At 45.4% G+C, this 134,747-nt stretch overlaps 8 protein-coding genes, 3 long non-coding RNA genes and 2 pseudogenes across 34 annotated transcripts in view; 6 read left to right on the top strand and 7 right to left on the bottom strand.

Annotated features, from left to right (window-relative positions):
* The window catches only part of LOC100820927 (endo-1,3;1,4-beta-D-glucanase), a 3,747-nt gene extending 1,805 nt beyond the window's left edge, over nucleotides 1–1,942 (bottom strand). The window contains exons 1-3 of the mRNA XM_024461178.1: nucleotides 1,700–1,942; nucleotides 1,568–1,589; nucleotides 279–402 (exon numbers count right to left, since the gene is read on the bottom strand). Coding sequence (XP_024316946.1) covers nucleotides 279–402; nucleotides 1,568–1,589; nucleotides 1,700–1,910 — 357 coding nt within the window. The 5' untranslated portion in view covers nucleotides 1,911–1,942. The remainder of the gene's footprint in view (nucleotides 1–278; nucleotides 403–1,567; nucleotides 1,590–1,699) is intronic.
* Nucleotides 1,943–2,408: 466 nt separating this feature from the next.
* On the bottom strand, nucleotides 2,409–5,921 carry LOC100845302 (BTB/POZ and MATH domain-containing protein 2). The gene is made up of 2 exons (XM_024461177.1): nucleotides 4,797–5,921; nucleotides 2,409–2,545 (listed from the first exon to the last, which is right to left on the bottom strand). Exons 1-2 carry the CDS (start codon nucleotides 5,894–5,896, stop codon nucleotides 2,509–2,511), a joined length of 1,137 nt encoding a protein of 378 aa, XP_024316945.1. The 5' UTR covers nucleotides 5,897–5,921; the 3' UTR covers nucleotides 2,409–2,508.
* A 12,088-nt stretch (nucleotides 5,922–18,009) lies between these two features.
* Nucleotides 18,010–43,554, top strand: LOC100844993 (O-acyltransferase WSD1). 8 transcript variants are annotated; one of them, XM_024461171.1, is made up of 7 exons: nucleotides 18,011–18,335; nucleotides 18,418–19,023; nucleotides 20,171–20,237; nucleotides 23,484–23,557; nucleotides 23,696–23,911; nucleotides 24,060–24,197; nucleotides 42,887–43,141. In XM_024461171.1, the coding sequence occupies exons 1-7, from the start codon at nucleotides 18,084–18,086 to the stop codon at nucleotides 43,013–43,015; spliced, it is 1,482 nt and encodes a 493-aa protein (XP_024316939.1). In that variant the 5' UTR covers nucleotides 18,011–18,083; the 3' UTR covers nucleotides 43,016–43,141. The 8 variants fall into 8 exon arrangements, with proteins under 8 accessions (XP_024316944.1, XP_024316939.1, XP_024316942.1 ...); XM_024461174.1 differs by lacking the exon at nucleotides 42,887–43,141 and adding an exon at nucleotides 43,184–43,554 and having other exon boundaries at nucleotides 18,012–18,335; XM_024461172.1 differs by having other exon boundaries at nucleotides 18,012–18,335; nucleotides 42,867–43,079.
* On the bottom strand, nucleotides 39,498–42,177 carry LOC104583578. 2 transcript variants are annotated; one of them, XR_002964842.1, is made up of 4 exons: nucleotides 41,845–42,177; nucleotides 41,236–41,740; nucleotides 41,050–41,121; nucleotides 39,498–39,931 (listed from the first exon to the last, which is right to left on the bottom strand). It is a non-coding gene; the product is annotated as an uncharacterized LOC104583578 (long non-coding RNA). The 2 variants fall into 2 exon arrangements; XR_731412.3 differs by having other exon boundaries at nucleotides 41,236–42,174.
* A 6,831-nt stretch (nucleotides 43,555–50,385) lies between the features above and the next one.
* LOC100844081 (O-acyltransferase WSD1) lies at nucleotides 50,386–55,127 on the top strand. The gene is made up of 7 exons (XM_014900824.2): nucleotides 50,386–50,816; nucleotides 50,930–51,529; nucleotides 51,870–51,936; nucleotides 53,404–53,477; nucleotides 53,608–53,823; nucleotides 53,960–54,097; nucleotides 54,957–55,127. The coding sequence occupies exons 1-7, from the start codon at nucleotides 50,562–50,564 to the stop codon at nucleotides 55,125–55,127; spliced, it is 1,521 nt and encodes a 506-aa protein (XP_014756310.1). The 5' UTR covers nucleotides 50,386–50,561.
* LOC104583577 lies at nucleotides 51,962–58,457 on the bottom strand. Of its 16 annotated transcripts, none has more exons than XR_002964835.1 (4): nucleotides 57,061–58,457; nucleotides 56,514–56,846; nucleotides 54,064–55,927; nucleotides 51,962–53,471 (listed from the first exon to the last, which is right to left on the bottom strand). It is a non-coding gene; the product is annotated as an uncharacterized LOC104583577 (long non-coding RNA). The 16 variants fall into 16 exon arrangements; XR_002964833.1 differs by having other exon boundaries at nucleotides 54,064–55,934; nucleotides 56,514–56,587; nucleotides 56,710–58,456; XR_002964834.1 differs by having other exon boundaries at nucleotides 54,064–55,934; nucleotides 56,514–56,587; nucleotides 57,061–58,456.
* Nucleotides 58,458–59,814: 1,357 nt separating this feature from the next.
* On the top strand, nucleotides 59,815–61,832 carry LOC104583576 (annotated as a pseudogene).
* LOC106866372 lies at nucleotides 61,798–64,605 on the bottom strand (annotated as a pseudogene).
* A 2,050-nt stretch (nucleotides 64,606–66,655) lies between these two features.
* On the top strand, nucleotides 66,656–68,257 carry LOC100843474 (xyloglucan endotransglucosylase/hydrolase protein 24). Its single transcript, XM_003571517.4, has 3 exons — nucleotides 66,656–67,192; nucleotides 67,337–67,539; nucleotides 67,767–68,257. The coding sequence occupies exons 1-3, from the start codon at nucleotides 66,899–66,901 to the stop codon at nucleotides 68,143–68,145; spliced, it is 876 nt and encodes a 291-aa protein (XP_003571565.2). The 5' UTR covers nucleotides 66,656–66,898; the 3' UTR covers nucleotides 68,146–68,257.
* Nucleotides 68,258–72,218: 3,961 nt separating this feature from the next.
* LOC100846735 (xyloglucan endotransglycosylase/hydrolase protein 8) lies at nucleotides 72,219–73,734 on the bottom strand. The gene is made up of 3 exons (XM_003573536.4): nucleotides 73,264–73,734; nucleotides 72,975–73,171; nucleotides 72,219–72,883 (listed from the first exon to the last, which is right to left on the bottom strand). The coding sequence occupies exons 1-3, from the start codon at nucleotides 73,543–73,545 to the stop codon at nucleotides 72,457–72,459; spliced, it is 906 nt and encodes a 301-aa protein (XP_003573584.1). The 5' UTR covers nucleotides 73,546–73,734; the 3' UTR covers nucleotides 72,219–72,456.
* Nucleotides 73,735–77,568: 3,834 nt separating this feature from the next.
* Nucleotides 77,569–79,058, bottom strand: LOC100846220 (xyloglucan endotransglycosylase/hydrolase protein 8). The gene is made up of 3 exons (XM_003573534.4): nucleotides 78,671–79,058; nucleotides 78,334–78,530; nucleotides 77,569–78,250 (listed from the first exon to the last, which is right to left on the bottom strand). The coding sequence occupies exons 1-3, from the start codon at nucleotides 78,947–78,949 to the stop codon at nucleotides 77,884–77,886; spliced, it is 843 nt and encodes a 280-aa protein (XP_003573582.1). The 5' UTR covers nucleotides 78,950–79,058; the 3' UTR covers nucleotides 77,569–77,883.
* Nucleotides 79,059–85,614: 6,556 nt separating this feature from the next.
* LOC112271591 lies at nucleotides 85,615–86,481 on the top strand. The gene is made up of 2 exons (XR_002964840.1): nucleotides 85,615–85,769; nucleotides 86,229–86,481. It is a non-coding gene; the product is annotated as an uncharacterized LOC112271591 (long non-coding RNA).
* Nucleotides 86,482–125,181: 38,700 nt separating this feature from the next.
* On the top strand, nucleotides 125,182–126,462 carry LOC100842247 (WRKY transcription factor WRKY51). Its single transcript, XM_003571516.4, has one exon. The coding sequence runs from the start codon at nucleotides 125,401–125,403 to the stop codon at nucleotides 126,319–126,321; it is 921 nt and encodes a 306-aa protein (XP_003571564.1). The 5' UTR covers nucleotides 125,182–125,400; the 3' UTR covers nucleotides 126,322–126,462.
* Nucleotides 126,463–134,747: the final 8,285 nt, after the last annotated feature.

Genomic DNA, 134,747 nt, shown 5'->3' with positions numbered 1-134,747 from the left:
TCACGAAGGAAAAATAAAACAGAGGAGGGGGTAAGGACGGAGAGGAGGGAGTGACGGAGCCCAGGCCATTTTTCACATCTCCAAAATTTGGTTGTGCACGTAACCGTTTGGCATTATATACGAATGGACCATAATGACACTCCAAAGATGTGATAAAGTTATGTAAGAGTAAAGATTCTGAGTTTCTGACATGTCGTATATTTGTCAAAAAATGGCAAACAGATATAAAACATCAAAAAAGAAATGGAGGGGGGTGGGGGGTTATAGAATTGCATTACCGGAGAATGATCATCAATCCATTGGGTGATGTTTATACTTGGGTCTCCTGTGTAAGGTTGCCCATTGAAGAAATCAGGCACCACAATGTAGTATCCAGCTCCACCAACTTTGTCGGCTATCTGCCTTGCTTGTCATGTGCAGCCATCATACATAACCATACATGATCCTAATTTAGAATTTTAGAGTAATAGATAAAACCATAAATGATTCTAATATGAACTGATAGATACATAAGTTCTCGACCGGAACAGGGCTCTTTGTTTGGTCATAATATCAGTTCACTTTTCAACTTATTTGAGTGGCATGCTCGTACCTTATTATTATCTGAGAAAGAAGAAAGGTTTATGACTTGCGATATTCTAAGACAGGGCTGTGCACGTACTATTTATGACACAGTACACTGTAGGGTCTGATAAATTGAAATGTAGTTCTTGGTTTCGCATATAGTTATTTGGTTTATAATTTCAAAGCAAGAAGAATTTTGTGCTACATAATGGCTGGACACATAATTGTGAGTGTCTAATTTTCTTCTAGGCATTTCTTCTACCCTCCGTCCAACAAAGGATGCCTTAACTTTGACCAAATTTGAATGCATCTATACACTAAGTCATGTCTAGATACATCCAAATTTTGACAAACTTGAGATATCTTTTGTTGGACGGAGGAAGTATGAAATTCCTCTAATTTGCAAGTATTTGATTTCTTAAGTAACTTGATACTACTACTGTATCTCATAGAAAGAAGAATTTATAGCTATTGGTTCATAAAAAGCTGAGTATTTAAACATGAGTGATGCAGCGTACTAGGAATTATCTGATATAAGTCGGTTCTCATGTCTCTGTCGAAGATGGCTGCATAGGCTTGACTAAAAGGTTAGTCTTTTCTTTTTCTATTTAAGAAAAAAAAAGAAACAGATGAATTCAGTCCACATCATTAGTTTGTAAAATAGGTCTGCTTTCTTTTTCCTTCTGGAACCGGAGGCAAAAGTTGGTCTTCCTTTATATACAGTTGTTCATGAGTCCATTTCACTTCATTGGAGGAAAGACAATGTTGAACCACCAGAATCAGATGAACAAATTCGTTGCGAGGATGCTGGTTTACTACAAAAAAAAATGATATTGCATTTCTTGTTTTCTGTTTTTGTGTCTTTTCAGTCCTTTCTGTTTGCTACAATAACTTGTATGATTACTTGTGACCGTTTGAAGTCTAGTTGGTGTAGACACAGGGTGGTAAAGCTCTATAAAAAAAGAATGAAGAAAATGAAAACAATGGAGTAAGAAGCTCAAACCTCAGCAATGGCGCTTCGAAACCTGAAAACAACAAGGCATGCAACAGCCAAATTCAGTGACATCATATACCAGCTTTTTCAACATATTTACTCCCGTACAGGTGCAATAACAGTTTAACCCAATGAACTAACCGAAGATGTCAGAGGCCAGGACGATGGCCCGGTTGGAGTGGATGGAGCCAGCGACGTAGGCCGTGAATCCAGCCAGGTTGTCGACGACCTGGCCTACCTCATTGCCGCCTGCAGTCAGGTCTGGTGGGTTTTCAAGGCACTGTAAGTGCAAGGAAGCGGTGGCGGTCGAGGCTAGGAAGAGCAGGCATGGGTAGAGCAATGCCCGAGCCATGGCCTTCGTACTTACTCTCACTGTGTTCAAGTCTCTTGTTGCACCCCGTGATTTATATAGACTACTGGTTTTTGCTGCTTTGCAGCAGTAGGTAGCATCGACAAGTGGGTTCCGTCCACGTTGCTATTGTGCTTGGCTTCTTTCCATATTTTCTTTCTTATCTTCTTGTTGCTTTCTTTTATTTGATATATACGTGGTGTGCTCTGTTTGGGCGCATCTTGTTTTGTGCTTTCTACTGGCCCAATGGCTGCTAATGGAACCAGAAGATAACTAAGGGTTGCCATCGTGCTTTGATTTATTGTTCTTCTTGCATTCTAGTCGACCTCACCCGGGATGCTAGACATAGCAGAGGATACAGGGAAATGACATGTATGCACTGTGCTATTTCTTTACATGAGATATAATTGATGTTGAAACAGTAATGAAGAATCTAAAAAAAGTAAAAAATGAAATAATGAAAGCATTATTGAGATGCCTCTGATTGAACCAATCAAACTGATAAAATCGCGAGCATAATCAGTTACCAGCATGAAGTGAAGATGAGCAGAGTTGCATGGCAGATTTTCTTCAATCAATATCCTTACTTGTACTGTAAGTTTCAACTTGATCCCTGAATTCTTCTTCCCTTGTATACCCTATGGTGATGATAGACAAACAAGAAAAATGACTGCATATAAAATTATGTGTGTAGACATAGATTTCGTGAGATTAACATTCAAGTGGAAAATAACTTTGATGGTTCTTAATCCACAATCTAGAACTTCATTGAGCGCAATTGAGCATCTTGTAGAATCCTCCAATGGATGCCTAAAAACACTACCATTAACGGTCCAGGTATGCAACAGATGGTAATTGCAAAAGCTCAGACTTGGTTACAAGTGAATAATTAAAAAAAAAGACACTTTATCTGTATCAACATACATGGTAATTCCGAGCTAATTATGTTATCTTCAACAGTACAGTACTACTGCAATTTTGCTATTTAAAAACTGTAGCAATGCTTAAATTCCGACTGATAGCAGATTGGCTAGTTGCCTTTTTTCTAGAAAAAGCACATTAAACAAATCCATAACAGTATAGATCTTCATCCGAATAAAATGAAAATTGCGGCAATAGATATATACGTTACGGAGCTTGCTAAGCTAGGAACATCTTTGAGCTGTAAATTTTCAACCCACTTCGGCCTACTAAGACCACTTCCAGATGTAATATCCGGTTAGCAAATTGTAGGCAAAGTGACCAACGAAATATGTGTTACATAGTTATCTGACTTCTACTCTTTGTTCCATAATTAAGCTGATACAAAAGAAGAGGCGTGTTGGTGCACTGGATTCATTCAAATAACCCCAACGTCCTAGCTTGATAATTCGATTTTGAGTTCTTTTAACTGAACAGTTGATTCATAAAGAAAGGTTTTTCTGATGAGAGAATCCAAAGAATTTGAAGTTTTTGCTGCCTCCGAAAAACAAAGAACGTAAGCAACTATCTTGTAACAAAAAAAAAACTGCAAACTAGATATTGAGCTGTGCTAGTCTATAACAGAGTATAAGTGGATAACTGTACATTGATTAGTTGATACTAGTACCTATCTGCTAGTATTACGCCAGAATTAACTATAGATATCGTCATTGATTACTTGATACTGGTAACTAATCATGAAAATGAGCACTCATGTAGTGAGGTCTCTGAAGATTACAGCATGCCGTATGGTTAATAATGATTGGTTGCCCTGATTCACAAATCACGATGGTCTAATATCATTCATCATCATAATTGATTACTCGATTTGTTCAGCTCATTTGATAACGGCATACCCTCTGGTATGCATAAACCAGGAGCTATTAAAAAAAGTAGGCATGGACAAGATCAGGACACTGAAAATCTCTGAGCGATTCTGGCAGCTTGGCGCATATGACTTGCTAATGTTTCAGTTCAAATGATCTTAGTAATAACTATAACTGCCAACCAATTAGATTGAATTAAGATTTTCCTCAGCCCCTTAGCTTAAGCCCATAAATATGATTTTGAACAAAAAAAAGGCAACTGCAAATTCTGCAACCTTCCTGACCATGTCATAACTCTCATGGTTACTAATCCTAACATCAAGTCTTAAGTCACTGTAGCTAAGCTTGATAAGACAATGAAATTTAAGTACTTACAGAGAAAGTACTAGTTCCTCAATTCGGTTTTAAAGTTTTAGTTGCACAGTTGGTTCCAAAAGCTCAAGTTTTTCTGATAACTGAACCCAAAGAATACCAATTTTTTGCTGCCACTGAACAATAAGAAAGTAAGGTACTACTCCCTCCGATCCTAAAGTATTGTCTCAAATTTGCCAAATATGGATGTATCTACTCTTAAAAGGCGTCTAGATACATGTAATATTTCGACAACAATTTAGGATCGCAGGGAGTACCATCTAAGGAAAATGTAAACTAGGTATAGGGATGTGCTACTCTGGAACAGAGTATCACTGGTTAACTGTATATGTTGCAGTATTGCTGTTTGTTAATGTTCCACCACAGTTGACACTAGATATTATCATGGTGGCTCATTAATAAAGTTTTAACTGCTTTGAGATATAAAATGAGCACTCATTTACTGTTAGTCAGCCAATCAAAACATCTTTGAGAATACCAGTGATCTAGCACAGATTCATATATAAGGTGATGCATGACCGCATCCAAGACATGCAATTTGCAAAGTGTGCCCTTCTCCAAAAGATCTGATAACCAGAGGAGACAAGTTGATCTCAGGTGGCTACATGCTCACTATGCTAACTATCTGAAGTTAACTAAAAGATGAGCATACTAAATCTTGTGAAATTTGGTTGCCCTCTCAAAGATATCGAATATGAGAGCAGGACAAGATCTTTTAAGGTGTACATACCCTTGGCTTTCCACCACGACATCCATTCTGTTCGACGAGAGGATAAATTCAACGCAAGCACCTTTGAGCTTGCTGCAATTATGTTGGTCAGCCAGACCTAATGTGGCCGCCACAGTATCAACATCAAGACTCTTGCAAAGAATGCCTTCGCAAATTAGCCTCAGCCTATCCATGGCATATCTGTCTGCAGCCACAAGCAAATGCTTAATAAGTTCTTTCTTATCATTGCCAATGATCTCATCCATGGAGGGCAAGGAATCAGTATAGATAAAGTGAAGCAAGGCCTTGAAAACAGCAGGCTGCATATCTTCGACAGTTATGTACTTCCGTCTGGTCTTGTTGCCCCTCATCGGTCCATAAAGCTCTGCCTTGAACACCGGTGACCGCATCGCGAGCACAATCTTGTGAGCAGGAAAAACGTCCTTTTTAACCTTGAATATTACATCTGCTTCCTCCTTCGCCTCTAACAATTTTCCAAGATCATCTGACAGATCGGAGGGTGGCACCTGGACCTCAAAGTCCAACAAGGTCAGTTCAATCCGTGGTTCATTGAGAACAACGACATCACACTCGATCAGAAGGCGGTCGTCCCTCAAGTACGGCGATGCTTCAAGATCGCTCCTTTTCATGAACCTCCGATGGCCCCAGGTCCGGTTTGCATCATCGAACACCAATGGCTGGACGCGGTAGATGAAATCGGTGGTGACCGGGTTGATCAGCCTCAAATCGAAGCCTGCCCTCACCTTGGCGTCCTTGGACAAGAACACGAGGAAAGCCGAGACGTGGTCGTTGCTATCCTCGGTGTTGTCTCCGTCGGGGTAGTAGCGGATGCACCAATGGTAGCCGCCGGCAGCGAAGGCGGCGGAGCGGACGGATTTTCCATTGCCGAGGCCCCTGTGGTGGCTGTACCCGATTATCTCGAACGCGTGCGTGGCCCGGGCCGTGTCCAGGACGGACCTCGACACCGTCTTCGTTCCTGCCATCTGGGGTGCTGCCATTGCTGGAGTTCGTGCGGTGGGATTTGGGGCGGCGGCGGAGAGGGTTTCGGACCAAAGACGAAACGGGGGCTCCGCCTGAGCAACTCCAGCCGTCCCACGCATTTGGCGTACAGGGCAGCCGTGGGCAGCCGTTGTTTAGGATACGTTTGGTTTGAGGCCAATATCTATCTGCCAAGCCAATTGTTTGGTCATTGAATTTGGTCTTTCTGTTTGGATGATTGCCAATTTTTTTGCTTACCAATGCTATTTTGCCAATTTTAGTTTTTTTTTTTTAAAATTGGTCAAATCATGGGCAAGCAAAAGGTTCACCGATATTTTGGCAACCAAATTTTGGCAAGGCAATGTTGGGCTAAAATCAAACAGCCCCTTAGACCGTTTGGGGGGCGGCGGTGCAAAAATAATTTTAGGGTTAAACCAACTCCCCAAAAATTAAATATAGGCAAAATTTAATTAAATTTGATGGAATTTAAATGAAGTTGGTGAAATTTAACTAAATTTGACGAAATTTAATTAAACATAAAGTTTTTATTACATAATTTTAAAATAAAAAACGGCCGCGCTAGTCGCTGAAGTCGGCGAGTTAGGCGTCCTCGGAGTTGAGGGTGATCAGCTCCACCTTCACCTACGGCTTCGGCCTCTCCCCTGCCTTCTTCTCACCCGCCTCCCTCGCCGCCTCTTTGGCGCTCCATGCCTCGGCCTCGGCATCCGTCATGGCGAGACCGAGGTGTTTTGCCTCCACGCCCTCACGCTGGCTGGCGCGCTCTGCCGCCAGCGCCGTAAGCCAACTCCGGCTCCGGCTTTGGCCGAACCCGGCTCCGGCACTCGTCGGCGGGAGGACAAACCCAGCTCATCCTTGATGCGCAGCGCCGGCAAGGAGGCGCTGCGGGACGAGCTGAAGCCGGAGTGGGTTGGACCGGCCCCGTACCGGCGGCGATGTGGGCAAGCACCGCCGCCACAGAGCGCCCGCGCCCGAACCGGCGCCGGCCGTCGATGTAGAACCGGCCCGGCGGACGGCGTGGCGGTTAGCAGCGCCCAGTTCGCCCCGGGGGAGCGGTTCCACGCCAGGTCCTCGTCCTGCTCCGCCGTCAGCCCGTGCCACAAGTGGGTGTTGATGGCGGTTATCGGGGCACGGCCAGTGGGTACCGGTGGCTTCGGAATGCCGCCGCTGCTCAAGGTCCAGTGCGCCGGCAGTCGGGCGGCGCCGGGTACTCATGATCGTGGAGGGCTTCGGCCTCCTCGAGCGTCAACGTCGTGCGGTGCCAGGTCTCATCGCCGGAAGCCATGCCGTCGGAGGGTTTAGGGTTTAGGCGAAAGAGGAGAGAAGAGGGCGAAAGGGAGGAGGCGGCGAGAGGAATGCCGAGCACCGCTCGACCGCTTTTTATAGCGCCGGAATGCGAAACGGTGGGCGTGTGAACGTGGCGATAATGGGCGGGGGCGCAACCGGCGGGCTACCTCCATTAAAATCAACTCGGGAGCCGAGGAGGGGCCGGGGAGAAACCGGTGAGGCGATTAATTGGGCGCTGACATCGCGGGCCTGCCGCAATAACGCGTTGCGCCGGCGCCTCCCCCCCCCGCCCCCCATGGGATGGGTTTGGCATGGGGGCGCCGGGTAAAGAATCAAATTGGGGAGGCCGGCTGGGTCGAAATTTTCGTGCCGGCGCCCCCCAAGCCCGTTTAGGGGGCCTTTAGGGGGGGCGGCTGGAGTTGCTCTAACGGGCGCCATGATTCTGATCCTTTCCGATTTGCCACTGTGGCGCCCAATCACGGGATGGAGAATAGGCACGCGCCCGTGGCAAAAATAACGCACGCGGCGAGTATCGTAAGGGCACTCACAATGCATTATATCTTACTAGCATGTGTGCCCGCGCGTTGCTACGGGTAAACAAAACCACAAACTATTTTATTTTATTTTTGTGTCTAGGCAGCACATGGTGCCGTGCGGCTGTCGAGGTCGGCACGTGGGCGCGATGGCTTCGGTTGTAAGACGAACGAGGAGAAATCGTGAATAAAACGGAAGGGAGAGAAATTAACGGGCAATGGCATATTGGTTGTAATTTTAACGAAGTTGACCTACGGAGCCCAACCATCACCACCAACTATAATTTAATAGATAGTAATAGATACTCCCTTCGACCCATATTACTTGTCTCAAATTTGCCCAAATATGGATGTGTTTATGTTTAAAAAGCGTCTAGATACATGTAATATTTTGACAAGTAATTCCGGCCGAAGGAGTATTGTATCTAAAACATTAAATGCATGTTTAGATACAACTCTTACAATGTCTTGTATCTTAGTGTTTTATCTAAGGGTTAGTTGAATATATGTCACTCTTTATTCCACCGATTGGAGATATGCCATTACAAAAACTTGACTTGGAGAAATGTCACTCTAACTTTCTTATACCTCTATCAATGCCATTATGTCCACTTAAGACCAATAATTGTTCATAAAATATATGTATTTCCGTGTGTACAGCAGTATTTACCATAATACCCCTATTTACAAAGTTCAGCAGTACGTTCGAGTCTTCCAGGCACCATAAAGGTTCAAAAAATCAAATTTGGCCTAAAATTCAAACTTCTCAAAAAAATCTATAAAAATTACAGAAAATAAAAAACAGTAATATGAGTCTACTCTTTAGAGGAGCGCGTGGGGATAAGAAGAATAGAACTGTTTGACTTTGAATGGGAAAAAAACTGTTCGTATAGATCTTGTATTGGACAAAATGGCATGAATAGAGGTATAAAAAAGTTAGAGTGGCATTTCTCCGAGTCAAGTTTTTGTAGTGGCATATCTACAACCGATGGAGTACAGAGTAGCATAGATCCAATTAACCATTTATCTAAGGACCGGACTATACGGCAGCCGTATGGCAGTTATCATAGCTACCGTACGATTCCTGCCATTCTTCCCCCGATCCGTTTCGTGAGCACGCGTGAGTCCGCCATCGTCCGCCATCCCCCTGATTGGTTGGGTACTGCATGTCTCTTTCTTCCGCATATTCCTCCGTGGAACCAAACAAAAAGTACAGTATGTACTGCATGCATGCAAATAAGACGAAAATGGTGATGTCAGTGAAGATTTTTCATGTTTCAAAAATTCAAAATACTTTAACTCTGTAACGGCACATCCAATTTACGATCCACTTTCATGGTTGAGTTCATCACGATAAGAGCTTCAAAACTGACCCCACTTGGATATATTTCGGCTACTCTTTTTTTCAAACTTGAAAGTTACCAACGATAAATACATAAATTATCAAGCCTATTCAAAACTAGTTATTCGGTGGATCCCGGTTACCAGCCCAATTGAGCATGATGACCTGGCCGTTCGTAGACAGTTACCGAGCTAGCATGTCTCATGTGAACAGCCATGTACACCTAAATTACATGCATTTCGACGACTTTTGTTGGAGCTCAGAAGTTACCGACCCAAAAACACATGGGTTACCACGCCTTTCAGAGCTAGTTACCGGGCTATATCTTATCTGATCAGTCATGTACACCTAAATTACTTACATAAGGATGACTTTGGTTGCAACTCAAAAGTTACCAACCCATAATACTTGAGTTACCAAATCATTCACTACTAGTTATCGGGCTATATCTTATCGCTGAAAAACAATGTACACCTATCAATTTCGACGACTTTTGTTATAGCTCAGTAGTTACCAACCCAAAAACGCATGGGTTACTAGACCGACCACCACTAGTCACCGGGCTACATCTTATATGATTAGTCATGTACATGTAAATTACTTGCATAACGACGGCTTTTGTTGTAACTCAGCAGTTATCAGCCCCATAATACTTGAGTTACCAAAACTGTTCACAACTAGTTATCGGGCTATATCTTATCGTTGAACAATCATGTAATTATATCTACATCGGTGCTTTGGTGGATAACTAAACTGATGACCTCGTGATAACTGTATCATGAACACCTTGGTTACTATATAAAATATCATGTTGGTAACTTCAACTTCAAGGTTGGATAACTATATCAATAGCAAGTGGTAATTGTAGCCTAAATAGCCGGGTAACTCCGCCAATGACAGCATCAGGAGCAAAAATCGGCCAAAAACACTAACCAGATGAGCATTCATTAGTGGAGTTCTCCACTACTGCGGAGAGTTGAAACCATACGCTGCTAAATCTCCAATTCATGGCTGCACGCAATCACCAACCCCACCTCAGCAGTGCACCACACCCAAATCGGAGGTCGGAGAACACGTATTTGTTCTAACCTTCAATGGTGAAGTGCAGGCACCATCTCAGCCACCCCGTCCTCACCGGCGATGGTCAGTACCATGCCGGTCAGCGCTCCCCCGTCTCCTCCACTGCGTGATGGCCCATACGAGAGCCACAGTATTGCCTCCTCATCGTCGGTGACGGCTGTTTCTACTCCTACGGGCTCGACATTGGCTAGGCGAGGACCTCCTGCGTGTGCCTTCGGGTGCTGGTCGCCGCAAACCCGCCCACCACTGCCCCTCCGACCGACCACCGTCGCTGCCCTCGCTGGAGTTGAGCCGCGGCGAAGCTAGTCGTCGAGATGGCTGAGGAGAGCGGAGCAATGGCCGAGTGGAACGAGTAGGTGGGCGTTGCCTTCATCGGTGCCTCATTGGTAGGTGGGAGCAGAGGGGATTGATTGGAACAGAAGATAAGAAAGGGGTGGAAGAAATCAAAGATGTGAATCAAACGGAGCAAAGAATAAACTAGAGAATCGGACGGAGCGGAGCGCGTCCGCGCATAACAGAAAAGGCCACACGACTAGAGAATAGATTTTCCCTTTATATCTAAACATGCTCTTATTTTTTATGTTTTGTGAGAGAGCAATTATGAATTATCTTGGGTTTAGCACTGAGATGTACTCCCTCCATTTCACAAAGGTTGGCTTATTTTGTTTCGTTAAGACAAAACTTTGATCAATGATAACTCTATTAATATGAGTTTTTACATACATGAAATTTATATCAATAGATTTGTCTTTAAAAGTTTTTTCTAATAATCATGATTTTATATCATATATGTTACATATTAATATTATAATTTTTAATCAAAGCCTTGTCTTAAAAAAATAAAATACGGCAACCTTTGTGAAATGGAAGGAGTATCTAGATTAAGATACCATACCCTCTCTATGTTCATTAATTAAGATGTCACATCAGATTTTTGATTACGAGGCATACTTAAGATACGGTACATCTCCGAGGAGGCAGAGCCCTAAGAAAATCGTACCTGACTGTCGTACTTAAGGATTTCCGTATCGGTTTTGGCAGGGAGAAATGAAACGAGCAGGTGAATCGTGAATAATCAGTAGTAACAAACTAATCTGTTTTGGCAAGTAAAAAAGCAAACTTCATTGCGGTTTAAACAAAAATCACGGCGAGCAATTTGCTAAAGGCAAACATCAGATTGACTCGTTTTAGCAGGTGAATCTTGATTGCTGTGAATACATCAACAACTGAATTTTTCTCCCAAAAAAAAACTGAATTAAAGGAAATTATAATTTTGAGCGTCGTACGTACTCTTGATTGCCCAACTAGAAAACTAGATCAGTCGACCTTGATTGCCGCGATTAAAGCTGACAGCCAACAAACTTAGGTGATGCAGAACTGAAAATATAGTGTTATTTATCGTTTAATACCTGATCGGTTGGGAATGGATTTGGTTTCATAAAATCTCTGAAATTCCTGCCCTTAGAGCAAGTGCAATGTTGGTCAAAACCTGTATAAAATTTAAATTGTCACAAGCATTATAACCCTTTTAAATTAGCAGGGGGGACTGTTCATAACCCACGTGGTCCAATTATAATTTCCATCCTCACAAATCAGCTCCCTAATAATTCTATAAATCATGCCATGGAGTTTATAGCTCCAGGATTTCCCGTGTACCCTGTTTTCAGTTGCACAAAAAGATAAAGCCATTCATGTTCTTTTAGATGATAGCAAAATGCCCGTGCCTTGCTATGGAACAACTAATTGATGACATAACAAATGGTGCAACATTTAAAAAAATGCCAACACAGATATCACAAAAGGCCAGCAGAGGTGATCATTTGCTAAACCTTCGTGGTCAAAGAATTGGTCTTTCAGTTACCATGGAGTATATGGAGTATATTCAAATATGAGAATGAAGGAATGCAAAGGTCTTTCTTTCTCATGCGGTGAAGTGAAAACATGGTGAAAATGAACTAAAAAATGTTGTTTTTTCAAGTCATTTTCGCAAGATCACAGATGCATGATTCCCGGAGACACTATTGACTTTCAATATAGGATGAAATTCTCTTTACAGGTGAAGTGACAACATGGTCTTTCTTTCTCATGCGGTGAAGTGATAACATGGTGAAAATGAACTAAAAAATGTTGTTTTTTCAAGTCATTTTCGCAAGATCACAGATGCATGATTTTCGGAGACACTATTGACTTTCAATGTAGGATGAAATTCTCTTTACAGGTGAATAATATAATAATAGCAAAGACACCGTTCTTTTGTAGAACGGAGGAAGTTGCTGTTATCCAATGAGCATCTCTACCGGTATTCCCTGTGTGGCTGTGTATCACTTGTACTTCCTCCGTCCTGAAATAAGTGACGTGGATTTGCATAAGAATCTATACAAATCCACATCACTTATTTTAGAATGAAGGGAGTACATATTTTTATTATGCAAATGCTTGTCAGAGAAAGAAGGTAAAGCCCTTTTGTGTTTGTGGCTTGCATCTCCTCCTTTCCTGCGATCAGCTGCAATAGGCTTTATTTTACGCCTGCATTTCCGAAAAAGGCAATAGTATGCTAAGCATGCAGATAAACTATAGGAGCATATATATATATGGTAATATGGCAATCAAAATAGGAACTTCAAAGTGTATATATGGTGTTCAATATCACAATTATTTGCACATAGCAGTCCAGGATATGTCTTTAGAGGAGTGGGCTAGTGTGAGGTATCTACTTATTCAGAGTGACTACGTACGGGTATGTCAGATGGCTCAGATACATGGCTTGTTTCATCTTGTACCAAGTATCATCGTCACAGGTTACATATACAAAATCAAGACAGACAAATGGGCAAAGCAACATGACTTAAATTATATTAGCATTTGATCGGCATAGACTAATTTGTTTCAACAGCAGGAGTTACAAACAGTAACAGGTAAATGCAAATGCATTCTGGCATAAGATAGACTAACCTAATTGATCACCTTGTCTTTTGATGCCTAGGATCATCAACAGATGTGTCTTGGTCGTCCAGTACAGACTCCATTTTTTCTCCCTGAGAAAGAACAACTACGAGTTAAGAAGTTGTGTGATCTTGCCAAAAGAAGAAACTAAAGCCATGTGGCCTCTAAATCCCAGTAGGATTGGTACATTCGGAGGAAATCACCGTGGCTAGGACGGAGGGTTCCCGCGCCCGCGTAGATCTGCCTAAATCCGAGAGAAAGGGCAAGCAGGTGGGGTGGCTGTTCTGGTAGCGAGGGAGGTGGGGTTGGTAGCCCGTCGGTGGAGAGCGCCGCCGCGACCCCACAGCCCCGCCGCCGCCTCGCCATCGCGGCTTCTGCGCTGCCACCTCACGCCACCGCCGTCACCGCATGGGCTTTGCCCCCGGCGGCGGCGAGGGGAGGAGGAAGAGAGCTGGAACGGAAGTTGCCGGTGGCCTGGATGCGCCGTCTGCGGAGTAGGGCAGCCTCCACGGTGGACGGCGGCGGCGGACGTCCAGGGTTGTTTGCGGGGCTCGATCTTAGGGATTTCTCTGCAGGACGGAGGAGGTTGCCGAGGGCGGGGGCGGACGAAACGAAGGGGCACGAAGGTGGTTTGACAGGCGACGAAAGCAGGTGGTGAAGGGAAAATATGCAGACCCAAATTTTTTTTGTATAAGGGCCTGAAGTCTGAATCATCAGGTTTACTCTGAAGTATTCAATAGTGAAATTGAATGGACAAATTCGTCCTATAAAATAAACCTTAGCAAAGTTTTTTTTAGGAAAAACCTTGGCAAAGTCAGTACATGGAGTAGTGTTAATTAAGTGATCAGTTCAGTACATGAGGGAAGAGGTTAGCTTAGCCACATGGGTGTACTACGTACTAGTTAGTGTGCCCGTGCATGGACTAACCACTGATCAAGCTGGTCATTCGCCTTAATTCAAGGGATCTAAATGTCAAAAATGATAATATTAGTGTTGATTTATATTTTCCTGTGTCTGTTAGAAACATACTTTGTAACAAAGCCCGCAACTTAATGGTCTCCCTTCTATCTTTAAACTGTACATCATGAATTTTCATTTCCATGTTACTACTGAGCAACATATGGAGAGTAATAAGAGATAATTGGAAAGGTCTTTTATGTGTGTTGAGGCATCTAATACCAATGAAGTTGTAGTAAGGTGTTTACAGATTCCATTACAACATACGTCATAAGCGCCATAAATAATTGGTGGCGGTGAACAAGCAGTTTTAATCTTGCCGGCAGACAAAAATCATCCAAGTTTCATTTAGAAGTGCAAAGCTGCATATGTTAACGACAAAGGTCCCAGACCAACACCTAAATATGGTTTGTAAGTACTTCTTCCGTCCCATACTAAGTGACTTAAATTTGTCTAAATATGAACGTATCTATACAACTAGATGATGCCTTGCATGTTGTTGCGGAAAATTTTAGCATCACTTATTATGGATTGGAGTAACATACATGTGAAATTGAGTAGCAACGAAGTATTCGAAACTGAAAACATATAATGAAATTGTATGATAAATTATTCGCTTAAAACTTGATTGAAATGCAAAAATATGAGTTTCCCACTAAATATGTATGAACAAATTAATGATGTGACGACGTGACATGCTTAATATTGAGAGAAATCAAGTAGCGGAAGAACAACCAAACGGGCCAAAAACAGTGGGCCGCACTCATCCCATAGCCAATTTTACTTTTTTATTTTAGAAAAGAAAAACAGGCCAAACGGCCAAAACAGTGGGCTGCACCATTCCTTACCTCAATTTCTATTTAATTTTTTAAACAGTTCGACCGGGTTGCAAGGCCGGGCACGAAGCCGGGCCAGGCTTTTTTCCACATGGCACAAAACAATTGCGGGTCCGCTCGTGACGCGCCATGCCTGGCATTTTGTGTGCAAGCGGTGCTGGGCCTGACCGATGGCCACCATTGCCTCAATACTAGAACACGTGGGCGCCTGATTTCACTAGCAGTAAACCATACGTCTAAAGCTTGAACAGTAACATAAAGTAGCAACGTGTATATGTAAATAGTGGGAGTAACATAATTTGTGATAACATATAAATCTCATTAATTGTTTTATAAACTCATTCTATCTTGCAAAACGTGATGTGATGGTAGCATATCTAATTACCACGTTGTTTTTTCTTTTCATTAATTATCATGTCATGTCACCAAAATATCTAGTTGGTTACTGACTTAAGTTATTTGCACTGTGACTAGTCTAAGAAATACTTTCTTCGTTCCATAATTCTTGTCTCAAATTTGTTTAAAAATGGATGTATCTATCCTAAAGAGTGTCTATCCACATGTAATATTTTGACAAAAATTATAAGAACGGACGAAGTAATACATTAGGAGAGATCTAAACCACTTTATTATGATTAGCACCGCGGCCCACCCTATAGCCCTCTGGTGAGCCTCCGTGTCAACTGCGCCTTTGTCTGTCCGCGCCATCAGCTCTGCCTTACCAAGGTTTTTGGCTACAGGATTTCTTTTTTCAAGGGGTTATTTATTAATACTGTGGTAACCGCCCTGACCATTTACTGGACGTGAATTTTAATCAAATTTTGAATTCAAATTCTTTTCTTTTGGAGATGATTTCTTTATGATAAATCCCATTTCGTGGTATAGGAGAACCGGTTACTGTACGGTCGTAACCGTAAATACCTCTCGGTAATTAGCAGAAACCTTGGCCGTGGCACAATATTCCCCTCGGCCTCTTTACATTTTCACTCTCCGGCTGGCTAGGCATCAGCCGTTGTACAACGAGCCAACGCTCCAGCAAAGTCTGGACACAAAGAAATCTGATTTAGGGTTTGAACTTTCGGGAAAAGTTTTAATTTGCTTCCGCGCAATCATTCACCCCCCTCTGATTGCCTATCTCGATCTCACATAATGTCAACATTTGACAAATAAAATTTCACAGCAATGCCAATTAGATCATACTGTATTTAGTAGTTGCGCAAATAAACTTCTCGCTCGGTGAAACATACCAAATCATTGAACCACTTATTAGCACTCTTGTTGCGAAATTTAGACGTTTGGACGTGGATTTTTGGCTCCCGGAATCCGGTGCTCCCTAACCCTATAGTTCAAACTTCATGAAAATCAGTTTGAAAAAATCTGAATTTTTTTTGTAGTGTTAGTATAGACGTATACTACATAACTGTACATTTTCGTGTAAAGATAGATTGATTTGTGGTATGTGCAAAAATAACTATATTTTCGTGTACAATAATGCTATTATACATCCCCAGATTTGTTATTTTTGAACCACAGAGAGCACTGAATTTTCATGAAGTTTGAACTATAGAGAGCACTGGATCTCGGAGCCAAAGTGGGTTTTCAAATTTGGACTTAAGATTTTGGGAAAGGAAGAGGCAGTCGAAGCTCTCGTGGAAAGGAACAGACTGGAGGAGTGACACGACTCTTTGGGAGTCAGAGGCTGATTCGTTGCGCCTCAGCCTCGCTGGAACGGGCTGAGTTGGGACCAGGCCAAGCCCAAGGGAGCAGAGTGGAGTCCGGCCTACGTAACCATCAAGCCCAGGAGAAAAACGAAGAGGTCAGCCGGCAGGAGAGAGGAAATTGAGAAGAGAAAAATGGGTTGGGCCTAGAAGCACGGACCGACTCTTCGTTCTGAGGGGCACGATCCGCCGTTGGAGCCGGCAGCAGGTGCTGGGTCAGCATGCCGTTGGGGAGGGTTTGGGTTAATCCATCATTTGCCCTCCCCATACCCATACAATGAAATCCCCATATCTACCCTTCCCAAAATTTACCCATTACCCATATTACCCATACATCAAAGAACATATCTGATGCAAATTGAAGAAAAAAGAAAATCCTCAAAATAAAGTTTTGATCCAAGCGGCGGCAGCGGACGGACCGATGATGTCCATGCCGGCGAGGAGGGAGAGGCGGCGCAGCGGGTAGTGCTGAAGGCCGCCTTGAGCTCCCTCGTGGATGGTGGTCTGGGGTGCCGGGGAGGAGGATGGGCGCCATATCCCTTGAGCCGTCCCATGCCGGGGAGGAGGGGTAGCGGCAGCAAGAGGCGGCAGAGAGGCGGCGACAGCACGCGGAGGCGGGAGGCGGTCAGGAGGACGAGGAGGAGAGAAGAAGATCGCCCCCGAGCTCTCGTCCACCACCACCATCACCCGCGTCCTCCCCGCCGCCGACGACTCCCCCTGCTGCTTATTCCGCCTCCGCCGTACCCCTTGCCGCCTGCCTCTTCTTCGACCACCTCCTTCTGCTGCGCCGCCGTAAGACTCCTCCCGCGTCAGGGCCCCGTTGGTTGCGCTCAGCTGCCTCAGGAAGTGCTCCCCGGCGCCGCTCGCCATGTACTACATTGACTCTACCTGCAATGCAGCGTGCGCCCACTGTGCTAGCTGAGGAAGAAGAGCGCTTGGTGCGGTGCGATACGGATAATACCCATACCCTCCCGGTTTCGTATGGGAAAATTTTTTTTAGCCATACCCGACCCAACCATATGGGTATGGACAGGGTAACGGGTAATGGATACCCAGCGGCAACCTTAGCTGGGGGAGCCCGGGCACGTACCTCGGTGCCCCCACGGTGGCTCCTTGTACAGTGACGCACTAAATGGGTCACCCGTTGTCGTTTCGGAATTCGAAACAATGTGAACGCCATATCTATCCATCGTCTGATATTTTCGATCTAAACGTACGATAATCAATTGAGTCAGTTAAACATAACTATCCTCCGCATGGTACTATTTATTTCGTGTCCATCTCCAAACAAAGAGGGACAGCAACCGATACTGTCCAAAAAAAAGGAGGGATAGCAACCCACGGAAGCGGTTGTAGCCGGGGGCCTCCTCTTTATCAGCAAATTAATTATGTACTTTCTCCGTCTCAAAATAAGTGTTTTGGGAAGAAGTACGATCCGTCTCATATTAAGTGACTCAAAATTATTTAAATATAAATATATTTATATAAAAAACGTTTACATACTAAGTATGGGACGGAGGGACTGCCAGCGATGAGCAGATATCCCTATAAATCGAACCCGCTTGCAGGAGCCCGGCTCAGCTCAGCATACAAGCATGGGAGCAAGGACGGATGGCACTGATGCTTCCGCCGCTCTACGAAACCGGCTTCCTGGGCTCTCCATCAGCACGTCAAGAACACCGGCTGGTAGAGGCGCGGCCCAGGAGCCCGTGAGCCCTACGGCTAGGCTTGTGAAGGATGTATACATCGTGGTGTCCTTCGGGTTTGGAGCGCCGCTAGACCTGCCCGTCTTCCGTGACGGCATCCAGAACCAGCTCGCCCGATACCGCCGCTTCCGCAGCATCCAAGTAAGTAAATCCATTCATACTCCTAGTCACTTTTGCCACTCTAACGTTAGCCGTGATGTACATATGAGCTTTGTTATTACAGGTGATGTCTAAGGAGGGCACCCTGCAGTGGGTGGTGGGCACGGAGGTGAACGTGGACAGCCACATCATCTTCCCAACGCTGGACCCCGCAGCCGTGGCGGCCGACCCGGACAAAGCCGTGGAGGACTACGTGGCATCACTGTCGACGCTCCCCATGGACCACACCCGCCCGGCCTGGGAGTTCCACCTCCTGGACATCCCCACCTCCGAGGCGACTTTCACCGCTGCGGCCCGCGTGCACCACTCCTTCGGCGACGGCGTGTCGCTCATCACGCTCTTCATCGCCGCCACACGGAGCGCCGCCGACCCGACGAGGCTGCCGGCCATGCTGCCGCCGCCCAAGCGCAAGGGCGCTATCTACGCCCTCCAGCGCCGGCCCTCGCCTACCGCGGGCTTTCTGGCATTCCTCGTGTGGGTCTGCTCGTATCTCGTGCTGGCGTGGCATACTGTCGTCGACGTCTGGTCCTTCGTTGCCACCATCGTGTTCATTCGAGATCCGCCCACGCTGTTCATGCATGCAAGCAACAGCGAGACCCGTCGGACACGCTTCGTGCACCGGAGCCTTAGCCTTGACGACATCAAGTTTCTGAAGAATGTCATGAACTGCGTACGTAATACTCCCTTCGTTCTAAAATACAAGACATATTTCATTTCTTTTGACCAAGTATTTGATCAACAATTAGCCATTAATTAATATATAATTTTAGTGACACACAATTAATATTTTTGTATTTGTGTTCAAATTTATATCACATAAGTCAGATGCGAAAAAAAAATCTTAGTCAATTTTTGGTCAAAAGAAACAAAATACATCTTATATTTGAATCAGGGGATGTTTTTGTTTTTTATTCAAAATTTCTATCACATAAGTCAGACGCGAAAGAAAAAATCTAGTCAAATTCTTAGTCAAAGGAAACAAAATACATCTTATATTTGAAAGAGGGGGGGTAACATTAAATCCTACTCCCTCAGTGCCGAAAAGATTGGCGCGGCCTCATTCAGAAGACAACTTTACAACTAAGTCCTATAATTTTCAGAATATTACATGCAAATCCTAGATCAAATCCGAAATCCCAGATCAAATCCCAAATCCCTGGCCGGACCCGCCTGTGAAAGCGCACGGAAACCACGGATCGGAGGCACCCGTCACGGTGGAGCGGGAAGCCATGGCGCGGTGGGACAAGCATGGACCAAGGGGCACGATTTCTTGTCACCGACGTTGATCGGCCGGCGATGGGGCGCGAAGGCCTAGGCGTGGCGAGGAGGTGGCGGAGCGGCATCGCCAAGGCCATGGCGCAGTGGCCTTGCCGCCACCGGATCTCGTGGGCGCCCCGAATCCGGCCTCTCCGCCCACGGATCCCGCGTCGCCGCCCCAGATCCGGCCTCTCCGCCAACGGATCCTGCGTCGCCGCCCCCGGATCCGGTCTCTCTGCTACCGGATCCGGCCTTCTTGGAGGTGGAGGCGGAGGAGACGAGAGGGAGGTTGATGGTAAGACACGAAGTCGCCTGGGAGAGAGGGGTCGTGGAGGAGACGAGAGGGAGCCAGGGAGGTGGAGGAGATGAATGAAAAAAATGAAGGGATGCTGGTATTTAAGAGATGATGCAAACAGAAGATGGATGTGTTTTTGCAAAATAGCTGGCTGCGCCAATCTTTTCGGCACGGAGGGAGTAGTAGCTTGCGACCTAATATAAGGTACGTTCGTCCAAAACGACATTATCTTTCAACCTAACTTTTGTGTTAATTTGATCTGCAGACTGTCAATGACGTGTTAGTTGGAGTAACTTCTGCCGCTCTATCACAGTATTACTTTCGGAACTCTGGTAAATGATGTCTCGTCTCACAATTTGCAGTTATTTTTTTCCCATGCGGTCTTATGAATGGGAGTATTTTTACGGTACATTTTACTACTAGGAAAGGTAAGAGTAAAAGTTCCATCTTGCCATTCATTTTCTGTTGTATTATGGACTATTGCCTTTAATTTTTTTATTTAATAAACTATTATGTTTTCTTTATTTGAGACCGATATACATTTATAGCCGTGAAGTTATTTCCTAAAAAAAGACTAATCCTATCTTGAAACGCGGCCCGTTGTTACGATCTCCGCCATGGTTTTCTCGTACCTTTCGATCAGCTCCGTTCACCTCTGATGGCGTGCTCGTCTCCTTTGCTGCACGCTTGCAGCTCCTCTTAGCCGTCAGACCCTAGCTGAGTCCATGCATGGACTCACTGCTACGAAAACGGTTATCACTAACAGTCAAAAAAGCACATCACTAACGGTCCCGACGCCCGCTACTAACTTCCTGTTACTGATGCACATATCATCAGTAACGGTCGGACCACCCGTTACTGATGATCCCTATCAGTGGCGGGCGCAGTACCTGTTGCTGATAAGGCGCCCCCATCAGTGGCAGGCACATATATGACCGACACTAATAGTTTCTCATTCAATTAAAAAAAAAGCAGGCCGGAGGCCAGATGCACCAAATCACAAATTGATCAAATGTCTCACAAATTAAACATATTAATCAACGTCTCACAAATCAAACAAATTCAAATATCTCCGTTCGTAGATCCAGAATAGGGATTAACATACACTTGAAAAGAAAAGATTCATTGAAAATAGAATGAGATGAACTCGTGGAACTCGTGGAAGTCGACATGTTCGGGGTCGATCTGGCGAGAGCTCCCTGACCATCTCCTCCGCGAGCTCCGACGGCAGGCGCGCTACTGTGGTAGCCGGACGAAGAGGGCTCGCGACCAGATCCGCCGTGAGCTCCTGACCATCTCTTTAGAGGGAGAGTTAGAACCTTAGATGGAGAGAGAACCGAGAGAGGGAGAGAGTACGAGAGACATACGGCGGGGAGGAGGGAGCCGGGGAGTCCGGCTCGGGCGGATCCGCGTTGGGGCTCCATGGCGCGTCGAGGGAGGCCGCCGGCGGCGGCTACCGGAACTGGCGGCGCCGCGCGTTGTTGTTGCTGTCGCCCACGCCCTCCTGCGTGGCGGCCAGGACCGGAGGCGACGCCCGCGCCTTCCTGCGCGACGGCGGCCGGGACCTGGGGCTGCGCCTGCGCCCTCCCGCGCGGCATTGGCGGTCGGGATCAGGAGCTGCGCCCGCACCCTCCTGTGTGCCAGGGGCGGCAGGGACAAGAGGCGGCACCCTCTCCCTCCTGCTCGGCACGGCAGCAGCTCGGACTGGAGCCATGGAAGAAAGTGAGGAGGGAGAAGATAGGAGAGGGAGAGGTCGGGATGGAGAGGAGGAGAGATTGGGACGTCGCTGGACTAGAGAGGGAGAGAGGGAGAGCAGAGAGAGGGGCTTAGGGAGAGAGGAGGTGGCGGCGAAGGCAGGGAGGGAGGGGGTGCGGGTTAGGGTTAGCCGTGGGGTTTTTATAGGCCATGGATTTCGTTGGGCCTCAAATGGGTTGGCCGGCCCGAAAAGATACATCAGTGGCGGGTCAAACCGTGAGGCCTGACACTAATGAGGCCAGACAATTTTTTCTGTATTTTTCATAATTCATATAATGTAAAGTATTTTATATAACTAAAATGGTTTATAGATTATAAATGTGGTCTACTTCGTGTGAAAAATGGATAGGTTTTATTTTGTACCATATTAATTGTAGTTGACTAAAAAAATATTTCATTTGGCTTGAAAGGCATATACATTCATATTTGATACTTTGTGTCGACATTAGCTAAAAAAACATTTGTAAATCTCTTTGGCAATATTGTTTTCATCAAAAGATGCACCTTTGTTCAAAAAATAGATACATTATCATGAAATGTGGCATAGAAATGGACCATTTGGCCTAAAACATCAAGTTCAACCATGGAAAATAACAATATTGCACTACATATGTCATTTTTCAAATGTTACCATATGGTATTATTATACAATCATGTTAATCAAGAAAAACTAAGACTATAGAAAAAGAATCACATTTTTCCAATTTTTTCTGAATTAGTTATGATTTTTTCAATTTTCAAAGGTCTCCAGGACTCATCGGTGGCGGGCCTTGATATTGAGCCCGCCACCGAAAGGCCCATTCCTGATGACGGTCATCAGTGACGGGCACGAAAGGCCCGCCACTGAGGCCCATCACTGATGTCTCGTCACATATGCACCGTTTTGTAGTAGTGACTTTTGCCATCGAACCTTGTCTCGTTGCTATTGCCGTGGCATGGACCACCGTAGCCATTTTCAAGCTTTTTAGTGTTAATTAGCACTGATGTGATGCTATGCATCGGCGCGGAAAAAAAATGTATGTATGCCTACATTTCATATGTGTGTGTATATATATGCTAAGAAAACAATTTTACTGTTTTGACTTATACCGTATGACTGGTTATTTCTGGTATTATTTAAACGAGCCGTATTACAGGCAAGGAAATTAACAACCGTACCCCTGATTTTGTACGATTTGTTATCTACCATATCCTCATCTTGCCCCTCCAATCCATATGCTACTCGCTTGGCAACTTGTACTACTGACCTGGTCCAGTAGTACAGGCTATAAACCTCTACCGGTAGATCTCAAGAATGAACGGCCAACACCAATTCGAAAATACCGTAGAAGAGCCCGAATTTTAAACATACTTGCCGCTTCCTGCTATAGCAAAAACACACCCGGAACCTAAAACTAAAAGTTCGTAGACAACAAAAGATGGTTCCAAATGGCTGATTAACAGACGGCTCAGTTGACCTTGTCAGACCAGAGTTTTGTGCCTATGTCTATCTTGGCTTGAGCGGCCCTCATATTTTTCTTCTCTTAGTACGTTCATCCAAAGACATGTAGCATTCTGACACATATTAATTAGCATAGGTACAAAGGACCCAGCCTTATTTGCATTCATTTTGTTATAACTCTGAACAGGACTTGTAACAAGCATATAGGTGATCTGCACTTCTATATATCATCAGCCTCTACCCCTTTTGGAATTATTAGTGTGATCACTCCATAGTTTATTCTACTCAAGTTAGTTCTTATAGTTAGATAAAAAGTTTATTTCAAAACTATCGGTAAATATCACTTAACTAACATTAATTCTTTTACAACCTTCAATGTCAGGTGACACTAGGACTAGCAAACTCTGCGTGCGGTCGATCCTCATAGTCAACCTAAGGCCAACAGATAGCCTGCAAGTAAGAATTCTTTTGTTCTGTATGGAGATATTAAGAGCCACAATTGCCAACCTCTCAGCAGAAGTGCTAGGAAACAGTAATTATTTTAATGTGTTGAATATCACTATTTTAACTGTTCTTACCATTAATTATGAACAGACATATGTCAATATGATAGAGTCCGGCGATAGTAATGATGTGAAATGGGGTAATCGATTTGGCTACATCATCCTTCCATTTCATATAGCCATGCACAATGATCCACTCGAATATGTTCGCAAGACAAAAAGGATGGTGGAAAGGAAAAAGAGATCACTAGAAGTCATCTTCACAAATATGGTTACAGAATTTACACTCAAATTTTTTGGCGCAAAGGTCATTAATACTTGTTTTCCCTTCGTACACGCACTTCCTGAATTTAAGTTGTACAAAGCTTAAAGTTCATATTTAATTAGCAAACTAACACTTTATCAATCCAGTTGTATTTATGTTTCTAATTTAGCAAGTTTATTCTAATATGCAGGCAGGAGCTTTTATCTTCAACCGTATGTTCAAACATGTAAGCATAGGGTTCTCAAACGTGAGTGGACCAACTGAGCAGGTCGTGTTTTGTGGGCATCCAGTCAAATTCATTGCGCCTAGCGTCTACGGGCCTCCACAGGTAAGTCACCTATGATCTTACGTGCATCAAAAACTCTTGTCGTCTTAACTCGCTTAGAGAAGTCCAACCAAAATCTTGTGTACGTAGTTTTCTCAACACAAATCATCCCTAATTTTTTTTAAATAATACAATTTTTTAATCATTTTCAAAAATAATACGCGTTTTTTAAAAATATCAAAAATAATACGGCCTCGGCCTGGGCGAAGCCGAATGGGCCCAGTCGGCCTGGCCCAAGCTTATTAGGCCACGAGGCAGTCGGCCTGGCCCAGGCCGACTGAAACCCAGTCGGCTTCGCCCAGGCCAACTGGCCCAGTTGGTTTCGGCCAGGCCGACTGGATTCAGTCGGTTGGGTCAGGCCGATTAGAAGTAATTTCATTTTTTGTTTCGGATCCTTGCGGTCTTTTGAACTAAAATACTCGACAACTTGGATAAAAGTAACACGCCGAATTCGATTGAAAGTAATTAGACTTCGCCGCTAGTTCATTGCATAAACAACGCATACACGGCCGAGGCCCATTTTTTGTCTCGAATTCTTGCGGTTTTTTCAACTAAAAGACTTGACAACTTGGATAAAGAGTAACATACATCGATAATTTGCTGGACAATTTTTGTGTCGATTCTTTGCGGTTTGTTTGAACTGAAAGACTTGACATTTGGATAAATTTGGATAAATTAACATACATCGATAATGTGCTAGTTACGGAACCAAGGCACAACTAAATTAACATACATTGGTAATACCGCAATTGGACATAATTAAAGATAGCAAATACATTTGAAACACAAGCACTACTGAGTCCGCTTAGGCCATTTTCCGCTCGTATCGCCACGTTCTTCTGCAGCCTTTGCCACGGCGGTCCTTTCTCTTTGCCTCTCCCTTTCTGCCTCACAAGCATTCTTGCGCCTTCGTTTCTCCTCTTGCATCTCAAGCGCTTTCTTCCTGTTTTTCCTTAGTGCTTCATCAATCCAACGACGTCGTTCCTACCTATGCTCTTTCATCTCTCTCTCTCTTGCTCCTCTTTCTCCTAGGCTACAGCTCTTTCCGCACGCTACTCCACATGGAAACGCTGCCATGCATTTCGGGACCTTGTTTTGATCTCTTCTACCGCCCAATCCGGCATCTCCATGTCAATCCAACGATACCACATGCATAGGGGCGGAGGAGACTACAAAAAAGACTACTGTTACAAATCTCATATGACACAGAAAACATGTTTTAGGACACCTAAATGTGCTTACCGGAGGCCTGTCGTACGGCGAAACCAGGACAGGTGGTTCATACTCATAGTTCGCGCACATGAAAAATCTCATGCCCGGCTTATTTGAAAAATCTGTCACCTCCTTCACCTTGCATAGATTGCAGCACCAACACCTGAGATGTTCCACCCCCCGAGGCAACATCACATCTTTCATCCTCCTCGGCCTCTCGCCCTGGTCCGAGCAAGGCAAACTCATTGGGGGACACTGTAATATTGGAAAAAAACAGTAGTGGGAAGGATGCTTGGATGACTACCGGAGATGAGCTATTTATAGGCTCTCAAACTCATTCTCCCGCCACCATTTCCCGCCTCCTTTTCCGGCCACTGTTTCCCGCCTCCTTTTCCCGCCAGCGTTTCCCGCCTCCTTTTCCCGCCACCGTTTCTCGCCTTTTTTCCCGTCACCGTTTCCCGTCTATTTGTATCTTCTATAACTATAAAAGACCGTCCATGGTATTGAAGTGTAGTCTCACCATCTCGTCTGGGAAGATGTCGTCCAGCTTCCCAGATGATCGTAGATTTTGGTCAGGTATGTCCCGAGAGCTATTGTGGTTAGCAGGTGATTTCAAGGTAGACAACAGGATAGTTCCATGGGACGAACTCATTAGTAGTGACACCCTACTAACTGAGCTGAGCCACCAATTATATAAGTGCAATTTCCCATTGAGGACTTCTACAGAGATATGGCAAGAACTGCTAAGGTTGCACGAAAGGTGGAAGAAGCACAGTGAAGGTAAGAGTGAGTCATACCTACAGTGGGCTAGAAAACATCCATTGTTATGGGTTGAAGAGGAGGAATCCAATGAAGATATCTTCATGCCAAGCAAAACGGGTAAGAGTTTTTCATCGTCCAAGGGGAAGAGTACTGCACCGTCGAAGGGGAAGAGCACATCATCGTCTAAGGGCAAGAGCAATTCATCTTCGTAGGGCTAGAGTTAGGTTATCTTATTTTAAGTTGTCGGTTTTAATTTCAGTCTTTCTATTGCATATGTATTTCAGTCCTGCCGTTTTTTATATGCAAATATAACTTGAATAAGAATGCGAAAAATAGTAACATGTGTCTCTCATACATAGGTAGAAATATGTCTCATACATAGGTAGAAATATGTCTCATACATAGATAAAAATATGTCTCATACATAGGTAGAAATATGTCTCATACATAGGACCTACATGCAAATATCAGGCACGGCGTCTGGGACGGCGTTTCGGGGGTGCCTCTGGCATGGTCCAGCCATACCTATGAGGTGGCACAACGTTGCGCGGAGGAATCAAGGACTCATCCTCACGATACTGTGTATCCTCCTGTGTGGGGTTTGGTGGCGGAGTACTGAACATCCAGCTGTGTTGGACAGAATAGTCCTCTCCTTGAGCGTGATCCTGCTCACTACCCCACGAGGGTTCGGACAACGACGACTGCTGCCCGTAGGCTCCTGCATGTGGGAAAGTACTTAGCATTAGAATTGTGTAGCAGTCATGGTAATGAACACAACAGATAGAAATATACATACCCTGTGGCTGGGTCTGTGGATGAAACTCGAAGTTCATCCTGGGACTCTACTGGTGCTGCCACGCCGAACCTCCAGCCTTAAAAGAGGGCTGCTGCTGGTGCCAATAGTCGAAAGAAGACTGCGACTGGTGCCACGACGAACCTCCGGCCTGCTCAGGAGGTGGTGGCCTGGGCGTCGACTGCTTTGGAAGACGTGGACGCGGGTGGTGTCGGGGGTGCGGTGCTTCCTGCTGACGTGGCCGCTGCTGGTGCGTGGAGTGACGAGGTGGCCGTACGGACGCCTGGTGGTGAACGACGTCCGAAGTGCGGGTGCACGTGATAGCCGCGTAAACAGAGCATAGCTTCTTCTCCATTCGTCTAAGCCAGGACTGGTGCGGCTCCCGTGGTAGTAGAAGTGGACCGGTCGAAAACGAACGTCCATACGCAGCGAACTCGGCCTGTAAATCCTGTGTCAACTGAGCCTGCAATTGGCACGAAGAGTATTACATATATATGGCAAAGTACGTAACAAACACATGCATTATGTTAAGAGAAGATACTTACCACGTGCTGTCTAGAGCCTGAAGTAGACTGGCTAAGGTACATATCTTGCAAACTCGGCTTGGCTATCTCCTGGGGGTGAGAGTGTTGAATGATGCTCAATCGGGTAGCTATCATGTACCTCTGCAAATATCCGTTGAATAGATCGAGATCAAAGGCCTCCAATGGCCAAACCCGTGTCGTCGCAGTCTCCCACTCTGTGACGTACAACTGAACCCTCTGCAGCCACTGAGTCTGGGTCCTGGTACTTCCCTTCTTGGTAAACCTGAGATCGCAATAGAAAGTTGAACAATTAAATTATGGACAATTCTGGACGACAATCATAAATTGCAGAACTGCACATACCTATGGACGATCTGTGGAAGAGGATCCTCCGTCGGTGGAGGAACGACCAACTGGCATGCCCCAAACTGCCTCATGACCCTCTGCTGGGCCATCTCCTCCACGCAGACGTGATGATCTTTGATTTTGTCATCCAGTAAGCGTAATCTCTCGTGCAGACCGTGGACATCCCGCCAGGGTATCTATCATCGATGGTGTCCTGTGTGTATGGCTCCCAGACAACCGCCACAGAGTGCAACACGTCGAACTGCTCGTTGAATGATAGGTAGCAATTCCTAACCTGATCGTGTGCAAAGCGTCTTTGTAAAGAAAAGAAGTTAGCTTCATTCATGGTTTATGTAAACTAATGTATGAATTTCACATTCGACATACCTTGCTATGTGTCCAAATTGTCGCGAAAGTAGGCAGGTCGATGTGTTCTAAGTCAAACAACTCCTGCTCAGGGTTAGGGTGATCACCCGTAACGTCTGGTCGGCCGATAGAAAACCTCTCCCACGACCAGAGCTGCAACAATAAAGGACATCCAAGCAGCGCTGACTTGGGCGAGGCAAGCTGGCAAGCGTTGCACATACCTCGGTACGTAGCCGCTAAGACGGCCGAACCCCAACTCCTCTGTGTGATGTCGTCACCACAAGTTGCATTCGCGATCTCTACTGCAATAGGGATGTAGCGTGCGCTAATGGTGGTGACGTGGTTCTCGGTGAACATCACCTTCCCAAGAAGCCACATTATATATGCCTCAAGGCTTCGAGTGATCTGAGGCTCAGTCATTTGGGTATCTGGATACCCAAACTTCTGAATCTGCATGCAACAAAAACCAAGTGTTAGTAAACCCATGCAAATATATGAGGTATGCTCTTAGATATATTATCTTAGAACACATCGATCTAACCTGGTAATTGAGCAACCAATCTAGCTTAGGTCCGTGAGCCTCCGAGGTGAGTGGCCCAGCTCCGGCAAGAATACCTTGAAAACGTAGGGCACAAATTAACACATAGTTTCACATAGAGTATAAATTAAAACATAGGACACAAATTAACACATACCTTGAAAGCGTATTGCCATACCCTCCTGCCAATCAGTTGGTGCCTGCAATGGTCCTATGGGATCACCCACCAATGGTAGTCCCAGCAGCATCGACACATCCTGAAGAGTAGGAGCCATCTCTCCCCAACGAAAGTGAAACGTGTGTGTCTCGGGCCTCCATCTGTCCACTAAGCAGCTCAGCAGCGAGTGGTCAATTTGTAGCCGTGTAGAGTTGAAGCCTCGTCGCTCACCCTCTACCATTTCCGCACGAGTTGCCTCAACAAGTCGTTCGAAAGGTCCAGCCCACTTCAAACCGCATAAATAAAATGGACATGCAAAGGATGAATAAATAAAATATACATGCAAGGAATGAATAAATAAAATGTAAATGCAAAGGATGATTGAATAAAATGTACATGCAAGGGATGAATAAATAAAATGGACATGCAAGGGATGATTGAATAAATACCGCTGAATCCAAGCAGGGTGTATCATCCAATTTTCCTTAGGAGTGCGCGTGACAAGGGGCTCGACACTCCCAGGATGCACCACCAATCAAGCAGCCCGATGCTTACTCTCAATCTCCGGAGATAGCAATGATACTCTCTCCATTTTGTACCTGCAACATTTATAAACATAGTTAGACATACAAATTAAAGTTAAGCATAGTTAAACCGAGAGTACATATTAAAACATAGTTGAACAAAGCATACAAATTAACACACAGTTCCACACAGAGTACAAATTAAAACATAGAGCATAAATTAACACATAGTTTCACATATAGTATAAATTAAAACATAGAGAACAAATTAACACATAGTTTCACATATGCATGATAAGCCTAGTTTCTTCCTCTCCCTCGTCGTCCACGTCTCCCTCTTCCACGGGCAGTAGCTCCACCAGTACCGAAAGTTGGACAATAAGTGTCCCTGTGGCCAAAATGGTTGCATAGAAAACATTGTCGTGACGGTCCTCCGGCTTCAGATTCATCCATATCATTTCGGATGCGCCTGTACGGGCGTCTGCCTGTGCCTGTCCGCAGTAGCCCGGGGTCACCTTTCACCAGGGGTTACCTTGTTGAAATTGCCCACTGCACGAAACCCTAGCATCTCACCCATCCATGTGCTAAGCACAGACTCTTTCAGGTAATAGGGAGACACAAATGAGATTGCGTCCATCCCTAGCTGCCCGCAAGCAGCAAGTACATGTGAGCAACGAAGGTAAAGCAACTTTGGTTTGTTGCAGGTGCACTCACACGTTGGCCACGCTTCATTTCCAATCTTCACCTCCTGTGTCCTCAATTCATTTCCAACGCCGAACTTGTCAGTTGGCAAGCGCACCTCAAACCTATGTTCTTGATTACCGATGGCGATGACAGTATGAGACCTAGCTTTTTCCATCTTCTCATCCATGTACTTCATAATCTTTTCACAGTACGGTGTATTTGGGTCGTTCATGATATGCATTTCATCTTTCTGGCGTCTATCTCTGAAATACTTCACCGTGCCATGGAAAATACCCTCGACGATGGCTGTAAGTGGTAAAGCCCTATTTCCCCTCAGGACAAAGTTGTATGTTTCTGCCAGGTTAGCAGTCATGACGCCGTACCTAGCGCCATGTGTGTCGTGCAGCAAAGACCACCGCTCCAGAGGCTCGTGCTCTATCCACTACTGAAAGTTTTTAATCTTCCTCCCAACCCTTCTCCTAGTGCCGGGTGGGTCAGACCCTGGCAAGTCACAAAGCCCAACAGGTTCTTCCGCAAATGGTCCTGTTCCAACTGCTGTCTGTGCAGCCACTGCTGCTACATGTGCTGCTACCGCTGCGTTTCGTGCCACTATCCTCTCCCTAACATGTTTCTTCGTGAACTCGTCAAGATAACCACGTATCCTAGTGTACTTCCATTGTTGGTTCTGTTTGCAGAGTTTCTTGAATAGATTCATAAGTGACTTGTTCCTGAACTGCGAGAAGAAGTTGGCCCCCAAATGCCGCATGCACCAACGACTCTGCATGTCCTGTCATGGAGTCTGTTCATCAGGCCCAGGGTTTGTCAGTGTCCTTATCGCACTGAGTATGCCTGCATGTTTGTCATGAAGGATGCACACATTCAGCTTATCATGCACAACTGCTCTCTGGAGCTGCCTGAAAAATCATAACCAACTTTCAGTGTTCTCACCCTCCACGAAAGCAAATGCGAGCGGAACGATTTGATTGTTGCCGTGTTGACCAATGGCGGTCAAGATCTGCCTCCTGTATTTGCCAATGAGAAAAGTGTCATCTACGCATAACACCGGTCGACAATGATGGAAAGCTTGGACGCATACACCGAAAGTGAAGAACAGTCGTTGCAACACCCTCACAGTTGGATACTCTGAGTGCAGGAAGTGTTGGATGTCGACATAGGTGCCTGGATTACGGGCTTGCAGTGTATGGAGGAGGCGGACAACAGAGTCGTACGAGTCAAAAAACGAACCAAATCTTTCCTCAAGAGCCCTCTGCTTAGCCCTCCAAGCCTTGCCATACGAAATGTTGTACTTAAACCTTACTCTGACCTTATGCATGATGGCCTTCACTTCCATTGCTTTGCTCTCCACTATCTCCTTGTAAAGCAACCGAGCAAGAAGCGTCGACGAGAGGTTACGATGGTCTTGAGGGATACTGGGAATGACACATGTGTGCAACACCAAGTCACTCACAACCCAATCTGTGTCATACTTAGGAACATAGCCATGCACCCTCCCGGGACAATCTATTTGTTCCCACTCCATTGTAAGATATTTTTGTGAAGAGACTGTTGTTTTGAAAACCCTTTGCGTGGACATTGCCCAAGCAATTATCGCATCCTACAGATGTTTCTTGTCAAGAAATCTGGCACCTTTCGCAATGTTGTTCTGATGATATTGCCATGCAGAGTCGTGCCCATCGTTCATGGTCATAGCTGAAGAGAAGTGCTGATTCCATGATGCAGGAATCGGCACCTCCTCTTCGTCCGACTGATGAGACTCATCGTCATAAGAACTACGACCATCTATATCTTCATCCTCCATCTCGTTCTGCAAGTGACCATCTTTTTCGTCCGCATCTGCCTCGCCAGTGTACTCTCCTCTCCTACTGCCTCGGAGCTCTGGCCTGATTCATAACCACCACCTCCAGCATTCGACACAGAGTTTGCATTGGACAAGTCATAACTTGATTCACCCTTGCCTTCAGCTGGATTGTCTCATGAGCCACAACCTGGATTAAGGCAACAGGTGTAGTTCCCCTTTTCTCGCAACTTTCTAACCAGTGCATCCACTTTGATGTCCGGTCTATCGGCCTCAAAACCCAGAAAATATTTGAACTTGACTTGGTCCACAATGCTTGCACACGGACGGTGTATGTTTCAGGATTGACCGCTAAACATCCTACCAACCATTCCTGCAACTGACTAAACGTCCTTGTTTGAGGGGCCATTAGATCCAACTCCACATACTTAAACTGACTCAGATCAGCTCCGTGCTCGATTGTTAAGACAGTACCGGAACCGTAGTAAAAAACAAATTTCACTTGCCTAAAAAAATGTTTAGACGCGTCAAATACTAAGCAGTACGGCATATAAAAAATATTATGACGCGTCAAATACTAAGTAGTACGACATATTAAAAATATTATGACGCGTCAAATACTAAACAGTATGGCATAAATAAAATCTAGCCTAATCAAAACATATTACTACCGGCCATACTATTTGGACGCGTCAAATACTAAGCAGCACGACAGATTTAAAATATTAATAGGTGTCAAATACTAAACAGTACGGCATAAAAAAAACTCATCTATCAAAACATATTACTACCGGCCATAATATTTAGACGCATCAAATACTAAGCAGTACGACATTAACCGTTGTCCAAAATACTGAGCACTACCAAACGTTAAAACATACTTCTGGTATTACCACCATTGCTCCAATCAAAACATATACATTGAAGCAGTACACACGCATCCTCATAAACATCATGTGTCTAAGCAGTACACATGTATCCTCATAAACATATACATTATATGATAAATACGTGAGAGATTAAGATTTACCCTTGAAGCGTGTGAACCCAACCTCGAGCAGCCTCACACTCACCGGATGAGCACCACCACCTCCAAACTCCTCCAAACCACCACCATTGCTCCAACTTTGCACCACAAAATTAGCTCTACATGGCCAATGAAAACAGTAGATCGAGGTGTCTTTGGGTGCCAACTAGGTAGGGGATGCGATTTTGCGGGTTAAATGGGATCAAAGTGCACTAATTTGGGCTAGAAAATGGGGGCATTTGAGGAGAAAATGAAGAATACAGAAGAGAAGAAGCTGGCTGGGAGAACGAGCAGAGGAGGAAGAAGCTGGCTGGGATGCTCGGGCACGCATGAGAAGGGAAAGTGAAAAAGAAAAAAGGAAAAAGATTCCGGCCCGGAACCCACCAGGCCGCTTTCGGCCACGGCGAGGCCTGGGCGAAACCGACTGGGTTTCAGTCGGCATGGCCTTGTGGGGGCCCTGCGGGCTGAGCAGGCGGCCTGCAGTCGGCCTGGCCGAGGCCGATTGGGCCTAATCGGCTTGGGCCAGGCCAATTGGGCCCATTCGGCCTCGCCCAGGCCGAGGCCGTATTATTTTTGAAAATGATTAAAAAAATCGTATTATTTAAAAAAATTTAGCCAAATCATCTGCTAGACAAGCCATACTATAAGGAACTGATGCTAATTGGTATATGAGTCATCACTCATCAACACAAAAAAGATCATAGTTTTTTTTACTCACCAAAAATAATAATTGCGTGTAGTATTTTTGGATGTTTCGGTCTCTACATCAAGTGGGATACACACAACCTAAACATTAATTTAGTTAAGAAGTAAGTTTATTTGATTCATTGTATTTTTCTAAAGAAACTTAGTTTTATTGGGAGAAAACAAGAGAAAGGACGATTAGCGGATGGGTCCAGCTGCGGATCTAGGATTGAATCACTAGGGGGGCGAAACTATACAAATTATTCAACTGTTATTTTTTAAGCACTACAAATCCAACTTATGGTTTTAACATTTGTCAAAAATACAATACAGGTAGTATAATATTGTCTCAACAGCATATTAGTTTTAACAAATAGATTTAGAATAGACACTAAGCACCTACACAACTAGACTAAAGTATATATAATTCAAAGCTAACTTCTGACGTAGCAACTTACTTAGAGTTCAAGCTCCGCAGTTATCATGGTTGTCATATTTAATCAATGTGTTAAATTTAACAAAATGCACATATGCATGAGCATAATTCTCAGTTATAGGTCGTGTAATTAGAGTGTACATGTAATTTGCATATGTTTACTCGCAAAAATAAGAAAATACCTGCATGTAAAACATATGTTTTCCTTTTTAACAAACTATTTGCATCCGTTTATTAATTTTCTTGGTCTTGCGTTTTATTGTCTGGATGACTTGTGTGGGCTCTGTTTGTGCACTACCAAAGTTACGGCAGCGCTATGAAGGTGATTCTAGCGGTTGATGAGGCAGTGTTTCCAGATTATATTCAACTTTTGGATGACTTCTCTGAGTCTCTCCGGCTCATTAAAGGCGCAGCTTCAAGCCTCTCGACGACATCGATCAAGAATGACTAATCAAGTAATGAACAATCGGATCAGTGTGTCACTTCTAGCCTACACATATGTGCGTTAAATAAAAGTGTATATCATTGGAAAGGCCATTTGGGTCTTGGGTTTCAGGCACCCACCGTCTGGGCCAAGCTATAGGCTGTTGGACCCCAAAAGATAACGGGAGACCAATGTTTCAATATAGTAGCGACCGGCGACCAGTGTTATGGCCAAATAGGCCTGCTATTTGGCCAAATTATAGCTAGCAATAACACAGCAGCTCTATATATGATTACTAGCCGTGTTAATACTTTTGGTCACGTCCGGAAGGAAATAAAGAATCTGAACAAGGACCTTGCTGCGTTTCGTGCTGCCCCGAATCGCCAAGGACCTGTGCATGCGGAGCTGAAAACGGTTGATCACTTAAATGAACTGCGAGGCCGGGAGGAGATTATGTGGCGGCAGAGGTCCCAGGTGGACTGGCTGTCTGCGGGTGACAAGAACACCCATTTCTTCCATCAACGTGCGAGTAGAAGAAAGAAGAAGAAGAATATATCGAAGCTGGCACGCCTGGATGGTTCCCTGACTGAATGCCCTACTGAGCTGGGCCAGCTCACAAATCAATTTTATGGGAATCTTTTCTCATCAGAGGGTGTTCATAATATGGAGGAGGTGCTCGACGTGGTACCTCGGAAGGTCACTGACAATATGAATGTGCATCTGACTGCTCTGTTTAGCGCGCAGGAAGTGAAGACTGCTCTTTTCCAGATGTTCGACACAAAGGCGCCGGGTCCGGATGGCTTCCCTGCCCATTTCTTTCAGCGCCATTGGGATATCTGCGGAGAGGAGGTTACGCTGGCGGTTCTTAGGGTCCTTGACGGCCATGATGACCCAGCGTGCATTAATAAGACTTTCATTGTGCTGATTCCGAAAGTGGCCTCACCAACTGAGTTGGGTCAATTCAGGCCGATCAGTCTATGCAACGTGATTTATAAAATTTCTTCGAAGGTGCTAGCAAACAGACTGAAAATTGTTTTTTCGGCGATCATATCTGAGGAACGGTCCGCCTTCGTCCCAGGAAGATTGATCACGGATAATATTATTGCTGCTTATGAGTGCCTCCATTTTATGAAGCGGAATAAGGCACTGAAACATCGTACGTGTGCTTTGAAGCTGGACATGAAAAAGGCATACGACCGTGTTGAATGGTGCTACCTCAAAGAAATGATGCTCAAATTGGGGTTTCACAGGAGATGGGTGGACATGGTTATGCGACTCGTGAGTTCTGTATTTTTCTCAGTGTTGCTTAACGGTTCCCCTCTCCAAGAGTTTCACCCCAGCCGTGGTATTCGGCACGGGGATCCTATTTCTCCTTACTTGTTTTTTATTGCAGCAGAGGGCCTCTCGTGCCTCCTAAAATCCTCTCGGTCATCTGACCTCAATGGAATTAAAGTGGCTCACTCCGCCCCGGATGTGAATCACCTGCTCTTTACCAATGATGGCCTGTTGTTCATTAAAGCAAGTTCGGAAGGTGCTGCTGATGCGAAGTTACTGCTGGATCGCTACTGTGACGCGTCGGGCCAGCAAGTAAACATGAGCAAATCTTCTGGGTTTTTTCAGTGAAGGTTGCTCGGATGCTACTAGGCAGGAGGTCAAGGACATATTGCAAGTTCATCAAGTGTCTGTTAGCGAGAAATATCTTGGCATGCCATCTGATGTGGGACGTGCAAAGAGTGGGGCTTTCAAATACCTTAAAGACCGACTGTGGAATCGAGTGCAGGGGTGGATGGAACAGACTCTTTCAGCTGGAGGGAAGGAGGTGCTGATCAAAGCCGTTGCACAAGCCGTTCCAACCTATTCGATGTCTTGCTTCAAGCTGCCACGCGGGCTGTGCCTCCACCTGGAGTCGCTGATGCGCAAATTCTGGTGGGGTAGCAAGGCAGGAGCTCGCAAGCCGGCCTGGGTTTCTTGGGAGATTATGACGAGGGCGAAATTTGATGGCGGCCTTGGTTTTCGAGATGGAGCTATTCAACTTGGCCCTTCTGGCTCGCCAAGCTTGGCGCATCTTGCAGGAGCCGGAGACGCTGAGCGCGAGGATATTGAAGGTTGTCTATTTCCCGGATGGGGAGTTTCTCGACGCTCAAGCTGGCAAGCATCCCTCGCAGGTCTGGCATTCCATTGTTGAAGGAAAAGATATGCTGAAACAAGGTCTTATCAGGCGCATCGGTGATGGATCAACAACTCACGCGTGGAATCATAACTGGTTACCGCGACCGTCTCGCATGCGCCCGACGGTTTGTGTCCAGGACAATCCGCCGATTCGGGTGAGTGACTTCATAATCCAGGCAACGGTGAGCTAGGACGTGGAAAAGCTGAACCAGTTCTTCCTCCCCATGGATGTCGAAGCCATTGTCGCGATCCCGCTCTCTACCAGGGTCCAAGATGACTTCTGGGCATGGCAATTCGAGAAGACGGGGGTGTTTAGTGTCCGCTCGGCTTACCGACTGTTTGTCAGGACGAAGACAGATCGCGAGGCCTGGCTGGATGGCTGCCCGAGCTCCTCTAATGTGGATAGTGAGGGGCGTGGCTGGACCACCTTGTGGAAAGTGCAAGTACCCTCCAAGATTAGGGTCTTCCTTTGGCGTTTGGCGCAGCACTCGCTGCCCACAGGCGATCTGCTCAAGCACAGGCATATGGCAGAGTCTGCTCGCTGCGCTATCTGTGGGGAACCCGACTCCTGGGCCATTCATTGCTTTCCTGTACGATGGCGAAGTGTGTATGGGCCCTGGTAGATGATCAGATCACTAAGCACTTGGGGGCAACCGTGGAGCCGTCGGCGAAGCAGTGGCTTTTCGCGATGTTGGAGTCCCTTAAGCACGAGGATTTCATTAAAATGGTGGTTACCTTATGGCCTATCTGGCATGCCCGGAGGAAGGCTACTCATGAGAATATCTTTCAGAGCCCGATCTCCACATTCTCCTTTGTGGAGCGCTTCCTCCAGGACCTTGTGCCGTTGGACGCGCCGGCTCCATCTGCCCCGAGGACGAAACTAGAGACTCCTAGGTGGCTCCCCCCTCTGCAAGGCTCCATTAAGATCAATGTTGATGCGGCGGTGGCAAAGACGGCGGCCCTTGGCTCGGTTGCTGCTATTGCCCAAGATGCCAATGGTTTATTTCAGGGTGCGTCGGCCGTCACTGTTGGTGGCATTGTCAACCCGGCTACCCTGGAAGCAATGGCGTGTCGCGAGGCTCTGGCGCTTGTAGCAGATCTGGGAGCTCGTCGCCTGATGATTGGTTCTGACTGCCAGGAGGTGGTCACGGCGATTAATGGTCGAAGCTTGAATTACTTTGTCCAAATTACTAGAGAGATCCAGCATATTTCTAAGTCTTTTAGTGTGTGTGTTTTTCGTCATGAGAGTAGAAGCTCCAATATGGATGCTCATAAGCTAGCCAGAAGTACCTCATCGCTTGATGTTGGTCGTAGGGTGTGGTTTTCCCATCCGTCACATGGTCTTTGTATACCTAGCCAGATTGTTCCTTGAATAAAGCAATCTGTTGCCCTCAAAAAGAAAAAAGATGTGTGCGGCTGTATCATTCGGAGCGAAACTTATTTGTTGTTAAATTTATCGCACAACAGAATTTGTTTTGGAATTTTTATCATGGAAAAAAGAATATTGTGTCATTGATTGCACGGGATATTTGCTTATGAATCTAATCAGGTTAATCCATTGCGTAAGCATTAGTGAGTGTGGAATAGTCCATTTTAAACTCTGTCTTCGTATACAAAATTTGAATGGGACCTTAACCTTCTAATTTCTGTATTTCAAACCTTGACTTTACTGATCCTGATTATTTTGGACCTTTAATCTCAGGAATCTTGTTTGGTATATCCTTGTTCGCTAACATAGTTATGGGATTGATTAGTAGGCTTAAGAATTCTCGTGATCTGCCTTCATGTTAATGATGTCTTTATCAAGTTTGTCGAATTTAAGTAGCTCGGCACGTTCTCAACTGGTATAGCAAATGTGACGCTAATTTCTAACCATTGGATACCAATGATTGTACAATGTGACGAAGATCTCTCGTCGACATCAAATCACCATATTGAATAACTTTGATGACCCCACGGGTTGGTCATATCATAGCTTAGCAACGTCGAAGACGACAGCCGCGACTCTTTATAACGCAATGAGGAGCGGTGGTTACCTACCAATCATGACATAGCATCAGCAAGACCAGTCTACTGATTAACAAGGATTGGTAAAGTTAGGGTTTGAAATCCAAGGATTAAGAGGTTTGGGTCCCGATTTAGACTTTGTCTAAAAGATAAGGTTTTAAAGTAGAAATCCCGAACAGGATAATCATTTTCTTAGCGTGCCATAGGTCATAATTGACCGGGATGTGCCATTTTAGGGTCATAATTGACCGGGATTAACAGTGTCGAGAACCAATGTTTCTGTTTGTTGTTCAAACATGCCACGCCAGGCTTCTTTCTGGTCCTTTTAAATAGCGAAAGAAAGAATGTTGTCACGTTGATTGTACGTGGCATCTGCCACCACATCATGCATAGTATTGAATCAATAAAGACATACAGTCGTAAAAAGAAGAAAATGAAGTAAGACACATCATGGTACGATATACTCATATTTTATTTATATCCAATATTGGATTAGACCATGCTAGACATCGTGTGTCCGGAAGTCATATAGATTTGTCTGACCATCTTGGATGCCTGAATAGCATCAAGAGAGGAGTCTCTTGATCTTGACGACCGTGGAAGTTGAAGACAACAAACTAAAAAACAAAAGGCAGATTGAATTCAGCTATCAATGGCCCAAACAACTGATTTGGAACTACACATGAAGCATACATGATGGATTTCCTGACAATAGTACTTCCCCTAAGGTAGCAATGCATAGGAACCAATAAAATGTTAGCTTCAACCACCAAGAATGGTAACAAGTTAAGAAATTTCACAAATTTGCAAATATCACTTCCACACATTTCAGAAATAACTAGTAAATATCACTTTCATACATTGCCGAATTAACTTGCAAATATCACATCAGAAATATTCTTTCCCATTTTTTTGCACTTCTTCAATTTTCTGTTTACACAAGCGTAAGTGGAAAAACAATTGTAAAAATGAGAATGTTCAAACTTGCCCAATGCCAGTTTTGAAGGGAGCACCGAGGTACTTGATGGACACCTCATAGTCGATCCAAATTCCACAGAGCACCTCCACAACTGCTTGCAGCTTGTGGATGTTGTCGAGCGTTCACCCGCCACGCCTCCTCCTGCTGCTAAACAACAGATCTGCATTCACCATTGAATGGAGGGACCAGATGGGAAACAGAAAGGGTAGCTCCAATGAACAGAGACCCCGACCACTTATGCTCTGACTTCTTAAAGTGCCGTTCACCCAAACCATAGTTGTAAGAGTACACTGAAAATAAAAACGGATCAACATTAATTTATATGTGGATGAAATTTCAGTGGGATAGATTTTGGTGCCATGTCTACTACAGAAGGTCCAATAAGCAAAGGTACCAAATGTATCAGCTCCTTCAGACGATCGATGGACAACCCGTGCATCTAAATGTTTAGCAAAATATTAAAAGTCTATATGTCCCTCATACACTATAGCTGTAACAACAATGAAGCAAATATACAAGAAAGGTATGAAAAGAAACAGAAATTGATGAAGCCCTGATGATGCAAAACGTGCTATTCAATCTCCTTTTATTCTTGAAGCAAGACACACAGTAGGCCAACTGAAGTTAGGTATCAAACTGATGTATTCCCAGTTCCTACCATCACAATTCATTTCCTTGTTCTCTACATTGAACAGTCCTTGTACGACTGCTTTTGAGATAAGTATCAAAACAAAGCCCCATTCTTCTCCCATTTGTAATTCCCGCACAGAAAGATCTAAAGGTAAACGTTTACATGCTAAACTACTGATACACTGGAGTTGGGATGCACCCAATCTCCTATATGAAGATATGATTTATTTTGGATTAAAATGACAGGTAACATATTTATTTGCATTAAGACTGATATGCTTTTATATATGCCCCTCTACTAAAGGGAACAGATAACGGTCAAACTTGAGAGGAACAAGCTATAACTGTGCCAACTAAATTCAGAGTACACTAATCATCTAAAAGGAGGAAAGCAGCATAAAGGAAAAATGGATTTATTGAACAACAACAGCTACTCGGAGAACATGAGTTCTTCTAGAAGTGGAAAATAATCTCTCCCATCTATAGGCAAAGAACGAATCACTGTTGGTTTGATATGAAGCAATACATAAAACAGAAACCAAAAAACAGTGAGGAAGGGCGAGAAGCATACACCAGACCGTGCTAAACACCGTCAGGTTTGATTATAACTCGCAATGAACTCAGCTCATTGGTAATTAATTCCAAATCGCTAGATCAGCCTTCATAGAGGCACGCACTGCAAGCACCGAACCCATTCCACCTCTCAAAGATAACTTGGAAGAAGAGGAAGGAAAACAGTTTAGGAAGAAAGCGTGGAGAAGGAGCAGGTCTGCAGTACCTTTGGGTTTTGCAAGAGGCAGGCGCGTCGAAATCAGAGACTAAAGCATCAATGATAAACCGAAGAGCACAGCTGCCAATGAAGAAAAACATGTATGATTCAAGACAAACAAAGCATGTGAGCAACAGGAAAACCCCAGAACACATCCGTAACATGACGAAGAAAAGAAGGCACCAGCTGCCTCACCTTAGCAACCACGACAACGAAAATCAGGATCTGGGAACAGCACAAAGAAAAGCATACAAAACAGCCGCCGGATCCGGAACGGTCGGAGAACACACGCCCAGAACCGCCGCCAAATCCGTCATATGAAGAGAGCAATCGACCGGAACCACCGCGAAATCTGCCCAACCTCGTCCAGGACGGCCCCCCGCCGCACGGAAGAACCCTCATATAGGCAAAGATCGCCCGCAGAGGAAGAAGTAGCGAAATCGGACCAGGACAGAAGAAGCAGGCGCCGCCGTCTACCTCCACGCGAGTGCCCGCCGCCACCGCGTGACCTACAACTGTCGCCCTCACTCCAACGCGATAGCCGTCGCCGCGGCCCCCTCCGGAACCGCGCCGTCGTCTCCGTCGCCGTCGCCTCCCACGCAACGGCGCAAGCAGGCCCTCCACGCGAGTCCCCGCCGCCACCGCAGGAGCTATAGCCGTCGCGCTCCTCGCTCCACTGCCGCCCCCTCCTCCGCACGAACTGCCAAAGCCACACAATAACACCACAGGGTCGGGCCTCTGTATGGAATCGAGAAGAAGCCACCAGAACGAGAATGGCCGACTCCTAATCGCCAGCACACATACTCTCGAAGGATCCGAAGGGACAACGCACAAGCCGGGAGACACGCGTCAGCCTGCATGCAGCGTGCATCGCCCGCGCAGTCCCGCAAACAACCCATCCGGATTAAAAAGGAACCGCGGGCGCGCCTTCATGGAGCGACGAGAGAGCGAATAACTCTTCGGCCTTAGGAGATATCTTATATGTTGAATTGTTATCATTTAGATGCTTATTTTGAAATAGAAAGTCATTAGAAGACAAAAATACATATTTGTAATGCTACTTTGATTGGTTACATGCTTGAAATATGGTGCTTATGGACATATTACTACGTTTTTCTAATATATTTAACGTGAGTTGTATCTCATTAATGTTTAATACTCAAGATAGCTACGAAAACCATGGGACGCTCCACAAATGGGACGCCCCACAAATGCAGAGTTCTCGCTGCAAAGGCAAAAGGGTAAATTTGGTACTAAATGTGCCAGATAAATCTTTCCATCGAAGAACTAGCATCTTTATTCTTTAAAATAACAAAATATTCTCTAAAGAAGAACAAATTGGTCCATCTCACCGTTTCATCATGGAAGCTTTAAGGTAGGCTCCAGACAAGATCATCACAACAAGGCAACAACCAGAGTGCTTGTCAACAGCACGTCAAGTCAAACCGGTAGCTCTTCTGCAGAGTGAAGAATTGTACTCAAAAGATAGTACGCTAAGCAAAAATTAAGAGGAACAATTGAATAGTGGGTCTCACAGGAGTACAAAACTGTTGCGGGAAACTACACAAGTCCTCTTTTACAAATTCAGATTTTTTTCAAATAGTAAAATACACCCACGGTCACTGAACTTGTGCTGTGAATCCATTTCACTTGAGCGGAGGAAAGACAATGTTGAACCACGAGAATCAGATAAGCACATTCCTTGCGAGGATGCTGGTTTTACAGCATTTTTTTTTCTACTGCATTTTTTTTGTTTTTTGTTTTGTGTTTTTCCAGTCTTTTTGTTTGCTTCGGTAACTTATGTGATTACTTGTGACTGTTTGAAGTCTATTTGGTGTAAACACAGGGTGGTAAACCTCTGCAAAAAAAGAATGAAGAAAATGAAAACAATGGAGTAAGAAGCTCGAACCTCAGCAGCGGCGCTTCGAAACCTGAAAACAACAAGGCATCCAAGATGCAACAGCGAATTCAGTGACATCATATACCAGCTTTTTCAAAAAAAAAATATACCAGCTTTTTCAACATATTTACTCCCGTGTGTACCAGCCGAATTCAGTGACATCATATACCAGCCGAATTCAGTGGCATGATATACCGTTCAAAAAAATATACCAGCTTTTTCAACATATTTACTCCCGTACAGGTGCACTAACAGTTTAACCCAATGAACTAACCGAAGATGTCGGAGGCCAGGACGATGGCCCGGTTGGAGTGGACGGCGCCGGTGACATAGGCCGTGAATCCAGCCAGGTTGTCGACGACCTGGCCTACCTCATTGCCGCCTGCAGTCAGGTCTGACGGGTTTTCGAGGCACGGTAAGTGCAAGGAAGCGGTGGCTGTCGAAGCTAGGAAGAGCAGGCATGGGTAGAGCAATGCCCGAGCCATGGTCTTCTTACTTACTCTCTCACTGTGTTCAAGTGTGTTGTTGCATCCCGTGATTTATATAGACTACTGGTTTCTGTTGCTTTGCAGCAGTAGGTAGCATCGACAAGTGAGTTCCCTCCACGTTGTTATTGTGCTTGGCTTTTTTCCATATTTTCTTTATTATCTTCTTCTTGCTTTCTTTTATTTGATATATACGTGACGTGTTACTAACGGAACAAGCAAGAACGAAAAACGAAAAATAAATCACAGCACAAGGACACACGGATTTAACGTGAAAAACTCTCTCAAACAACGAGAGGGAAAAACCACGGGCGCCAGCCAGCGAAATCTCACTATATGGGAGTTTACAACGCCAGGAAGGTTCTACAGATGCAACTCATGCGAACTCTGCCCAAAATGGCGGCTTACAAGGGGTATATATAGCAGGAGCATTAGGACAAGTCAGATCCGTAACGGACACACCGGAAGTTCCGGTTGGAGGCCTAAAATGGTAGTGAAGAGAAGAAGCGCACATGGATGCCTAAAATGGATTTTCCAAAAATTTGATGGTACTGATGCTAGGATTTGGTTAGACACTTGCAACGCGTTTTTCCAGTTGTACAACATTGCTGAGGGTTTTAAAGTGTCTGCTACTACAATGTACATGCGTGGGAATGCAGCTCATTGGTATCAGTCGTACAAATTGGCATTTTCTTGGCACATTGGTCAGTTTTCTCAGCTGCAGTTATCTTGGAGTTTGAGGGCAATATGCAGCATGATAAAACGCGAGAGTTGTTAACTTTGAAGCAAACTGGCACTGTGGAAGAGTACAAGCGGCAGTTTGATATGCTTGTGTACCAGGTTAAGTTGTATGATCCCCACATTAGAGGCATGATGTTAGTACAGAGGTTCATTTTGGGTCTAAAGGAAGAGCTCAGAGCAGCTGTGGAAGTTCAGTTACTGATACTGTGGCTGAGGCTGCTTCTTTTGTTGCCATTCAGGAAAGTGTTACTAAACGCACCAAACACTTTACTAGCAAGAGTTACCATAAGAAGGCTCTTGCCCGACCAGTGTCTGGAGAAGTGGCACCAACTCAGCGAGGTTTGAGAAAGGAGAATTATGGAAGGCCAAACAGCTCATGGACTATCGTCGAGCTAATGGTTTATGTTTCAAATGTGGAGAAGTTTGCTCCTGGGGACCAATGTACACCAGTAGGTGCTCAAATCAAGGCTCTTGCTGCAACTGAAATTCTGTCAGATGAGGTGTTATGCACTTGTGATGGGCCAGCATAGTGAGGAAGGTGAAGACTGCCATGTTTCAGTGAGTGCAGTGTCAGGAGCTTCAGGTGCTGACACTATTCAATTGAGGGCATTGGTATTGAGACAGATGCTTGTGCAACAGGCATTGGGGTTGTCTAATGCAAGAGGGACATCCAGTGACCTTCTACAGCAAGACACTCAGCATCACTAATCAGAAACTCTCTATCTATGAGAAGGAATTCCTAGGAATTATGATGGCCGTTGATCGATGGAGACCATATCTACCTCTTGGTGCTTTCATGATTAAAACTGACCACAAGAGTCTTTATCACTTGCAAGATCAGGTACTCACTTCAGATCTGCAAAGGAAAGCTATGACTAAATTGGTAGGACTTAATTTCAGTTTTCACTATAAAAAGGGCCAAGATAATGAGGTGGCTGATGCACTTTCTAGAGTGAGACATGTGTTTTCTGTGTTAGCTGTATCAGCTGGTACTCCAGTTTGGGTCCAAGAGATTTTAAATTCTTATGCTGTTGATCCCAAAGCTCAGGAGCTTGTTGTTCAGTTGATTGTCACTGGTACTAATGAGGAGGGGTTTCAATTACATCAAGGACTTATTCGGTTGCATGGCAAAGTCTGGGTGGGTGCCAATGTTGGCCTTCAGACTAAGTTGATTGAAGCATTTCATGCTAGTGCCTTGGGTGGCCATTCCGGCATTCATGCTACCTATCACAGAATTAAAAAGCTTTTTGCTTGGACTGGCCTCAAACAAGCAGTACAAGATTTTGTCAAACAATGCTCAGACATGAACATTGCAAGCTTCCAGGTCTTTTGCAACCCCTTCCTATTCCTAAAGTTGCCTGGCAAGATATCTCCATGGATTTCATTGATGGTTTACCCAAATCAGCGGGCTATGAGGTGATTCTCGTTGTTGTTGATCGTTTCACTAAGTTTGCCCACTTTATCCCCCTCAAGCACCCATATACTGCTCTCTCAGTAGCTAAAGCTGTGTTTCAGACTGTGGTCAGATTACGTGGTATGCCCAACTCCATTGTTTCTGATCGTGATAAAGTTTTCACTAGTAACTTTTGGAAAGAATTGTTTGCTGTCATGAATACTAAGTTGCAGATGAGCAGTGCATATCATCCGCAAAGTGATGGGCAAACTGAGAGGGTGAATCAGTCCCTCGAAATGTACTTGTGATGTGCTACTCATGCCCAGCCCAAGAATTGGTATAATTGGCTTCCCTTAGCAGAGTTCTGGTACAATACTTGTCATCACATGTCTTTGGGTTGTTATCCTTTCAAGGCATTGTACCACCAAGAACCACAATATGGGATGCTTCCTGATCTGCAAGCTATTCATAATGTGGATGTTAAGGATTTCCTGCAGGACAGGCAACATTGTTCCGATATGCTGCGTTATCATCTGGAACGTGCTCCACTTCGTATGAAGCTTTATGCCGATCAGAATCGTAGCAATCGTGAGTTTCAAGTTGGGGACTCTATTTACTTGAAGCTGCAACCTTATGCTCAGTCTTCTGTGGCTAATCGCCCCTGTCCCAAACTGGCTTACAAGTTCTATGGCCCCTTTGAAGTGAAGCTCGTATTGGGGAAATTGCTTATTGCCTTAAGCTACCAGCTCATAGTCTCATTCGCCCTGTTTTTCATGTGTCCCAGCTCAAGCCCTTTACCCCAAATTATACAGCCGAATCTACTGACTTGCCTGTGCCGTTGGAGCTTGATACTATGGATGTGGTTCCTGAAGAAATTCTGGAGCATCGGCTGAGCAAGAAGGGCAATCTGTTGTTCTTCAGGTGCGTGTGAAGTGGACTTCCTTACCAGCATCTGCATCTACGTGGGAAGACTACACGGTGCTCCGGCAACGTTTTCCTTCGGCACCAGCTTGGGGGCAAGCTGGAATTCAAGGGGGCGATAGTGTAACACCTACAGATATGCGTGAGTCGTCTGATGTTGCTGTAGCTGATCAAGGGGAACTTGTAGCTATCTAAAGTTGTCGTGGTGTGTGTTCTCATTTTAGTGGGCCAAGAGTGGGCTTGTGTGTGTTGGGCTGGAGGCCTTGTAACGTTGAGTGACTGAGGTTATAATCAACGCTGGGAAATTTGGTGGAGTATCGATGAAATAGAAAACAGAAATATTCCCTGTCACTTCTCTCTTATACCTGCACTTTACCCATCCCACACGCATCCACGAACCCTCGCCGGCGGCAATCATACCGCGGCGGCTGAGGGCCATCACACTTTAATAGGCTGTACGCGACGGTTGAGATTTTGTTAGTGTTTTACATGGAAATAAACGTATGGAAAGGCAAACATATTGACACAATTTATGCAATCACACAGGTCACTGCCTAATTTACCCACGTCATTAGCCTAGGTCTGCTATGGCTGCGTTCTTTTCAACTTCTATGACCGGCTTCTCCTAAAAACTGCCCTCACCTAACTTCCTGGAGAAGCCGCATCATAAATTTAGCTAGACTTTTAAAATAGTTTTGGCCAATCTAGTTTGGTAGCCTAGTCAAATTAAGGTGACGGCTTCTCCAAGAAGCTGGGAGAGGACAGCTTTTCAGATAAACCGGTACAGGAAGTCGAAAAGAACTGGCCCTGTGTCGTGCATTCAAAACCCATAGTAAGGGTGTACAACATGGACGACGACTCTTTTGCGGTTTTTTTTACTATCTCTTCTGTACACAGTGAGCTCTTGTGAGGGATGGATTTTCTTTCATCAACCAACGTAAGCATTTCCTACTGATTACATTTTTAAAATTCTAATAACTAACTCAAAAGTGGCTCAAGATCGACTGGACCACGAGACTACTCTGCGGCTCGACCTTTGGCTCGAGTAAGATCGAGCTCGCTCGTTTTATAATACGAGCTGAGCTGAGCTCGGTACAGGTCGCTCGAACTCTTACTTAGCACGCGGTTAAATGGGCCGTGCCGACCCGTGACCTGACTTGGGCCGTGCTTGGGCCTCGTCCTAGAACCCGCGGTCCGGACCGATCAATTTAGCATTTTTTGTTACTTACTTTTTTCCCGTGTAAACAATACAACATCAATTTTTTTATTGATTGCGGGACAACACATGTAGTTGGCATGTCATTTCGCTTCAGCATCTTCATGTTGTAGCATTTCTAATTTGTTTGGAAAATGACTATTGGAAACACAAAGAAAATTTAAATCGTGCACCCTTGTAAGAGGAGGTGCAGTTTGTTGGGCTCTATAAAATCATCAGAATAACACTGTGTGATTAACAAAAGGAATGTTTAGGCTATCTATGGCATCTCACCGGATCCGTTGTTAGTCTACTGCTGCTGTGGGGGATAAGCGGGAAGCCCTCTGGTCCACTGCGCCTCCCTTGATCTGCCGCAGTTCTGCCTCGACACAAGATTTTACATTTTCACTCGCTCCGGCTGGCCGGACAGGAAGAAGCATCCGCCGTTGTTCGCACAGTGACGTACTGAATGCTGTCACGGTGTCGTTTCGGAATTCGAAACAATGTGAATACCATGTGTATCCATCGTCTAATATTTTCCATCTAAGGTCACCTCCAGCGGGCGACCCATTTGGGCCGGAACGGTCCGTTTGCGGAAAACGGACCAAAAGCGTGGTCCAGCGGAGCGACGCATTTGGGCGGACGTCCATGTTTTCGTCCGGATTGACCCATTTCCGTCCCAAATTTGGGTCGGGTTTGCATCTACCCGGACCGTCTTGTCCTCCCTAGCGTCATAGTGGCCCACCCGTCAGCCCCGTCAGCCACAGAGCACATTCCCACGCCCCATCCCCATTTCCATCCCCAGACCCTGCTCTCGACCCCGTCGTTGCCGCCCTCGGTGATGCCTGTCGCCGCCGCCTGATTTCTCCGCCGGAACCATCTCTCTCACCGCCCTTCGGCGAGCAACGAGGACAGCAGTTGCCGCCGCCGGCCGCCGCGACGCCATGATCGACAGCAACTCCGAGTTCTTCTTCAAGCACTTCATGGATAGCAACGGCGAGGACTCCGACGGCGACACCGAGTTGCTGGTGAGTGCTGCTCTCTAGTACTGTCAGCATAATCAGATCGGGCGTCCAATTCGTCGGGGGTAGATTAGGGGGCCATGCTTACGCACTGGCCCACAACAGACAAGCCGGCCATCTATTTCTTTTCAATGATTATTTCCATCGCACAAATCATGTGTTTCCTGCCCACCTGTTCCGACGCCGGTACCGGATGGGGCGGCCGCTGTTCAAGCGTATCATGCAAGCCGTGGCCGAATACAACAATTACTTCATTTGCAAGCCGGATGCCTGCGGTAGGATTGGGTTTTCCAATTATCAGAAATGCACCGCGGCAATTCAGATGTTGTCATATGGGGTTGCCGGCAACAGTCGCGATGAGTATTTGCGCATGAGTGAGATCACCTGCCTTGGATCAATGTATAGATTCTGCACCGTGATGGTTCAAGTTTTTGGCTCTGAATACTTGAGAGCACCGACGGCCGCGGACATAGCCCGCTTGTTGTCTGTCAATGAGTCCCGGGGGTTCCCGGGGATGCTTCGAAGCATCGATTGTATGCATTGGGAGTGGGGAACTGTCCATTCGGTTGGCAGGGTGCATACAAAGGACATGTCGGTGAGTGCACCGTGATTCTAGAGGCGGTTGCATCTCAGGATCTTTGGATTTGGCACTCTTTCTTCGGGATGGCAGGCTCTCACAATGACATCAACGTGCTTCAACACTCTCCGATGCAGGCCCGTCGATGGGCAGGAGCGAAGTGCATGACCGCTCAGGGCCTCCAAAAATGAGGGGCGACCAAATCGGTACTCCAGTTAGTTAGGATATTAACAAGAAAAAGGAAACTATAGCGCTAATCACGGGCTAATTGACGGGTGCACCCGGCATAGCAACTCCTTGTTTTCTCGGCTGCTGAGTGCTGACCCCTCGACTCGCACGGACTCCACCCAAAATCGCCCTGCCATGGCAAGATTGCTTCGTGCCTTCATGAGTTCGTCTTCCCCTAATCCCTTGCTTGCTGCTAATCGCCTTGCCGTCCGTCCGCGTCCGGGCGTCCGGCTCTGCGGCTGTGCTCTGCGGGCATTTGGGGTGCATTGTTCGACATCCTGCAAAAACATGGGATGTGGAGATCATGGCCAAGGTGATGACTGCTAGCGTGATCATGCATAACATGATTGTCGAGGACGAGTGGGATGGTTCCATCTTTGATAAGGAGTGGGATTTCCGTGGGGATTTGGTTGAGTCCCAAAATGGACCGAGCAGTTCCTCCACACGCATCATGAAATTCGAGACCGGAAAGTCCACAACCAACTCCAGAATGATTTGGTTGAACATATGTGACAACATGTAGGAAATCAATAGGGATTTTTCCTATTTATTTGAGTGTTTAAACTATATTTAAAACAATATTTGTTTAATTGTACTATTTGTATTGTATGATTTGTAATAATTTGGCACATTTGTTTGAATTTTATTTACTTAAATGTTGTATCTGAACTGGACACTATTTTGAAGTTCATGTGTTTGCCGGACCAAAATGGGTCGTCCCGCAGGCAGCACTGTCCGACCCAAACGGACCAGCTGCCGGATTCTATCCGTCCTGCGACCTAAACGACCACAAATACTCGTCCGTTTGGGTCGCGTGGCCGGAGATGCCCTAATTGTGTCCACATCTCCAGACAGAGAGGGGCAGCAACCCACAGTAACGGCTTCAAGAAATTAATTACTAATAGTACAACTAGCTTCCACCTCTCAAGGTCAATTTACGGTGGATATGCTAGCGATGAGCAGATGGAGCGAAGACGGTTGAGGCCCCGCTCAGCTCGATCAACACCGGCCTATAAAATCGCACCCGTGTAGCCATGCTGCAGGAAGCATTATTCAAGCATGGGAGCAAAGGCAGACGATAGTAGTGGCACTGATACTTTCACCGCTCTACGGAACCAGCTTCCTGGGCTCTCCATCAGCACGTCAAGAGCACCGGCTGGCGCGGCGCAGGAGCCCGTGAGCCCTACGGCGAGGCTTGTGAAGGATGTATACGTCGTGGTGTCCATCGGGTTTGGAGCGCCGCTAGACCTGCCCGTCTTCCGCGACGGCATCCAGAACCAGCTCGCCCGATATCGCCGCTTCCGCAGCATCCAAGTAAGTAATACTCCTTTACACTGAAACAGCGACAAGTAATTAGGAACCGAGAGAGTATAATCCATTCTTACTCCTGGTCACTTTGCCTCTCCGCTTTCTCCGCTTTGACACAGGTGATGTCCAAGGACGGCACGCCGCAGTGGGTGGTGCTCACGGAGGTGAACGTGGACAGCCACATCATCGTCCCGACCCTGGACCCCGCCGCCGACCCGGACAAGGCCGTGGAGGACTACGTGGCGTCCCTGTCCACGCTCCCCATGGACCATTCCAGCCCGGCCTGGGAGTTCCACATCCTGGACATCCCGACCTCCGAGGCGACCTGGACGGCCGCGCTGCGCGTGCACCACTCCTTCGGCGACGGCGTCTCGCTCATCACGCTCCTCATTGCCTCCACGTGCAGCGCCACTGACCCGACAAGGCTGCCGGCCATGCTGCCGCCGCCCACGCGCAAGGGCGCTATATACGCGTGCCCGCGGCGCCCCCCGCCGTCTGCAACCGCCCTGGCATTCCTCGTGTGGGTCTTCTCGTATCTCATGCTGGCATGGCATACCGTCATGGACGTCTGGTCCTTCGTTGCCACCATCGTGTTCATGCGAGATCCGCCCACGCTCTTTATGCGTGGGAGCGGCGACGGCGAGCCCCGTCGGACACGCTTCGTGCATCGGAGCCTTAGCCTTGACGACATCAAGTTTCTAAAGGATGCCATGAACTGCGTAAGTAATACTCCTTTCGTTCTAAAATACAAGGCGCGGTTTTATTTCTTTGGACCAAGTCTTTGATCAACATTTAACCATTAGCATATAATTTGGCATATAATTGATATCGTTGTTGTATTCAAAAGAATTTACTTATGATTACGATTTCTATCACATAAGTCACATACTAGAAATAGAAATTCTTAGTCAAAGTTTCGATCAAAGAAAACCAAATAACAAGGAAAGTAATATTAAAACCTATACTGTAGTAGCTTGCAACCAAAATATAACATACTGTACTTGCAGTACATCTAAAATGACATTATCTTTCAATCTGCCTTTTGTGTTTGATACCCAGACTGTCAATGACGTGTTAGTTGGAGTAACTTCAGCTGCTCTATCACGATATTACTTTCGGAACTCTGGTAATTGATGTCTCTGTCTCAGATATAGAGTAACACATGGTACCAGCAATTTTCTATATATATAGCCAGCATTTTTCTATATATAATTGATTATCGGGAGATACAGAATAAAATCAACCCACTTAATTTTAAACATGCCGCCTCCTGTTAGCAAGAATAACCTAAAACTATGTCAGGGTTACTATAGAGGCTAGTGAGGCTGCTCAGTGTTTAGTCCCACCTCGGTTAGGAGACGAGGCTACAACCAGTATACAAGAGAGAGTTCCCTCCTCCTTCCTTCGGTTCGGGTTTTTGGAATGGAATGGGCTTGTAGCTGGCCGAATGCGTGCGTAAACGTCCAAATGTAGGCCCATCCTCTGCCTCTTGTCTTCCACTTGTTGAGCAGCTTTGATCCATCCTATGTCCATCCTGGCTTGAGCAGCCTTCCTTATATTTTTCTTCTTTTAGTATGTATTTCATGCAAAGATACCTCTTTATATCAATATAATCTACTCCCTCCGTCCCATATTAAGTGACTCAAATTTGTGCAAATATGGATGTATTTATATCCAAAAAGCGTCTAGATACATGTAATATCTCGTCACTTAATATGGGACAGAGGAAGTATAAAATTAATTCCTATAAGGTGTATTTAATGTTTGCAAGCTACACATGCAAGGTGTCCGCATAATCATCCACATTATGCATCTTGCAACCCACAAGCAATTTTATTTTGGTGGCACCTTCTACAATTCAATCTTTTAGCACCTAAGACTTAATTTCACCTAAAATCTATAAAGTTGATCCCCGCTAAGGTGCATTTAATGTTTGCAAGCTACATGCAAGATGTCCACATCATGCTTCACGCAACCCACAAAGCAATTTCATTTTGGTGGCACATTCTACAATTCAATCTTTTAGCATCTAAGATTTAATTTCACCTAAATATTTCACCAATTACCCATATTTTCTTGATATGTATGTCGATGTTTCTAAGAATTGCGAATAGCCGAATATTCAGGTTCTCGTAGCTTTTCTTTTTTTATTTCCTGAAAATAGTAAATGTTCATGTACATCAAAATTGATCCTTGCATACGTGCTTTGGAAGATAAAGTCGTTTGGTTCTACAATATTATATTTCTTTTGCATTTAATCATTTTATTATCATTTATTCGTAACATCATGTGCAAAATATGCAAATAGAATTTTCCGCAGCAACACGCAGCGAATCACCTAGTTTTTCTTAATTTTGAACAAGACTTGTAACAATCTTATATATAGGTGATCTGTACTTCTACTTTATTTTTTTGCGGGGGGATATGTACTTCTATATAACATCAGTCTCTGCCCCTTTTGGAATTAGTGTGATTACTTCATAGTTTATATTCTACTCAAGTAAGCTCTTATAGTTATACAAAAAATTTATTTTAAAACTATTGTTAAAGATCACTTACCATCAATTGTTTTACAACGTACCTTCAATGTCAGGTGACACTAGGACTAGCAAACTCTGCATCCGATCGATCCTTGTTGTCAACCTAAGGCCAACAGATAGCCTGCAAGTAAGAATTCTTTTGTTCTGTGTATGGAAATATTAATAACCACAATTGACAAGAAGTGTTAGGAAATAATTATTATTTTAACGTGTTGAATATTGTTGTTTTAACTGTTCTTATAATTAATTATGAACAGACATATGTCAATATGATAGAGTCAGGCGATAGTAATGATGTGAAATGGGGTAATCGATTGGGCTACATCATCCTTCCATTTCATCTAGCCATGCACAATGATCCCCTAGAATATGTTCGCAAGGCAAAAAAGATCGTGGAAAGGAAAAAAAGATCACTAGAAGTCATCTTCACAAATATGGTTACTGAATTTACCCTGAAACTTTTCGGTGCAAAGGTAATTAATACTTGTTTCCCCTTTGTACATGCACTTCCTGAATTTAAGTTGTACAAACCTTAGAGAAGTCTACATTTAATTAGCAAACTAACAATTTATCTATCCGGTTGGTTTTATGTTTCTAATCAACATGTAGGCAGGAGCTTTTATCTTCAGCCGTATGCTCAAACATATAAGCATAGGATTCTCAAACGTGACTGGACCAACTGAACATGTAGTGTTATGTGGGCATCCAGTTACCTTCATTGCGCCCAGCGCCTACGGGCTTCCAGAAGTAAGTCATCCTTGATCTTACATAAATGCAACCGGAATCTTATGTATGTAGTTTTCTCAACATAAATCATCTGCTAGACAAGCCATAATACAAGGAGACTGATGCTAATTGGTATATGATGAGTGATCAACACACTAAAGTTTGTAGTTTGTTTTACTTGTCAAAAAATAATAATTGTGTGTAGTATTTTACATGACTTTTTATATTGATCTTTCGGTCTCTGCATCAAGCAGATACACACAACCTACACATTAATTTAGTTAAGATGTAAGTTTGTATGAATTGAATTCATTGTATTTTCCTAAAAACTTTGTTCGATTGGGAGAAAACAAGAGAAATGATGATTAGCGATGGGCCAGTACTTACCTCCCAGAGGTTGTTTTGCCATTCATGTGAATTTGATCCGTAGGATGAGATGGCTTATCGCCAGGATGAACCTTGACCGCTAGATTTACAATTTTACATAGAATTTATGCCATTTAATTTGTAGAATAACAGTGGCACTTCGATCATTGTGGTAAAGTAGAACTAACTTCTGTCTTAGCCACTTACTTAGGGTTCAAGCTCTCCAGTTATCATGGTTGTCACAATTAATCAGTGTGTTAAATTTAACAAAAATGCACATATGATGAGCGTGATCATGATTCTCAGTTATATGCGAGGCGCATGCTATCTCTTCTAGCATATATAGGCGGTGTTATTAGAGTTGCATGTAGTTTGCATTTTTTTTTTACTTTATTACTTGTAAAAAGAAGAAAACCAATGCATATAAAACATATGTTTTCCTTTTCAACAAACTATTTGCATTCATATATCTATTTACTCGATCTTGCATTCTATTTTTGGATGGCTTGTGCAGGCTCTGTTTATACACTACCAAAGTTACGGCAGCACTATGAAGGTGATTCTAGCTGTTGATGAGACAGTATTTCCAGATTATCATCAACTTTTGGATGACTTCTTTGAGTCTCTCCAGCTCATTAAAGGCGCAGCTTCAAGCCTTCCGACAACATCGATCAAGAATGACTAACCTACACTTATGTGCGCCACTCCTAACCTACTCTTATGTGCGTTAAATAAAAGTGTGTATCACTGGAAAGGCTTTGGATCTTGGACCTTCGGGCTCCCTCTATTTGGGCCAAGCTATAGGCTGTTGGGACCCAAAACAATAAAGGGAGGCCCATGTTTTACTATAATAGCGGCTGATATTATAACTCCAAATAGGCTGAAAATGCAAACTAGGTATAGGGATGTGCTAATCTGTAACAGAGTATCACTGGTTAACTGTATGTGTTAACGTTGCAGTGTTGCTGTTTGTTAATGTTCCACCACAGTTGAAATAGATATCGTTATGGTGGCTCATTAATAAATTTTTAACTGCTTTGAGATATAAAAGGAGCACTCATTTAGTGTTAGCCAGCCAATCAAAACATCTATGAGAATACCAGTGATCAGTTCATTGGTCAGTTCTATCAATTATCTATTGTCGGCTAAAATATAGAAGGAACAATTATCATCATAAAGGTCCTAATTGCCAGCTAAGAGGATGACGTATGAGATACCCTCAGTATTGGTTGTTCTTTGATTACTGGATTATCTACCTCATTAGTAACAAGTTTGTATAAGTTTTGATTAGCTAATTCAAAAATTGATAATTCACATGGGGGAATAGATGCTTCACTTTGAAGCATCCATAGGTAACAAACCACAAATATAATAAATTTTCTTGTGTATGTGTAAGAAATGCTCAATTTGAATTAAAAGAGGATTAGGGTATATTACCTAACTCTTATGAGCAGCTCTTCTCAGTTGACAAGTAGATAACCTGGCCTGTGATCTAAATCAAATTATATGACTAACAAACTATGAAGCGTGTTTTCAATGCAAGGCGGACCAAGCCCACATAAGTACTTGCCAGAACACACTGTGAGAAAATTCGGATTTATATAATTAAAATGAATGATATAATGAATTTTTTTTATCCCTATAGCTGTATGACGGACCAATATCATAACTTGCCTGAACGCTAACTATGAGAAAATTCTTCTTTCAATATGGTAAAAGTATTGTACATGAAAATTCTGTCTATAGTTGTACAATGACATCATCAGTGGCGGAGCTAGGATCTTCTAAAGCCTAGGGCTAAGTACAAGCTACTAGGTTGAATATGAAGGGTAGAACACATATTTACATACATGAAACATAGGGCTAGGCCTTTATAAATCCACGAGTTGGACAAATTAGTATCAAATTAACCACTAGTGATTTAGCTAAGCCTAGGCTACAGCCCCATTTTCCCTACACGTATCTCCGCCCCTGTACATCATGGATGTAGACAGACCAAGCTATACATGATAAAATTTCCATAGCATCAATGTTACAGATGTTTATTTCTACACATAGACAGTTATAGTACCTGGGAAAAAGGAAGATATATATGTCCAAAATCAAGATTGATCGACTATGCCAGATCATACTCATCGATCCTTCCTGCATAAAATAAATAAAGGTTAAACTAGAGCAGTCAAACGATGTACTCAATGCGTAGGGCATTTATATTCCTAAGAAGTGCAAATCATGTGTGCACCCACCCCCGATGCTGCCAGGAGTACCTTATATGTCTAAAAAGAAGATCATCAGCCACGACAACAATCTGGGGAGAATCGCAATTTAACAATATATATGACCTGATAGCCATACATACTCAAAGACCAAAGGGTATAAACTCAGCTGGAGAATCCAAAATCGGCTGCAGGAGCGTCACACTCAGGCGAAAAATAATCAAGAGACCATATATGGCAGTACAAAGAGACAAACAAAAAAAAGAGATAGATATGTTGATCTGGACACAACAGAAGCATAATTAGTTAACTGGACAATCAAATATTTCATAATCGATCTTTAGTGTCTTAGATCTGTAATTTTTAGGGCACCAGGTTAAACAGTTGATGACAAGAACTCACCGTGTGTGTACACCTGTGAACCAGACACTTGCGATCTTGTAATTTTCTTTTCCCGGTGGGCGACAGCTAAGGCCAAGACAATGAGCGACGGCGGTGCTGCGTCGGCGGATTGGAAGAGCCGAAGAAGCGCAGGGCTGCGGGATGCCGGCTGCGCAACAGGGCAGGAACAGTGGAATACGATCAGATCGATTGGGCAACGTGCCAGAAGAAATCGCAGCGAGTCGTAACAAACTTTTAACCCGATGCCTTATCCAAGCATATCAATCGTACCGGCTAAGAGCAGTGGTGGAGACAGGAATTTCTAACGCCCCAGGCCAAAAAAGAAGCAAAAAAAATTCTTAATAATAGCTTGAACACAATATTTCAGTATTTAACCATTAAAACTAGCCGAAATGTCCGTGCGCAACCACAGCCCACTGTGATCCGCTCCGCTCATATTTCCAGCAATTTTCATATGTTGCAAGAGATAGGTTTTTGCTGTGAAATTTTAACTTCAGAAGCTACAATATTGCTAGATCTGTCCTTTCAGCTCGTTATGCTTGTTTCTGGTCGAGAACATTATTTTCTTATCCCTTTTTTTGCAGATATTATTTTATTTTTCCGTTTCACTTTGACATGGAACTTGGTCTTCTGATAATTGGGTTTCACTCTCATCTGAAGCTTCATCTAGACACAAAACTTACGAGACTTATGCACTGCTCTAAGGGGGTTAGTAAGCAAACTAAATAGTAATCACTTGCCTATGACATACATGGAAATTGCAGACAATTTGCTTCTGGTCTAACATATGTGAATATATTATCAAACCATTTGTGGACGTATGACATAAAGATATTATTATCAAATAAATAAAAAGAATAACATTAAAGAATAGAAACTGTGGGAGAAGACAGAGGAGCAAAGTTGCAGAATGCAGAGGAGCAAATTTGGGGAATAACACCCAACTACCAATCGGGGCTGGCGGGCTGCCGGACGGATGGAGGGAGACGAAGATTCAGCGATGTCGGGACGCCCCGATGGCGAGTAGGCGACGGCCGGACGACGAGCCAACGACGACGAGGCTGTTACCTTGCACCGGGGGAAGCTCCTGTAGGTTGGACCGCTGGAAGAAAGCCGGCGTGCTGCGGACTGCGTTGGCTGGCGGCGGCCGCCGCCGTTCGGTCTCTCCTTCGCTCGTAGGCCCCTCATTCTCTAGCAGTCCCTCTCTCTCTCTCTCTCTCTCTCTCTCTGCGGGCGGCCGTGCGTTTTCGTCGGCCAGGGCGGCAGCCGAGGAGCCGGGCAGCGGCAGCGGAAGAGGCGTGTGCCGCGTGTGGCTGGTGCCTGGGTGAAGCTGTGGCGGCCGTGCTGTGGCCGGCGGCTGGTCTGACTCTCTCGATTGGAACAACCGATCTCACCGAGCGAATCGTACTGGGAGTGGGAAGCAGGCCTCTGGGCAGGCTGGAGTGCTGGACCGCTGGACCGGCTGCGAAGGGCCGAGACAGGTTCGAAGTGGGCTGCGCCCCAGGCCTAGGCCCAAAAATGGTATGGCATATGCTTAAACAAACCCAATTCCCACGGTGCAGCCTGGGGTTCTGCTTCTGCCTCGAGCAGTATCTTCGGTGGGATCCCCAAATCTATCCTAAATATTTTTTCAAGAGATTGACATTTTTGTCTCAAAATCAGCCACCAATGGCGTTCTCAAACAGACAAATGTCCTCTTTGTCCGGTAATCCCCAAATCTCTACCAAATTTGGCATTTCTACATGTCCTATTGTCTGTCCGGATGTCCACCCTAGCCACATGGCCCGCTTCCCTTCTCTCCCTCTCCTCGTGACTTCTCTCCCTCTCTTCTCAGCTGGCGACCGCCGCCGCCGAATCTGACTAGTGCAGGCCGTAGAGCACGAGCAGCATCGTGGCCAGACCCACATGCGCCATCACGATGTTCCTTGCTGGCATGATATCATTCTGTTGTGATGCTGCCACTCTTATCTTCATGTCACCACCGACGAGACTCATGGCACGACCGTAAGTGGTGACGCCTATAACAGGCTCCCAGTCCAAAGACCCATCCTGAAAATGTCACCGCTCACCACTGATGGGTCTGCCTGATTAGGACCATTAGTGGCTGACAAACTCACCGCTAAAGATTTAGTGTTATGGTGTTCTGTAGTCGTGTAATTCTTCATGAAGTTCCATGTGCATAAATGAACGAGTTACAACTCATTCCTCCTTTGAGAAACGAAAGGAGCAAAAAATAAAAATTGTAACAGTAATTTGCTGCCGGTCATAAGATCAAAACATCATACTCCCTCCGTTCTATAAAGGTTGGCATGGTTTAGAACTAACTCTAATTCTGCCAATCTTTCTGAAACGGAGAGATTAGAAAATATACTAGTTAGTACCTTGGATATATATTTTTTTTGTAGGGTGATCCACAACATCTCTGCTAACTAAATTAACGAGTAGATAAGCAATCTTAGGTGGCTATGAACCAATATAGGAGACTGAAGTAACTACACCAAAGATAGGTCATACGAGACTGAGCTGCTTTCTCCCATATATCAACAAATATTTCAGGACATGCTCTCTTTAGGTGCTCATACCCTTCACTCGCAGCCACATCATCCATATTGGAGGAGTTGATAAACTGAATACAAACATCCTTGAGCTTGCTGCAGTGGTGCTGGTCAGCTAGAGCTAATGTGGTCGCCACAATCTTAGAGCATACTCAGCAGCTTGTCTATATACTTGTCCATATGCTCTTTAGACGATACAAGGCAAAAAAGGGTCTCCACCAGCTCGTCCATACGGATGTCTAAACGTAGACGTCGTCTACATCCTCCTTCACGACGTCCACATTTCCACCACCGAGCGACGACATCCAAATCGCCCGCGCTCTCTCCCGCCACCACCCCGAAACTTCCCGCCCCAACCGTTCCAGCCAAGGTCGCCCGCGCCACCGTGGAGAGGTCGCCGTCGACTCGCCTCCGCCGTCCATCGCGAGGTACTTTTTCCATCCGTTCGCACTGATATGGACGAGGGGAGGGGCGCCGCTGGATTCGCCGCCCTGCCACCGTCGGAGGAGGCTAGGAGCTCCGTCGCGGGGGAATCCGAGGGGGGCCGTCGCTGGATTCGCCGCCCCGCTACCGTCGGAGGAGGGGAGGGCGCCACCGCTGGGGAATCCGACGAGCGAGGGGAGCTCCGCCATTGGGGAGAAGGAGGAGGGGCGCTGCTGCTACTGCTCTTCGCGAGGGAGAAAGGGGGCGCGGCTGCTGCTGCTCTTCGCGAGGGAGATAGGGGGGCGCTGCTGCTGCTGCTCTTCGCGAGGGAGATGGGGCCGCCGCCGCTACTGCTGCTCTTCGTGGGGGAGGAAGGGGGCTCTGCTTGATGCTGCTCTTCGTGGGGAGGAGGATGGGAGCTGCTGTTGTTGGCTTGTTGCTGCTGTTCGTGGGGAGAAGGGAGATGGGTGGTGCTGCTGTTCGTCAGAGTAAGGAGGAAGGTGGGAGCTGTGTTACTCGTGTTAAGGATTCAGAGGGATAAATTGAGATGATCTATTGCACTGAAATTTAGCAGCATTTGCAATTATCTCTTGCTATTGATTTGTACTTTTATAAATCTGAACTTTTGCAAATGGATGAAGATCAAAGTTTCCTGGACATGTTGAGTTTTGGTGCCTCACAACAACTGCCGTGTAGTCCACTTGGAGAGCAAGAGGTGCCAGCAACTCAAGAATGTTCTGCAACTGTGAAAGCAAAATCCACGAAAGGAAAGAATTGGTCTAGTGACGAGGACAAGGTGTTGATACAAGCATGGGCACACACTAGTTTGGATGCACTGATTGGCACAGATCAACAATCAAGTTCATATTGGGGTAGGATTTCAGACTACTACAACGAACACAAAAATTCGTCATGGCCAGAGCGTAATCCAAATGCAATCAATTGTCGTTGGAACACTATCCGGGAACAGACCAATAAGTTTTGTGGATGCTGCCAGCAGATTATTAATAGAAATTGTAGTGGGCAGACTGTTGATCAGAAGGTATGCCTATATTTTCAACTCGCTTGTAAAATTCTATGTCTTATGTGGAAGTTTTACAAAAAAAAAAATTGTGCAGCAAGCCGAGGCACATCTTTTGTACAAGACCAAAGATCCTAAAGGCAGGCCATTTACACTAATGCATTGCTATTTAGAGTTGGAGAAGTTTCCAAAGTGGCAGACTCGCTCTTCTCAGAAAAAGCAAAAGAAGACATCTGATGCAATTCCGGGTATAACCTGTACTGATGATGACATTCGGGCACACACTGATGATCTTGAAACAGAGAAGAGACCGCTTGGTACGAAGCGAGAGAAAGAACGTCGACGCAAAGGTAAAGCTTTTGCATCTGATGGTGATGGTTGCAAATTATCATTAGAAACCGTGTGGTCACAGAAGTTAGAGAAAGATGAGATCAAAGAGGCCACAAAAACTGCTCGTTGCGCAAGAGCATTTGAATTGCAAAAGAGGCACATTGCATTGCAAGAGAGGAGGAACGAAAACAACTTGAATTGGAAGAAAAAATCATGTCCATGGACACTAGTGCTACGAGTGCTAGACAAAAACAATTCTACAAAGACAAGCAGGATGAGATCATTGCTCGCCACAACCCAGCAGGTTAACTTTGTTATCAATTAGTACATTTGTTGTGTAAACATGTAGTCTTGTGTGCTGATATTTGAACTGTGTTGTCTGAACTATTATCATTAGGAACCGTTTGATTATACTGAAAAACATTGCATTATTCCATAGTTCATGATGACTACAAATTGAATACATGATAGGAAATTGACTACAGATAGTACATGATAGGATCTGACTACCATATTATTACAATGAAAGGAAATTGACTACAAAGTTAAAAGTACTACATGGATCATTCGTCTCCAAACTTTTGCCAGAGGTGCTCAACTAGATCATCTTGAAGCTATGAGTGAAATGCTCTATTCTTAATTCGTTGATGCATATAGAGAAACGTAATCAGTTGTTCTGCATGAGTACGAGATACCTTGACTTTTTCTCCCATTTGATCATAAGTGTAGTCTTGCTGATCGTTGTCTCGCTCATCTTCAACTATCATATTGTGCAATATGACACAAGCTTTCATGACATCACCAACTTCTTTACGTTTCCATCCTTTAGCTGGTCCTCGCACAATGGCAAAACGAGATTGCAGAACTCCAAAGGCTCGTTCCACATCATTTCTAGCTCCCTCTTGTCTCTTGGCAAAATGTTTTTTCTTCCTGCCAACTGGAGATGGTATGGTCTTCACAAGTGTTGCCCACGGTGGATATATGCCATCTGCAAGGTAATAGCCCATTGTGTACTAATGACCATTGATGCTATAATTCACTTCCGGAGCTTCATCTTTGACTAGCTGTGCAAACACGGCAGAACGCTGAAGAACATTTAAATCATTGTGAGACCCCGGTAAACCAAAGAAAGCATGCCAAATCCAAAGGTCATGTGAAGCAACTGCTTCCAGAATCATTGTAGGCTCTTTAACATGGCCTTTAAACATGCCATGTCATTTTTTAGGGCAATTCTTCCAACCCCAGTGCATGCAATCTATACTCCCTAACATACCAGGGAAACCTCTTTGTTCCCCTATTGCAAGTAATCTTGCTATATCTTCTTCATTTGGAGATCTCAAGTACTGCTCCCCAAAGACCTCACAAATAGCTATCACAAACTTCTTGCAATCCGCTAGATTAGTAGTTTCCGCAGACCGGGCGTACTCATCCGCACCATCAGCTGCTGTTCCATAAGTTAGCATCCGCATTGCCGTGGTCATCTTCTGCAAAGGATGCAACCCAAGGGCTCCAGCAGCATTTCTTTTTTGCTTAAAATATATATTCTTCTCATCCGAATGTTCATGTTCATGCTCATGCTCAAGTATAGCTAGAGCTATGCAATTAAACAAATTACGGGACATTCTATACATGTGCGTAATTTTTTAATGAGATAAAGAAGCAAAAAGCAAGCGAACACATAATAATGCACAAATTACGAACCTTCGCCGAAAAAAGCTTTCTGGGTAGACAGGATTTGCTGCAAAGTAGTCATTCCACAATACAACAAATTCGGCATCTCTTCCGCGATTAATTGTCCGACGTCCATGCTTGGAACCACCGGGGCGTCGTGCATTCTCCTCTTCTTCCTCACGCTCTGCAAGTGCTGCAGCTATGAGTTCATCGTCATCAGATGGACGATGACGAATCCATGAGCATGAATAAAACGGATGTATTTCCACTCATTGTGTTTTGGAGAGAAGACACCAAGAGAAAAAGAGAGAAGCCACAAGATGAAATGGTTGGAGAGAGGTGGGGGGTCTATCTGGTATATATAGACCTGGAATAGAGCCATTGAAAAAGTAGCCGTTGGAAAAAGTAGCCGTTAGAAAAGTTGCCGTTGCAAACGTAGCCGTTAGAAACCTAGCGTTTGGAAATTTGAGTTCAAATAGTAGTTCTAAGATACTATTAAAATATATGAGAGAGAATATAAACAACTTGTATACAGACAAGCTGATGAAAAACTAGAAAATGCCAAGAAAAAATCTTTTTAGATACCTGTCTGCAGCCACAAGTAAATGCATAAGCATTTCTTTTCTCTCGCTGATATCGAGGTCGGCGTCCATGCGAGGAAACGAATCTGTGTAGATGAAACGAAGCAACGCCTTGAAAACAGCAGGCTGCATGTCTTCAATTACTATGTTCTTCTCCCTCTTGCCGGCCATCGGCCCGTAAAACTCCGCCTTGAAGACCGGCGATCGCATTGCGAGGACGATCTTGTGGGCATGGAAAACCTCCCCTTTAACCTTAAAACAACATCTGTTTCATCCCCTGCCTCCAGCAATTTTGCGAGGTCGCGAGACAGGTCTGACGGGGGCACTGGGAATGGGATCTCCAATGGATTGGTGCAGTCAACCACAATTGGGTCCTTGATAACAGTAAGATCGCACTCGGTGACTATGCTGTCGTCTGACAGGTAGGGCGACTCCTCCAGATCGCTCATCTTCATGAACCAGCCACGCCACCATGTCTGGGGGCTGCTCTTCCCGTTGAAGAACTTAAACACCAGTCCTGATGGCGGTGAGGAGATGACCGGTGACGACTGCCCGGTGGCCAGGTTGACCAATCTCAAGTCGAAGGACGCACGCGCCGACACCTCGTCGTGCTTGCTGAGGAGCTCGACGAAGACTGAGACGTAGCCTTTGCTAGATTGAGCGTCGCCTCCTGGGTAGTAGCGGATGCGCCAGTCGTGCCGCCGACAACGAAGGTGGCCGAGCTGATGAACTCGCCGCCGCCGAGGCCCTTGTGGATGCTGTAACCGGCGATCTCGAACGCGTGTGTGCAGCGATCCGTCTCTGGGGCACACCTCGACGCGGTCTTCCTTTTTGGCCTCTGGGATTCCGCCATTATTGGTGTCTCAAGAATTTGATGCAAAAGGAGGAGGCGGCGGCGGATACAGGAGCAGAGGTTGCGAGGTTAGGTTTTTTTTGTGTGTGTGTGAAGTTGGGCCGGGATCGGCAAAGGCTCCCCACTGACCCACATGACCACAAGCACCTGCTGTCCTTCATGTCCTCAAAAAAAAGAAGAAAAAAACCCTGCTGTCCTTCGCTGACATCAGGACCCACCTTGAAATAAGCATGTTGACCCCTTCAACTTTTTTTTTGACAGTTGTTGACCCCCTTCAGCTTTGCTCACGCAAGCTGTATAAAACTGGGGTCGATCATATTCGTACCATAAAATATGTAACATAACTCCAAAACCACACAAAAAAGAGATAAACAGACATTAAAAAAATCAAGTGTTAGAATATTTCGGAGTTTTCTTGCAGAAAAAAAGATTATTTAGGAGTTATGTACCTGGAGAGTGAAATAATACATTTGTTACTTGAGCTTTTATCGGAAAACAATCCAGGAGAACGCCCGGTCTGTAGCGGAAAATCCATAATATTAATATAAAGAACATGTAATGAGAAGTTTATACAGGTCCATGCATGTAGCAGCTACATGTTTCCCTTTCTTTTTCAAACGAACAGGGCTCCTACCGGTATGAACTTTTTTCCTTTTTGAAATGAACATTGCAACCTTTTTTTTCGCATCAACTTGAGTGAGTGCCCAAAAAATGGAAAGATGTCTCATGTTGAAGAAAAACTCACTTCTTATCCTTTCTTTTGGGGATTGATGACAGTTAAGGAACCTTCATGCAGTTTGAGACTTTTACTGTGAATATGGGATGATGATCAGATTTTGGTAGGATGTGTGGTTGGGCACAACTCACAAGCCCCTTCAGTGATCAATTTTGAAGTTCTTTACAATATTGCTCACAATAAACTTGTCATACTCCACCCTATTGAGTATGCAGTATGTGTTTACTGGTAGTGAAATGGCCTTGTCACGGGTTTGTAGCTATGAATGCTAGATGCTTTGTATGACACGTTGCAGTAATGTAGTGGTTCTATGCGTCGAACGATGGAGAGGCCAAAGAGATTCCTTCCTTTTCGAAAAAAATCTACTTGTGTGAGACTTGATCTATAATCAGCTGGGAAAAATCAGACACGGGAACAAGAAAAAATGGGTTAGCATAACAACAAAATAGGCAAAATCATTTTGAAATGTAGATTATCATAATCCATAGTGCAGCCTAATGACAGCCTAACTGAACTGTATGTTCTGCAGTTCCAGGTAATTTACATCCCTTTTCCGGTTCCTAGTTTCACCATCTTTACACAAACTTGTCCTAACTCCAAGTTACACAAACTTGTCACAAACACGCGTACGTACAACTCATGTACGCGTCGAGACTCGATGGAGAGGCCAGAGAGACGGAGAACGCTGACATTAGCGTGCATGTTAGCGCCCATGTTACCCTGAAATCGCCGTGGCCGCGTTGCCTGGCAGCTTCCTGCTAGCTCTGATCATGGAACATGTGCGGAGCCATTTGAACACCGAAGCTTCAGATGATGTTTTACGTCCGCTGCAGAGAATGTCGTACGTCCCTAGCTAGGTTGTCGTTGACATCAATTAATTAATTGGGTTATTTTGCGCCGCAGAGAATGTTCTACGGAGTAGATTTATTTGACATCAACTACACATGGATCAATCAATAAGCAATATTTCCTTCAGTCGTGTTTGTAATTTCAGAGATCATTGTGAAGCCTGCATGCAGTTCACCGCAATGATATGTGTGCCAGACAAATGGGAAATGTTAGAAATTGCCAGAATTAGTGAAAATTCTCAGAGCTTCTCTTGAGCAGAAAAGCCAATTAGGGCCGGTCAACAGCGACCTGTGACGAACCGTAAATGTTTTAGGACCTTGTTGCCAGATATAGCCCTCGTAATAAGAACCAACCAGTCAACCTCAATAAACCATGCCTAGCACGCGGTGTGTAGCTTGCTATTTCCCGACAAGAAACATGGTACCTGATGAAGCCATCCGCATGCATGCAGGTAGGTTGGGTAGGTAGCGAGGTCAGCGGGCCGCCATGGAAATAATGAAGCTCCCTTCCCTTGCATGCTCCGATTAAGCCATTTCATCTAGCGAATGTATGTATGTAATGCACTGGCTAGCCAGCCTAACATTCCATTTGGATCCTAACATGCATGCCGTGTCCCAGCCTCATGCAAACATTCGAGAGAACATGGCATGGCATGTTCGCCTCCAATCCAGAGAGATCACCTCCATCGATCCGCTGGTTATAACTTATAAATTCCAATCTGATCGAATGGAAGCGGCAACACGAAGAAGAAGATACGGAAGAAGAAAGCCGGCAGAGAGATTTCAGGACATTCTGGATTGCAGAATCAATTAGCTAGCCATGGCATCCTTTCGCGAGCATTGCTCGCTGTTGCTGTGGCTGGTGCTCGTGGCGATGGGTCAGAAGATGGCAATGGCGTCCATCTACGATGACGTGGAGGTGAATTGGGGCCAGGACCACAGCTTCTTCTACACGGACGGCGGCGGCGACGAGCTGCAGACCCTGGCGCTCTGCCTCGACCAGAGCCGGGGCGGCTCGGGATTCCACACCAAGGAGGCATACCTCTACGCCCGCTTCGACATCGACATCATGCTCGTCCCCAAAAACTCCGCCGGCACGGTCACCACGCTCTACGTAAGCCCCCACCCCATGCCGATATGCTGATGCCGTTCCCGTTCTGGGCGCGGTCACCGCACCGCCCCCAATGCGCGCAGCGCTGTTAATTTGCTTGCATGCCAAAGGGTATATTTATTGGTTGGTTGATGCGTGTGGGTGCAGCTGATGCCGGAGGACGTGCCGTGGGACTACCACGACGAGGTGGACCTGGAGTTCCTGGGCAACGTGACCGGCGAGCCCTACACGCTGCACACCAACGTCTTCGCCAACGGCGTCGGCAGCCGCGAGGAGCAGTTCCGCCTCTGGTTCGACCCCACCGCCGACTTCCACACCTACTCCGTCGACTGGAATCCCAAGCGCATGACGTGCGTCCCTAGCCCTCCGATCCTAAATTGTAAATTGTTGTTGAAATATTACATGTATCTATTACATGTATCTAGACGTTTCTTAAGAATAGATACATTACTATTTGGGCAAATTTGAATCAAAAATTTAGGATGAGAGGCCAGAGGGATAGTATACAACAAAATCATTTACACAATTTGCATCCCAAATCAATATGTGTGAAATTTGCGTGTCCCTGTGCGTGCAGGATCCTGGTGGACGGGGTGCCGATCCGGAACTTCAAGAACAGGGCGGGGATGCCGTTCATGACGTGGCAGAAGATGCGGCTGCACGGGAGCCTGTGGAACGCCGACGACTGGGCCACGCAGGGAGGGCGCGTCAAGACGGACTGGTCCGAGGCGCCCTTCTTCGCCAGCTACCGGAACCTCCGGGTGACGTGGTGCCAGCCGTCCCCCGGCGTGGCCTGGTGCGGCGACGAGCCGCCCGAGTCGACGCGCTTCGACGAGGGCCTCGACGCCGACGCGCTGCGGCAGGCGCGAGACAAGCACATGATCTACGATTACTGCAAGGATGAGAAACGGTACAAGCAGGGCTCCGAGTTGCCGAAGGAATGCACCTCGGACTGATGGCATGCGTGCGTGCGTGCGTGCGTGGGGATGTGTGTCGTTGGCTTAATGGTGTCTTTGTACATTAGTTTGTTTGCTCTCATCTACTAGATTCATAATTCTTTCATATTCTTGTTTCGGCGTCTTGATCTTGGCTGTCATTCTTATTGTGTGATGCACTGGCATTCTTTGCGTTCCTCGTCCGGAACAACCATTCCACGCGGCCGGCAAGAAGCAAATCCTATGCCATCCTGACACGTTTGGTAGCCTGCAGCCCTTCACAATTTCCCAACCAGGCCGCTTGGGAGTTGGGACGGGCCCAGAAGAGAAACCCCCTCCTCCTGCCTGCTTCGTTGTCTGCTTTGCATCGCCGAGGCCACAATATCATCTTTGGGTTGCCTGCATCTGGGCATTTTAGCTCAAATTTGAAATAAAACAAACATCGGTGTTAACATGCTAGCATCGGGAAAAAAAGACCTGCGGGGAGTAGACAACTTAAGACAACCCCCAAGTATTTTCTTTGTAAGAAGAAGAACTGCTCACGAAATCCTGAAAATTTCTGAACCAGACCCACCCGTATAGAGCGGCATTGCAATCCGTGTGAGATTGGATCAAATCTTAGACCTGTGCTTTGTCGTGGGATTGATGAGGCGATTTTTTTTAAACCCGAGCCTGAAAATTCGCCTCACAAAGGTGTCGAATCCAGGTCCTAAGGGTTCCACCAGAGCCCCTAACCATGCTAGCATCCTGGCCAAACTATTTGTTTTAGTGTCTTGAATAGAGTGAGATGGAATGCTTGTGAGAGTTGCAGTAGAGATTGCTCTATAGATGGAAATTTGTCTCCTCACCAATGTCCCCCAATCAAGCATTATTAGCATCAACAACTTTGGAATAGCCTAGAAGAGCGATATTTTCCTAAGAAGTTTAGACATATTAAAAAAAATGCCGGTCGACACAAACCAAGGATATTTTTCCATAAAGGAAACTTCCAGTATTCAATATTTATACTTATAGAGTGCTAAGATAGGTGATGCATGTTTTTTGAACCAAACAATTAGCTTTGCATGTAAATGTTATCGCTACTCTTATATTCGACATGGTGAGAAGAAACTAATAAGGCCTTGACTGACAATTAGGGTGTGTCTAGCACTCAATTGCCACTTTTATTTTGGTAAGAAAGAATCACATTTTGTCTTGATCTGAGATCCAATGGACAAACACAAGTTTTGTTATTTTCTTCATAGCTCTCTAATTTCCGATCCGAGACTTCACTTTCTTTATTTAGGCTTCCCTAGGTGTGGTTGCTCACTAAAACATACTTGGGCTTTTGAAAAAAAAATAAGTTTCTTGCGCAAACGTTGGGTTAAAAAAACAATTTTAGTGTATTTTCAATCCAAAAATATCGCACAAGACTAAATATTTATCTAGTGCAAAATTAGTTACCTAATAATGGAATTATATAAGAAAAAAATCAAGTATTGTTGCAACTTCTGAGTAAAAAGAATTAACAAAAAAAATTAATAGGCACAAAAATACATGGATGAAATATGTTTTTTGAAGAAAAAATGAATTATTTTCTTTATCATATGAAATATGAATTAATAGGCACAAAAATACATGAAATATGAATTATCGTGCATGGAGAAGATGAGACTTGAAGACGACGACTATTTCAATGGCTTAATCAGATGTGATCCATCTGTTAGACTTAATCTTGTATGAGTCTACTTAGGTTTCTTAATTAGTTACATGAAATGTTACGTTGTGTATGTACTTTGTTTAACCTAATTGTACTCAAGCCCCTTGTGCGCTGCGTGAGGGCAAACTGGTATACATGGGCAATGCATGGTAACTAAAAACATGACATAGCTAAGAGGTGAAATTGCTTTGAATGGTTTGATTGGTTTGGTTGCTCACTGACGATGGACATCCATATAGGAATTTAAATGTTATTACATGGAGCCATCACCCTAGTTACATTTCAGATTTGAAAGTGTCAGCAAACCTCACAGCAAACAATCCCTACAATTGAATGTTATGGAGGATCTGATGTTTGACATCAGTCCAAAACCAGCATATAGCATACCTCGAACATGTAAAAGCGACCCGGCAAAACAAAAAGCACGTAAGAAAGAGAGATAAAATGAAAAAGGCACGTTAGTGTCTCTGGCCAAATAATTTGTATGTATGTGTTTGTTCATGTGATTGATCACATCGTGGACTCAACCCACAGACGTAATTAATTCTGAGCCTTTTGAAGCACGATGAACCAGAACACACCGTCATCATTATATTGGGCACGCTAGCTCGCGATACTTTGTTTCTCAAAATGTGTTAATACATCACATGATTACCTATTTATGTGTGTACTTAGGTACACTTGCACGCTCGTGATACTTTATTTCCCCCCGTGCACAAGAGAAACGGTTTTATTTCTAAAAGTCTTTTTCATGAGAAACCACATAATTTTGACATGTCCCTCAATTGCTAGGTGGATGGATATATGTTTAACAAAAAGAATTAAGTGCGAAGATGAATGAAAAGAGGGAAGAAAAGAAGGATGAACACTACAAAGTTCATGTAGATGTCAAAGGAGAAGGTTGCGCTTGAGACGAATAGGGTTACCATTGAAGCAACGTGCGCGGCGAGTTAGGGCGAAGAAGTTGGCTCCGTTAGATTCATCGAGGAGTCAAAGGGTCATGTTGGACGACACGAGCTTGACGGATGCATGCGAAGACAAAATGGTGGCATGAAACCCTCGGTGACTAAATATTTTGGCATGACATGGCATTTGGTCTTGTGATGATGCACTATATTGCATACTTTTGTAACTATGTCATTTGAGATGTTTGAACTTTGTAAATTCAAGATATTTTGACCATGCCATTTGACTGTATTTGCACTCTACTATTTATCTTTAAATTGATAAACATAGTTGTTGATAATAAAATTGAGAGAGAAATTGGGTGTGGACAATTTGAAAGGTGCACATTTGACATGTGTTCTTTGAAGGAGGCGGTAGGTGTTTATATGTCAAATTATCCAGTCACACGCGAAATGTCCATTTGACATGTTATCCTTGAAGATGCCTAAGCATTGTATAACTCAAGCGTTTCCTTTTCATACAAAAAGCTTTCTGTGGAGATAAAACAGGCGGGGCAATTCCAGCGAAAAAAAAAACAGGCAGGGCAACAAAAATCAAAATGGAGACCGAGTAGCAGAGAAGCTTTGATCCAATTGCAGCGTCCAATTCATCGAGTAGCGTCTAATTCATCAAGCCAGCAATGTAGCCATTGTCACAGCTTCTTGGTCCCCTTCCACCGCCGTCGGCCGATTAGCCACTCTGGAACCCAGCTGAGCTGAAAGCTGGAAGGTCTGATCCAGAGATAACATTATTCTCTCCTCATCCGCTCCTTCAAATCCTTGCCATTCCTGCTCAGCAGCACGCCTTGGACCGCACATGCAAATGGTCGGTTCGTGCCCAAAAACAACTCTTTGCCCGAAATCTCTTACTCAGCATTGTCTGACGTATTTTATCCATAAACCTCCTTTTAAACCGGCAGAAAATCTCCTCCCTTCTGACCGGTAGACCCCCCGCTGACCAAGCTCAAGTCGTCCCAGAACAGATTATGAATCATCAATTTATCTATTTTTAAATAAGAGCAAGATTTTTACCGTTTCCCCATTAACTGTGTTCAATTCAAGTTACCTCTTCATCAGTACACTCCAAAGAGTGGTAGATCCGGAACCAACCGCCAGAGCTGAGGTCAGGACAACGTACAGCTGTCCCCTTCATTGAATGCGCACTACCGGGTACCGAGAACCAGAACAGCGAAGCGCACAGTTGTCACTTGTCTGCTTCCACTCACGCTCATGATTCATCAGCCTTGCAAGAATCTATCGGAAACGCGTCCGTCATTATCTATCTAGAAAATAAAGAAAGTCGGCTACGCGTCCATAGAAATTCGGAAGAGCGAAGGAGAACATGCAACAAGATGGCTGACATAAGAAAAGATTAATTAACTATATTTTCATCCGTGACAGGTTTAATTACATCCTTGACACAGCAGCTACGCTCTCATGCTCAGGCTTGAAACAAACAGCAAGGTGGTTTCAGGAACAACGACGGTGGCAAAAATGTACACGGGAAATTTCACACACGGAGTAATATGTTTATATGTCCACGGGCTCAATCAATCGAATGAACATTGAACAAGAAGAAGAACAACCTGTAATTAAGAACCAAATTAATTCAATCCAATTTAATCTCTGCGGGCGGGCGCACTACCAAACCAAAGGATTCGATCTGAAGCTAAACGCGCTATCATCTCATCAGTCGCGGCCGCACTCGCCGGGGAACCCCTTGGGGAAGCGCCACCCGTCGGCGCAGTAGTTGTAGGAGAGGCAGTTGCGCTCGGCCCAGGCAACGGTCTTGAGGTCCTCTTCGTCGAGCTCCCGGTCCATCCAGGCGTCGGAGCCGGCGGGGCACTTGGTGGGCGGCGCCTCAACCTTGGTGGAGTTCGAGCTGCTGGGCGGCGGCGGCGCCTTGGGGTGCGCGACGCAGCCGGTGGCGTGGTACTCGCGGTAGGAGACGACGAAAGGGTCGTCGCCCCTCCAGTGGATCTTGACGTCGCCGTGCCGGGTCGCCCAGTAGCTGCCGTCCCACAGCGTCGCGTGCACCGTCATCGGCCGGCTCGTCGGGTACGGCAGGTCCGCGTACTTCTTGAACGTCCGCACCGGCACGTTGTCCACCTCGAATCTGCCAATTTTAGTTTCAATTTCACATTTCGAATTTGGAATTAGTCCCTCACAAATCGAATTTCACTTTGGTTGAAGGATGGGTGGTTTACATGATGTTCTTGGGGTTCCAGGTGATCTTGTAGGTGTGGAAGTCGGCGGAGGGGTCGAACCAGAGGTAGAACTGGTGCTCCTTCTTGCCGTCGCCGCTGGCCCAAACGTTGGTGTTCATCACGTAGGGGTCGCCGCTCTTGTTCCCCATGAACTCGATGTCGATCTCGTCGTGGGTGCTGCCTTCACCGGACGTCAGCTAAAACAAAATCCAACCAAAAAGTTGTAAGCACGAGATTCAACTCCTCCAGAAAGATGCCTTTTGTTCAGAGAGAGGGGAAATGGATGTACGTAGAAGGAGGTGACGGTGCCGGCGGAGTTGCCGTCGACGAGGCGCATCTGGACGCTGAACTCGCCGAAGAGGTACTTGGCCTTGGACTTGAAGCCGGACCCGGACACCTTGTCCAGCTCCAGCGCGAACTGCTGGTTCTCCCCCTCCGCCTTGTACCGGATGTGGTCGCGCTCGCCGATCACGTCGAACTGGTCGTCGAAGTTGTACTCCGCCGCTGCCGCAGCAGCAAGCACGGCCAGGACGGCCAGTGCGGCAAGGAGGGGCAGCTGTTTCGCCGCCATGGCTCACTCTGCTTCCTCTGTTTTTTGCTCTGTTCTGCTGTTACAGTATGAACTACTGCTCTGCTTTGCGGTGGTGTCAGTGTTGTGCGCAACGGGGCTTCCCTTTTAACCGATGATGCTCGGCTCTTTGTTGATGCTCGGCGCCGCTGGCGGTGGGCCGTCGGCAGCGCACGCACATGACCTTGTCTGGGGGCTGAGAGCCTGAGAGCGAAGGTTCGGAACGTTTCTGCACACCGGAAATCGGACGGTGCCGTGCCGTGCGCTAGCAGCCCTGGGGGGCTTGACTGCGTGTCCGAAACCACATGCCCGAATCCACAAGCAAAGAGCAGGTGTGCGAGGCGGCTGCATCCCGTGTGAGTGTCACTCCGGATTGGAAAAAGAAAGAAGCAAAAAATGTCTCTGCTGCATCCCGTGTGAGTGTCACTCTGGATTGGAAAAAGAAGAAGCAAAAAATGTACTGTACTTTCGATAGTTCCTTTTTCCAGATTGTTCATTCCGTTGTTAGAGCGACGGCTGGACAGTGTCGGGCCCAGAATTTTGACACTGGTTGTTTTAAAATTGTTATCCAATTTGTTGGCTAAATTGCAACTTTACATGCATTTCTAATCGAGTGATTGACCGAGACGTTGTGTTCTTGTGTGTAACATAACACGTGCCCAGTCACGGAACGGCGGAAGCGCCGAAGCGCGGAGGAGAGCATAGCTCGCTCAGTTGGTCGCCTCCAACCTGATGAGGGGGCAGATGAGTAGTCGCTAGGTTTTTAATTTGAGGACAAATCTGTTTGGAGATTTAGAAGGAGGCGTCAGGAGCAAGCATCAATCGAGGTCGTACGAGACTACAATATCGAGCAGATGCTTTGGTTTTCAGCGACAGAAAAAACTTGAGCGTGTGGGCAGCTCGAAGGAGGGAGAAACTATATATGGACCACAATCCATATCTATATCCACTAGTTATGAAGCTATTTAGTGCTTGATTCTGACAACCTATTTTGGGATTGTTGGTGCAAGTTTTAAATTTTTGTCTTTCTTTCATCCTCTTAGATTTTCCATTTCTAAAACTTTTGGTTTTTGCGGCTTTTGGTTTTTTCCACTTTTGCTTCTCAACTTTGAAAAAATTGAAAAAAAAAGAAGAAGATGAAAGGAGTGGGGCTTACTGGCAACGAGATCCTGGAGGAGACCCCTGGACGGCGCCTCCCGGTGGCGGCAAACGAGCTCCTGAATGTGGCGCATGACGGCAGATGAACCATGATGGGTGCCACACGGCGAGATCCAAATCAGTGGCGCGCGCGAAGTCAACGGTAGCGGCAGCCCGCGACAGTGGTGGCGTGCGGAGCGAGAAGGGGAGAGAGATGTGACGCAAAGGAGGAAGAAGATAAAGCTTTGGTGGAGGAAAAAACAAGGAAGAAGGGACAGTAGAGTCTTATGAATTGACCGTGCCACATGGTGCCTCAATAGTAAATCTGTTGTGCAAAAGTATTGTCGTTCTTGTCAGTTTCTGTTAAGATTTGGAGCTGATGCAATTTTTTGAAGTAACGCCAGGATCCATTGTATTAACGACGACATATGATGGATATTATCAATTTTTTGACTTGACCGTGGATCATAGAATGGGTTACAATACATATGATGTAGGAATTCCATGAACAAAGTTGCTAGTTTATTCACAGTTCGCATGGGAGGCATGCATCATCACAGTTCGCATCGGAGGTTCATATCACACGGCTAAGCTTGCGTTAGTTACAATTACCGTTATTTTTTTACTCTTTTTAGGAGAGCCACAAAGTTGCTAGTTGGCAACTTGACAACCCATGGTCCAGCTTCATACGAAACGCTGAGCAGGCTTTTTCTTTCGAGTGGTGGGTTTTCAAAGACCTAAAACGAACCACTCTTTAGCTTGCATGCGTTGGAGCAAACGCCTTTACGGCCACAATCACAAACAGGCTTCACCAGCCCAGAAACAAAGCTTTATCGTAACGCTTGTCACGCATCCGCGGCACCTGGGTCATGGGCCATGGCGTCGGCCGGAGAGCAGAGATGGGGCGTTTGCATATAGAAGGATGAGATCTTTGCCATATTTTGAAAGTGATCCAAAATATTTGCTGACATTCAGATTTTGAAGAAAACTTACCACGAGTCCACGATTGCCACGTGGTCTCCGAATATTTGTTTATAGGGCAGAACCCCAAGAAGGCGTGGGATGTCAAAGAAAAAAATGGTGCCGGGTCATAGGGGAGCACAGAGGCCTGCCACAAGTTTGTGAGAACGATGATCAGGTATGTTCATGGGGATAAAGGTACTTTTCTCAAAGTTTACTTGGATGGCCGTTACAAAAAGGAATAGCTGCCGAGAATGGGTGGCCGGAATACGATTGGGTCGCATGCTCATCGGTTAGATAGCGGTTTCTTGGACTCTTGGACATCATATGGGTATATCAATTCTGATAATTTTAAGGTAACTGTAAAATAACTAATTTTAGGTATACTGATTATGAATTTTTTATTAGAAATCTAAGACAAAACATTGTTTGTTCTTCCCAAACTGTGCTGGACACCTTATATAGTAGGTCCCGCGGAAGATTTCTGTAGTTTTTTTAAGCGGAAATATTTCTGTAGTAATATATCGGTATTGCTCAAATTGTATCCATAATAAAACAGCTAGTCAATAGAACAGTTTCTTTTAAGCATCGCATTCCACTACGTTATATACATTTCGCAGGCAAGTGGTAGACAAGCTTTATGCCATTCATGCAGCATCCAGTGCAGCAATGGCCCCAATTGTAGCTTTCTCCTGGACTCCAAGGCCATCTTGATATGCCATTATGGAGGTTGAGCTGAAAGATAAGCATTATTCTCTCCTCCACTGACTCAAGTCATAGCCACTTTAGCACACAAATGCTTGAAATCTCTGCCAATCATTGTCATTGTCGACCCTCTGTCACTAAAGAAAAGAGAACTAGTTTTAGTTTTCACAATTGTTTTGTCCTGAGTTCTTTTAATCTTTCTGATGGTGCCTCTCTCAGCTCGAATGCGAGACTTAGAGCGAGCGCTTTGGAACACGAAAAACACAATATTGAGATGTATATACTCTGGATTCTTAACTAATCATATATAGTGGTTTGTTAATTCTCGAATGGACAAGAAATAACTAAGTCACTGACAGAAATCACTGTATCTGCACATCAAAACTGATACGAGCCCAAGAGGGTAAGAGTATCTTAATCACAAGGCTGTCACCGTTTAAAGAAATAACTATTTTCTAAACGGAGTGAGCAATGACCGTTCCCAATTTTAGACATAGCAATTTGAGAAACCAAGGTTTATCATGGGAAGTAAAAACACATGAGTACTGGAGAAAAAACATTCCTTTTTAGGGGCAAGAACAACATTTTTTGAAGCGATATATGATAGAGATAAAGCACCGACCATCTAATTGTTCTTTGTAGAAAACAAATCCTACACATTAAAGTTAATCCTCAAAAATTCCCTTCTACTCCTACTTAAGATAAGACAGGTGGTCTAGTATGTCCATCGGTTTTACTTTACCTTCTTTCTTTTTTTGTGAGGAATTCTATTCCCCTCTTTTTCTCTCTCTCTCTTTGGTTTTGAACTTCAACTCCACCTTTTCTCTCTCTTTTACCATGTTGCATTTCCATTCAAATTTAGCCGGCCAAGAGCTACCCGACCCCACTCTGCACCGCCCCTGAGGTCATCCAAATCGCCTCCCCATTGCCAGGCTAAACAACCGTACGAATTTTACCGACACAGAACAGAAAGTAGACGGGCAACTAACGTGCCAACTGCCATCTTGAACATGGAAGAGCTGACTAAACTACGGCGTTCAATGTGTACGACCTGACACTCCAACAGCGAGGCACGCAGCAAGCCGTGTCACTTGTCTGCTTCCAAGCACACACTGACAATTTTCAACTCCAGAATCTAGCGAAGACGACAGCTCTCAAGATAACATCTACAGGGAATCCATCCAAAACGATATCTCTCCCAAGGGAGATGAACAAGGATTCATATTTACTGTATATAAGTAGTAGTATAATTCATTCATGGTTTATTTATAAATAACCACAACATGTGCATCCCTCACTCTCTCCAACATAAACCCACAAATAACTCACCTCAATTTCCCTCTGTAAAACTCCGACTGTGACAATGAAATGAAGAAAATAACCCATGGCAACATGTACATGGAAATTGGGAGCATCAGAACGCAGGTAAACCTCGGCAACGAACGAATGTCCGTCGAATCGAATGGAGAAGAAGAGCAACTTTTCATCAGTAAAAGAAGGGAATAAATGGATCAATCCAACGATGGATGGATATACGGATCACTTGCGGAAGCACTCGGCGGGGAATCCGTTGGGGAACCGCCACCCGTCGTCGCAGTAGTCGTAGGACATGTAGTTGCGCTCGGCCCAGGCGACGGTGCCGAGCTGCTTGGCGTCGAGCTGCTTGCTCATCCAGGCGTCGCTGCCGGCGGGGCAGGCGCCGTTGCTGGCGCAGGCGTTGGCGTAGTATTCCCGGTAGTTGACGACGAAGGGCGCCTGGCTCCAGTCGATCTTGACGTCGCCGTGGCGCGTGGCCCAGTAGCTGCCGTCCCACAAAGTCGAGTGCACCGTCATCGGCTTGCTGCTCGGGTACGGCAGGTCGTCGTACTTCTTGAACGTCCTCACCGGCACGTCGTCCACCTGGAATCTGATTCAATCCACAGCACCCATTTCGTTAGTTAGGATGCAACAATCAAATCAGGAATTTCAGGAGCAATTTGGGATACATACATGATGTTCTTGGGGTTCCAGACGATCTTGTAGGTGTGGAAGTCGGCGGTGGGGTCGAACCAGAGGTAGAACTGGTGCTCCTTCTTGCCGTCGCCGCTGGCCCACACGTTGGTGTTCATCACGTACGGGTCGCCGCTCAGGTTGCCCATGAACTCGATGTCGATCTCGTCGTGCCCGTCCCCTTCCCCAGACGTCAACTAAATCATCATCAATCATCACACACAACACATGAGTCAAAACAGAGTGTGCGGTCACGCACTTCGTCCTCACACTCACATGGAGAGACAAAATCGGGCAGGTAGAGGTAGGTGAGGCAAAGGGCGAAGAGCTTGCTTACGTAGAAGGAGGTGACAGTGCCGGCGGAGTTGCCGCCGACGAGCTTCATCTGGACGCTGAACTCGCCGAAGAGGTACTTGTCCCTGGACGTGAACCCGGCGCCGCCGGAGCCGCGGTCCATGACGAGGGCCACCTGCTGGGTCTTGCCGTCGTCGGTGACCCGGACGTGGTCGCCGGACCCGCCCACGTCGAACCGGTCGTAGAAGCCGGCCTCCGACACGGCCGCCGCCATGGCCAGCACGGCCAGGGACAGGCCGAGCACGGACGATGAACTCGCCATGTTGTGGGCTGCTACTCGGATTGTATCTTCCTCTGCTTAATTCCTCTGTGTTGGTGGTGAGAGAGAGTGCAGTGCTGTGGTGTGTTGGAGCAGGAGAGAGTTTGGGCGTGGCTTTATACTGCTGCCGTGCCGTGTTGGGCGGTGCTCGGGTGCTATACTTGGTGCGGCCGGTAGCGGTGGGGGCCGCCGCTGAGCACGCTTTAGTTTGTTCGTCAAAAGGATGCGGCACACGGGAATGAACGGTGGTTCTGTCGGCTCGGGGCCGGGGACGTGTGTATTTGGTTTTCGTGTTATGGTGATCCTGCACGAGGACGCACTGATCTTTGGTGTGCTTTTCCTCGTGGGGTTTGTTTGATGTGTTTGTTACCGGAACAAAGCGCATATATGTTTGTACAACGATTTTTCGGTAGCCATTAATGCGATGTTTCCCCGCTGAAACTTGAATCGCATCTCTTAAAGTACTAGTATGTGACTAATGGCCTAATGATCATATGTTCCACTAATTACATCGCTAATTTGTGTGATCAACTGTATGAAAACAGCACCCGCAAAAAAAAAACTGCATGAAAACAGTGGCATGGAAGTTGTTTAACGAGTTCAGCTGGAGTGGTAGGCTCGTAGCAAACAAAGCTGCATGGTGTTTGGGTTGTTGCCTACTTAGGTTTGTAATCTATTCCGTCCATCTCATAATTCTTGTCTCAAATTTGCTTAAAAATGGACGTTTTCATTCCTATATAGTATTTTGACAAAAATTATTAAACCGATGGAGTAGTAAACGTCACACAAGGAAGTTGTCTAACGGGTTATTTACTTTTAGCAATATACCTTTTTCAGTTTCTACTTGACACACGTACATACAAAAAGCGAGCTTCCCTTTTTGTGTCCATGGCTCTACTATGCCATGTGCCCGATGGAGTAAACAACCCGTGGCTTACATAAGAGAATCGCTCATGCGCGCACACACTAGTGCCTTACCGCAGCGCCGTGCTGCCTTGATTGAATGCTGCCTTGATAACTTGATTGAATGCTATGCTGAAGTTCTAATTTTAGCCAGGTACCACAACGAGACCTGTCGATTATGAGCAAGGTTAACGAACAAATGTGGAAGAATCATGTAAAGTGACATGCATGATGATGGGCCGATCCGTTATCTCAAAAGAGGGAGTACCAACGCACAATGATGGAGGTCACTTTTGCTGATCGGTACCTAATTATTGCGCTCGAGCTCGTCGGTTGGGCGCGTTCAGCGTTTGGTGAGCTCTCCGGCTCAATTGGCATCAAATCAGGCCACTAATTGCTGATCAGTACTGCTACTAATAGCCAGGGGGAATATTACTAGTAATTGATTGGTTATTCGTTGGTGGCTTCACTTGCACTCTCCCCGGCCATCTTAACCGCTCGATCTTTCCGTAGATTTTGCGAGGACGGCGGCCGGTGGTGCGCCTGGCTAGCTAGGAATATCGTGTTTTGGAGCGCGCGTCGCGGCTCGGGTGTGATGACTGACGGTGGTTTGCGAGTTGCCCTCGCCGCAGAATGAATGCCGTTGCGCGGTCGCTGTGCGTGCTGGCCGTCCATCTCCACGGGTCCCCGCACGTACTACAGCGGTTCGGTGGTCACTGGTGCTGGATACGTATAAACGTACGAGTACGTGGCGACGTAGCAGTACTGTATCAGCGATAAGGCCGTGCCGACGATGCCGGTGCCGGATGCAGAGCGATGGCGATTCTCCCTTGGTCGTGTCGATGGTTACCAAATTGGTCGGTCGTGCTGATGGCCGGCCGTTGGGACGTCTCTCCCCCTTTGGTCGACCGTAACGGTCGTGTCCGACCCGGCCCGTTCGCTACAAACGTCTGACTGTGCGTGTACCGGCAAAACTGAATCACGTCTGCCGTAATGCAGTCAATTACTCGGTGTACTAGCCGGTACTACTCGTAAGTGTGGAAGAAGATAGCCCAACTACGGCAAGCTTGCATGCATCAGGTGAAGGAGCGCAATCGATCAGCTGCGCGGCATTCTAGCTTCCGTACGTCCAACAGTTCCAAATAGAGCATGCGAGGGAAGAATGTGAACCAATTAACCAACCAATCACCTTGTGCATGCGGCATACCCTTAATGCCGCTATGCGACAACAGTTTGGAGCGGGATTGATGGGCCATAATGCACGGGGATGTATCCATTCATGCATGGTTGGTTGGCCCATGCCATTCCATGACCGGCCGGCACAGGGGAGAGAGATCGAGCGGATGCATGTTCAGGGAGTGTGGGCGTCGCTTAATCGACACGTTTGTTGGCGCCGTTTGGCGAGCAAAATGGTGCTTGATTTGGAGCGTTAATTGCCTTGCTGCTGCATGTGGGTGCCCGTTTGGTCCCTTTGTCTGTCTATCTGGTGTTGACCTACCACCCAATCACCCATCCCGCCCGGCCGCCCGGTGCCCATGCATGAATCATCGGGGCCAACCAGTTTCTTCCGGACCTGGATTTAGTGAGGTTACTTCACCTCATTTTGAGTGGCTGACATATGGGTCCCACGGTCCGTTGGCCCACATGTCAGCTACCTAAAGTTAGGTGAATTATGTCACTGAATCCTTCTCTATTTCTTCCTTGGATTTCGCAGTCCGATACTGTCCAGAAATTTTTGTGTACAGTACTCTATGCTGTAGTTATCTTCTCACGATGACCAAGTAGGCACATTGCCATTTGAGTCAGCCCTCGCCCTGTCTTATGTTATCACTTTTTCACCGGTCATGTTCATGTACAGGGATGCATCATCTGGCAACCTGGCATACGATGGTGGAAAGCATCGATATGCCACCGTTGCCGCGTTTTGGTGGTCTGCTGACCTCCGTGCCAATGGAACCGGATGGTGGAAAGGAAAGCGTGAGGAACCGCCGAGGTGACATGTTCTAGGAATAGTAAATTTAAGAAGCAAAAAAGTCTATGCCAGTCGAACCCGGCCAGGAGAGAACGAAAGAGAAACAGAGTCCACAGCTGTGGCTCTTGGAACCAAAAAGGTTATTGTAAACTATACTTATGCAACATAGTTTACGCGTTCCCAACTAGATTCTGGACCCGTGGTAGGCGCAAAGCTCGAGCAATACTGCCGGTGGGTGCGTGTGCACATGGAAGTAGACGCCGCGTATGGGTACGTGGACGCGGCGGGACGCAGCGCAGCTAGGAAACAGGGCTGCACCGTCTGATTGCGCCCCGGCCGGTCGGTGCATAGTATTATACACGTCTATTTTTTTCCATCTCATACATCTAAATGTCTTTCTATTATATGTATCTAAACGTTTTCTTAGCAATTTGAGTCACGGAGGCAGTACACGCGTGTGGTTGGTGAAGTGAACTCGATCGATTGGCCCGGCTCCTTGGAGTGAACGCAAGGCACATGTCTCCAGCGCACCAGCGCAACGACTTTGGGGAGACAGAAACGAACGACACACGACGCATTACAACCACTTCATCAGTCTCTGGCTAAGCTAGCTATTCTATGCACCAGCACTAAAGTAGCATCAGCACAATCTCTTCTGCCAGGGATCATGGGATTACATATATGCGCCTAATGATTGTGGTTGTGGGCTTGGACGTTTTTTGGAAGCCATGATCGTTCGAGTTCCCTGTACACACATTCGTGGTGATCCTTCTTTGAAGGTTCAGAATTGAGCTTTTAGATATACAGCCATAAAGAGAGAGTTATGCTGGTATACATTATTTAGGCCAGCAATGCATTTTTTTAAAATCCTTTTAGATTAGATGGCTGAAGATTTTTATTTGATTGCTGGTCCTCAAAACCTTCTCTAGGGACTAACATGTTAGGATAATCGGGCCCCTCTTCCTCCGGATGCTGCAACATCGGCCAAAACCGGAATTACTGCGTAGGTCTCTATCTGTAAATGACTTGTAAAGAATTGTAGAATTTGCGCTTATCAAATTATATGGTCCAAATATAGATCAACGAAATAGATGGTCCTGCCCTGCCAAAAAAACGTGTGTTCAGGGTCGAAGTCATGAGGCAAAACTAGGAATGGCAATGGGTACTCAGTACATGCACACCCGTCGGGTAAATCTCCATTAGGACACGAACTTGTGACATAATTTTTACATGCACATACATAAATGGGAATAAATTAGGGAGTGGGTACAAGTATGAAAATACAAAACTAATATACCCGTTTACTCATATACTCCCTCCGTGTGGGTGGATATGGATGTTTTGGGTTTACATTGATGATCCAAAATTCAACTTCTTCTAAACTAGCCTGTTGATTCCACCTAAATTTTAGGCTAAAGTTGCATATCATGGAAATACAAAATTTGGCCATGGCTTTAAGTGAGCGTAAGTACCTAGTGCCACCGTTCATAAATATAAGAAGTTCTACTTTTGTCCTAGGTTTGATCAAGTTATCGAAAAATGTATGAACATCTAGATATCAAAAAAGTATATAATGAAAATATATCATGATGAAAATAATAAAATAATTTTAGAACCGCAGATGTTGGTAGAAAAACGAACGTGATCAAACTTTAAGAAGTTTGACTTTAGAAAAAAAGTAGTGGTGGGAATATATTTTTACCTTTGAAGTTGACTCGTTTCGGATTACATTGAGCCCGGCAAAAGCTTCACCAATCTCAATCTGTGGACACCGTCTGGCCGTAGCCTTGCAAGATTCGAGACAAGATTAGGTGCAAAGATCACTTCATCCCTCTCTCCTTCCATGCCGATTTGATCGTGACCGTGGTTGTTCAGGAGTTCCGCTCACATGGAATGCAGACACTCCTAACGAAATGGGCCCCCGAAATAGGGATAGGAGCAATCACCGGAACGGAAACGGCTTACGAAAGGAGGCCCATGTGGCGAGCTATGGCGTCTGGCATATCTTAACCCCAGGCGGCAGCACCATTAGAGCATGTTGGGAGCTTCTTCTCGTACAATTTTTTTTTTAGGGAATTCTTCTCGTACAACTTAGGAAGACCAAGGATGAAGCGTACCTGCTGCTGCCCGCTGTCCCTAGTGTCCGCCTCGGCCTGTGAACTTATACAAGTGTTCTTCGCTATCTATTTTTTATTGGCTGCTCAAGGAGCCACATCATCTTAATTTAATGAGGCAGTTGGTGGATTAGTGTCGATTGATCCAAATTAATCCCTGGTTATCTTCATGGAGCTACAAGAGTAAATTAAAAAAAAACCCACCACATTAGTGGTTAGGGTTTCATATTGGTACCAGTTTTCGTTTTAATGACTAAAAACCACCGGATTGTACTAAATGGTCGAGTGCTAGCGAATAACCCCGAAATTAACAACGAGGGTCCACGGTTAGGCCAGCTTGGCTTGGCACAGTGTCACCAGTATGGTGACAGCGTGGCGAATGCACATCTTCTCCTCCCTCCTTGGACGCCGCACGCCGTAGCCTTCTTCTCTAAGTCGGACTAACGTGAGATTGCAGCTGCTCACGTCGAACCGGACGAAGCTGCCCAGCGTGCCGAACTCGGGAGGCACCCCATCCTCGTACTTAGCCAAGGTAGAGCTCCTCGAGCTTGGTGAGTCCCGCGAGCTCCGGGTGGACGGGGCCGAAGAGCGCGTTGCCGTTGAGGCCGAGGTAGTGGAACGCGGCGAGGTCGCCGTCTGCGCGCGGGATGGCGGTGAGGTTGATGGAGGAGGGCGAGTTCTAGCGGGAGTTGGCCCCCACCGTGGAGCGGCATGGACGGCGACCAAAACCTCCAAATCCATGGTGGCATGCAACCATCCTAATTCGGCGGCCACACCACCTTGCCTACCCACCTGCGCCGGCCGCCCCGTGCGGCCGCGCCTCCTCGCCGGCCCCCCTGCACTCGCCAACCCGTGTGCCCGTGCCGCCTACGCCCATCGTCCCGTGCGGCCGCGCCCCCTCGACGGCCCGCCCGCGCCCACCATTCCGTGCGGCCGCGCCACCCATCGCCTGCGCGTGGCCTGGCCACCCGCGCCCCCTTGCCCGCCGCTCGCGCCCGCCCTTCAAGAAGCTCCTTGCCTTGAAGAGCGAGGGATGCTTGTGGAGGAATGGGACTGCTACAACAGGTTCTTCGCCGGCCGGAGGGAGGAGAAGCGGCAGCAGGTGGAGGAGGGGAGCAAGGAAGAAGAGGAGAGGGCCAGGGCAGCGAGGAAGAGAGTATTCAAACAGGTCCCATATGGCTCGGTCCTGATCGGTCCGTACAGGTGCCACACGCTGGAAGACACGGTGGCCTGACATTTGGACCATAACGATCAGAAACGTGTTTATTCACTAGCGAGCGAGAGGTTAAATAAATCCGGTGATTTTTAGTCACCAAAACGAAAACTGATACCAATGTGAAACCATAGCCACTAATTTGATGGTTTTCTGTAATTTACTCGAGCTACGACGCTATCATGCTCCAACCAAGACATTGTATTAGTAAAGCTGAGGCCTAGCCCAAATGCATTAGAGATAAAGCCCATAGGCCCAGCATCAGATGACCTCTACTAGAGTCTGGGTCCCCACAAAAGAAAAACTAGAGTTTGGGTGTCGGACCTAGAACGCGCAGCAGGCTTCGCTGTTGTCGGCCTCAGGCCCTCAGCGGCCAACAGTGATAAAGCCCAAAACCTAAGGCCCATCAAGAAGAAAATAATCAGGCTCTATCGGCATCCTTGGCCTTGCCCCGACCCAGAGCAAGCAGAAATGGGAAAACCCTCGCCACCGCCAGGACGATGGCGGCCGGCCGGCGTTGCAAGGCGAGCACGCGCATGGGCGGCGCCGGCGCGCCGGAGAATGTGCAGTTGCGGACCTGCGCGCGGCGGCGGAGCGAGGGGAGGCGGCGGCCGAATCGGGGTAAACAAGCCCTGCCCTATCGAAGGTTCAAATTCCTTTGAAGAGTAGGAAATACATATAAAAAGAGTGAATACGGAAATTAAATAAGAAGCATTGATTGGTAAAAATATTCACAGCTAGGTTTTTTTTATCCCTCTGAACCATCGTTGGCCGATATGATGAGTTGAACCATATGCATGCATCTCCCCTAGTTTGCTTGCTGCACTTCATAGTATACTTGTGAAAATCTTTCCTTTTTTTGATTGAAAATCTTTCCTAGCTACCTAGCCGCGATGTATGTGAACTGAGATAAGGTGTTTCAATTTCTTTGTTGAACTGGGTCCTTGGCAGCCAAGTGTACCTAGGTCCGGCGCTGTGTGCCTGCGTGTATGTATATATGATTCTGTTGTTGATGACAGTATTCTTCTTCTTATATATGATCAGTGCTTAAGAATGTGAACTCGTTTTCGATGAATACAGCTCTGTACACAGCACCGTGCAAGATCTGCTGCAAACCCGTGCAAATATGAAGCAGAGCACCAAATCCAGCAGATGAAAGAGGAGTCGTACCTACGATATGATATCTGAGCTGGGGAGAAGGAGAACCACCTGGCGAAACAGATGGCTGCTGCAGTATCATTCTGTGTAAGTCAAGCCAAGGCCAAATGCTGAATGATACAATATCAAACATAGGTATGCAGACATAAAAAGTTAACGCTCTAAAGCACGCCTACTTCGTCCGGATTTGCCGGTTCCACTCGCCTCATGCCGCCATCTTGGCATTGTGAGGTGGAGGAAACCTCCGTTACTGCTAGATGTATCCAGTTTTTAGCATTATTAGTCTTGTGGTCTTCATCGGCAACGCTATGACGAAGGGTGCGATGCCGTCAAGAATAAAAGTACTCTGGTTCTTTCTCTTCTGCGGTGGTGTCTTATTGGACAGCGTGTCACGTGGCCAGAGAGTTTTACTCGTCGCAGATTGATGTGTTCGATCTTGCGGATTTTGAGTTTCTATACTCGCAAATCCTTTCATATTGATTTGATGAGTTTTTGTTAGCGTGTCATGATGGTTTTGTTGGTTTGATCTTCTGTGATATTGGAGTCCTTCTCTGGCGTTCCGGTGAAGTTCATGTGGTTCGACGACTTGCACTTTTAGGGATAATCCCCGGTCCAAGTACGTTCAACGCTCACCGCTTCTCATCTTTTTTGATGGGCGATTTAAGGGGCTTTCTGAAACCTTTGAAGGTAGTCAAGATCGCGCAGGGGTACGAGTGGTGATGTTACTGCTCCAGACTAATCGCAGTATTTTTGCTGATGCCCGGACAATATTTTGTGTTGCAAAGATTGATAGCAGGGAGAATATGTTTTCGAGAGGTTTCATTCTAATTCTTAGCTGTAGGGATTACTTTGTAATTTCTTGTGTCCATGATCCAAGGCACTGCACCTGTAATGTAATGTTTTTCGATATTGAATAAAGGTACAAGTGATTTTTTTTTTAAAAGTTAACGCTCTATTTCTTCGTTAGCTTCCTCGATCTTTGACACCGGAGTTGATGATTCTTTATAATTCTATATAGGCGCAAGTTATGGGGCATCAAATTGGGCCGCCGATGTGATGGAGACAGCTGGGCTCGTTTTATTAGCCATTTTTGCTGATCTTGCTCTGGTTTACCTCATGATGTAGTACATTGCATCAGTGAAGAAGCTAAGATAGTTAGGAGGGTGAAGGAGATCAAGTGGAGTGAAGAGATCAAGAGATAACACCTTACTCCCTCGGTCCCTCCTCATATTAAGTGAACCAATTTTGTCTAAATATGAATGTATATATGTCTAAAAAACGTTTAGATACATGTAATAGAAAGTCACTTAATATGAGACGGAGGGAGTATTTGACAGAGAACCAAAGATGAAGCATATTTCTCAGCACTGTATCACAAGTCTGAGAACTACATATATTATCACAGGTCGAGAACTGTATAGTACTCGCTTTGTCTCATATTAAGTGATTCAAATTTGTCCGAATATGGATGTATCTATACCTAAAGAGCGTCTAGATACATGTAATAGAAAGTCACTTAATATGTGATGGAGAAAGTAGTACTGCACTGCTCAAGTTTAACAGCAAATGAAATAATATGCCCGCATTGCACAGCCAGAGAATTGTTTGCTCCTATCTGTTCTCTTCTTCCCGATTTGTGTAGGGGCTTTCCTTCACTATATTTCCTGTGAAATTTTACATTGCGTACTGGTTGTTTTAGCCCAGCTTGTATTTTCGGCGCATGCTAATCTCTTCCAAGAAAAAAAGACTGTTAGTATAAAAATATACTCCCTCCTTCCGTTCCAACAAAAGATGTCTCAAGTTCGTTATAATTTGAATGTATATAAACACGACTTAGTGCATAGATGCATTCAAATTTAGTTAAAGATGACACATTCTATGTTGGACAGAAGAATATTCAATGTTAGGTTGCTTTTGTTGGCCTGACAAATGAAGATAAACACATCGTGGGCCTTCAAGCGAAAAAAGATAAATTCAAGCACAGAAGCTATTTTGTCGGTACGGCAAGCCGTGGTCTGAAGTCAGTTGTGTGGGCACAGTCCGCGTAGATTACCAGACGCTCGGACTGCAGTTCGATATATCTTGCTCGTGGACTTGGAAAACTAACGGCCTACCAAAAACGGAAAAAAAAATTCCTAAAAAAAGGAAAAAAAATACGGGGTACTACTGACCAAGCACATACACACTGCTAATTTCCTAGGCAGTCGTATCGTATGTTCTCGATAAATAATTTTTTTGAGACGTTCTCAATAAATAAATAGACATCATATAGTGGTACGAATGGGCCAACCAATTAAGCCCATCTGTGCAGGGCGGTGCATACACGTACGGCCGTACCCAGCCGGCAGGGTGCATCCCCGATTTTGTCCTGGCGCTGCTATTCCTCTCCGAACCCAAGTTAGTTTAGGCCTTTGGGCGAAAGCATAGCTGGCTCCGCCCATGAAAAAGTTGCGGTATGATATTCCGCGATGCGTAGGTCGCCTTTAAGCTTTTTAGTACCACATCGGTTGTGTACGACGGATTGGAGTTATTCATAACCTCGTCTTCGGATGCTATGAGCACCGCACGGCAAGAGCGGTCAGCTATTTCAAAAATTGAAATTGATGTAGAAGAAGAATATGTTAATGTTAATGTAGTGTAGCGCGATGATGGTCCTTAGTCGAGCACGCCGACATGGTGTGCTTAACCTTTTTGTTTACTTCAAAAGCCTTTTTATTTTGTCTTTGTATATTTTCATTGGGCTAAAAGAAAAAACCTCTGCAGTTGGAACAATGACAAATATTTGATTTGCTTGAAGCACCTGCAGGTAGATATCTTGCGATACCGCTCAAAAACTTGAAACGAAGAAAATGCCATCACCTCATTTTTCCCAAGACACCCCATGAAAATAGAGTGAAAATACTGCTCAAGTGTCTTTCCATAATAATGGCAAGCTTGCTCTGGTTTTTTATACAAAACTGAAACACTCAAATACATGCTACGTAGAATCTCGATGCTTTACTAAAAAAAAGGAACATTACTCCTCAGAGGAAAATGGGCCTGGAAAGTTGCATTTGTGTAGCATCGATGGACCTGGCAACAGCCTACCTGACCCAGAGCATTGTCCTGGAGGTTATGCTGCCTACCTCATGTCCAAGGTGAAGCCTGGCGATCAACAGGTATCGATGATGTGTGTGTCTCCTCTTGGAGTCCGGAGATCACTTGTTCTTTTGTCAGGATTTGTTGGACATACCTCTGCCCTGGTATTAACCTGCAAGGTTCTGTACATGAGACTATTCAGACATTCAAGCATCACTTAAGGTGCCTTTCCAAGTTTCCATTTGGAAATTATTGCACGGGCAACCTGGAGAATTTTGGTCAGAAGGAATAATTTCACTTGTTACCAAGTGCTCTCCCATTTAGAATTTTGATGCAGACGAGAAGACAGAAAGGTAGACAATCTATGTTTGTTCCACGAGTAACATCCACACACTTAAAGAACTAGTTCAAGGAATATTAAGATTTGTCATATACCATATCAATATATCATATGGAAACGGAGTTGATAATGCTCCCATATTGGGAACCCTTTTTAAGTTCTTACGAGTCAATTACGCACGGCAACGGGACCAGCAGAACATATCAGGTGTATGAATATTCTGAAAAATCCTCAAAAACTTGCAGCAGATATATGCAAGTATATCTAACATGACAGTATGACACATAATTTCAAGTTCAAACTTGATCACTGCTCAAGAAAAAAATAGGTGCTAACAGTTACAACGCGCTCATTTCGTAGCTCGATTTGAACTTCTTACAATTCCCAGGCGAATTTATCTAGTATTTTCTTTCTCGGTCCACGGATTAAATATTTATTTAACTTTGTGCCACGGCAGTCACATTTTGTATGCGTGTACAGATAAATTTTACCCCCTCCAATCCATAATATGTGTCATTTAGTACAACTCTGATACAAAGTTATACTACTAAAACAGGGACACTTATTATGGTTGGAGGGAGTAAAATTTACAAAGGTACTTTATGGTTGGGAGCACCTCAAGCTTTGAACCACACGATACGTTCTCGATAGTCAAACTGTAAAAGCTTAGGAATTAGGTGTGATGCATGTCTAATTGTCTATGCTCCTTTTGCAAGTCTTGTCCTAGATCCCATCCTTATAAGGAGATAGAATTGTAGATCTCTCGAATGGAATCTTACACAATTTAATTTATCTCTTACGTAAAAAAAAAGGCCAAGCAAAACGATACGCTAAACACTAGCTGGCTGGCTGCTAATCTGACTTGGATCGCATGCACATGCACACTTACATCTAAATCTTTTGACAAAGAAAAGATAACAAGTTGACTTGTATATAAAAAACGATAGCAAGTTGAGCTGCACGATTAGATTTGACATGTCGCACGAATAAAAGATTGGATTTGACTTCTGGTTGAATACTAGCCAGATGGTATATTTTACACAGTTGGGCAAATTAAGGTTCCCATGTGTGAAAGGGATCGGAACATGTTCAAGTCAAGTTGATCCGATCATATTCAATATTTATTTATTTATTTTATTAATTTATGTGTGCACATTTGACCAGGTAGAAATATGATAAGAGTACATGTGCAAAAAAGATGCCCATAAAATAAGTAGATACAAAATTATGCAGATTTGAGTTTTGGTTTGCAAAAATCGTAATAAGCACGGTCAAACACTCAAGCTTCTTGCATAGGAATTCTAAATTGAGTTTAAAGTAGAGTGTGGAATTCCCGTGTTTTCCTTCTAAACTGAGATCAAAAGGCAAAAAACTTTCTTCAGATTTCTTTAGCTCAAGAGTACTATGGCACTATAGAACATCATCGACTATATATGAACTTATTAGAGCATTTTTCGTAAGGCCTCTAAACAAGGCTCCTACTCATTTTTTAGGAGCCGAAGCCAAAAAATCGTCTTCAACAGGTCCCCTACTCGGGCCTCTAAAATAGAAAGGCCCCTACAAACACACATCCGGCCCTCATTCCTGGGGGCTCCATACGAGGCCCGTATCTCTCCTTTTTTTGCTCTCTCTCCTCCCGCGTGATCTGCTTCTCCCGCACGTATCTTCTTCTTCTCCCGCCATTTTCCCTAGCAAGCCGCCGGCCTCAATCTCGCGCAGGGCCGCCGTCGTCGATCTCCCGCAACGCCGGCGCTCTCGCCCCCACGCAGCGCCGTCGCCCTCGATCTCCTGCCGCGCCGCGGCCCTTGCCCACCCGATGCGCCGCCCTCCTCGACCCCAGCGCCACCCCTGTCGACCGCGGCCGTCGCTGCCCTCGACCCCGGCAGCGCCGCCGCCTCCCTCGACCCCATCGCCACCGCCTCGACCCGCCGCGCCGCCCTCGCCCTCCCGCAACGCCGCCTCCCGTCGACCCCGACGCTGCCGCCGCCTCCCCTCGACCCCAGCGCCGCCCTCGCCCTCCTGCAACGCCGCCTTCATTCCCCTCGCCCGCTGCCCCCGTGCCCAGCGCCCGCTGCTCCCGTCCGACCCGACCCGGCCAGGTGACAGTTCTATCTTTGTTTTTCATTATGTGTGTGTAACTAAATTCATATGTATGTGAATGACTGGATATAGATGAATAAATTCAAGGCTACATTGCTCAATTTTTGCAGATGGACAACTCTAGTGATGATGAACTTGAGCAATGGTCGGAGGAAGAGGAGGAGATTGCTGCTGCTGATGATGATCTGTACATCTCCATTTCTCTTCTTGCCAAAGCCGAGGAAGAGGAAAAGAGGAACAAGAAGAAGCGGCATGGAGCAATACCGGGGCGTAAAGTGGTCCCAAGGGACAGGTTTGGTTCCAACTTGCCCATTGTGGCCTAGTATTTTGCAAATCCTCCAGTGTACAATGACAAGTTCTTTAGGAGGAGGTTTAGAATGTCCAAGAATCTTTTCTTGCGCATTGTGGATGAGGTTGAGATCCATGATGATTACTTCAGGTAGAGGGTAAACGTAGTAGGTCTTCTTGGGGTGACTCCAGTTCAGAAGATTGTTGGTGTGTTCCGCATGCTTGCATATGGTGTTCCAGCTAACAATGTTGATGATGTTGTGAGCCTTGCTGAGAGCACTATGAATGAAGCATTCAAGCACTTTGTGAGGGCTGTGGTTGAGAAATTTGGAGAGCAATACTTGAGGGCACCTATGCTGGATGACACAAAACGTTTATTTGCTATGAACAAGGCTAGAGGGTTTCTAGGTATGCTTGGTTGTGTTGATTGTATGCACTGGAGGTGGAAGAATTGCCCAACAGCTTGGAAAGGGATGTACTCAGGACATGTGGATGGTCCAACGATGATCCTCGAAGCTGTTGCATCACAAGACTTGTGGATATGGCACTCTTTCTTTTGTCTCCCAGGTTCTCTAAATGACATCAATGTTCTGCAACGATCACCATTGTTTCAACGTCTTACATCAGGGACATCTCCGGAGATGGAGTATGAGGTTAATTAATGGTAACAAGTATACCATGGGGTACTACCTTGCTGATGGCATCTACCATTCATGGGCTACTTTTGTGAAGACCATATCTTGTCCACAAGGTAATAAGAAGAAGCATTTTGCAAAGGTGCAAGAAGCTGTGAGGAAGGATGTGGAGAGAGCATTTGGTGTTCTACAGATTCGTTTTGCAATGGTGAGGGGACCTGCAAGATGGTGGGACCCGGATACTCTTTGGTACATCATGACCGCTTGCGTCATTCTGCATAACATGATCATCGATGATGAGCGAGGTGAGGAGGAGGAGTTCGACTATGATCAAGAGGATACAGAGGTGCTGACTCAAGAGGACTATGGGTACCGTGATACACTTCTACTAGAGGAGTTCTTGGCGATTCATAGGGGCATTAAAAATAGGCAAACACACGAACAACTGAGAGATGATCTTGTTGAGCATCTGCGGGAGTTGCATAGTTCTCCGTAGTTGTGTCATGCGATATTTCATATTATGGTGTTTGTTTGAACTATGTTTGATGTTCGCACTACTGTTTGCACTACTTTTGTTACTACTATCGGCAATTTCCATCTTTGAATAATTCAAAATTATATTCAAAATGTGTGGTTTGAAATAATGTATTTGAATATGGTTGAAATCCATGTGTTGGACTTATGTATGTTTGAATTATTGTGTGGCCAAACTATGGATACACATAGAGCTCATGTAAAAATGATGGTCAAAAGAAATAGGGGCTGGAATTTAGGGGATACTGCTGAAGCTTGAGTTAAAATAGGGGCTAAAAAAATTTAGGGGCAGCCCCTAAACAACAAATAGGGGCCATGTTTTAAGGTCCACCGCTGAAGATGCTCTTAAGGTTGGAAAGTCGATGTAAAACCCAAGGGTCAAGACAAAGGAATGTATTTAGCTTTGCCGACCTATTCTCATCAAATGGAGGAATATTTTGCAACATGAAGCGGAAGAAAGTATATCAATGGCAGGTGCAACACGTCCAACCGACAATATGCGACATTCTCCACCTCTTACATTCCTTAATAAAATAGATGAATATACCAAAGAAATCCACGTTTTCTTTGCCAAAGGACAATCTTCCTAGAAGCAAACTTTTGGCTCTCATGAGCATGTGTTTCTGAGATATAAAAGAAAAGATAAATTTGTTCAAATAAGCTGCATCTTTTCTTATATGTAAACAACATCACGTCCTTGTGTGCCTATAAATTTTCATGTAAATATGAAAATGTTTGCACCCTAATAAAAAGATAAATCTGATGATCTGAAAGACAATTATTAAAGTTCTCCGTGCACATGCATAAATTGTTTAAAAAAAATTGGCATCCGAAATACGCATAAATCTTCTTTTTAAGAACATGGGAGTACTAAATTGTGGTTTTACACAAGACACAAATCTTATTTTTTTTACAAAAAAATACATGCATAAAAAACATGAACATGTAATGTACATGCATAAATTGTTTTTTTTTAACTTGGCATCGGAAATATTGTTTTGTTTTTACCCGAGAGCATGCATGGTCTCCTTGTTACCATTTTGAATTTATATTCCTAAGTTTTCTTTTTTACTTTTCCTATTAAAACAGACGAGCCCTTAATTTTTAGATGTTCTAGCCCGGACTTGTTCCTAAGGAATATGATATTTCTGATTTTCGCATGCACAATATGTAACCGGCACCTGTCGTGCTACCATGAAGGAGCAAGGAACGCAAATTATGGACAACTAGTTGCCGTTTTTTCATTCCCTGCGGTGCAATGAAAAATGATCAATAGTCAAGAGACTTTGTTTAGTTTCTTGTACTTGTATGTACACCAATATATTAAATTGGAGTTGGTGGTGATGGTACGGTCGCAGCCGTACGTCACTTCACCAAAATTATGAATTTGCCACCGCTGTCACCACTTTTTAATCCTGAAGTGTTTTTTTATCCGATTGATTCTAACCACCGCCGTACGTTACTTTCCGCACCACCCTCTCACGCAGGCACGCGGCCTGACCCCTGTCCCCTCTCTCTCTCTCTCGCACCTATCCCCTCAATCCATCCTCCCTGAACTCTTCTTCCTCGCACCGCTCGATCTGCCTCCTCCACGAAGTCCGACTCCTTCCTTCATCGCCATCCTCGCTCGTTCTCCATGCCGCCGCCGCCCCTGCTCTCCCCCGCTGCGCCGCCCTCTCTCCAGTTCTTCTCCGGTCTCTCTACTACCGATCTGGCCCGCGCAACCACTCCCGTCTCCTCATCCCCTGCCCCGTCTCCTCCTCTCGAGTCCCGAGGAGACTCGATCTAGGCATCTGGTTGGCTTAGCTCATGCCTTAACTCTCGAAATCTTGCTTCATCAAGCGGCTTCGTGAAAATATCCGCTAGTTGCATACCGGTGGCAACATAAGAAAGATCAATATCACCACGGGCCACGTGCTCTCAAATGAAATGATGACAAATCTCAATATGCTTCGTCTTGTTATGTTGCACGGGGTTGTGGGCTATCTTGATTGCACTCTCGTTGTCATATAAAAGAGGCACACTCTCACATGTGATTCCGTAGTGTAACATCCCAAATTTTCAAACCCTTTCATATGCATTGCACTCATGAGCATCATGCCACATTTGCATGTTTGAATTCAAATTTGAATCTCAAAAGGGCTTTCAAAAGGTTTTATTCCATTCTAAACCCTAGCATTTCACCCATTTGAGCTTTGGATCTTAAAACCCATAGGGTTTAACTAGAAAAGGGGTTTATTGCATAAGTGAGCTATCCCATAATTTTTAAGATTTAATTTGGAGTTGAAAAACTATTTATTTTAAATAGTTATATAGCCCTAAAGGCATTTATAGGGCAAATTTATTTTTATATATTTTATTTGGAAGGAAAATTATTCCCAAAAGTTGAATCATGATAAAACATGATTTTACAAATTTCTGGAATTTATTTGGATCAACTTCAAAATCAAAAGTTATCAAAGAAAAACAGAAAAGGAAAAAAAGAAAAAAGGAAGAGAAAAAAAAAGGAAACGGACCGGCCCGGCCATTTTGGGCCGAACCGGCCCGTCCCTCGTGCCCGCGCCCGCAGTCGCTGACAGGTGGGCCCCACCTGTCAGGGTGTTCGTCCCCGAAGGAAAGCGTCGGAATCCCCGCACGTGAACGCCGCCATCTCCGTCCCCGGTGATTCCGAGCCTTTAAGAGCTTGCCGAGCGCGTCAGCATAAAGAGCCAGCGCCCCCGCTTCTTTCCCCTCTGCTTGCCCTCTCTCTCACGCGCCCACGCTGCCGGAATCGCTCGCCAGAGAGAACTCGCCGCCGCCGCCCGTTTTTGGTCGCCGCCGACGAACCAGTACGGCATCGTCCTCCCCTCACGCTCGCGCACATCGTGATGCGGTTATTTTCTTCTTTTGCGCACCGCAGCTCACTGCGGACCCGAGCCCGAAGCCCACGTCGCCGCCGACCGCCGTTCCTCGTCCTAGGCGCCTCCTTGGACATCCCTGGAGGAAACCGACGACGCCACGGTGACCGCCTCGCGAAGCCGCGCCGCCCGCACCTTTCCCCGAGCCGCCCGCTTCACCGGAGCATCGCCGCCGACAACCTCGCCGGAACCCTAGGCCGCTGGAGGTAAGCCCGATGCCCCTGATCCGTCCGATCTCTTTCGACGGCCACGATTAGATCGTCTAATCCTCGAACCGGTACGCGATCCCGACTGTCGGATCTCCTTTAAGGTAGATCCGACGGTTCGCTTTTAATTAAAACCCCGAACCGGTACGCACCAATGGGACCACGCCACGTGTCCTCTAATAAAATGAAAAACATAAATCCCGGTTTAGTTAAATGGCAGTTTTGCAGAAAAGCCCCTGTAACTTCAAAGGCTTATAACTTTTAAACCCTTTGGCCAAATTTAGCAAATTTTACCTCTCTGGAAAGCTCTCAACCTGTAGAATCTTTTCGCACCGTCTAAATTTAAATTTGAATATTTGAACCACAGTCAATTTACAGAAAGGCCTTTTATGCCATTTAATTCATAACTAATTAATTAGAGATCCTTTTTAAGTGAAACCAGTGCCCAAAATTTTGTATTGATGCCCTCTGTCCATTGGGACAGAGAGATAACTTTTGAATTAAATTAATGGGCTGATGCCAATAAAAATTTGTTTTAGGGTTTAATCCCTAGTTTTTGCATTTTGTTTTTAAACCTAATGCATTAATTTTAATTGCTAATACTTTGGACCAGATCTATGATCTGGCTGATCACCCAATTAAAATAAACCAAATCATGTCACATGCTTGCAGTACAACCACATGGTAATATGGGCTCTGCCAGGATGGATGTAAGACATATGATCCTGGATCCGAGGGATTGTGCAGATGTAGCCGTGTAGGTGGGAACGTAGGTCCCTCAGGTGGTCTGGGTGATTATGTTCTGAAAATTCCTGTAATCGATGTCGTTGCTACTCTACCCTGAGGACAGCAAGGGATTAACACGTCGATTTCTTGTGGGAAATGTGTACAACCTCTCAAGAGTGTCAAACTAAGTACTTAGCCGTGTCCCCGGTTACAGACAATTATGAGCAACTAGATTTGGGGGTTGTAAGGAAAGTCTCACTCATTCCAATTTCTTAAATAAAATGAATGGTTTGAACAGGATAGGAGCACTTGATGTATCTACTCGATGTGCTCTAGGATAATAGGAGCATGGGTGTTTCTACCCCGTGTCCAATAGTGATAAAACTATTTGTTTAAAAATGATAGGATGAAACATTGATGCTTTTATGCAAATAGCCAAACCCTTACCTTGCCAAATAATGCATATACTTGTTAGGTCTTCTATAACCCTTTGCTGAACTTGCCAATACATTTGAAGCGACCGCCCCTTTGCTAGGGTTCGATCTCTGTGTTTATTTGTGCTAGTCCCTGGATCGACTCACTAGCACACACAGTTCAAGATGTAATACCAAGATACAATAGTCACAATGTACTTTATTACATCGTACCATCCAGAACTTAATTGTACTTACAAAATCGCATGACCTCTTAGGCCAGCATAAACAAATATTGTTTCAAAACCATGATAACATTGTATCATAAAGCTGCAGCAGAAAGGTAGAGCAAATGGGCCTCATCTACTCCCAGAGGAGAGAGCATGTTGGAATGTAAGCACATGACCCAAAGAACATCGACGAAACCTCAGTCTTTGCCTGAATCACCTGCATTATTAATTGCAGCCACTACGTGGTCAATACATTGAATGTATTGGCAAGCTCACCTGGAAGTTATAACAGATCCTACCAAGTATATGCAATTGGGGTATAGTGGGGTTCAGGCTTTATGGCGTGGTAGCAAAACATAGTTTATCTTACTACAAAAGAATGTTACAATATTGTTAACTAATGGACACGGGGTAGAAACACCCATGCTCCTGTTAACCTAGAGCACATTGAGTAGAAACATCAAGTGCCCCTAACCTGTTCAAACCATTCATTTTATTTAAGAAGTTGGAATGAGTGAGATCTTCCTTTACAGCCCCAATATCTAGTTGCTCATAATCATCCGTAACCGGGGACACGGCTAAGTACTTAGTTTGACACTCTCGAGAGGTTGTACACATTCCCCACAAGAATTCGACGTGTTAATCCCTTGCTGTCCTCCGGGTGGAGTAGCAACCACATCGACTTCAAGAATTTTCAGAACATGTTCACCCAGACCACCTGAGGGACCCGCGCTCCCACCTACACAACTACCTCAGTACAATCCCTCGGATCTGGGTAAACATTTCTTACTTCATCCAGGCAGAGCCCATATTACCATGTGGTTGTACTGGAAGCTACTAAATAGGAAACTAGTCCAGTCTCTGATACCCCAGGTGGCATTCCACATTTGCGACGCAAGCGCTCCCCGAATCCACGGGAGAGACGTCCATGGACAATCCATCTCCGAATCCACGGAGACTCGACTCAGAGGGATCCATAGAAATGGACCTGACGTCGCATAACATCTCAAAATCTCAAAGCAGTCCACCCAGGATGGTTCATTAGGGTTGTTTTGCCAAGTTTCCAAAATCACTCCACATCATCATTTCACAGTGATTGAGATTCCCTCCCACGTTTACTAACATAGCCTGGCTAAGCAATACTAATCACGATGGCTATTGGTGGAGGATTCATGGCAAAGGTAACCCTATAGCTAGTAGGTCATTCATAGCTAGCATAAGTACGAGTAATAGTCCTACCAATGCATTTCTACAAACAACTCTAATGCATAAGTATTTTAAAATAGACAGTAATAGGATATGATCAAAGTGAACTTGCCTTGGAAGCAGTTGGAGTTCAAACACTCGTCACAATCACAAGGTTCGCTCTCCGAGAAAACTATTCAAATACAAACAATATACACACACATAAACACACGATTCAAACATGACAAAAGATTGTATGCTATGATGCGATGCAAACATGTGACATGATTGGGTCTATTTTATTCGGGTGATCTACTGGTCCAAAGCATTGATAATTAAGCACATGTAATTAGGGTTTTAAACAAATAGCAAAGGTTGGGGTTTAAACCCTAAAATGAGGTTTTATTAGCATCAGCCAAACAAATTCATTCAAATTATTTATTTCTCTGTCCCATTGGACAGAGGATAATTAAATAAAATTCTGGGCACTGGTTTCATTCAAAAAGAACTTCTAAAGAATTAGTTATGATTTAAATGGTATTAAACTCTATTCTGTAGTTTGAATGTGATTCAAAATTTCAAATTTGAAATTGGACAGTGCCAAAAGATTCTACATTTCTTAAGGATTCCAAAAAGTGTGGATCATCAAATTTGGCCAAACAGATTAAAAGATATGATCATTTGAAATTACAGGGGCTTTTCTGCAAAAGTGCCATTTAATTTAAACCGGATGATTAAAATTAGATTTTTATTTTTATTTACCGTGCCACGTGTCAGCTCCTGATTGGCGCGTACCGGTTTTTTTAAGTGAATTAATCCTGATCTAATCTGAGCCGTAGATGAAGAATGGACGGTCGAGATGGATCATGGAGGCTCACCGGCGCTAGGGTTTCGGCAAGGAGCTCCGGTGAGCGGCGGCGGGCGGTTCCGGCGACGGGGACGCGACGGGGAGGCTCAGCCTGGTGGGGTCGGGGACACGGTCGGCGGAGCTCGGGGCGGTCGGAGGCGTTGCCTAGGACGGAGACGAGCGCGGCGGCAGGCGGCGGACGGCGGCGGAGCTTCGGGCGGCGGTCGGCAAACCCCTTTTATAACTAAACCTTATTGGTTTGAAAATCCAAAGCTTAAATGGGTGTAAAACCCTAGGGTTTAAATTGAAAAAAAAATCTTTTAAAGCCTTTTGAGATTCAAATTTGAATTCAAATATGCAATTGTGGCATGCTGCTCATGGATGCATTGCACATGTAAAAGTTTGAAATTTTGGGATGTTACAGACCTAACCCCCTTAAGATGAATCTCGTCCTCGATATTCGGTGTGGTTAGCAAAGAGGTGTGGGTGGTCTTCTCGAAGATCATCTTCGCGCTCCCAAGTGGCTTCTTCTTCTGTATGATGGTCCCACTGGACTTTGCAAAACTTGATGGTCTTGGATCGGGTTTGTCTTTCAGCTGTATCCAAAATTCTCATCAGTTTCTCCTCATAGGTGAGGTCACTTTGCAGTTGGACTTCTTCAAGTGGAATTGTATCTCTTAGGGATGTGTTGGCCATCTCAGGATGACACTTCTTTAGCTGTGATACATGGAAGACGTTGTGGACATTGGACAATGCTTTCGGTAAATCCAACTTGTAGGCTACCTCTCCTTGGCGTGACAAGATCTTGAAAGGTCCAATAAAACGGGGTGCTAACTTTCCTTTTATTCCAAATCTCTTTACCCCGCGTATCGGTAAAACTCTGAGATACGCTTTACCTTCAATCTCGTAGGTAACCTCTCTACGTTTGGAATCTGCATAGCTTTTCTGTCTCGACTGAGCTACCTTCAGTCGGTCTCAGATAAGTCTAACTTTTTCCTCGGCATCCTTTATCATATCCGGGCCGAATAGGCTACGGTCTCCTACACCATTCCATAACAATGATGTTCTGCACTTCCTTCCATACAAAGCTTCAAATGGTGCCATTCCTATGCTGGCTTGGAAGCTGTTGTTGTATGAGAATTCTGCATACGGCAGATTGTCATCCCAACTAGATCCATAATCTAGAGCGCATGCTCTCAACATATCCTCAAGGATCTGATTTACTCTCTCGGTCTGTCCATCCGTCTGCGGATGAAAAGCTGTGCTGAACTCTAGTCTCGTCCCCAGGGACTCATGTAGTTGTCCCCAAAATTTTGAGGTAAATTGGGTACCTCTGTCTGAAACTATTTCCTTGGGTACTCCGTGTAAACACACTATTCTGGTTATGTAGCGTTTCGCTAACTGTGCACTAGTGTAAGTGGTCTTTACTGGTCAAACGATCAACCACTACCCAAATGGAATCATATCCAGATCTGGTCCTTGGTAAACCGGTGATAAAATCCATGCCTACTTTATCGCATTTCCAGTCCGGTATTGGCAATTGTCTTAGCAATCCTGCTGGCTTCTGGTATTCTGCCTTAAGTCTGCCGCACACATCACACAAGGCAATGAACTCGACGATGTCTCGCTTTAATCTGGACCACCAAAATGTTTCCTTTAAGTCCATATACATCTTTGTGTTTCTAGGGTGGATTGAGTACGGTGAGTCATGGGCTTCTTGTAAAATCAGCTTTCTGATTTCCGGAATCTGCGGTACACATATGTGTTTACCGAACCATATGGTTCCTTGGTCGTCCTCACGGAATTTTTCTGCTTTCCCCATAAGTTTATTCTCTTTTATTGCATTTATTTCCGAATCGCCCTTCTCTGCTTTTCTAATCCTGTCCAGCAACGTGGGCTGTACTTCCAAAGTGGCCAGATGTCCTTCAGGCACTATCTCAAGTCTCAAGTTCTTGAACTGTTTGCACAACTCTGGCGGTAACTCTCCAGCTGTCAGTCCATTCATATAGCCCTTGCGGCTCAATGCATCGGCTACAACGTTAGCCTTGCCGGGATGGTATTGCAGACTCAGGTCATAATCTTTTATCAGTTCTAACCATCTCCGCTGTCTCAGGTTCAACTCCTTCTGGGTGAATATATACTTCAGGCTCTTATGATCCGTGAACAACTCACAATGTTTCCCCATTAGGTAGTGTCTCCAAGTCTTCAAGGTGTGCACTACCGATGCTAATTCCAAAGCGTGAGTGGGGTAGTTCCCTTCGTGGCTCTTCAGTTGCCGCGAAGCGTACGCTACAACTCTTCCATTCTGCAATACTCCTCCCAAACCTTTACGTGAAGTGTCGCAATAAACTTGGAAGTCCTCTTGCAGGTTTGGTAGCACAAGAATAGGTGCGGACACCAATCCCTTCTTTAACTCCTGGAAACTCTCTTCACATTTCTCGTTCCAGGTGAACTTCTTCTCTTTCTTTAGTAATTCTGTCATGGGTTTAGCAATTTTGGAGAAGTTCTCAATGAATCTCCGATAATATCCAGCGAGTCTTAGGAAATTGCGGATATCTCCAACGTTCTTGGGTGACTCCCATTCTGTAACAGCGGTCACCTTAGCTGGGTCGACAGCTACTCCTGCTCCTGACACGATGTGTCCGAGGAAACTGACTTCTGACAACCAAAAGTCACACTTGCTGAAATTGGCGTATAACTTGTGTGCTCTCAGCTTCTCTAAAACCATGCGCAGATGCTGCTCATGCTCTTCCTTGCTCTTGGAATAGATCAAAATGTCATCGAGGAACACCACGACAAACTTGTCCAAGAATTCGATGAACACCTTGTTCATCATGTTCATGAAGTGCTGGTGCATTGGTCAAACCGAATGGCATCACGGTATACTCGTACAGTCCATATCTAGTGGTGAATGCCGTCTTGGGTATATCCATCTCTTGGATCTTCAGCTGAAAATACCCTGATTGCAGATCGATCTTTGAGAACACACAGGCTGCTTCCAACTGGTCGAAAAGATCGTTGATGATAGGTAAGGGGTATTTATTCTTTATCGTCACCTCATTTAGTAACCGATAATCCATACACATCCGTTGGCTCTTGTCCTTTTTTTCCACAAACAGGACAGGTGCTCCCCATGGTGATGAACTGGGGCGGATGAAACCTTTTGCTAACTGTTCAGCTAGCTGCTTCTTCAATTCTTTCAACTCATCCACAGCCATCTTATATGGTCTCTTGGCTATGGGTCCACTTCCAGGCATCAACTCGATGAGAAACTCTAAATCACGTTCTGGTGGCATGCCTGACAACTCCTCCAGGAAAACGTCCGGATACTCATTCGCTACTGGAACCTCGTCCAGCCTAACCCCCTTAAGAGACTTGACCTTAGGTCTCTTAAGTTCAAAAGCAGATTTGAAACGGATTCTCTTATTCTCTGGGGTGGTGAGGGTGATGGTTCTTCTGACACAATCTATGAGTCCCTCATACTTGGCCAGCCAATCCATTCCTAGGATGATATCCAAACCCTTGGACCCTATTATTATTAGGTCCGTGGGAAAGGTGTGTTTCCCTATTTCCAAACTTAGTCCACGGCACTCATAGGCGGCTATCAATTCTCCTCCCGGTGAGTTTACTTTCTTGGGGTTGGCTAATGTGCTTACAGGTAATCCATTTTGATGCACAAATCCTCTTGAAATGAATGAATGGGATGCACCGGTATCAAACAGTACTAAAGCTTTAAATGAATTAATGCTAAAGTTACCGATGACTGTACCTTGCTCCTCGGTGATCTCTTCCACGTCGATGTGGTTCATATTGCCCTTCTGGAATGGGTTTGGTTTAACCACATTCCCTGTCAATCTCTCCGGGCAGTCGTTGGAGTAGTGCCCCATCTTGTGGCACTTGAAGCACTCCACCTGGCTCATGTCCCTACCAGGGTTGCGGTTCTGTCCAGCTCCATTGCCATTGGTGAGGCTCTTTCCATTCCCATTTTGGTTTCCACCTCCATTGTGGTTACCATTTCCGTTGTGGTTCCTCGGGCGATGCTGTTGCTGCTGATTCTGCTGCTGGTGCTTGCTACTGCTGATGTTGTTTCCGGTATGGCAGTTCTGATGGCCATACCCTCCACTGCGTCTGTCATTGTGGCCCCTGGCCCTGTGCACAGACGAACTGCCACTTCCGTCCTGAGTGACGCGCGGCTTCTGATGTGGCCCGCGTGAGAGCCTCCTTGATGGAGTCTCCTCTTGCGGTTCTCCATCTGGTGGAGCTTGTTCTCCAATACAATCGTCTTGTCAATGAGCGATTGGTAAGTAGGAGTGTAAGCAACAGCCAACTGAACGGAGAGTTCATCGTTCAGCGCATCCAAGAATCTCTCTCGGCGCTTGGCATCCGTGTTCACCTCGTCTGGCGCATAGCGGGCAAGGCTGTTGAACTGGTCGATGAACTCGACCACTGTACGGCTTCCTTGTCTGAGACACAGAAACTCTTTCTTCTTCAAATTAAGCACCCCCGCTGAGATGTGGGCGGTGCGGAAGGCTTCTTGGAACATATCCCAGGTGACATGTTCAATAGGGGTGGATATCTGGTAGTTCTCCCACCACGATGCAGCTGGTCCTTCCAATAGGTGAGCTGCTAACCGAACCTTTTCCTCCTCGGTGCAGTTGATTGTCACCAAGTTCTTATTAACAGAGCGGAGCCAGTCGTCTGCCACGATTGGCTCTGGTGAGCTGGAGAAGGTGGGCGGGCGCAGGCGCAAAAACCTGGTTAGCATATCCACCTGTGGAGGGTGGTGTTGCTGGTTGGTGGTTGGCGCTGTTGTTGGCCATTTGCTGAGTGATCAGCTGGAAGAACTGGGACTGGGCGGCCAATAACTGCTGCATGGTTGCAGCGTTCCCTTCTGCGTCGGCATTGTTAGCCTCGGCGTTGTTGGCGGGGTTCTGGCGTCTCGGAGGCATCTGTTTAGGGTAGCATAGATGAGGAATAATAGACAGAATAGATCTAAGGATGTCTATACCCCCAAAACAAGATATAACTTAAGCATATATCAATCATAAAAGGTTTTGGAAATTGTAGCAAAACACACTGGTTCATGATTGGGTACTGCCCATAAAAAGTACGAAAAATGCAATCGATCTACATTGCCATACACACAGGTTGTATGGTCAATGACTAACTCGCAGAGCTGGTAACGAAAAGAAATGATAAAGTCTGGCAGGCATCGAGACTAGGGAGGTGGGGCTGATGTCGCAGCTCCATTCACCCTCTTCCTCTTGGAGCGGGTGTTGGTGGCAGGGGTGTCCATCTCGTGGACCTCCTGGGGCTCCTCCTCCTCAGTCGGCACTTCCTCCTAAGGTACCACCTCCTGATCTTGTGGTGGAGGTGGGGCCTGGTCTGGTGCTGGTGCGGCAGCTGGGGCTGGCTCGGCGGCGGCTGCGGCTGCTGCCTCGATGAAGGCCTTGAACTGCTCGCAGTAGTAGCGATTTAGGTCTCTCTCATACGTCAGCTGGTCGATGGCGTCTCCCATGTTGAGGATGGGGTTCTGTAGTAAAGTCTTATCCTCCTGCCATTGGGTCTTCTCCTCTAGTAGATGACCGACTAGCTTCTCAGCATCGTCAGTCCTGGTCATCTCCTCACCAAGGCAGGTCTCCAGATCCTCGGTGTTCTTCTCCATGCTCTCGAACTGGGCAGCCACCTCGGACACCTCTTGGTCGTCGTCTGCTGGAAGGGCCTGGCACGTGTGGTCCCGCCTTCCAAAGAGACATAAGGGAGAGGTCTCGGTGAACTCGTGCCGATAGTCCCGTCACACCTGCGCGAAGGCGCACTGCATGGCGAACTGAAGGCCTTGCTCGAAAGTGGGGTAGCAGGCGATGAAGGTGATATCCTGAGTGGCAGGCGCGATCTCACGCCCGCGGATCTTCGCCTCGATCTCCCACCGTGGTTGCCATCCTTCTGGCACGGCGGGCTCGACTCGGCCTCTGAACCTGGGTGGTAGCAGGTCAAGAGATGCACACAGTGCCGCCAAAGGGGCACTGAACAACTGGTCGTCGTCCGTGGAGGGGTAGTAGACTCGGGTGAAGGGCGGTACATTGCCAAACGGTGTTGGGCTTCCCATCTACAGAAATAAGAAGGAAGGTAAGGGAGTATCAGTGACATGATCAAATGGTTGGATGTATGAAGAAAATAAACTAAGGTGACGGTAGTAAAGTGGGAATAAAGAAATAAACATTAATATTATGGTGGAAATGTCAATATAAAATTGGATGCATAGTATTATGTGGGTAACATGTCAACATGATTATAATGGTGTATGGTGTAAATAAAAATAAAATATGCATCTGTGGTATAATATAATAAACATGTATATGTGGTATAAAGCATAGTATTTGGTGTATATGTGGAATAAAACAACAAATATGTCATGCATATGTATGATTTAGATGCAAAGGTTCAGATGAATAGGGATAAGGAATAAAATATATGTATATATATATATATATATCAGATAGGGATAAGAAATAATCCTAAGGTTTGGTCTTTGGTCTGTCTTATCCTAATCCAAACTAGGGTCACGTTCCTACAGGCAACACATTGCTCTGATACCATCTGAAGCGACCGCCCCCTAGCTAGGGTTCGATCTCTGTGCTTATTTCTGCTAGTCCTGTAACCATTTCTCTTTTTCTTTTTCTGTAAATCTTTTCTAACTTTTGATTTTGAACTCCAAATTGGTGCAAATAAATTTCAGAAAATTTGTAAAATCATGTTTTACCATGATTCAACTTTTGGGAGTAATTTCCCCTCAAAATAAAATATATAAAAATACATTTGCCCTATAAATGCCTTTAGGGCTATATAACTATTTAAATAAAATAGCTTTTCAACTCCAAATAATTATCCAAAAATTATGGGGTAGCTCATTTATGTAATAAACCCCTTTTATAACTAAACCATATTGGTTTGAAAATCCAAAGCTTAAATGGGTGTAAAACCCTAGGGTTTAAATTGAAACAAAATCTTTTAAAGCCTTTTGAGATTCAAATTTGAATTCAAATATGCAATTGTGGCATGATGCTCATGGATGCATTGCACATGTAAAAGTTTGAAATTTTGGGATGTTATAACATTCAATGTATTGACTCCCTAGTGGCTGCAACGTTTAAATGTTGCGGGTGAACCAGGTGAAGAGTGAGGTACGATTTGATAGGGTTGTGAGTTTACATTCCAACAAGTTTCGACTGTGGACTTGTTATGGGACTCCTGTATCTTCTGCCTTCCGCTGCAAGATCTTATTTTCCTTTGAGATAACCCCTGAGGTTATGCAATATGTAAGTTACTACTAAACTCTGGATCAATGCGATGTAATATACTTTGACCTTTGTATCTTGATATTACATCTTGAAACTGTGTGTGCTAGCGAGTCGATCCAGGGACTAGCACTGTAAGCACAGAGATCGAACCCTGTACGGGGGCGGTCGCTTCAGATGGTATCAGAGCAATGTGTTGCCTGTAGGTTCGTGACCCTTAGATTGGAATTACCTTATTAGGTACCTATTTACCAAACTAAAATTATTTTTGAAAACTCTCATATTCTATCCTCGTCCAGTTCTTTCACTCTCTCATCCAGTTTTGAAGGTTTTCAAACATCGAAACCAGCATAGTTAGTCACGGTAGACGTAATTTGTGAGCTGTCACTTTTGGATTTATTGAGGGCCACAAATAATAATAGTAAATTATTTTGGATAACAAAAACTTCTTTTTCGTTTGCTTTTGAAACTTCTTTTCTTGGGCTTGGATGCCTGAACTATGTCATTTGCTTGTTGGATTTTACTTGGTTGGTGATTGTTATGCCTTACTTCCTTGCTGTTGGGTTAAGGTTCTTTTAGACCCCATCTGTCTATTTCTCATCTATGCTATCCTAAAAGATGCCTCCAAGACATACCCCCAACAACAACAGATCACACACCACCACCAACAGCGACAACCATGAGGAAGAGAACAACAGTGCAGTTACCCTGCAGACTCTGGTTGCAGCTCAGAATCAGTTTTTCCAGTTGATAACCCAGCAGATGACCATCCACCAGAACATTGACCAGAATAACCAACACCCCAACACGCCACCTCAAGTGGATATGCTTACAAAATTTTTGAAGTTGCACCCACCTACTTTCACCACCCCCACAAAACCCATGGTAGCAGATGACTGGCTGCGTTCAGTGAACAAGAACTTAGTGATTGTGGGCTACACAGACGCTGAGAAAGTGAGGTTTGCAGCTCACCTGTTGGAGGGACCAGCCGCATTATGGTGGGAGAACTACCTGATCACCAACCCGATTGAGGATGTCACTTGGGAGATGTTCCAGGATGCTTTCCGCACCGCCCATATCTCCGCGGGATTGCTAAGCCTGAGGAAGAAGGAGTTCCACAAACTGAAGCAAGGAATCCGCACCGCGATGGAATATATTGAGGAATTCAACAAGCTGTCTCGCTATGCACCTGATGAAGTCAATACCGATGCCAAGCGCCGTGAGAAGTTTTTGGATGGACTGAACGACGAGCTTTCCGTTCAGCTGGCAGTTTCTTACACCCCCACCTATCAATCCCTGGTAGACAAGGCATTTATCTTGGAAGACAAGATAAACCAGATTGAGGGCCGCAAGAGAAGACATTGCCATGGAAGCATTAACACGGGACCACACCAGAGGCCGCGTACCTCTTATGATTGTAGTGGTAGTTCATCAAGGATCAAACATGGAAGCCACCACCACCACCATATCCATGGAGGGAATGGCCACCATGAGCACTATCATGGGAATGGACACCGACAACAGCACGAGGGCAATGACCATGGCAAAGGGAACATCATTGGTCAGGGCAGTGGAAACAACAACGAGCAGAATCAGAATGACGACCTCACCCAGTTTGACCTGAGTCAAGTGGAATGTTTCAAGTGCCACAAGATGGGGCACTACTCGAATGATTGCCCGGAGAGGTTCGAAGGGAATGGAGTCAAGCCCACCCCGTTCCTGGAAGGTCATGTGAACCAGGTCAGTGTGGAAGAAATCACAGAGCCGGGCACTGTGATTGGTACATTCCGCGTGAATTCTTTCCAAGCACTCGTACTCTTTGACACGGGTGCATCACATTCATTCATATCAAGGATGTTCGTGAATGAGAATAAGATATCTACCAACACCCTAAGGAACCCTATGAGAGTGAGTTCGCCTGGAGGGCAAATGGTAGCGACTCAAGGATGCCGCCAGTTACCCCTAGAGATTGGGAAACACATTTTTCCCTCTGACCTTATTGTGTTGGATTCCTGAGGTCTAGACATAATTCTGGGAATGGACTGGATGACCTTATATGAAGGCCTGGTAGACTGCGCCAAGAGAACAATTACACTCACAACCCCTGAGAAGAAGCGAATCCGCTTCAAGTCTACTATGGAACTTAAGAGACCTAAGGTAAATTCTCTTAAGGGGGGTAGCATGGAGGATGTAGCCATAGAACGAGTATCCGGATGTTTTCCCCGAGGAGTTACCAGGTATGCCACCAGACCGAGATGTGGAGTTTCTCATTGAGTTGATGCCTGGAAGTGGACCCATAGCCAAGAGACCCTATAAGATGGCCGTGGATGAATTAAAGGAGTTGAAGAAGCAGTTGGCTGAGTAATTATCGAAAGGTTTCATTCGCCCCAGCTCATCACCATGGGGGGCACCTGTCCTGTTTGTGGAGAAGAAGGACAAGAGCCAACGGATGTGCATAGATTATCGCTCACTGAATGAGGTGACGATAAAGAATAAGTACCCCTTACCTATAATCAATGATCTTTTCGATCAGTTGAAAGGAGCCTGTGTGTTCTCAAAGATCGATCTGCGATCAGGGTATTTTCAGTTGAAGATTCGAGAAGCAGATATATCTAAAACAGCCTTCACCACTAGGTATGGTTTGTATGAGTACACCGTGATGCCTTTTGGTTTGACCAATGCACCTGCATACTTTATGAACATGATGAACAAGGTGTTCATGGAATACTTGGACAAGTTCGTCGTTGTGTTCATTGACGATATCCTGATTTATTCCAAGAGCAAAGAAGAATATGAGCAGCATCTGCGCTTGATTTTGGAGAAGCTGAGGGCGCACAAGTTGTATGCCAAATTCAGCAAGTGTGAATTTTGGTTATCAGAAGTCAGTTTTCTAGGGCACATCGTGTCAGGAGCAGGAGTTGCTATCAACCCAGCTAAGGTAGCATCAGTGACGGATTGGAAAGCACCTAAGAATGTCGGTGATGTCCGCAGTTTCCTAGGACTCGCTGGGTACTATCGGAGGATTATTGAAAATTTCTCCAAGATAGCTAAACCCATGACGGAACTCTTAAAGAAAGAGAAGAAGTTCGCCTGGAACGAGAATTGTGAAGGAAGTTTTCAGGAGTTGAAGAAAAGACTAGTGTCTGCACCCATCCTTGTTCTACCCAATCTGTAGGAAGATTTCCAAGTTTACTGTGACGCTTCACGTCAAAGGTTGGGAGGAGTTTTGATGCAAGGAGGAAGAGTTGTAGCGTACGCTTCGCGACAACTAAAGAAACACGAAGGGAACTACCCCACTCATGACTTGGAATTAGCATCGGTAGTGCACGCTTTGAAGACTTGGAGGCACTACCTGATGGGGAAACATTGTGAATTGTTTACGGATCACAAGAGCCTAAAATACATATTCACCCAGAAGGAATTGAATCTGAGACAGCGGAGATGGTTGGAACGGATAAAGAATTATGACCTGAGTCTGCAATACCATCCCGGCAAGGCTAATGTTGTAGCCGATGCATTGAGCCGCAAGGGCTATATAAATGGACTAACAGCTGGGGAATTACCGCCAGAGTTATGCAAACAATTCAAGGACCTGAGACTAGAAATTGTACCGAAAGGACATTTGGACACTTTGGAAGTACAACCCACTTTGCTGGATAAGATTAGAGAAGCACAGAAGGGCGACTCGGAAATAAAGAGAATATGGTTATCGGAAAGGCCAAAGATTTTCGAGAAGATGAGCAGATACCATATGGTTCGGAAAACGCATTTGTGTGCCGCAGGATCCAGAAATCAGGAAGCTGATTTTACAAGAAGCCCATGACTCACCGTACTCACTCCACCTTGGGAACACGAAAATGTACATGGACCTAAAGGAAACATTTTGGTGCTCCGGATTAAAGCGAGACATCACAGAATTCATTGCCTTGTGCGATGTGTGAAGCAGAGTTAAAGCCGAGCACCAGAAGCCAGCAGAATTGCTACGACCACTGCCAATAACAGACTGGAAGTGGGATAAAGTTGGCATGGATTTTATCACCGGTTTACCAAGGACCAGATCAGGATATGATTCCATATGGGTAATGGTTGACCGTTTGACCAAGGTTGCCCACTTTATACCAGTGAAGACCACATACACCAGTGCTCAGTTAGCGAAACGCTACATGTCCAGAATCGTGTGTTTACACGGAGTATCCAAGAAAATAGTTTCAGACAGAGGTACTCAGTTTACCTCAAGATTTTGGGGACAGCTACATGAGTCTCTAGGAACGAGACAGGAATTCAGTACAGCTTTTCATCCGCAGACGGATGGACAGACCGAGAGGGTAAATCAGATCCTTGAGGATATGTTGAGAGCCTGCGCTCTAGATTATGGATCCAGTTGGGATCACAACCTGCCATATGCAGAATTCTCATACAACAACAGCTTTCAAGCCAGCATAAGAATGCCACCGTTTGAAGCTTTGTATGGAAGGAAGTGCAGAACACCATTGTTATGGGATGGTGTAGGAGACCGTAGCTTATTCGGCCCGGATATGATAAAGGATGCCGAGGAAAAGGTTAGACTCATCCGAGACAGACCGAAGGTAGCTCAGTCAAGGCAGAAGAGCTATGCAGATTCCAAACGTAGGGAAGTTACCTACGAGGCTAAGGATAGAGCGTATCTCAGAGTTTCACCGATACGCGGAGTCAAGAGGTTTGGAATAAAAGGAAAGCTAGCACCCCGTTTCATTGGACCTTTCAAGATCTTGTCACGCCAAGGAGAGGTGGCCTACAAATTGGACTTACCAGAAGCACTGTCGAATGTCCACAATGTCTTCCATGTGTCGCAACTGAAGAAGTGTCACCCCGAGATGGCCGACACACCACTAAAAGATACAATACCGCTAGTAGAAGTCCAGCTGCAGAGCGACCTCACCTATGAGGAGAAACTGATCAGAATCTTGGATACAGCTGAGAGACATACTCGGTCCAAGACTATCAGGTTCTGCAAAGTTCAGTGGGACCAGCATACTCAAGAGGAAGCTACTTGGGAACGCGAAGATAATCTTCGAGAAGACCACCCGCACCTCTTTGCTAGCCAAACCGAATCTCGAGGACGAGATTCATCTTAAGGGGGTTAGGTCTGTAACATCCCAAATTTTCAAACCCTTTCATATGCATTGCACTCATGAGCATCATGCCACATTTGCATGTTTGAATTCAAATTTCAATCTTAAAAGGGCTTTGAAAAGGTTTTATTCCATTCTAAACCCTAGCATTTCACCCATTTGAGCTTTGGATCTTTAAACCCGTAGAGTTTAAATATAAAAGGGGTTTATTGCATAAGTGAGCTATCCATAATTTTTAAGATTTAATTTGGAGTTGAAAAACTATTTATTTTAAATAGTTATATAGCCCTAAAGGCATTTATAGGGCAAATGTATTTTTATATATTTTATTTGGAAGGAAAATTATTTCCAAAAGTTGAATCATGATAAAACATGATTTTACAAATTTTCTGGAATTTATTTGGATCAATTTGGAGTTCAAAATCAAAAGTTATCAAAGAAAAACAGAAAAGGAAAAAAAGAAAAAAGGAAGAGAAAAAAAAAGGAAACGGACCGGCCCGGCCGTTTTGGGCCGAACCGGCCCGTCCCTTGCGCGCGCGCCCGCAGCCGCTGACAGGTGGGCCCCACTGTCAGGGTGTTTGTCCCCGAAGGAAAGCGCCGGAATCCCCGCGCGTGAACGCCACCATCTCCGTCCCCGGTGATTCCGAGCCTTTAAGAGCTTGCCGAGCGCGTCAGTATAAAGAGCCAGCGCCCCCGCTTCTTTCCCCTCTGCTTGCCCTCTCTCTCACGCGCGCACGCTGCCGGAATCGCTCGCCGGAGAGAACTCGCCGCCGCCGCCCGTTTTTGGTCACCGCTGACGAACCAGTATGGCATCGTCCTCCCCCCCTCCACTTTTCGCTTCCCCTCACTCTCGCGCACATCGTGACGCGGTTATTTTCTTCTTTTGTGTACCGCAGCTCACCGCCGATCCGAGCCCGAAGCCCACGCCGCTGCCGACCGCCATTCCTCGTCCTAGGCGCCGCCTCGGACGTCCTTGGAGGAAACCGACGACGCCACGGTGACCGCCTCGCGAAGCCGCGCCGCCCGCACCTTTTCTCGCGCCGCCAACTTCACTGGAGCATCGCCGCCGACGACCTCGCCGGAACCCTAGGCCGCCGGAGGTAAGCCCGATGCCCCTCATCCGTCCGATCTCTTTGGACGGCCACGATTAGATCGTCTAATCCTCGAACCGGTACGCGATCCCGACTGTCGGATCTCCTTTAAGTTAGATCCGACGGTTCGCTTTTAATTAAAACCCCGAACCGGTACGCACCAATGGGATCATGCCACGTGTCCTCTAATAAAATGAAAAACATAAATCCCGGTTTAGTTAAATGGCAGTTTTGCAGAAAAGCCCCTGTAACTTCAAAGGATTATAAGTTTTAAACCCTTTGGCCAAATTTAGCAAATTTTACCTTTCTGGAAAGCTCTCAACTTTTAGAATCTTTTTGCACTATCTAAATTTAAATTTAAATATTTGAACCACACTCAATTTACAGAAAGGCCTTTTATGCCATTTAATTCATAACTAATTAATTAGAAATCCTTTTTAAGTGAAACCAGTGCCCAAAATTTGTATTGATGCCCTCTGTCCATTAGGACAGAGAGATAAATTTTTTGAATTAAATTAATGGGCTGATGCCAATAAAACTTTGTTTTAGGGTTTAATCCCTAGTTTTTGCATTTTGTTTTTAAACCTAATGCATTAATTTTAATTGCTAATACTTTGGACCAGATTTATGATCTAGTTGATCACCCAAATAAAATAAACCAAATCATGTCACATGCTTGCATCGCATCATGGCATATTTACCTTGTATTGGATTGTGTGTTTAGATGTGTGTATGTTTGTTTCGTTTAGATTATCCGGAGAGCAACGTGTGTGTTGTGAAGAGTCTATATCAAACTACTGTGACAAAGGCAAGTTCACTTTGATCATTCACCTATTATTTTACTATGCACTAGATGTTTTATTAGTTGCATGGATAGGACTATTATTGTATTTATGCTAGCTATGAACTCCTAGTGGTATAGATTACCTCTGCCATTACATTTCCACCAATTGCCATCGCAAGTAGTTGAATTGCTATGCTATGTTAGTATACGTGGGAGGGAATCTCTATTACCATGAGACAGATAATGTGGAGCATTTTAGAAACTTGGCAAAACAACCCCAACGAATCATCCAGAGTGGACAGCTTTGAGATTTTGATGTTATGCGACGTCAAGTCCATTTTTATGGGTCCCTCTGAGTTGAGTCTCCGTGGATTCGGAGACGGATCGTCCATGGAAGTCTCTCCCGTGGATTCGGGGAACGCTTGCGTCGCAAATGTGGAATGCCACCTGGGGTATCAGAGACTGGACTAGTTTCCTGTTTAGTAGCTTCCAGTACAACCACATGGTAATATGGGCTCTGCCAGGATGGATGTAAGACATATGATTCTGGATCCGAGGGATTGTGCATATGTAGCTGTGTAGGTGGGAACGTAGGTCCCTCAGGTGGTCTTGGTGATTATGGTCTGAAAATTCCTGTAATCGATGCCGTTGCTACTCTGCCCTGAGGACAGCAAGGGATTAACACATCGATTTCTTGTGGGGAATGTGTACAACCTCTCGAGAGTGTCAAACTAAGTACTTAGCCGTGTCCCCGGTTACGGACAATTATGAGCAACTAGATTTGGGGGCTTTAAGAAAAGTCTCACTCATTCCAATTTCTTAAATAAAATGAATGGTTTGAACAGGGTAGGAGCACTTGATGTATCTACTCGATGTGCTCTAGGATAATAGGAGCATGGGTGTTTCTACCCCGTGTCCAATAGTGATAAAACTATTTGTTTAAAAATGATAGGATCAAACATTGATGCTTTTATGCAAACAGCCAAACCCCTACCTTGCCAAATAATGCATATACTTGTTAGGTCTGCTATAACCCTTTGGTGAACTTGCCAATACATTCAATGTATTGACTCCCTAGTGGCTGCAACGTTTAAATGTTGCAGGTGAACCAGGTGAAGAGTGAGGTACGATATGATAGGGTTGCGAGTTTAATTCCAACAAGTTTTGACTGTGGAGTTGTTATGGGACTCCTGTATCTTCTGCCTTCCGCTGCAAGATTTTATTTTCCTTTGAGATAACCCCTGAGGTTATGCAATATGTAAGTTACTACTAAATTCTGGATCAATGCGATGTAATATACTTTGACCTTTGTATCTTGATATTACATCTTGAAACTGTGTGTGCTAGCGAGTCGATCCAGGAACTAGCATTGTAAACACAGAGATTGAACCCTATACGGGGCCGGTCGCTTCACATAGTCCAACAATGTTTGCCTCATCCATAATAATTGTGCACAACAACTTGCGGCGGCTATGTACTTGGCTTCCATCGTGGAGAGAGACACGCAATTTGCTTCTTAGAAGACCAACTCACCAAAGGCCTACCAAGAAATTGGCATGTCCCGAAAGTTGACTTCCTATCCACTTTGTCTCCCGCCCAATCCGAATCCGAATAACCCATGAGCTTGAAACTTGATCCTTTAAGATACCATAAACCAAAGTTTGGGGTATGAACCAAATATCTAAAGATTCTTTTGACCGCCACTAAGTGGCTTTCTTTCGGTGCGGATTGATATCTTGCACAAATACCCACACTTAACATAATATCCGGTCTAGATGCACAAAGGTAAAGCAAAGAACCAATCATAGAACGATATACCTTTTGATTCACATCTTTACCATTGGGATCGAGATCAAGAGAGCTTGATGTAGGCATTGGAGTCTTGGCACTCTTGGCATCACTCATCTTGAATCTCTTGAGCATGTCTTGGGTATATTTGGCTTGATTAACAAAGATTCCTCCCCTCAATTGCTTGATCTCAAATCCGAGGAAGAATTCCAATTTATCCATCATAGACATCTCAAACTTTTCGGTCATTAGCTTAGCAAATTGATCATTGAACACACCATTAGTAGAACCAAATATGATGTCATCAACATATAGTTGGCATATAAACAAATCACCACCAACCATCTTAGTTCTAAGAGTGGGTCAATAACCCCAATTTCAAAACCACGATCCACTAGTAGCTCCTTTAGGTGCTCATACCAAGCTCGAAGTGCTTGTTTCAGTCCATAAAGGGTTTTATCAATTTTGTACACGTGGTTAGGAAATTGAGGGTCCTCAAACCCCGGTGGTTCTTTGACATATACCAACTCATTTAGGGGACCATTTAGAAATGCACTTTTCAAATCCATTTGTTGCAAAGTAATATTATGATGCGATGCATATGCAAGCAAGATACGAATAGATTCAAGGCGAGCAACGGGAGCGAAAGTTTCACCGTAGTCAATACCCTCGACTTGGGAGAAATCTTGAGCCATCAATCTTGCCTTGTTCCTTGTCACTTGTCCAAGTGCATCTTGCTTGTTCTTGAATATCCATTTAGTGCCAATGGCATTCTTGCAATCTTTTGGTCTCTCCATCAATGTCCAAACTCTATTACGCTCGAAGTTATTCAACCCTTCATGCATGGCATTAAACCAATCCGGATCCTCGAGTGCTTCATGTACCTTTTGGGGCTCAACACAAGAGACAAAAGCATGATGTTCACAAAAGTTAGCTAATTGTCTACGAGTAGTTACCCCTTTCCTCACACTTCCTAGGACATTATCCAAGGTATGTTCTTGATGTTGAAGTCGTGAGGCAATCTTCATGACCCGACGTTACATAGCTTCTTGAGATTAATCTTGAGGCTCAATGGAAGCTTGAACATCTTGAAGATCTTGATCTTGAACATCATTTGGTGAAGAATCACCAACATCAACATTTGCTTGATCTTGTCCTTGATCAACTTGTTCATCAACATGAGGGACTTGTTCTTGTTCTTGACTAGCATGTGGATCTTGTGGAGATGAGGGCTCCACTTGAGTAGAGCATTGTCCTTCTCCTTCTTCCATATGGGGATCCTCAACAGGCATAACTTGACCTATGTCCATTCTTCGTATGGCTTGGGGAGGAATTTCATCATCTACATCCACAACATCAACTTGCCCCACATGGGAGCCATTATTCTCATCAAACTCCACATTACAAGATTCTTCAACACATCCGACGGATTTGTTGTAGATTCTATAAGTGTGGGAATTTGATGCATAGCCAACAAATATGCCCTCATAAGTTTTAGGCTCAAATTTAGATAAACGAACACCTTTCTTAAGCAAGAAATACTTACAACCGAATACCCGAAAGTACTTGAGGTTGGGCTTGCGTCCCATGAGAATTTCATAAGGTGTCTTGTTCAATATCTTGCGGAGATAGAGGCGATTAGTAGCATGGCATGCGGTGTTGATCGCTTCGGCCCAAAAGTTGTATAGAGACTTGAACTCCGCCAACATTGTCCTTGCCGCATCCATGAGAGTTCTATTCTTCCTCTCCGCTACACCATTTTGGTTAGGGGTATACGCAACAGAATATTGTCTTTTGATACCCTCATCACTCAAAAAACTCAATAAAGGTGTAATTCTTGAACTCGGAGCCATTGTCACTCCTAATAGCCATAATCTTCGCATTGTATTGGTGTTGAGCTTCATTGGCAAAGTCGATGACGGTTTGTTGGGTCTAGCTCTTGTGCTTGAAGAAGTATACCTAAGTGTAACTACAATAGTCATCAACAATAACCAAACAATATTTCTTACCACCAAGACTATCATATGTAGGAGAACCAAAGAGATCCATATGAAGGAGCTCCAAAGGTTTCGTTGAAGTGATAATTGTCTTGTAGTGATGCGCCTTCTCATGTAACTTCCTTTCAATACTGAATAACACATTGGTTAGTATTAGCACTACACACACGGTCTTTATTAAATGAAACATTGGTTAGTCCTAACACATGCTCACCTTTGAGGAGGCTTTGCAAATATCTCATATTGACATGGGCTAGACGGCGATGCCATATCCAACCCACATCAACCTTAGCCATTAGACATGTTTCTTCTCTAGTGGGTTTCTTACCTAAATCTACCACATTGAGACCATTTTCTACATATCCAACAAAGGCTACTTTAAGAGTCTTGCTCCACAAAAGGGTCACACTAGTTGTGCCAAAGAAGGAATAAAAACCCATATGTACAAGTTGAAGTACCGAAAGTAAATTGTATGAAAGGGACTCAACAAGCATAACATTCTCAATGGATGTATCCGGAGAAATGACAACCTTGCCTAGTCCCAATACCGTTGATTGTGAAGAATCTACAAATGTAACTTGCTTGGACCTTGATGTACTCATTTTGGCGTCCACAAGCAATTCTTTGCTCCCGGTCATATGATTAGTGCATCCACTATCCATTATCCATGAATGGGTCCTTTAGCGTTAGCAACAAGGGTCTTAGGAACCCAAATAGACCAATGAACATATTCATAAGGAGAACCAACAAATTTGACATAAATATGCCCATCATTAGTATGACAAAGAACATATGAGGGATTGAACTCCCCGGCACTATTATCATAAGTGGCCTTGCCACCCTTCTTGTTCTTTGGCTTCTCCTTGGCCGCCTCCCATTCCTTCACAAAATAAGCATTAGTGTGGGGAGGTGCCTTGGCCTTCTTGTTGTTGTTGCTCTTCTCATTGGGGTTGTACCCAATTTCCTCCAATCCAAAAGCTTTTTTATGATCAATCAAAAGATCATGGAGGTTCTTCTCGCCTTGGTAGAAAGTGGCTAGACCCTTTTCAAGTTGGGCATTCAACCTAGATGTATACTTACAACAAGGGTTAGTTGAAGCATCTTTATCATTAGAAATTAATTCCTTCACAAGAGAATATAGAAGATGATTACAAGACTCTTTGAGAGACTTGTACTCACTTGTCAAGGACTTGTGATCCTTTCCAAGATTGGCAAAGTCCTCAAGGAGGTTCCTATGACCATCCTCAACTTCACATATTTTATTTAAGTACTCATGAGCAAGGGAAATAGCATTATCATAGAAATCTTTCATTTTAGCAAGATCCTTAGAAAATGACTCCTCAATTGCTTTCCTATTTTCTTGTTCTTCCTCAAGAGCTTCATTAAGCTCCGCAATCTCATGAGCGGAAACACACTCAAGTCTTACCTTTTCATCCATGAGCTCATCATGTTCTTCAATAGTAGCTTGAGCTTCACCTAGTTTTTCCAAGAGGTCCTCAAACCTCTTTTTGGTCTCACCTTCCAAGCTAGCCATGAAGATTTCGAACTCATTCATGCTATGCTCAACACCATTACTCTCCTCCACACAATCAAATAGAGATAAACTCTTAGGAATGACATGTTTGGTGGGAGGAGGGATTACCGAAGAGGTCTTGGCCATAAGGCACTTGAGTGAGCGGTTCTTGTTCTCATTGGGGAAGTTGAAGAGAGATGGAACTGAGTGAGCAATGGCAATGTTCACCCTCTCCGTGGACTCTTCATCATCATCATCATCATCATCATCTTATTCTCCCAAGTATATTCTTATTAAACAAGAAGCATTCTTGGTTGCCTATTCTTCGTTGCCTTCTTGTGGAAGGAGGGTTTGGTCTTCCCCTTAAGTATAAGGCGTCCACCATTTTCCTCCCTCTTCTCATAAATACACTCTGCAACAAAATGGTCATTGTTACCACAATTATAACATTTACGAGATTTTTGACCTTTGGGTTTGGAGCTTGAAGCTCCCTTGTTGTAGTGGTTGTTGGGGTTGAAGGAGTTGGATTTGACAAACTTCTTGTTCTTCCAAAAAGCTTGAGCCGCAAGAGCCATGTGGTCATTGAACTTGTAGTGGCAATTTTCTTCCGTGATCTCAACCTCTTTTTATTGGGGTGTTTCACTTGGAGTTGAGGTGGGAGTCACGTTGGCCTTCAATGCAAGGCTTGAGCTTTGTGAAAGGAACTTGGCTCAAATGAGATTGTCCTCGAAGGTCTTCTTGAGAATATTCATAGCTACAAACTCTCCCATCACTTGACTTGGAGTCAAACTATAGTAGTCCGTTCTTTGCCTTATCCTTGCGGCATGAACCTCTCGGTGTGGGGAGATGGCTTATATGAATAGACGCTTGAGCCATTCATCATTTATGTCATGACTTCCGTGGTCCTTTATCTTGGCTCCAAGGATGATGACTCTCTTATAAAGCTCATCCGGAACCTCTCCATCCTTCATGAAGAAGTTCTTGCACTCATTGATGACCACTTCAAACTTTGACTTCCCAACACTCTCATTGTTGTCAAAGTGATCACCAATGAGCTTCCAAGCATCTCTAGCGGAATCAACACCACGGACAAATGTTCTATACTCCAAGGGTAGAGCCTTTAGGAGTATTCCAATGGCATGCTCATTGAGTTGATTGTCCACATACTCTCTTGGTGACAAGTTCTTTGGATCATGAACATAGTAACCTTCTTCAACAATTCTCCACAATTGCATTGATGTACTCTTGAAGTGAGTCCTCATGGAATGAAACCAATCAACGTAATTAGTAGAGGTTAACATGGGGGGTTCACCTTGATTATACATAGGTGGCAAATTATGGTGGCGATGATTATAATGAGGTGGAGGTGCCACCTCACTATACAACCCATAGCCACCCCTACCTTGGGATTTGGAAGCACTCCCTTCTCTAGCCTTAGCCTTGTTACGGGCTACGACATCCGAATCTTTCTTAGTCAAATCCACCGCACTTGGTGGCTTGACATAGGAAGGCTCGGTAGTAGACGAAGATGCTTTGTTAGGTAGGTGCTCACTAATCTTTTTGTCCACACTATCTAGAATAACCTTTTGCATGCTATCCAAAAGCAATTTGATGGATTTGAAAGTTAGTGGAGCATTATCATCTATCAACTCGGTTTCTTGGGGTTTCACGGTGGGTGCCCCATCATCGCCGGCCATACTCTTAAGAGCGGTAAAGCTCTAATTAAGAGACGAGGCTCTGATACCAATTGAAAGATCGGTATGGTCGACTAGAGGGGGGGTGAATAGGAGACTAACAAATTTTAACTTTTTCTTTTGTCAAAAGATACAAACACTTAATCCTAGGGCTTTCTAGATTCTCTAAAGTGAATGCAACCCTAGTATGAAGTGCAATAGCCGAAGCAAAGTATTGACAATTAAGTAAGACAAGTAAGTAAATGGGGCAAGTATGATACCACACGGGAAGACGAAGATTTCACCGGAGTTCCACCTATTGGGATCGGTGTACATCTCCATTTGGAGGAGTGCTCTTCCACAAAGGGAGAGACGCCACGAAGGCTCACTCTATTCTCCAACTCACCACACCAAAAAAGTGGGATGAGCTCTCACAGCACCACAAAGGTGAAATGAGTTCCACTAATGAATTCCTTGAAGACGAATGCCAAACCTTTACAAACAAGGAGAAGGGCATGAATCCACAACTAAATTCGATGCTCTTTCCCAAATCCTCAAGCACCTCCTCACAAGATTGGAGTGCTTGAAGAAACACCTTCCGGCTAGGGATGCCAAACTCTCAAGAGTAACAAAATCCACCAAGGAAAACGAGGGAATCAAACTTTTGATTTGGTGAAACCCTAGATCGAGCTCTTCTCTACCCTTCCTCAAAAAATTGGCTTGGGGAATGCACTAGGGAGAGAGATCTCGGCATTTTAAGCTCTTGGTGTTCTTGAGTGAGAGAATGGGGATGAACAATGTCAGCTCGGGCAAAGAAACCCGTTGGGGACAAAGCCCCTTTTATACCCCTTCGAAATCCTCCCGTTGGGCTGTTTTCACTAACACCGATACCAGGACGGTAGGGGACCGGAAGTTCTAGGGGGTAGAACTTCCGCCCTGCTACCGGCCTCCTACCGCTTTGGGCGGTAGGATTCCCGTAGCGTTTCAATACCAGGCTGGTATCGGGGCAGAACTTCCGCCCACCGGAACCTCCGGCTAGTTCTGAAAAAGTCTGACAGGGCTTAGTATGAAAACAACAATTCTCAACTCAAAACTAGGTTTAGGCTTTATGTGGGTACAATTTAGTAGATTTGTATACGTGAAGTTGATTCACACAAAGCGTTCCCAAATGGACTCCCTTTTTATAGTACGGATTTTCCTACGACTCAATAAAGTATAAAAGCCGTACATCCTTCTACTCTTCTTTCCTTTTTGAGGGCGAGCTCCAACAGCAACTCGGCGCGCCGCGGCTGCGGATCTGATGCGCGGTGGCGGAGATGGGCATGGCGGTAGTGCGGGCGCCTTCCTTCAGCGACGCCGCAGCAGCAGCTGCTCCCGAGCGGGCATTCTGGCGCTGCTACTACCGACGCTTTTCTCTATGTTTTCCTTTATTTTTGCTGAAATCTTGGCCTAATTGATGGTACATGCAGACCATGCTTTCTAAATTTAATTAGGACATGGATCTGCTCTGAAAATTTCATTGGTTTAATTCTCCTCCGTATGATTTTAGTTTTACCATTTTTTTGGATCTATTTTTTGACCCGATTGGACTTGATCATATGACTAATCGATGATGTGCTGGATCCTTGATTTTCTTTAAAGATCATGGTTGAAACAGTCCCAATATATGTGGCTTGGCATCGCAGAGTTGCGTGATGGAGCGAAGGAAGAGCAACATCTCGTCGGGGCTAACATAATTTTCATATGGGTTAAAAATTATAAAATATGAAATTATATCGGAAAAGGCATTTTCGGTAGACTGAATTAACGTTTTTTCGATCGAAAATTTCAGTAACTGCTAGAGTTGCTCTCAATACGTAACTACGTGCAAAAAACACCATTTTTAAAAACTTACTGGCATGCTTTTCAATTTCTTTTCTTCCGTAGCAACCCGTGAGGCTTTTTGCTAGTAATCTGAATACCAAACCGAGCTAGAGGTGACAATTCAAGGCAAAACAGTGTACTCCGTATTACGGAGTAACTTCCTCGCACAGATAAAAAGGTGCATGTTCTAATGGAGGCGAGCCTGCCGCGCGGTGTCCTTGACAAGGTCGCAAAAGGCTATTGAACCTCACATTCTAACGCGCACACTCTGCTCCAAGTGATTCTCAGCCGATTCAAAACAGAAGAAAACAATCAAGATCCTCCGTTACGGGACCATCAAGGATGTAGTAAAACAATTGACCTGTTCAGCAGTGTGGCAGCGGCAGTAGTACTAGTACAAAGGTTGAGAAAGTCTAAACAACGACAACATTTTTCTATGCCTGTACGGGTTGGACCGTGAAGAGCAGACCCAAAGCGTGCCAACAAAGAGAAAAAGACGAAACCAAAGCGGCAAAGACCCCAAACAAATGATGATGACGGGCCGCAGACTCGCGAAATCACGACGCGCCGGTCCCGGCTGACGCTGACGTTCCGTTCTCCCTTTTACTCCTTCAAAGCAAGCCAAGCCAAACGAGCACTCGACGACCCATGGACGAGGCAAAAAGGAGTAGAGTAAAATGCATCTGCAACCCTTTGACTTGTTGGCGTGGTGTAGATCTTGCAATCCGCCCATCTAGGTCCTCGAACTTGTTTTGTACGTTCATATACGGTCCGTATATCCTATTCCTTGTATTCTGACACCACGGTCTCATCTGTCAGGACCCCTATGCTGACTCGGTTTTTTGCAAGACATCTTCTCATCTGCCTTTAATATGTATCACAAAACAAGTAACCTAATTTGGATCCTAATATACACATGCACTTCAAGCGATTCGACCTGATTATAGAAACGGATAATTTCTGAACGGAAACGACACAGATGGAAGATGATTGAACTCACAATATGCGGGTACAGGGGTTTGTACAGGCCGGCGAATAGGCGCCATCTCCACCACGCACCACGATCGCCACTCGTCGGATGACTACGGTCGGGTCCCACGGCACGTTGCTCCCGTCAATCATCCTGCATGCATGCCGATCACCGACCGATCAACCGCCACCGCCGACGCGACAGGAGAAGGAGGAAGAACGAACCGACCCTCTCGATGCACACATGGTAGATCCCTAGATGGTTGGGCCAGCCCAAAAGGAAAGAACCGCAGGAGAATAACGGGTCGACGCGAGGGCTTTCCTGCAAAAAGCCAAGCAGGCTGAGTCAACATAGGGGTCCTGACAAGTAGGACCGCGGTGCCAGAATATGAGAAATAGGATATAAGGACCGTATATGGACGGCAAACAAAACCGAGGACTAATTTGGACCGTGCCAACAAATTAAAGGGACGCGGATGCATTTTACTCGAAGGAATATCTGATCCACAACGGCACTCTCCGTTCCGTTCAGCCCACCTGACCCCTTGGAGTTGGATGGAGTCTGGACCGGCCAAATGGGTTGTTTGGTTACGGCAACCTCATGGCTGTTTTTGGTTTGCTCAGGGATTCAGGGTGGTGGTACGTGGGTCAGCAGCCGCACCTGCACCACACGACACGACGGGCAGCACTTTGTCAACGGGCTAAACTAAAGGCGCGTGGAATTCTGCTGCCGCTGCTGGGCTAAGCTAGTTGTGTTTGCAACTCACATGGATTTCCTTCCCCCGAGCGCTGACCGCTGGTGGGTGGGCCTATAATCGAGATCGGAGGAAGGGGATTTGCGCCGCTGGTTTACGCTCATTAATTAATGATGATATACTGTGATCAGATTAAATTAATGTTGGTGTAGACTTGTGATAGTATAGCAAGCAACAGGGTTTTTTGGAGGGCTGACTTCCAAGGCAAGTCAGAATACGCATCTCTCCACCCCACCACCACCACCCTCTTGTACAACCGAATAAGGAAAAAAGGGGGACAGAGATGACATATTTTGGTGTATTCTATACGCGTCTCCTCCAAAGTCCACCCATTTCCTGGCATTCCGTGACGAGGACTCCACGATTAGTGCTCGCATTAGGTGGTGTGCCGCTTTTGCCCAAACAAAACCAAACTTGTCCTCAATTTCATAGTGACTTTTGAAGTACTAACTGATATTCGTAGGCAGGAAAACACGCACAGCCAGGGGCTGAGATGGCTGAAACCGAAATACGACTTATATGGGGTGCTAGAAGGGAAAAGACCCAAAGAAAAGGATTAACCAATCCATTGACTTGCATCAATACTATTCCTCCTCCTCTGCTCCCATTCCCACTTTATAAAACCGCTCCCCTTCCACACATCTCATTTCCACCTCACATCATCTTCTCAGAGTACAAGCCGAGGACCACCGCGTAGAGCAGAGCAGAGGAGAGCACCCAAGGCAGAAAGCCTTCCTTCTTCTTCTTCTTCTTCTTCTCCGGCGGGCGACCCACCCATGGCCGTCGACCTGATGGGACGCGGCGGCGGGTACAGCGCCCCGCGCGCCGAGCAGGAGCAGCAGCGCGCGTTCCAGGACGCCGCCACCGCGGGGCTCCGCAGCCTGGAGCTCCTCGTCTCCTCCCTCTCCCCTCGCGCCGCCGACCGAGCCACGGCAGCCCCGCTCGGCGAGATCGCGGACCAGACGGTCTCCAGGTTCCGCCGCGTCATCAACATGCTCGACCGCACCGGCCACGCCCGCTTCCGCCGCGGCCCCGTCGTCTCTTCCCCATCCCCCGCCCCAACTCCATCAAAGCCCCCTCCGGTCTCTTCTTCTTCCCCAGCACCGGCACCGGCACCGGCAGTAGCGCCTGCGCCACCGAAGACGCTCACCCTGGACTTCACCAAGCCCACCAAGGCAGCCGCATCCGTGACTTCCACATCCTTCTTCTCCTCGGTCACCGCAGCCGGGTGCGGCGGCGGCGGCGGCGAGGGCAGCGTCTCCAAGGGCCAGGGCCAGATCGCGATCTCCTCGGGCAAGCCGCCCCTCGCCGCGGGCACCAAGCGCAAGCTCCAACAGCAACTCCAGCAGCAGCAGCAGCCGTGCGCGAGCGGCGCGCACTCGGACGCGGCGGCGCCGTGCCACTGCGCGTCCTCGAAGAAGCGCAAGAGCCGGGCGTCGAGGCGCGCCGTGCGCGTGCCGGCCACGAGCGCGCGCGCCGCCGACATCCCCGGGGACGAGTTCTCCTGGCGCAAGTACGGGCAGAAGCCCATCAAGGGCTCCCCTTACCCGCGGGGATACTACAAGTGCAGCACCGTCAAGGGGTGTCCGGCAAGGAAACACGTCGAGCGCGCCACCGATGACCCCGCCATGCTCGTCGTCACCTACGAGGGCGACCACCGCCACGGCGCCGACCTCCCTGCGCCGGCCGCCAATTGATCACAAAAGGATCCTCCTCCCATGGCTTCTTCGGTTTCGATTTGTTCTTTCTATTAGTAGTTCTGTTAGCCGGCTAGCCCCCCCTTGTGTAAAGGATCCATCCAAGATTAGTAATGGAAATGTTCTCAAATCAATTTTATCCGTGCTCTAGCAATTTTCCTCTGCAATTTAGATTTCAGAGTGGCTCGCTTCGATTTTATTCTCGCTTTGAACAGTAGTGCGACTCCAATTTACTTGGAATTTATTGCTTCCGGAAAAACAAATTATTTTTTTTAGTTTTGCGAGAGTAGTACAGTACGAGCGGCCCTGTGCGCAGGTCAATGGGGCCATAAATTGCGGCATTAATATTCGGGCCGGACAGCGGGGCCCAGGGCGCAGGGCAGCGAGGAGCACTGGCGCTGGTCAAAGGCCGATGAGCGGTCGCTTTCGGGGCGCGGCTGGATCGGACGGACCGAATCGATTTTTTCTTCTGCTCTCCTTCCTCGGTTGGACGAGAGAGAGAGAGGGCCGTGCGTTTCTTCCATAGTTGACCGATGCATCTCGCGCCTTTTCCTTTCCCCGCCACGCTCTCTCTCTCTCTGCTTTCTTTCGCGCGTTAAAAACGCCGCTGGGGCCTGGGACCACACGCCAGGCCTGGCGGTGTGGGGCCATACGGGGTTTGGACGCCTTGATTTCGACGCCGTATGGTGTACTAGTACTACCGCTGTCGCTCGTCTTTGCCGTTGTCATCATAGCTAGCAGCTCCCGCTGACTTCTTCAGGAGCCAGATCTGGCCTCTATATGGATTGTAACTACAGATTAGGGATAGGACCATTTGGGGTGAAAGGTTAACATAAATAGGCTAACAGAACAGAAATACTCCCTCTATCCGCAAAAACTACCTCGGGTCACTTCTAGATCAATAATTTATTGTTCTTGTGCCATCAAAATTATGCTATCAGTGGGTTTGTATCCGAAAAAGAATCTCATAAACATTGTTTGAATTATGTACCACCACCACCACAATCAAGCAATGCATGAATGACAGAGTGGCAATGCATTTTGCATTAGTACTTGATCTAACACTTATTATGTTCTCCTTACTTGTCCTAATTTTTAAGATTGTAAAATGATAAGTAGGGAGCAGCATGTTTCTTGTGAAACTGTTCCGTTACGGAATTTTAATGTATACAAGTGTTTCTTGTGTTGTACACAGAAAAAGAGATAGCAGTACCATTTTAGTTTTGACCATATTAATCTCATACGTCCTCCGTCCAACAAAGGATGTTTCAACTTTGACCAAATTTAAATGTGAATGCATCTATGCACTGATGTATGTTAGTTTGTAGTTTTGTATACCAGGTTCAACAGTGCTATGCGTCCCACGATTGCTCGTCCGACATCTGTAGGACTTTGTCCGACGATCAGAGTGCTCTGTCATCAGCATGAGATGTGAGATCAAATCATCAGCATTTTGGTATGAGGTTTTGTTGAAAATATATCTCTTCGTATATGCGCCTTGACCATTTATTTTCACATGAATGTGTTGGTAAAAATTTATAAATAATGATACCATGAACATGAAAAATAGTTTGCAGAACAAACTAATGATATAACGGTCACCTATCCGTTCTTAAATTACAATACCAATAAAAAAAGATTTGATTAATTATTCTCTATCTTCTCTTTTTCGTTCAAACTTCAAACTCCATCTTAGAAAACGTTCAGAAAAAAAAAGTTTGTCCAACCGTAGTTCCATGGCCTACCCATAGACTTTGATCCATCACTTGGAAATAAGAATGATGAGTCAAAGCACCTACTTCGGAGAACTAATGCTATGTGTGAGCTATGTTGCCATAATCTAACATTTCTTTTATCCTAGAATACTGAAGTTCCTTTCATGATGCTCAAGTCTGACCCGTAAACTACTCAAGCTGTTTCTTTCAGTTTAGTAGTATCCTCGTTTCAGTCGACAAACAAAAATATATCAGAACATAATTTCTTCCCATGTGCCAGGCTACCAAGTGGGACTTGCATCATCACTACTTGCTTTAACATACTGAATACTGGAGTACTACTAAATTAGACTATACAATTAACAATCCATAACCATAAGATTTGACCACCGGAAGTCTTACAGTTCGATCAGCTAAACATGACATTTTTTTTGTTTGTGTTTATAAACACAGCCGTTGACTGGACTAACATCTGGAAGCACTAACTTTGGTGCCTTGTGAGTTGGGACACAAAACGTACGTCGCATGCATGTAGAGTTGCACTACTGGTACTAGAATCTTTCTCTTAATTTTGTGGTTTCACACTTTCAGTCAGTGGCATATGGAAGCTTCTTATGCCGGCTAGCTAACGTGTATACTCATACAGATTACCTACAGATTAATTAAGCGATCGGTATATCCTGTCGCACGTGAGAACAAAAGTTTTAGTCAGGAATTGCATGGGTCTACAGACTTGTTCAGCAGAAATAACGTAATGCAGCTGTTAACATCATTCATTTCGTCGATACAGAGGATATATAGCTGATCTGCACCAGCGAGACGTTAGGTGGGGGGTAATTTCATACCAGTAGTACTACAACACTGGGCAACTGAGTCTACACCACAGAAGTAGTACATGTCCTGCTCGACGAAGGATGGCGTGGTACGTGTTGGGTGAAGTCAACTTAGGAGTACGCACGTAGCTGCCCCCGGCCAGCCACCTAAGTTTCATCACCAGAATAATGGCGAGCGCGCGAGAGACTTGAATGTAGACGAAGACCAGGCAGGCAGGCAGAGCAGCTGCTGCTGCCGTCGTACTCCGCTTTCAAGGAAGGCACTAATGACCAAGACTGGCGAGCAGGACCCTACGCATGATGCAACGCGGGTTGTTAGGCGTTGAAGAGGAACTGCCGTACTCCATTTCCACAACTCAGTGCGAAAGCACAAGGACGAGAGACATACTCCCTCCGTCTCATATTAAATGACTCAAGTTTGTTCAACTATGAATATATCTATGTCTAAAAAGAATATAGATACATGTAATAAAAAGTCACTTAATATGAAACGGAGACTTCAAAAGTAGAGTAGAGTTTTAGAAGGGGATAGTTCCACAAATGAAATGGATAGCGCCAAGAGCCTGTATTAGCAGTAGTAAATTCCTTCTCCACCATTAGGATCCCGTGAAACGGTATGCGCGAGTTACAGCCGTTGGATAACTGTCGACGCCATGGACGAAGTGTCAATCTTCAGAACACGTTGAAGCGGTGCTGGTATAGTTGCTACTACATATTGCTAGCTTATAGGCCTGAACAATGGACGAGTTTGTATTTAGGAATTCCATTCATGCTGACGAATGGCAGTTGCTAGCTTATGCCTAAAAATATAAACGGATGTGCTGGAACTTATCTTGTATGGAAAACGGTAGTACAGTTTCTACTTTTACTTGGGACAGATAGAGTAGGATTTTACGTGCATGGTTGTGAGTATCTTCCATCTGCTCCTTCCATCTCATTTTTTTTTTCGAAAATTAGCAGAATGTCCGTGCGCTGCCACGGCCCAGAAAAGCCATTTTTGGGTCTTCTATTTTTTTTCTTTTTCTTTTTTTTCTCTTGGGCCACACCCGTTCTCCTTCTTGAACCAGCTTCCTCGAGAGCGCCCCACCCATGCCCGCACTCGTGCCGGTCTTCCTCCTCGCGCAAAAAGCAGCACACACGCGCACTGGCCGCCTCAATCTCCGCCCTCGACAACGCCTCCTCGACCCTCAACCCGTCCAGGTGCTTTGAACCGTATCCCACGGCCCTTCCTTCCTTTTCCCCTCCTCAATCATCCCCCATAATAACGGCTGAACCACCTTAGCACGCGTTGTCGTGGCGGCTCCCGTTGGCCCAAATCAACACGTCGGGGATGAGAACTGAGAGAGCGAACATGTTCCCTTGTTTTCTGTGGAATTAAATGGATGCTGAACCGCCTTAGTGCGCGTTGTCATAGCGGCTCCCGTTGGCCCAGATCAACACGCCGGGGGATTAGGGCTGAGAGAACGAAACATCTTCCCCTGTTTTCTCTGAAATTAAACGGTGTATGACAAGATGGAGCCTGCAGGCCAGCGCTGCCGGCTCTCAGATGGAAGGAGGCACCGCATGCTGGACCATATTTTTTGTGGCGAATCAATCTGGCGCTGCACCTACAGACACGAGCATCAGCAAAGCGGCAGAGCAAGGTCGACGGTATGAAGAAATACCTTTGGGCTTTTAATTGGGTTTTCTTCGCTGCGTCAAGGAAAATATTTTTTATGTTGGATTAGGAAGGGTCTCCTATTGGGCTGCGCCAGGAGGGGGGAGCTCGGCGTCTGGAGCGGACGAAGGAGTGGTTTGCGTGCGGGCGGACGAGGTGGGTCTTGAGGGCTTGACGAAAAAAAGAGAGAAAAAAAAGGTGGAACAGTGCGTATTTTTACTTTGGTATAGATAGATTCGGTGCAATCCTAGGGGCCCACAAATTTTATGGGAAGTTTGACAGACGACGGTGAAGGGAACGGTCCATATTTTTTAGATAGGTATAGATATGCCTCAGACGGGCATATCGTCCGTAAAAGAAAGAGGACTGCAAAGCAATTAGACCCGAAGGCCAGCGTTTACAAAGAATTATCCAGTGTCTCTCGATCCACTCATCTCTCCCACTTGGCAGTGTCGCAAATCTCGAAAAACCTAACAGCCATACCTTAAGCCAAGCTTCGCCCTCCAACTGAATGGCACGAATGATGACCCGGTGCCTAGGCCTCATCTTCTCAAATACCACCTCATTCCGGTGTTTCCAGATCGACCAACAGATGAGCGCAGCGGAAGTGGCGATCATCTTCTTGTCCTTAGGAGAAGCCTGGATATTCTGCCACCGGGAAGCCATGGTTGAGTCTTGATCAGGCATCCACTGGACCGCGTTCCACCCTGAAAGGACCTGAAACCAAACAATCCTAGCGACCACACAACCGAAGAGAAGATGACCAATTGTTTCCTCCTCCTGATCGCAAAGAGGACAGCGCTCAGGGTGGTCTAAGCCCCTTCTGCTCAGACGGTCCGCCGTCCAGCAACGTTGTCGACACGCCAGCCACATGAAGAAGCGACAACGGAGAGGGGCCTTTGAACGCCAAACCAAGTCGTGCGCCTCCATCTCCACCCTCCCCTCAAACCAGGCTAAATAAGCTGAACTTGGCGAGTATTTGCCATTCGCCGACCACTTCCAGCAAAATTCATCATGGCCTTGCTCCAGCGCAAAATCACCCAACGCCTCCCAGAGGATCAGAAACTCCTCCACATGCGGGGCACAAGCATTGAGATGTATTACATGTATCTAGAAACTTTTAGTTATATATACGTTCATATTTGGACAAATTTGAGTCACTTAATATGAGACGGAGGGAGTAGTTATCCTTGGACCTTACTGATAAAGGATTAAATGAACGATGGTACATTTGTTTTGCTTGACTGGTCAGAACCTTTTTTTTTTCAAAGCAGCAGCGATGCATTCATTACTTAAGAAGGATAAAAGTAAAAGGGCCTCGAGGAGGAGAAAAACAAAAACTGTACAGCCAGTGGTCAGAACCTTTGATATCCACGCCAGACATTTTAGTGAACCTGTTGTTTCTATTCACTTCTGTTAACATATCTGTCGTGTTCAATGAATGAGTCTATTCTTTCTCCTAGCAGCTCATTTTTGTGGTGCCGGAGTGTATTTGAGAAGAGATTAGTGATAAATGGTTGCTCTCGGTCTCTTACAAGTGGGAAGCAAGCCACCAGCAGCTGCTGCTGCTATCATGTACGGAGTAGCTTCTTACAATTAGGAAGAGGTTACATTTGTCAGTAGTGATAAATGATTGTAATGTAATGATCAGGTTATCAAATCTAAAGTTGTGTCTCCGTTCTAAAGATCTTGTCCTAAAGATCTGCTGCTGCTGTTTACTTTTATTCAGTGAGGAACGGTTTCTTCCTGAGTATGGCATTAGGATCTGTCTGTGCTAGGATTTGACATGAAAACAAGGGCACCGAGGCCTCTATGCCCCCATTTGCACCTTGCAGCAATCAAATTGCCCAGATCACGCAAGACGGCAGAAACTGAGAAAAACTCTAGTTTAGTGAAGGCATCACTTTCATCAATGTTATACCGATGGTAATAGCATTAGCTCTGGATCTGTGCATACTAGATCATATTTGTTCCGGCCGGACAACAGCCATTCCTCCAGAAATAAATAATGGAGTACAAACCTGTTAATCACAAGGTGGCCCGCCAACAATAATTCTTCTAGAAATAAGCTATGCAGTAGGAACCTGTTAACTACAAGGTGTGGGAGCTAATTGAGCATGAGATCCATTTCTTCTACCTGCTTATAGCCTGCAAATTAACTTCCTCCCATGTTTGCTCCAACTCCTTTTCCCAGCATTACTTGACCTTAAGAGCCACACGCAGGTCAGCAATAAGAAGAATGTACACCAAGAGCATAAGTCTGAATTAGCATTTTTTTTAGCGAGGGAATGAATTAGGTTTTCTATTCAAGCCAGATCAAAAATGTTATAATAAAAGAGGTAAGCACTTACTGTAAAAAAACATACTGGCCACGTTGTCAGGAATCTCATTGTGTCGAGGCATATAGCTCTGGATCTCAGACCGAAAACCTCTAGTGCGTCCAGGATCCAATGTGTCGTAGTAAAATAAAACCTTTATATGGGTCGAGCCGTAAATCCTACATGGCGACAACTAGGTCAACATTTTCCAGCGTGAGTCAAGATGCCAACATGGCGTAGTCAATCCTACATGACAAAAAAAAGACAAGTCAACAAGTCAAGCCTCTTATGCCATGGTCAAAAGGTAAAATGAGCTAGAGTAGGAGGCAAGAAAGGTGTGGGGATGAGGCTTTTGGTCCACGGTGGACCATGGACCAACCCTCACTTTTCCCCACATGGTGCATACAAAAGTTATGGACCAAGGAGCTACTTTTACCATTTTGCCCCCACTTTTCTCTCTCCCTTAAGGGTAGCCATGGTATTTTGTCATGGACCCCAAGGCTATAAATACCCCCATGAGGGCATGTATCATTCACTCTCAACTTGAATAAACTCAAGGGGAGAGGGCTAGAGTGCTCCCTCTAAGATTCGCTCTCGAGCGTCGCTTTCGACTAAAAGTCGACCGGCCTTGAGGAAGCCTCTTAGTGGACTCTAGTTTCGAGGCTCTGAGCTAACCTTGGTTAGCATGGGCTCGAAGGAGAAGGGGTTGGGTTAGAGTTTCGAAGGTATCCTAACCACGATACTTGGAAAGACGCGTTCGGTCCAAGTACGAGGCAGCCCCGACGAATCTCTCGCTAAAGGTGTCTTGGGAAGATCCGCTCGGCCCAAGCACTTGGCTAACAATCCCCTCAAAGCTTTTTCTAACATAGGATTAAGTCGTATCCGCAGGGTCGACCGAACCTATTAAAAAAATATCAATGTGTCAACTTGCCCAAGTGTATGACGACCTTCGCTGTAAGACCGGCGTACACGCCCTACTTTTATACTCGCACTTGTGCCATCAAGCATTGGCACCCCTTATTATATTTGTTGTCGAGAACAACAACACAATGGAACTGGTTGGAATGATAATAACGGACTGTTCCAAGATTTAGACACTTTGATGACACCTTAGCAGTAAGCTAGGTAAAACAAAGCATCCGCCGTGAACAATCAATTGTGGTGCATACCCGAATAAATGAATGTGTTACTATCTGAAACCAACCTCTGTTTTTTAAATAAGATCTGAAACCAACCTCCAATAGCTCAGTTGCATATTGGGCATCTTCATCTGGAATCAAGAAAACTAGAAAGTCAGCATTTATCAGGACTTAGCGTTCAGCTTCTTTCCTTCTTTTTTTAATTTCTTCCCCGACTTTTTCTTCCTTCACCAACTTTTTCACCATCAATCCAAACCTGAAGGAGGCAGAAGAATATCAGGGATAGAAAACATGAGGCCATCCTGTGAGCAGTGGAAGTTGTTAATACTCCATCCGTTCCTAAATATAAGATGTTCTAGCTTTCTCCTAACTCAAATTTCTTAAAGTTTGACCAAGTTCATAGAAAAATGTATCAACATCTAAAACTCCAAACTAGTTTTATTAAATCCATCATGATATATATTTTCATAATATGCTTATTTGATACTGTAAATATCAGTATAGTTTCATATAAATTTGGTCAAACTTGAATAGATTTGACTTAGGACAAACCTACGACATCTTATATTTAGAGCCTGTTTGGGAGGGCTCCCCTCCACCTAAACTTCACTCCACCTCTAAACTCCACTCCACCCCAGCTCCACTTCGTTTGGCACACATACCAGCTCCACACTGTCATTTCCCTTGTTTGCTGTCTTTTTTTTTGTTTCTTTCCATTATGGATCATCGATGGACTAGATTACTTCACCTGTGAACTGTGGTAC

This window comes from Brachypodium distachyon, chromosome 3 (genome assembly GCF_000005505.3).
Source record: "Brachypodium distachyon strain Bd21 chromosome 3, Brachypodium_distachyon_v3.0, whole genome shotgun sequence".
NCBI classification, from domain to species: domain Eukaryota; kingdom Viridiplantae; phylum Streptophyta; class Magnoliopsida; order Poales; family Poaceae; genus Brachypodium; species Brachypodium distachyon.
Note: the sequence above shows the minus strand (reverse complement) of the source record. Positions and strands in the feature narration are given on the sequence as shown.

What these genes read in the sequence shown, in the direction of transcription:
- LOC100845302 (XM_024461177.1), bottom strand. Translation starts at nt 5,896, where the DNA reads ATGCGTGGGACGGCTGGAGTTGCTCAGGCGGAGCCCCCGTTTCGTCTT. An exon ending in GTCGTGGTGGAAAGCCAAGG is followed by an intron (nt 2,546 to 4,796) that starts GTATGTACACCT and finishes TCATCACCATAG; the next exon opens with GGTATACAAGGGAAGAAGAA.
- LOC100844993 (XM_024461170.1), top strand. Translation starts at nt 18,084, where the DNA reads ATGGGAGCAAGGACGGATGGCACTGATGCTTCCGCCGCTCTACGAAAC. An exon ending in GGCCAACAGATAGCCTGCAA is followed by an intron (nt 23,558 to 23,695) that starts GTAAGAATTCTT and finishes AATTATGAACAG; the next exon opens with ACATATGTCAATATGATAGA. An exon ending in TCAAATTTTTTGGCGCAAAG is followed by an intron (nt 23,912 to 24,059) that starts GTCATTAATACT and finishes TCTAATATGCAG; the next exon opens with GCAGGAGCTTTTATCTTCAA.
- LOC100844081 (XM_014900824.2), top strand. Translation starts at nt 50,562, where the DNA reads ATGGGAGCAAAGGCAGACGATAGTAGTGGCACTGATACTTTCACCGCT. An exon ending in ATATTACTTTCGGAACTCTG is followed by an intron (nt 51,937 to 53,403) that starts GTAATTGATGTC and finishes CTTCAATGTCAG; the next exon opens with GTGACACTAGGACTAGCAAA. An exon ending in GCGCCTACGGGCTTCCAGAA is followed by an intron (nt 54,098 to 54,956) that starts GTAAGTCATCCT and finishes TGGCTTGTGCAG; the next exon opens with GCTCTGTTTATACACTACCA.
- LOC100843474 (XM_003571517.4), top strand. Translation starts at nt 66,899, where the DNA reads ATGGCATCCTTTCGCGAGCATTGCTCGCTGTTGCTGTGGCTGGTGCTC. An exon ending in GCACGGTCACCACGCTCTAC is followed by an intron (nt 67,193 to 67,336) that starts GTAAGCCCCCAC and finishes GTGTGGGTGCAG; the next exon opens with CTGATGCCGGAGGACGTGCC. An exon ending in TGGAATCCCAAGCGCATGAC is followed by an intron (nt 67,540 to 67,766) that starts GTGCGTCCCTAG and finishes CTGTGCGTGCAG; the next exon opens with GATCCTGGTGGACGGGGTGC.
- LOC100846735 (XM_003573536.4), bottom strand. Translation starts at nt 73,545, where the DNA reads ATGGCGGCGAAACAGCTGCCCCTCCTTGCCGCACTGGCCGTCCTGGCC. An exon ending in GCACCGTCACCTCCTTCTAC is followed by an intron (nt 73,172 to 73,263) that starts GTACATCCATTT and finishes ATTTTGTTTTAG; the next exon opens with CTGACGTCCGGTGAAGGCAG. An exon ending in TGGAACCCCAAGAACATCAT is followed by an intron (nt 72,884 to 72,974) that starts GTAAACCACCCA and finishes TAAAATTGGCAG; the next exon opens with ATTCGAGGTGGACAACGTGC.
- LOC100846220 (XM_003573534.4), bottom strand. Translation starts at nt 78,949, where the DNA reads ATGGCGAGTTCATCGTCCGTGCTCGGCCTGTCCCTGGCCGTGCTGGCC. An exon ending in GCACTGTCACCTCCTTCTAC is followed by an intron (nt 78,531 to 78,670) that starts GTAAGCAAGCTC and finishes ATGATGATTTAG; the next exon opens with TTGACGTCTGGGGAAGGGGA. An exon ending in TGGAACCCCAAGAACATCAT is followed by an intron (nt 78,251 to 78,333) that starts GTATGTATCCCA and finishes GGATTGAATCAG; the next exon opens with ATTCCAGGTGGACGACGTGC.
- LOC100842247 (XM_003571516.4), top strand. Translation starts at nt 125,401, where the DNA reads ATGGCCGTCGACCTGATGGGACGCGGCGGCGGGTACAGCGCCCCGCGC.